The sequence below is a fragment of the Gracilinanus agilis genome, chromosome 2 (assembly GCF_016433145.1).
Source record: "Gracilinanus agilis isolate LMUSP501 chromosome 2, AgileGrace, whole genome shotgun sequence".
NCBI classification, from domain to species: domain Eukaryota; kingdom Metazoa; phylum Chordata; class Mammalia; order Didelphimorphia; family Didelphidae; genus Gracilinanus; species Gracilinanus agilis.
In genome coordinates, this window is record NC_058131.1 from 483,651,564 (window position 1) to 483,795,742 (window position 144,179).

At 40.5% G+C, this 144,179-nt stretch overlaps 3 protein-coding genes across 3 annotated transcripts; 2 read left to right on the forward strand and 1 right to left on the reverse strand.

Annotated features, from left to right (window-relative positions):
• The first annotated feature begins 12,128 nt into the window (after nucleotides 1-12,128).
• VASH1 (vasohibin 1) lies at nucleotides 12,129-43,357 on the forward strand. Its single transcript, XM_044662099.1, has 8 exons — nucleotides 12,129-12,852; nucleotides 13,622-13,914; nucleotides 21,529-21,617; nucleotides 26,414-26,470; nucleotides 29,817-29,891; nucleotides 32,666-33,047; nucleotides 35,433-35,545; nucleotides 42,865-43,357. Exons 2-8 carry the CDS (start codon nucleotides 13,630-13,632, stop codon nucleotides 42,935-42,937), a joined length of 1,074 nt encoding a protein of 357 aa, XP_044518034.1. The 5' UTR covers nucleotides 12,129-12,852; nucleotides 13,622-13,629; the 3' UTR covers nucleotides 42,938-43,357.
• Nucleotides 43,358-54,885: 11,528 nt separating this feature from the next.
• ANGEL1 (angel homolog 1) lies at nucleotides 54,886-74,335 on the reverse strand. The gene is made up of 10 exons (XM_044662100.1): nucleotides 74,272-74,335; nucleotides 68,578-69,165; nucleotides 67,107-67,333; nucleotides 66,529-66,598; nucleotides 65,654-66,087; nucleotides 62,060-62,186; nucleotides 61,615-61,725; nucleotides 58,817-58,886; nucleotides 58,186-58,349; nucleotides 54,886-57,081 (listed from the first exon to the last, which is right to left on the reverse strand). The coding sequence occupies exons 1-10, from the start codon at nucleotides 74,333-74,335 to the stop codon at nucleotides 56,921-56,923; spliced, it is 2,016 nt and encodes a 671-aa protein (XP_044518035.1). The 3' UTR covers nucleotides 54,886-56,920.
• A 10,964-nt stretch (nucleotides 74,336-85,299) lies between these two features.
• Nucleotides 85,300-140,119, forward strand: LRRC74A (leucine rich repeat containing 74A). Its single transcript, XM_044662102.1, has 13 exons — nucleotides 85,300-85,348; nucleotides 87,770-87,901; nucleotides 95,606-95,778; nucleotides 105,759-105,866; nucleotides 106,508-106,604; nucleotides 107,395-107,444; nucleotides 108,801-108,882; nucleotides 108,967-109,052; nucleotides 110,243-110,437; nucleotides 114,861-114,956; nucleotides 124,446-124,586; nucleotides 137,715-137,822; nucleotides 140,030-140,119. The coding sequence occupies exons 1-13, from the start codon at nucleotides 85,300-85,302 to the stop codon at nucleotides 140,117-140,119; spliced, it is 1,407 nt and encodes a 468-aa protein (XP_044518037.1).
• Nucleotides 140,120-144,179: the final 4,060 nt, after the last annotated feature.

Consider the following 144,179-nt stretch of genomic DNA (forward strand, 5'->3'; position numbering starts at 1 on the left):
GGGGGTAGAAAGGGAAGTTAATCAAGGGAGGGGATAAGGGATACCAGCACAAAGCAAACCACTGGTTTAAAATAAAATAGTGTAAGAAGAAGGAGTGGGACTAGGGGAGGATACAAAAATGTCAGTGAATGCACAACTGATAATTGTAACTCTGAATGTGAATGTGATGAACTCGCTCATAAAACGGAAGCAAATAGCAGAGTGGATCAGAAACCAAAATCCTACCATATGTTGTCTACAAGAAACACATATGAGGTGGTTAGACACACACAAGTTTAAGGTTAAGGGCTTCAGCAAAATCTTTTGGGCATCAAATGAGAAAAAGAACGCAGGAGTGGCTATTATGATTTCTGACAAAGCCAAAGTAAAAATAGATATGATTAAAAAAGACAGGGAAGGTCATTACATCCTGATTAAAGGCAGTATAAACAATGAGGAAATAACACTGCTCAATATATATATATATGTGCACCAAGTGGCATAGCATCCAAATTCATAAAGGAAAAACTGGCAGAGCACAAGAAGGAAATAGATAGTAAAACCATAATAGTGGGAGATCTAAATATTCCTCTTTCAGATCTAGATAAATCAAACCAAAAAATAAATAAGAAAGAGGTAAGAGAGGTGAATGAAGTCCTAGAAAAATTAGATTTAATTGATATGTGGAGAAAAATAAATAGGGACAAAAAGGAATACACTTTCTTTTCAGCTGCACATGGTACATTGACAAAGATTGACCATGTAATAGGGCATAGAAACATGGCAAACAAATACAAAAGAGCAGATATAATAAATGTAACCTTCTCAGATCATAATGCAATAAAAATAATAATTAGCAAGGGCACCTGGACAGGCAAATCAAAAACCAATTGGAAATTAAACAATATGATTCTCCAAAACCAATTTGTCAAAAAAGAAATCATAGAAACAATCAACAATTTCATTGAAGAGAATGACAATGATGAGACATCCTACCAGACTCTGTGGGATGCAGCTAAGGCAGTACTCAGGGGGAAATTTATATCCTTGAGTGCATATATTAACAAATTAAAGAGGGCAGAGATTAATGAATTGGGCATGAAACTCAAAAAATTAGAAAGCGAGCAAATTAAAAATCCCCAGATGATGGAGTTGTGAAATGATACAACCATTCTGGCTGACAATATGGAACTATGCTCAAAGGGCTATAAAAGAATGCCTGCCCTTTGATCCAGCCATACCATTATTGGGTTTGTACCCCAAAGAGATCATAGATGAACAGACTTGTACGAAAATATTTATAGCTGCGCTTTTTGTGGTGGCAAAGAACTGGAAAAGGAGGGTATGCCCTTCAATTGGGGAATGGCTGAACAAATTGTGGTATATGCTGGTGATGGAATACTATTGCGCTAAAAGGAATAATAAACTAGAGGAGTTCCAGGTGAACTGGAAAGACCTCCAGGAACTGATGCAGAGCGAAAGGAGCAGAGCCAGAAGAACACTATACACAGAGACTGATATACTGTGGTAAAATTGAATGTAATGGACTTTTGTACCAGCAGAAAGCAATGACACAGGACAGTTCTGAGGGATTTATGGTAAAGAATGCTACCCACATTCAGAGGAAAGACTGAAGGAGAGGAAACATATAAGAAAAAAAATGCTTGAACACATGGGTTGAGGAGGACATGATTGGGGATGTAGACTCGAAACTACCACACCAATGCAACTAACAACAATTTGGAAATAGGTCTTGATCAAGGACACATGACAAAACCAGTGGAAATGTGCATCAGCCATGGGTGGGGGGATAGCAGGGGGTGAAGGGGAAAGTAGGAGCATGAATCATGTAACCATGTTAAAAATGAATATTAATAAATGTTTAAGAAATTTAAAAAAGAAACAATAAACAATAAAATTTAAAGCTCCCTGAAAAAAAATCATAGGAAGATTTCAAAATGAGATCTTAGAAAGGGCGCTTGGATTTAGAAATTAAGAAATCACTGGTAGTCTTGGAGAAAGGAGTTTCAGTTGGATTCAAAAGCCAAGGAGGGAAGTGGAAGCAAGAAATATGAATATTTTTTTCTAATTTTTCTGTGAAAGAGAGAAAAAATATAGGATTATAGTCGAGAACATAATAAGGTCAAGTGAAAGACTGTTTTAAGGATTGGAGAAATCTGGGTGTAGACAACAAGGAAGAAGCTAACAACTAGAGAGAGAGCGAAAAATAGAGAGAAGGGGATAGATTGAAGGAATAAATTGCCAAAAGAGATGGGAAGAGAAGAGACCAAAGGTCTAAGTAAAGGACTGATCTCGACAAAAAAGAAATGCTAGCTCTTCCTCAGAGACTGGAGCAAAGAAGAAAAGAATGGTGAGAGAAAAGGAAGAAGGGTGAGTACAGGAAGATTGGAGGAATGAAAGAAAAGTTTTGGAGCAATCACTGGAGTAAGAGTCAATCAGGGAAGAATAAAAGGATTGCTGTGAAACAGTAAGAGCCCAGCTGAGATTACATAACCCAGTTGTACTGATTTTCAGAATTGCTTAGCAGCATGTGAGTAGTCATGAAAAAAAGGAGGTGATGGGAGGAGGTCAGAATGTAGCAAGGCAGGAGCAGTGATGGAACAAGAAGATAGTAGTTTTGAAAGATGAGGAAAGTGTCTAACCGAACTGGTCAATGACAGTGTCAAGATGAGAAAGGAGGATAGAGGAGCCAGTATAGAAGTGATGGCATGAGAGAACACCAAGAAGAATAACTAAAGTATATAATAAAGACAAAAAATAGGTTTCCAAAGTTTGAGGCCCAAGGTGAGATGTAAGGGTAGGAGGTTATGGTCCTAAAGAAGACTAAGTTCTTGGTAAGATTCGGGGGGGGGGGCGTCAAAGATATAACCATCCCTCTGAGATATATTGAAGGATTAGGTAATTGGATATGGAAAGATTGATGAATTGGAGGCCAAGGTAATTGAGAAGATGTTAGTGTGTAGCTCAAATTCCCCAGGTATAAAAATGAAGTTTGGGGTAGAGAGAAAGATTAAATTTCCTGAGAAAAGATCCTCACAACAGCCCTATGATATAAGTATTCATATCCCCATTTTACAGATGAAAACATTGAGTCTAAGAAAAGTTAAGTAACTTCCTAATGGTCACACAAGGCAGGCTCTGAATCTAGCTAAGTATCTCCTTACTCCATGTTGCTCTTTCTACTAATTGCCTCAGAGCAGTAACCATCTATTGTCAAACTTAAAAGACTAAAAACTTTTCCATCTCCAAAGTAGTCTATGCTGTCACTTAGCTGTTCTTCTAAGGACATTTCAGGTTGTCATCACTCATTCAAGAAATATTTATGAAGAGCTCACTCAATTGCCAAATAAGTTACAGCTTTTGCAATTATCTTTGAATTGAACTAAACACAGTCCTGCTGTGGTTAATGAGGACAAGGGGTCACTCAGCCAACGCTTTCTTTCTCCACTCATTACCAAGGAACCATGCACTGACCTATTAGCTGACTCATAGTTCTCTTTAAAACTTCTCCTTCACCTCCCCATGCCTGTTTCTCTCCATCCTACCCCCAAGGGGCTGAACAAGAACTCTTTGCTATCTAAATAGAACACAAAAATCAGATTTCCCTCAAGGAGGTTCATGCAGCACTTATTCTGTTGGTGTTTGTTGGCCTGGCTTCCTTTGGAAGTTGAGTCACAGGAGACTTTTACGACTGAAGTTTCCAAAGGTCCTAGCACACTGAGAAAGAAGGGTACAAGGGGAGAAAGGGAAAACATTTTGTTTATTTGATTGTTTGATGCCTTCAGTAATAGAGTGTTATTTCACTTCTGGCAAAGCTAAGATAATGGAGTCATTGTGGGCTGGTCTGGAGCACATATGTCGCCTGTTTATTTTGTAGCCTGAATGGGCACCTTGCCCTGTTCACATGGGCACGGGGTTCTCACTGTCTGTTGAAAGCTATGTGAGGCTCATTATTATCCCCAGGCACTGGAGGAAAAAATCTAAAACTCTGCTTTGTTTCTCAGGGCTCCATTAGAGAGAAGGGAAGGGGCACCTCAAGGCCAGCTGTGGCCAGCTGTGGCCAGCTGTGACCAGCTGTTGCTCACAGGCTCCTCTGAAAAATCATTCAGCAATGTGCTGAGGATCCAAAATGGACAAGAATTGAATGGAGGAGCTGTCTTGGAACAAAGCCTCAAAGAAACTTGATGGAGCTAGGGGGTGGAGAGGATGGAAAACAGGCAATAAAAGAGCTTAAGTGTGAATTGGACAAGAGGGAAGTTGTAAGGGGAGGCCCTGAAAGAGCTGGTTAACTGAACCAATGAGTCTATATGGATACATCACTGAGTTAGAAAGCCTAAGAAATAAATCTGTGACCTGATAGAGTTGTGATGATATGCTGATCTGAACAGATCCTAAACCTGCCCACTGACCCAGGGCAATATAAGTAGTTTGGTTTTCTTTTTTGTCTTTGTATCCCCAGTACCTTGTACATGGGGCACAAAGGGTGTTCAGGGAGGACTGGCACTCCTATGTGAAGGTTTGCTGAGCCCTTTTCAGGGGGGTTCATCCACCTTTGGTGTCCACCTTTCACCCAGCTCTCATGTGGCTCCAAAAAGCAGTAGCACGAACAGCAGCCAAATCCCAGTAAAACCATTTCAGTAGATGGTCTGAGACAGCCTGAGGGTAGCCAACAGGCTTCCGATTCATCAGTGAGTTAGGGAGCTGTCTATGTCAAACCAAGTGAAGACTTCCTGTGGGGAGAATGGGTGGATGAGAATAATTTGTTCCAAAAGCTACAAAGGTGGCTGAAGCAGATGCTGTGGAATGCTTAGAGCCTGGTCAAACAAGGAAGACACCAAGGTCATCCACTTCATTCCAGGTCGCCACCAGTCATCCTAGCTTGTCTTGCCACTAGAGTTAGACTCTCTAGAAGAGAGAGTGAGGATGACCGCCATGTTAAATCCAGTTCACACACAAGTCAAGACATAACCTCTTGATGTCATTGAAATGAAGGACCCACAACACTACCTTGCACATAGTAAGTACTTAATAAATATTTAATAAATTGAGTCAAATTGAATGATTCAAGAAAATAGACCTGCTTTACATCCTAAATCCCAGGCCCTGTAGTTAGTTAGTCAATCATAGTTTAATGGAAAAATGGTAGATTGTGAATCAGGAGACCTGGTAGTCCCAGGTCTAGCACTATCTTGCTACATGACCTTAGAAAAATCTTTTTACTTCACTTGTTCCCAGTTTCTCCATCAGGAGACATTGGTAGTAGAGCAGAATTAGCTTTGCTTGGAATAACTTCATTTTAAACCTTACTTTGACACTTACTAGCCATGGGACCATGGATAAACTACCTTACCTCTATGAACCTCAGTTTCCCCAACTGCAAAAATAATACTTTTACCACTGACCTCACAAGGCTGTTATGAGGAAAATGTTTTAGAAAACTCATTGCTTTTTTTAAGGTGAATTATTACTTTATATGAAATGAAAGGGATGTATTCAATGATTTTAAGGTCCCTTCTTGGGATAGCTTGGTGGCTCAGTAGATAAAGCAATAGGCCTGGAGTAAGGAAGATTCATCTTCCTGAATTCAAATCTGGCCTCAGACACTTACTAGCTGAGTCACCCTGGGCAAGTCACTTACTGTGTTTGCCTCAGTTTCCTCATCTGAAAAATGAGCTAGAGAAGGAAATGGCGAACCACTCCAATATCTTTGCCAAGAAAACCTCAAATGGAGTCACAAAGAGTCAGCCTCGACTGAAATGACTAAACAACAAAAACTGTGATCCTATTACTTATTTAATCACCTGGCTTGAGGCAGATATCCTTCTATGATGGATATGAAGCTTTTTTATTATCCTCAAGCTAGTTTAGTCCACCTGCTAAAATGGTTTTACTGGGATGACCCTAAGCAAGTCACTTAACCATCTTTCCCTTCATTTCTTCATCTGCCTTTTGGAGCTATAGGTGAATAAGAAGCAAGATAGAATTTGAACCAAGATCTTCTGACTCCATAGTTCTTTGTGCTGCACCACCAATCAGTGGGCACCCCCTTTGTTTCCAGTTCTTTGCTTCCATATAAAGTATTCCTATAGGTATTTAGACACTCCCTAGCTGTGTGGCCCTTGACCAGTCACTTAATCCTGCTTGCCTTAGTTTCCTCATCTGTAAAATGAGCTGGAGAAGGAAATAGAAACCATTCCAGTATCCTTGTCAAGAAAACTTCAAACGAGGTCAAGAGTCAGACAAAATGCCTGAACAACAAATCAAGGTCCATTCTTGGACTAAACTTGTAAGAGGCAAATGAAATCACTTTTCTTGGCACACTAGCATCTTACTTCCTGTTTCACTGATTCACACAAGCATTTATTAAATGTCTATTATGTGCCAGACATTGGAGATATAAAGATAAAAGTGAACCATTTCCTGCTCTTAGGGAGCTATATTCTGTTGGAGAAAAGCAATATGTACCCAGATAAATAAATGTAAAAATATGCAAGAGAGAGGGGATTTCCACCAATTGGGGAATGATTAAACAAATTGTGGTATATGTTGGTGATAGAATACTATTGTGCTGTAAGAAATGATGAGCAAGATGATTTCAGAAAAAGCTGGAAAGATCTGCATGAGCTGATGCAGACTGAAATGAGTGGAAACAGAAGAACATGGCACACAAAACAGAAATATTGTATGATGATCAATTGTGAAAATTTGGCTTCTCTCAGCAAGGCAATGATCTGGGACAACTATGAAAGACTTATGACAGGGAATGGGATCCATCTCCAGAGAAAGGATTATTGGGATCAGATGCAGAGCAAAGCATACTATCTTTCACATCAGTGTATTTACAGTTTGGGGGTTTTGGTTCTGTCTGAGTGTGCTCTTACAACAATGACCAATATGGAAGTGTGTTTTACATAATAATACAAGTATGTTCCAGATCAAAAGGTTAACCATCTCTGAGTAGAAGGGAGGAAAAGGAGGGAGGGAGATGGTTTGGATCTTATAATTTTGGAAAACGTATGTTGAAATTTATTATTCCATGTAATTGGGAAAATAAAATATCCATAAATCAAAAAAAAATGCTAGCTACAGCAACAAGACAAGAGAAAGAAGTTGAAGAAATAAAAACAGACAATGAGGAAACAAAACTTTAAAAAAGTATATAAGATAAATAAAAAGTAATTAGTGCAGGAGACCAGTCTTACCCTCCAGGGAAATCAGGATCAGCCTTGTATCATAGTTGAACAAAGCTCTGAAGGAAGCTAGGGATTTGACCACTAGGCAGAGATGCATTACAGGCAAGGCATTCAACCTGGTAAATACATAGACATTAGAAATGAAATGCTGAATTCAGGGAATAGCATGGAGTCTTGTGTGGAGAATCATACATAATCTGGACTTGCTGGGGCACAGTGAGTGTTAGGCTCACATTTGATTCCTGACCCTTTCTTTAACAGCCAAGATCTTGGCTCTTTCATGGGAACAACTGTGGATGGAGACACAGTCCTGGGTGTTGGGATAGCCTACCACCTGTTAACCATCACTTATAGATGACGCACTTCATAAACAGGCCATTCCCATTGCACTTGAAATGCAATTCCTCCCCACATTCCACTCCTCTCAGACCTCTTAGCATCCACCAAGCTTTAGCTCAGATGCTAGTTTTCCTCTAGTCATGTACTTTCCCATCTTCCATATCTTCCCTCATACCTCCAGCCAAGTGTTAGTTCTCTCCCCATTCTGGAATTTCTTTGAATCTGTCTCATAAGACCATGGATTCGAAATTGACCCCAGAACTCATCTAATCCAATCTCTTCATTTTACAGGTGAAGAAACTAACACCAAGAATTTAAGCAATTTGCCTAAGTTCCCCCCCCCCCACCTCATAAGAAACAGAACTAGGATCCAGACCCTAACTTTAAACCCAACACTCTCCACTATACCACGCAGTGTACATATTTTAACCTCCTTTAGAATATAAACTCTCTCCCTTGGAACCAGTTCTTAGCATTGATTCTAAAATGGAAGGTAAGGGTTAAAAAAAAAAAAGAATGTAAGCTCCCTGAGTTCAAAGACTATTTCATTTTTGTCTTTGTATCCAATGTCTACCATACTGTATCCCTACCTAGAATACAATAGATACCTAATGCAGTCCTACCAGACTCAAATAGAAACAGGAACCATGAAATAATACAGGGCAGGAAACTGATTCCAGAAATGACATTAACAATATACATATGCTTTTTTATTTTTAATAAATTTGTTATATATTCCCAAATTCATTTTAATCTAGTTTGGCCACACTCAGGAGTGTTGGCAACCCAAAGGCTTTGTGTTTGACACTTCTGCTCTTATAAAACATTTGCAGTTGAATTTAACTGAATGCAGTGTGTTCTCTGTTGTGTTTACTTCAAAAATATGGGGGTGGGGAGCAAGTGCAGCTAGGTAGCACAGTGGGTAGAGTGCCAGGCCTGCAATCTGGAAGACCTGGGTTCCAATCTGACTCTTAACTGTGAGACCCTAGGTAAGTCCTGTATTGCTAGCCCTTCTACTTTTCTGTCTTAGAACTGATACTATGGAAAAATTTTCTTAATTAATCAATAAAATTAAATTTAAAAAAAAAAAAGAATTGATACTGACAGGAAGGAGTTTTAAAAGGGGGAGGGAGGCAGCTAGGTGCCTAGGGAGCCAGGTCTTCAGTCTGAAGGTCTTGGGTTCAGATCTTGGCTTCAGATACTTCTAGCTGTGTGACTCTGGGCAAGTCACTTAATCCCAGTTGTCTAGCGACTAGACTCTAGTCTAGCCCTTACTATTTTTTTGCCTTGGAACCAACACTTAGTGCTGATTCTAAGACAGAAGGCAAGGTATTTAGTTTGTTTGTTTTAAGAGATATCAGATTGGGGCCTACCAAGGGAAGGGCAGTCACTCCATTGTCCCCACAAAATTAAACAATGCCTTTCTGCACATATAGAAAATATATATTTTCTCATGCTGAAGGATGGCCCTCAAAAAATTATTCCTTCTTTCCCTTCGTCACTGCAAGAATTTGTTCACTAATTTATCCTGGGCTCATCTCTATCCCTCAAGAGTTTAGCATGGTATGGTAAAAAGATTGTACTCAGAGATAGAAGACTGGGTGTCTTTCTACACCCAGTTGTGAAATAGTGTTTCATCTCCTTCTTGGGGCTGATGGAAATTTTATTGCCTTCCAAGTATTGTCCTCCAAATACTCTGCCAAACTACTTCTCTTGAAATAGTCAAACCCTGGGGAGTAAAGTAGACAATACTCTTCAGTTCCTTAATGGTTAGAATCCATTGAAACCTTCATAATGATTCTATAAAACATGCATATGCGAACATGTGCGCGTGTGTGCACATGCATGCACACACACAAACATGCCTCAGGTAGACCAGTCCTCTCAGGAAATATCCAGTATATACTGTGAGATTCTGAAGATATGTGTTCACATTGTTCTTTCAAGCTAGAAGAAAATAATCAAGTCTAGACTTCTCATTTTATAGGTCAGAAACAAGAGTTCTTCCTGTTTCTAGTCTAAGCTTGGTACAGACTAGAATGCTATCAGAAATAGTTGTTTGGAATTTAAATAAAATTTTCTGCCCTCCAATTCCTAGAGTTTGGTTTCAGAAATCATCCTTCTGTCCAACATTAACCTCAATACTTCATCATCCCTTCAAAACCAGGAGGTATAGCAGCTGGGCAGTGTGGTGGTAGAGCACCAGGTCTGGAGTCAGGAAGACTAATCCCAAACCCCTCCAATATCTTCGCCAAGATGGGGTCCCAAAGAGTAGAATGTGGCTGAACAAACAGCATTTGTAGCCTTTATTCTGCCCTGGCCCACCTCCCAGCTCACATCCCTCCTGTGTCCTCCCATGCATATTGTTTGAAAAACTTAAGAATTCGTCACCTTACCAATAGACATACATATACTAAAGCTAAGTTCCAAAAGGATGCTTTTCTGAGAGATCATAACCACATAGGGCACTGTCCTCATATACCATTCCTTTAGCTGTGACTTCTCTAGCTGGACCTTCCAGATGAGCTTCCCTGGGAGAAGGGACACTAGGAGCCTGGGTCAGAAGGGTAATCCATAGGTAGATGCCCTCCCTTGTCCATCAACCCCTATTCAATAAAACCCCTGGCTCCCTATTGCCTCTAGGATCAAACAAAACATTCCTGCTTGGCATTCAAAATCCTTCATAACCTCACCTCCTCCTACCTTTCCAATCTTCTTACATCTTATTTCCTGACATGTACTCTTTGTCTGGAATAGGGATTGGGGGGGGGGGGAAGGGAGGTCCTTGATAAAGCAAGATGCACCTCCTCTAATCATCAAATAATCAGAGGCCAGGATAAGGTGCAGACACATGAGGCTTTATTGTTTATCACCCAGAGCAGGGGTCGGCAACGTATGGCTCTCGAGCCATATCTGGCTCTTTTGAGGGCCAGATATGGCTCTTTCTGCAGGAGGCATAAAGTTAATTTTTTTTCAGGCACTGTTACAAAGCGTGCACTGTGAGCACTATACGGCTCTCACGAAATTACATTTTAAAAAATGTGGCGTTTATGGCTCTCACAGCCAAAAAGGTTGCCGACTCCTGACCCAGAGGATGGAGACATCATTCTTGAATCAATAGCAATGCCCAAAGAGACAAATGTAATCCCTGATTTATAGGAAACTAATACAATACTCTCCACCTGTGGGAAAGAGTATCAATAAAAGGTTTATGTGAAAGCCTAAGAAGGGTCAAGGGAGAGTGAAACTGTATCTAATTAAGCTAATGATTTAAACTTCTGCTTGGAGTTTCTGCTGCTAGCCAGAAATACATTGAGAATAATACACTAATTTTCACTCCATACATCTTCAGTTCAGTGGTGCTGGCCTCCTGGCTCTCAAGGAACAAGACACAGGACCTCTAGACTCCCAAGTGTTTTCTCTGACTGTCCCTCATAGTTGGAACACTTTCCCTCCTCCTCTCTGATTACTGATTTCCCTGGTTTCCTTTAAGTCCCAGCTAAAATCCCATCTTCTACAGGAATTCTTCCCCAGATCCTCATAATTTCAGTTCCTTCTCTCTGTTAATTATCTCCTATTTATCCTTTACATAACTTACTTTGTACATATGTATGTTGTAAGTTCCTTGAGGACAGGGACTGTCTTGACTTAGCACAGTGCCCTGAATAAATGTTTATTGATTGATTATTGAGAGATTGATCACTCCCTCTGGGTCATTTGAATTACCAAGGGAAACCCAGCAGTTCAGAGGGTCAGTTGTAGAGAAGCACAGAGTGAGGAGTGCTATTACTGTTATTGTTTGCATCCACTGAACCATCCTCCAGTCATTTAGAATGTTAGAGCCAGAAAGATCCTTATAAGTCATTCTCTTTTTATGAATGAGAAAACTGAGACCCAGAGAACCCAAGAGACTTGTTCAAGGTCACACAGCTCAATAACAGGACTGGGACTAGAATTTGACCTTCTAATTTCTAATCTAGTATGTGGTTCTGCTCTAGGAAGCATATTGTGAGGCAAGGAAGAGCTTCTGGGGTAGATGCCCCAGGACTTCCCAGAGCAGAGCTCTGAATTGGAATGGGAGTCAGAAAATCTAAATTCTCATTCCAGTTCAGACATTAACTAGCTATACGGCTATGGTTAAGTGGTGTGGATTCTAAGGGCCTCAGTTTCTTCATCCATAAAAAAGATGACTAACCTAACTGCCCTACGGCACCAAGATGCTCTGCTTATTCTTCCCACTTGGTATCGTCCCTCGCCAAACTTCCTCCTCTGCTTTGACTGGGAATCTCAGGTAATTTCCCAGATCCACAGCATCCGAGCGTTGGTGGTAGGAGAAAAGGGAAGCATCTGCAGCTCCGAGACAACTTGGGGCAGAAGGGGGCCGGAGGGGGGAGTCTGCTGGCCCTTTAAAGGGGGGGACAGGGGACGCATGCGCGCAGAGTGCCTGGGTTGGAGACAGAGACACCGGGCGGAGTCTGGAGTCTGGTGGGGTGGGGGGGTGGAGCAGCTGGGGTACGCCGCGGCAGCTTTGCCCTTGTTCCCAGAGGCGGCGGCGACAGTAGCAGTGGAAGCAGCATTCCAGTCACAGAGGACGCAATGAGCATATGAACTCCCATCCTCGCCTGCTGCACCCCATGGACTGCCAGGGACCCGGGAGCAGCGCTGCTCCCTCCCGAGGCTTTGTAGCTCGCCTCTGGCAACATCCGCTGGCTGCTGCAGCTGGAGCTTGAGTCTCTCCTTGCAATCCTACCCCCATCCCCCTTCTTCCCCTCTGTCCTTCTCTCTCCACTCTTTTGCCCAGCAAGCAGGAGCCTGAGCCCCTTCTGCGCGTCTACCACCCTGCCCTGCACCCGAAGCATCCCTCCCTCTCTTTCCTCTTCCTTCCACTTCTTGGGTGATCGCGGGCTTCGCCTCCCGCCGCCTCCCATGCTGCATCCAGTCCCGGGCAGCGCCCCAGTGGCCGCAGCTCAGAGCTTGGTGACCTCAGCCGGGCGCCCAGTCTGGCCCCCTTCACCCTGTCTGAGTCCTACCAGTTGAGTCCGGGAAAAGGGACTCATATGAGAGAAGCTCTGAGATGGCATCGGTGGGAGAGCCTGGCACTGCGAAGTCACCAACCTCCCGCTAGCAGAGGAAGGGTGGAAACAAGAAGGGTCTTCTCTATATTGCCTTATCTCCTTCTCTGTCCTATCACCCACATTTTCTCCCTCCTTTCTCTTAAAAAAAAAAAATTGTAATTCCCCTCAGTGGGTTTTGTTGCTGTCTTGGGAGGGGTGAAGAGGCAGCGAGCGGTGGTTCTGGAGACAAAGACCACTTTGTAAAGGTAGTTGGACCGGGTGGGATGTATGTTTGCCAGCCCCTCGCCCCTGGTGGTGCCCCCTTCCCTGTGTGGTACAGCCGTGTATCCTCTTTTTGCTGTCCATCCCCAAAGGGAAATAGACAGTTCCCCCACCTTCTCTCTGTCCTTCCTCCCCACTAGTCCCGTCTCCCTAGGAAAAAACTGCCAGCAGATCTTCTGTTAGTGAAGCCGACTGGTCCATGAGAACCTTGGTCCCTCGGGCTAATGTCGTCTTGTGTGCCTTGTGGAGGAATTTGTTCTTCCTGAAGCTGGAACCGAGGGGCACCAAGTCAGTGCGCACTAATGTGCCTTGCCCTCTCTCCTTTTGAAGTTGATTGATCTGGGCTGTCAGGCTTCTGGCCCGTAAGACTTTTCTGTAACCCCGGGCTTCTGTCATTGTTCTTCCAGAGAGCTTTGGGCTGTGTAGACTGTCTGTGTTTGTATGCAGGCCTCTTAGTTAGGCTATGTTTTCTTTACCCTCTTCTGTTCTCTTTTTAACAAATTCAAGTATTACTGCAAGGTTGATTTCAGACAACCGAGAACCTTTCTGCCCTGGAGTGTACCCTGATATTGCACTGATTCTATCTTTTTTTAATTATTGTTTTATTATAAATGAACCACACCCTGATTTCTTAAAGGGGCCCTACACTCCGGTGGGTCATGTGTTGTCTCTCTGGCAGTGAGTGAGTCAATTCAGTCGGTAGTTTCCTGTGAGCTACCTAATTTTCCTTTCTCCGAAATTTTTTTTCTAAAGAGTTTGGGATGCCTGGGGGGAAAAAGGTGGGCCCTAGTGGCAGCGGTGCCATTGCCCCCTCTGGGATCAAGCGATCTGAAACCAGTGAAGGGGCTTCAGCACAGAGGGAAGAAGAACAAGAGGAAGAAGGGGATGAAGACCTCCGGGATGGAGGTGTTCCCTTCTTTGTTAACCGGGGTGGGCTGCCTGTGGATGAGGCCACCTGGGAGAGAATGTGGAGACACGTGGCCAAGATTCACCCTGATGGAGAGAAGGTGGCACAGAGGATTCGTGGGGCCACAGACCTACCCAAGGTGAGTCACTGTGGGACTCTTGAAATGAAGCTGAAAGGGTATGTGGGATTCTTGAACTCCATAGATCTCAGGGATACAAAAATCTGAGCCAAATGTATGCATAAAAGGAGTAACTGGTGATTTGAAGGACAGGGGCAGGTTCCACCTGTTTGGGAAAATCTTCTCCATCAGTGTCTGAAATGTTTACCATGTATATACTTCTCTGGGTTAAGCCCTATATTTCATCTAAGCAAGAGTTAGTTCATCAGATTGATTTTCTATAAACTAACTTGGAGAAGGATGGAAAAGAGAGGGAATATAGCAAATTTCATGTCATAGAAGTTGAGCTTTGATGAATACTTGTCTAGGTATATACAGGAGGTTTAAAAGGGCATTAAGGGGCATAGAAAAGTGTGGAGATAGGGGATAGACTAGATCACCCTTGAGGCACCTTGCATTGTTAGAATTTTCTGATGGTTCTTTAGCCCAGGTCTCTGCAGAATAAGGTACAGGAAAGTCCTTTTGGAAGTGAGCACAAGTTTAGAAAAGTAGCTAGAGAACTGACTAAGTATTCTGATAATCATTTGGGTTAGGATGACTAACAGAGGAATGAATGGGGGAAGGAAGGGTTTAGGAGTGAAAGGAAGAATGAATAGACACTAAAAATAATTTCTACCTAACAGTCTGGCTGGGGTAAATTGGTGGAGGAAAGGATCTCCATCAGACGAGGTGTTTATGGCACCTTGCAAGGCAGACAGCATTGTGTCTAGATTGTATTATACTAAATGCTGAGCATGTACATAAATGTGGATAAATATTCTTTGATGATAAGCTATTGTGAGAACTAGGAAGACCCCTCCTTAACATACACACATACACACACACACACCGAGTGAAGGATGGAAATCCTGAAATGGAAAACTCAGAAGAGATCATCCATGATTGCTTTAGCATTGAATAGGATAGCAGAGCTTCATGTATAAAAGGACAACTGGTATATCTGTTCCCTAGTTTCTCTCTGAACATCAGAAACATCTGAAGCTGGAAGTTTCTTATCCTTACACAGGTGTAATATAACTGTCTAAAGAGACATGCCCCCCTCTCAAGCCTGCTGGTTGGGGAGGGGGTATAGTCTTTGGTAAATTCTTTGGGTCAAGATTTTTTTTCCATAGGAAGGTTGAGGCAGGACCGTTGTGGGAAAACACTGGTGGAGTGGTATCAATTTATCTATGGGGGACCGTGATCAAAGTTTTGAGATTCAGGGGCATAAAAAGTTTTTTTAAGTGAGGTTGGTTGTAAATTCTGAAAGTTTAAACTGAGATTAAACTGAAATATGACTCTGATGGAGTGATGTTTGTGGATTATTGGCATCTTTTCTCAGGTGTGTTTTTTCAGGAAGAGGCCTTCCTCTCACTAGAGAATGATGTTAATGAAGTCAAACTCTCCTGATATAGTGGACAGAATTCTAGCCTAGGAGACCTGGGTTCTAGTCCTGTTTTATCAAGTGGCTTTATGGAGTGATTTTCCCAAGATCATACCTTTTTGAGCTTCAGGTTCCTCATTTAAAAATAAGGTTTTAGATTAGATGACCTCTAATTACCCTGTACAGTTCTAACATTCCATGATTTTGTTGTATATCTCAGCCAAACAATCACCAAACATTTATTAAGTGTTTACTATGTGACCCTGTGCTAAAGATACAGAGCAAGAGCAAAACCATTCCCTACTCTCAAGAAGCTTATATTCTAATGAGAGACAACATATATAAATGAGAACATAAAAGATGAAAACATAGGAGTGGCTGTGTGGCTCAGTGGATAAAGAGCTAGGCCTAGAGACAGGAGGTCCTGGGTTCAAATCTGGCCTGGGACAACTTCCTAGCTGTGTGACCCTGGGCAAGTCACTTAACCCCCATTGCCTAGCCCTTATCGCTCTTCTGGCTTGGAAGCAATACAAAGGGTTGATTCTAAGACAGAAGGTAAGGGTTTTTTGTTTTTTTTTTAATGAGCAATGTAAGAAGGGGCCAAGTTATAAAGAGCTTTAAAGGTCAACCAATTATATTTGATTCTGGAGGCAATATGGAGCCACTGGAGTTGAGAGAAGAGAGAATTTGACATGGTCAGACCTATGCTTTAAAAATGGAACCACAAATTTTATTCTTCCCTGAGTGAATAAGTTTTAAACAGATAACCTCGGGCTATATCCTAACTCCAGCCATTAGGCAGAGATATAAAGTTAGACACAAAGGGTACTGGAGAATAGAATGTAAACATCTTGGCACAAACCTAACACCATCATTGGAAAAATAATTATTACCCGTAGTTCAGTTCAACAGGCATTAAAATATATGCTTTGTGTAACAGTTAGGCTGATGATTCAACGGTAACAATGAAACAGTTCCTACCTCAAGGAGCTTATCTATTCCACAGGTAGTTGGCTAGTAATGTTTTCTTTAAATAAAAGAAGGGCAGCAGTAGGCTAGCTAGATGGATAGAAAACCAGGCCTGGGTCCAAATCTGGCCTCAGACACTTCCCAACTGTGTGCCCTTGGGCAAGTCACTTAAGCCCAATTGCCTAGCAGTTATCACTTTTCTGTCTTGGAACTTATACTTAGTATCAATTCTAAGATAGAAGATAAGGGTTTAAAAAAAGAAAGGCAACACACTGAGTTGAAGTTTATGTTAGGTTTTTTGTGTTTTGGGTTATTTTTGACTGAGCAGTGAAGATAGAGGATCAGAAGGAAATTTTGGAGAGGATGAGAAGGTTTTCAATCTCTCCCACCAACAGTTTCCTTAGAGCACAGAAAAGCAGACCAAAGTAAAATTACCTTAGATTTAGCTTTGGTATCCATCCTTCCCCAGACCCTCCACCAAAGTTTCCTAGCCAAAAGGGAACCAGGGATCTAGGTAGCACAGTAGATAAATCAACCAGGACTGGAGTCAGAAAGACCTAAGTTCAAATCCAGCCTTGGACACTTACTAGCTTTGTGGCACTGGGCAAGTCATTTACCTTCTGTCTGCCTTAATTTCCTCATCCATAAATAGCATCTAGCTTCCAGGATTGTTATAAGGATCAAGCAGGATCATAATTGTAAAAACACTTAGCACAGTGTCTGGCACACAGTAAGCACTATATAAATACTATCTAGGGAGAGTTTGAGTGGGAAAAAGTCAGCTTAGGGGTTTTGATTGTAACAGTGGTGGGGAAACGGCCTGCAGGGCTCAGGAAGATTTAAATTCAAATCCTGCCTCTTATAACATGCTAGTTATGGGACCACAGGGAAGTCATTTATCATCTTGGGGAACAAGTTATAGAAGAAATGCCAATCTATAGCTACTTGCCCAGGAGATAGCTTTAGTAATGTTCTTTCTTTGCCCAATTGTTATTGTGGTTGAGGCATTTCAGTAATGTCTGACTCTTCATGACCTCATTTGGGGTTTTCTTGACAGAGATACTGAAGTTTGCCATTTCCTTCACCAGCTTATTTGACAGATGGAGGAACTGAGGCAATCAGGGTTAAGTGTCTTGCCCAGGGATGCCCAGCTAATAAGTGTCTGAGGTCAGATTTGAACTCAGAAAGATGAGTCTTCTAATCTGCAGGACCTATCAATATTATTCATTGCAATTAAATGTCTGAGGCCACATTTGAACCCAGGAAGATGAGTCTTCCCTGACTTCAGCTTAGCACTCTATCCACAGTGTCACATAGCTTTCCCCAACCCTGTCCATAATCCTGGTGCTCCATCTATCTGTTTTGTGTTCTAGAGATTTAAAAAAGTACTAATAAATGCAAATGGTTTATTAAAAAGCAAATAAATTATTTGTAAATAGCACTTAATTGTATAGGTTTAAACTAAATTAGAATGGGTAATAATTTATAAACAGTGCTTTAACTATTCTAGTTCTGTCTTTAAAATGAATATAATCTTCTAGAAGTCCCCAGATCTGCCAAGAATCTGTGGCACCTGCAGCGGCCCAGCAATCAATTAGAGGCTGTTAGTAGGCTCAAGTTTGATGCTTCTTCGCCATAATTCTGATTTAGGCTTGGGGAAGCATGGGTCTGCTTTCCTCCAAGAAATAAATAAATAGGGCAGGGTGTCTTCTATTCAGACATGATCAGGGACAATCCTATCAAATTATGGAGGATGTGGTTACAGTAGCCCTGAGACCGAATTCTCCACTCTGTGACTCCATCAATACTTGAGGTTTCTTTTTACCCTTTTCCTGGTGATAGCTTTCCTCCTCTTCCTCCCCATTGCTGTTGTATTTCTTGAATGTCATCAAAAGTGTCATAAAAGGAAAAGAAAATAAAATAATCTATGACATTTATACAAAATTTTGCAGTTTGTGAAGGACTTTCAATTATCTCATTTGAACCTCACAAGAGCCTTCTAAGGTGAGGCGCTAGTGATATTATCTCCACTTTACAGAGGATAAAACCGAGAGTCTGGGAGTTAAATGACTTGCCCAAGGTCACACGACCAGTAAGAATAAGAGGTAAGGTAAACTTTCTGATAATTAGCTATAAGAAAATGTTTGCCTATGTCAGTGAGATTGTAGAAGTGGGAATCCAACATTGCCTAGCCCTACTGCCTTAGAATCAATTGATAGTATCAATTTTAAGAGAGAAGGTAAGGATTAAAAAAGAAGAAAAAGAAGGGATCTTAATGATCTAAATTATCTAATTGAATCATTCCCTCTTCTAATCATTCTTTTTTTTAAATCTATACTAATTCCAAGACAGAAGTGTAATAAGGGTTAGGTAACTGGGGTAACTGCTAGTTTCTGCTGGGCAGTATTTGAGTCAGCCTGGAGCTTTCAGTGAGTTTCTTCCAACCATCAGGACTTCTGCTCTGTTCTTCCTGTCTTAAAGGGTCACATAATTAGGAAGTGTCTGAGGCTAAACTGAGACCCAGGACCTCCCATCTCCTAGCCTTGCTTTCTTTTCACTAAGCCACCCAGCTGCCCCCTAACCATTCATTTTCAGCATAAGAAAATAAGTTTCACAAAGAAAAAAGACCAAAACCCAAGCCTAAAAACCTGTCTCATCATCTATAGTTGTTTAAAATCTGTTCCAGTACTGAATCTTTTGGCCTGGTCCAACTCACAGATATGTCTAAAGAATTAATTGCGATGATGTATGTAAAAACATTTTGGCAGCTATAAAATACTACATAAACATAAGATGATAATGATGATGGTAGTGGTGGTGGTGGTCCTCCTGCTTCCTTGCATATTCCCAGGCCCATTGCATTAGACATTTTCCTTTGGAATGACAAAAGACAGATCCATGGTGGTCCTTAGCTCCCTTGGCTTAGGGGAAGGAAGGCTCCAAACCTTCAGCTTTGTTGACTTATGACAGCAGCCATGTCAGTGGGGACAGAAAGAAAAAGAAAACAGAAGCTGCTTCTCCCCCGCAGAGATGTCATCTGTTTGAGAGTTAAATTTGTTGCTAGGGACATCCCAGGCTGGAGGAGCTGTCATAGGGGGAGGGAACCAGACAGAAGCTCTGGAGCCCCTGCTCTCCTCCATTTCCAAGCATATCTTTTAGAGCCTGAAGGAAGAGCCTTACTCTGATAAACTCTGAGTGTGACTGACTACAGCATTACTCACCTCCCTTTCTCTGCTGGAGCCCAGCCTCACTCTGGGTAGCCCCATTTTTCTAAAGGTCTGAGACAAAAAGAAACAAAAGCTCACCAGCATGGGTTATTCTACCCTTATTCTACTTCTAGTTTCTTCTTACACTTCCCTTTATTCTAGACAAGTTGAACCATATCACTCAGAAGCCTCTAGTTCCTCTTTTAGGTAGCAACTGGAAATCTAGGAATCCATGGATTGGGCCAAGATTTCATGGTAGAGTTGCTGCCCAGGATTGTTCAAATAGAGGAGCCAAGGATACATAGGGATGAGTCCTGTATTGGTGAAGGGGAGCCCAATGAGGGATGGGCTTTGTTCCTAGTATAAACTATAACTGGAAATCTGATTCTGTCTACAGGAAGGGACCCTGTGCCATATTTGCCTTTTTTGGGTCAATCAGAATACCTCCCCATTCTCAGCTATGTTTATTTTTTTTCCCCAACAAATTGTGGGTCTTAAGGCTTTATGGGGAGGGAAATGGAATTCCAGGAAGGTCATTGATTGAAAATAGCATCCACTAGTAGGAAGGCTTAGACTTTTGTTCACTGCCCTCCTGAGATACCTTAGCATGAATATGGAAAGGGTAGAATCCATGAAAATTTAGTGGCCAAAATTGTGGACGCCATGAACCACATTAGTGGTATAACATGAAGTCTTGCCAAAAGAGAATGTAAAAAAGTGTGAATAATTTCTACATTTGTCTTTTGAGAGCCACAGAAAGACTTGTCTGCCCAAAACTTATCTCCTCCTCCTCCCTGCCCCCCCTGCCCCATCTCTCAGTCTACTGGAATGGTAAAAAAAAAAAAAATCTCACCATTAGCTATTGCTTTGAATTGAAGTATCAACCCTCCACAAAACCCCTAATATAATTAACCTATTTTGCCAGGGAGGAGATAACACATTAGTCAATTCATATCCACTGGCACAAGAGCATGGATTTGATCATCAGATTATCAGACTGTCATCTGGCACAAGGAAGGTCCCAACGAGCAGGCTATGTCAAACAAATAAATTTTAATGTGCCTAAACTCAAACACAAAACAAACTTCACTGTTTTAAAGCCCAGAAGGTGGAGAAGGAGGAAGGTGAACCTAGTAAAGAGCAAAATTTCCCTCTAGCAAGGCAGAGCAGCATCTGGTTTGGCATTTATAAAGCCAGAGTTACCTGAGACACTAAGGCCAAATGACTTGCTTGTGGTCACTCAGCTAGTCCAGGTCCACAGTGAGACTTGAGTTTGTTGTTGTTCAGCCATTTCAGTCACGTCCGACTCTTAGATACTGGAATGGTTTGCCGTGTCCTACTCCAGCTCACTTTATAGATGAGGAAACTGAAGCAAACAGTATTAAGGGACTTGCCCAGGGTCACACAGCTAGTAAGTGTCTGAAACCAGATTTGAACCCAAGAAGATGAATCTTACCGACCCCAGGTCTGGAACTCTAGCTACTGTATCACCTAGTTTCCATGTTTCTGTCTCCAGCCTGCCTCTAATGTCCTATGCTGTGTTGCTTCTTTTGTGCTTTCTGAATCCAGATATTAAATTTTGACAAAATAGCATAATCTTAATCTAGTAAAATCTAGTAATATTATATCTAGCAAGTTTTTTTCCATATCCCAGTGAAGTAGTTTGAACTATACTCAGGCATACTTATTTCTAAAACTATCGCATCAAAAACTAAACTGAAATCTAAATGTCCTTCAAAATTCCCAGAGTCCCCCATTATTGATAGTTGAAGTCTAGGGAAAGAGTCTCTGCCCAAGTCTGGATGTGATACCATGAGGTGGGGAGGGTCAGGTGACCCTGGGCATCTAATTAGAGACAGTGCCAAAGGAAATAAGGATAGACTGAATTGAAAGAGGAGTCCGAGTTGAGGGATGGAAGAAACCAATTTCACTTGTTTTGTACCTTGTCCTGGAATCAAGTCTGGCTTGACTTAAAAGTTCAAGAACCAAGCTTCCTCTTCCCTTGTGACCAGGATTATATTTCTTTTGTTTCCCCAGACTCCCATACCAAGTGTGCCTACATTCCAGCCATCCACATCGATCCCTGAGCGCCTGGAAGCCATACAGCGTTATATCAGGGAGCTGCAGTATCCTTTGCCACGCTGGGTTATGGTCTTTCCCTGGGGCCACCTAAGTCTATCCACAGGAAGGTACCACCATGTATTCTATTACCCTGAGATGGAAGCTGAACCCTTATCATGGAAGGTGTTGGAAAGCCATTTGTGATCATCCCATTTTATTGTGGATTAAATGAGAGAATAATTGTAAAGCACTTAACATAACCTTGGCACATTTGTGATTGGCCTTTAGTCATGGCCGACCTTTCATGACTCCCTGCACCATCCTGCTCATTGGGTTTTCTTGGTAAAGATATTGGAGTGGTTTGTCATTTCCTTCTCCAGTGGATTAAGGCAAACAGAGTTTAAGCCCAGAGTCACGCAACTAGGAAGTGTCTGAGGTCAGATTTGAACTCGGGTCTTCCTGATTCCAAGCCCAGTGCTCCATTCACTGTGCCATGTGGTTGCCTAGGACAGTACAGGTGCTTAATAAATGTTTTCTCCTTTCCCCTTCTTCTTGTGGACTCCCTCATACTTTCTTCTATTACTAGAGTTTCCTTGTAACAACGATGTGCAGAACTTTGAGTCTAAGAAAGCTCAGTCAAGATAGAACTCCAGACCTATTGTTGGCTTCTGACTGAAGGGAAGAACTAGCTCCAAAAGGGTCTAGGATGTCCATTAAACTCAACCAAGCATCTTCCTCTAAGGGGTCTGCTATGTAAGAATCTACTGTGTACTGTTTAAAAGGTACTTTTGAGGGCTATGAGTGAGTCACAGATAAGGATCAGAGTCAGAGAAAATCAGCTCCAGAGTAAGAGAATAAACAAAAACAGCATAGAGTACTAGAGCGTGGAGTTGTTGTTATTCCATCATTTCAACTCTTTGTGACCCCATTTAGGTTTTCTGGCAGAGATACTGGAATGGCTTGTCATTTCCTTCTCCAGCTCATTTTTTACAGATGAGGAAACTGAGGCAATCAGCATTAACTGACTTTCCCAGAGTCACACAGCTAGTGAGGCCAGAATTAGTCGGGAAGAAGAGTTTTCCTGGTTTGAGGCCAAGTGCTCTATCCACTGTGCCACCTAGCTGCCCACAGACCTTGAAAGGGGGCTCCAAGATCATCTAGACCAGAGATGTCAAGCACTTGGACCCCTGCCTTCCTATCTGCAGCCTGAACCAGATGAAAATGTAATTGGGGGAAAAAGAAACATACAAAGAACATAAAAAACATTAATATGAAGTTTTCTAAGCCAATATGTGGCTCATAGAAATCCTTATGTATCATGTAGTTCCTATTTGAGTTTGACACCACTCATCTGCTCAGTGTTGCTATAGAGAAAAGACTGGGCTTAGAGTCAGAAAGACCTGAGTTCAAATCCAATTTTAGACACTTATTAGTTTTGTGACCCTGGGCTAGTCATTTAACTTCTGTTTTCTTCAGTTTCTTCATCTGCAGAAATGGAAATAATAATAGTACCTACCTCATAGGGTTGTTATGAGGATAAAATGAGATAATAATTGTAAACAGCTTATCACAGTACCTGGCACATAATAAACTCTATATAAATGTTAGCCATTATTATTATTTTTAAACTCCTACCTTCCATGTTAGAATCAATACTGTGTATTGGTACTGAGGCAGAAAAGCCATAAGGGCTAGGCAATGGGGGTTTAATGACTTGCCCCTGGATCAATTAGCTAGGAAGTATCTGAGGTCAAATTTGAACCCAGGGTCTCCTGTCTCCAGACCTGACTCTCAATCCCCTGACCCATCTAGCTGCCCCCATTAGTCATTATTATTACTGATGACTTTTTAGAGTTAAAAGCACAAGTTGTGGTATCACTCATCTCACAAATGAAGAAATGGGACCAGGGAGCCCAAGATTGTCCAAAACCACAATAGTATAATGCCAGAACTGCCTTGGGAGTCTGGGGTCACCCTAATTTCTATTCTTTTATGGATATTAACTCTCAAATGAGACTTGAATAGACCATGTAAATATTGGATAGTAGGATCTTGACATTGAAGATGAGAAAACTAAGTCCCAGAGAAAGTAAAGAGACTTGTCCAAAGTCACACAGTAATGAGTAAAACCAAGATGAGAAGTTGCCTAGATTCCCAGACATTTAAGATTTTTCTTGGTTTTTCTCTGGTATACCCCAACTTACTATTACTTTAGCCTGATGTAATCCTTTAGGGTCATAGCTGCTACTGGGTATTGAGGCTGAGAAGAATGACAGTGTACTTAGATTAGGGACCACTAAATGTGCAGAGATTACCCCTACCTCATCTGTGCAGACTGCATGAATTCATCTATGCACATTCGTCTGTGAGTTTTTTTAACTTCCTCCTCCCTTACACACAAAACTGTGTCACAGGAATCCCAGACACAAATTCAAGACTTTTCCCTTAGACCAGTGATTCCCAAAGTGGCACCACCGCCCCCTGGTGGGTGCTGCAGTGCTCCAGGGGAGAGGTGATGGCCACACTTTTTTTGTATTACATTCTATTCTGAGTTCAATGAATAGTTTCATAATTTCCAGGGGGCGCTAAGTAATATTTTTTCTGGAAAGGGGGCGGTAGGCCAAAAAAGTTTGGGAACCACTGCCTTAGACACACACATACACATCATGCTTGCTTACTAGCTTTTGTTTTATTTTGTTTTGTTCTGTTTGTTTTGCTTTCTTTGTGTTTGCTTTTTTTATTTTATTTTATTTTATTTATTTTTTATTATTTATATTATTTTTATTTATTTTATATTTTTATTTTATAAGAACAAGAACCAAGAGCAAATCCAAATGTTTGTGTTGAAAAGATGACCTTGGCAATCTAGTCAATCTGGTAATTTTATAAATGAGGAAACTGAGGCTTAAAAGGGGTGGAACAAATTGCTTCCGGTCATACGGGAAGTGACACAGCTGTGACCTGAACTCAGGTCTTTCACCTCTCTCTGCTGTTCGACTCTCCACTAACTAGAAAATTAGATGGCTTTGGGAAACAGCCCAAAAGCTGGAATCTCTTTCTCCAAACCTTCTATGCAAGCAGTAAGAAAAAATAGGTTGGCATTTGAAGTTAGAGAACCTGGGTTTATATTCTGGTTCTGCTACTTATTATTCATTATGTCATCTTTTTTTTTCCCAATCCTTACTTTCTGACTTAGAATCAACACTATGTATCTGTTCCAAGGTGTTATGTAATCTTTTTTTTTTTTTTTAACAATCCTTACTTTCTGTCTTAGAATCAATACTAAGTATCAGTTCCAAGGTAGAGGAACACTTAGACAATTAAGATCAAGTGACTTGTCCAGGGTCACACAACTAGGAAGAATCTGAGGCCAGATTTGAATATAGGACCTCTTGTCTCCAGTCCTGGCTCTCTATCCAGCAAGCCACCTACTTGTCATTTATGCTATGTCATCTTGAACAAACCACTATTATCTTCCTTTGCCTCTATTTCCTCATCTGTAAAATAAAGAGGTTAGACAAGGTAACTTGTAGGTTTCTTCGAGCTGCAAATTCTGTGATCTTCTCTATAATTTGCTTTCACCCCTCTTCTTTAGGAGAGAAATGGTCTAAGGACATTTGTGGAGAATATGAGTGAAGGGAATAGATAAGAGTAAAAAAAGAACAAAAAGATTGTAAGTGGAAAGAAAGTGGCAAATGTAATTATACCCATCATCCTCACCACCTGGGCAGCCAAATGGCCCAGTGAATAAAGTTCTGGACTTGGGGGTCAAAAGACCTGAGTTCAAGTCCAGTCTCAGATACTAACTAGCTTTGGACCCTGGGCAAGTCACCTGAGCACTGTTTGCCTGTTTCCTCAACTGTAAAATGAGGGTAATAATAGTATCCATCTCACAAGGTTGTTGTGAGGATCAAAGGAAATAATGCTTCCAAAGCACTTAGCACAAAGCCTGGCACACAGTGGGCATTATAAATGCTCGTTCTCCTCCCCCACCTCTGAGAGAAGTAGAATACTGCATGTCTCCTGAGAAATGTAGACTCTGGATTTCCCCATGTTAGGGAGAAAGTTGAACAGAGAGGGGAATTTCAAATTCAGTGGAATTTAAGAAGCTTTTATTAAACCTCAACTATTTTCCAGCCACTGTGCTAGGCTCTGGGAATACAAAGATATGTTGGCATGACACATTTTTTAGCTAAATCTTGATTATTAAAATTCTCTCCATCTATTTCTTTAAACTAGACTAAAAACCAAAGCAATGTGTTGAGCCTTGATCCGTAGCACCTGCAGATTTCTGAGGCGTAAATGCTCACACGATTTAGAATCAGTCCATGCTAGCTTGAGCTCCTGGACACAAAGATAAAACAAAACAATTCCTACCTTCAACAAGCTTATGTTCTATTGGAGAAAAGTAACATACACACGTTATGTTTAGAAAAACTTTGAGCTTCAAATATAGACAAAGAATTTTGAGGAACAGAGCACAGACCTAATATGATGAGTAGTTTAATAATAAAATACAGGTTCTAAAAAGCAGAAAATGGAAAGTGAGGGATAGGGACATTAGGGGGATGGTAGTGGTCTAGATGGTTACAAGGCAGTACGGAATGGTGGTCCGAGAGAGGAACTTTGACTATACTGACTACCATTCGGAATCATAGAGACTGTGGAGGGTTGTAGATTATTGTGCCCTTAGCGAAGATAACACTCATCTGACCACTTGATCCCTGAGAAAGAGGTTGAAAAATGAGTTATACCCATGTTAGAATGGGAAGATGTGTCTAAGAAACAACCTGGTATTCCCATCCTCAATTTCTGTTCCCTTCTAAGGAAAGCTAAATGGTCCTTAACCTTTTGCCTCAAGGTACAATCATACAGGGACACAGTTCTTTGAAATTAAGAAGAGCAGACCTCTGACTGGGTAAGTGCCTCATTGTACCATTTTTTAAAAAAAGTTTTTAAACCCTTAACTTCTGTGTATTGGCTCCTAGGTGGAAGAGTGGTAAGGGTGGGCAATGGGGGTCAAGTGACTTGCCCAGGGTCATACAGCTGGGAAGTGTCTGAGGCCAGATTTGAACCTAGGACCTCCCGTCTCTAGGCCTGACTCTCAATCCACTGAGCTACCCAGCTTCCACCTAATTGCACCATTTTGATCAGAACTCTTCCCCACTAAACAAGACAGGAGATCAACATAACAACTGTATTTCTAGGCAGCTATACTTTTTAATAGTGACATTGGGCCAATCCTGGAGGAATAAAGGACAAATGATCACCCATGGTGAGGGTGAGGTACTTTATACAGATGGAATCAGTTTATATGAAAGTCAAGGGCAGCCTTGAAGAAAAAAATGGACCTAGAAATGGAGTGGATCTGGAAGAATGGATCTAACTTGGAGTGAAGGCATCTTATCTTCTTGCTTTGATCATTTGGGGAGTGGGAATAAGGATTAATTAAATTTACCAAGTGATGGAGATACAAAAATGAAAAATTACAGTATCTGCCCTCAAAGGGTTTCTACTCTAGTAGATGACTGAAGTATGTACATAAATTACTATAAGAATGATTAAGGAATATGAATAATACGGAAATAGGTTTTGAAAAATTATGCATGTATAACCTGGTGGAATTGTTTATCAGCTCCAGGAGGGAGAAGGGAAGAGGGGAGGGAAAAACATGAATCATGTAACCATGGAAAAATATTCTAAAATAGCTAAATAATTTTTTAAAGAACATTAACAGTATGAAAAAAGAATGATTAAGGAAGTAGGAGAAGCAGAAGTAAGGAAGTAGCCTTAAAGACTGGAGGAAGGATTTCTAACTGAGAAGTTCAGGTAGGGTTTCATGAAGGGTGTGAATTGGGAATTTCCACTTGCAAGAGTGGTAAGATGTCATAGTCAGAGCCTGAGAAAAAGCCCATTCCAGGCAAGTGGGGTAGAGGTAGCCTGTATAAAAACAAGAGTGAGAGAGGGAAGAATTAGATAAGTAAAGAATGAGTAGGCCACTGTGGCTAGAATTTAGAGTAGATGAAGGATAGACATATGCAGTAATCAGCTGGGTGGTGCAGTGGATAGAATGCCAGAACTGGAGTCAGAAAGACTCATCTTCCTGAGTTCAAATCTGGCCTCAGACACTCACTAGCTATATAATTCTGGGCAGTGTTAACCCTGTTTGCCCCAGTTTCCTCATCTGGAAAATGTAGAAGGAAAGGGCAAAACACTCAAATATCTTGGCCAAGAAAACCCCAAATGGGGTCACGAAGAGTCAAATATGACTGAAATAACAACAGCAAGAAATAGTTTGCAAGACAGCTAGAAAAATAGGTTGGAGGAAGACTGTGAAGAGCCTCTAATGCCTGGATAAGGAGTTTACATTTTATTTGGTAGACAATGGGGAGTCAATGCATGCCTTAGGAAAATACATAGATATGTATGTGTATACATATGCAGATATGCACAAATGAATATAATAAAAGTATATGTATATGTCAAATTGTTGTTGTTTTTTTAATCATCCCATGTAAAAGCTATCTCCTCCCATCTTCCTCTAAGAGTCACCAGCCAGATCCTAAATTCAGGGGCAAGGAGCAGGCCTCCTGTGCCCTAGAGAGGACTCTGACGTTAGCAGAAATTCTAAAATAGGGGTTCTTAATCTATGATCTGTGAACTTTTCTTTTTTAACATTTTGATGACTGAATATCAACATAATTGCTTTTGTAATCCTATTTTACTTTCTTTTATTTATTTATGATGTTATTTGTTTATTTATTAAAGTATATAAAACTTTATTTTATGCTTTCAAAAACATTATTCTGAGGAGTCATCAGGCTTCTCAGATTGCCAAAAGAGTCCACATCCTAAAAAAAGGGTTAAGAACTGCTCAAGAAGGAATTGGAGTCTATTTGACAGAGCCTATTCCTGCCCATCCCTTCCTCCCCTCCTCTCACTCCTCTCCTCTAAGCCTACCAATACCTAATGTAAGGCTGGTCCCCCGTGAGGCCACCCTGGAGAAGATTTCAAGATTGGTACCTATTATGAGCCAGCTAGTTTGTCATTTCTCAGTGAATGACCTGATAAGAGCTGAAGAATGCTCTGTTCCCTTCTTTTGTGAAGGGTGTAGTCTGGGTCTGGCTTCCCAGGGGTCTAGTAGGATGAGATAGGTCTGATCAACTGGAGGAAGGGATCCAAGTTGCTTTGGAACTAAAATCTAATAAAGCTTCATGAATTCCAAACACAAGAGCCTAGGAACAATGGGCCTTGGCGTTAACCGGGTTTTTAAACAATCTAAAATCTTTATGGAGGGACAATAGGGCATGGAGCCAGGTGCAGACTGGCGATTGTGCCCAGTTACATGGTACTTGGACAAAACATTATTGGGTCAGTAGAGCTTAAATATTCTTGCCTCCACCCCTTCTGTCCCTGGGAAGAAACCAGTTGGTTTGGTCCCTTTTGGGGTATGTTTATTAAAAGAGGAGAAGTCAACTCTGCGTCCTGTATAAAAACTTAATAAGTTTTCCCTCCCTTTCCCCATCCGTCCTAAATGGCTACCCATCTAAGGTGGGGGCTTTCACCCTCTGCTAATGATTATCAAATGCGAGTGTGAGTGAAGGGAGGTACTGCTAATTGACCTATCTACCCCTTCCTCAGATGGTCTCTTGGATCCAGAGTTTGGGGGATGGGTAGAAGGGTAAGGAGAGAGGACTTTGTATTGTGGTAGAGGATGTGAATAATCCCTCCCCTTCTTTGTCATCACACTAAAAGCCATTTCCTTTTCTCTTTCTCTCTTATTTCACATCCATCTCCAAAGAGTAGCCTTTTCTCCTCTTTTAAAAGAGAGGACATTGGGGGCAGCTGGGTAGCTCAGTGGAGTGAGAGTCAGGCCTGGAGACAGGAGGTCCTGGGTTCAAGCCCGGCCTCAGCCACTTCCCAGCTGTGTGACCCTGGGCAGGTCACTTGACCCCCATTGCCCACCCTTGCCAATCTTCCACCTATGAGACAATGCACCGAGGTACAAGGGTTTAAAAAAAAAAAAAAGAATTGATAAAAGAGAGGACATGAAAATGAAAGGTGCCAAGCCTAAGCAGAATCAGCCAAGAGAGTAAGACTTGTCTCTTTCCATTTGTTTGGCTTGTTTCTTGCCCTCCTTTCCATTTCTTGTTCATTTTAGCCTTGCTTGCTTCCATCATCCCCCTCAACAATGTCCTCCTCTGGATCTAAGGACAATCAATGAAGCTTTTTTCCTGGGTCTGACCCTTTCTCTTTCCCCACAGGCTGATGGACCTGGCTAAGGAGATGACCAAAGAGGCGCTGCCAATCAAATGCCTAGAAGCTGTGATCCTGGGAATGTATCCTTTCTCTTCATTCCCTGCCCTTCTTTTCCATCATCGCTCTGCCTTGTTTTTTTTTTTTTTTTTTTTTTTTTTACCCAAGCCTACATTGGTATCAAGAATCAAGAATGCCTGATACTAGTTCTGACTCTGCCTTTCTCTGTCTCTGTAACCTTAGTCAAGTCCCTTTTCTCCCTGGATCTCAGTTTCCTCATCTGTAAAATAAGGAAATTGTGCTAGATCTCCATCAGTTCCAAAAATCCTGTACATTTGTTCTGTGGCCAACTCTCCCATCTACTTTTGGTGAAAGAATGAAATGAAGGGGGCAGCTGGGTAGCTCAGTGGATTGAGAGCCAGGCCTAGAAATGGGAGGTCCTAGGTTCAAATCTGGCCTCAGACACTTCCCAGCTGTGTGACCCTGGGCAAGTCACTTAACCCTTATTGCCTACCCTTACCACTCTTCTGCCTTGGAGCCAATACACAGTATTGACTCCAAGATGGAAGGTAAAAAAAATTAAAAAAAAAAAAAAAAAAAAAAAAGAATGAAATGAGCTCTCGGCTGTAGACTACTAAGTGAAACCTGCATGTCTTACATCACAGGCTAAGCCTTGGCACTTTGCCCCCGAATTGTAAACTAGAAGAGAACAGCCATCGTACCTTCAGGAAAAAGAAATGGTAGGATGGATGAATAGGGCAAGGCAACTGTACCAGCCACAGCCCAAAAGGTAGGAGTGTGTGTGTATGTGTGTGAGCACACGTGTGTGTTTCATATTTGTGGGTGCACGTGTGTGATGTATAGTATACCATCTGACCCAGCAGCTCATTTTCACTCTCTGTCTTCTCAGGCTTTAGAAGAGGGTTGGAAGATAGAAAAACAAGACTCACTGTAGGAGAGGGAAAGATTAAAGAGATGATAAATCATCACTATGACCAGGAGAAGGAGAACTATGTTCTTGGAACACTACCTGGGTACAAAAAAATAACCAATTTATCCTGCTAGAAGCAGAATCTGGGAAGAATTTGTCTTGGTCAGAGGTAGGAATCATGAATTCGAGAGGTGGCTCGAAGAACTGGAAAAAAAAAAAAGAAAATCAAGAGTTCATAAGTTCTAGTTTTATCTCTTTCTCAGGCCAGACATATTCTCTTCCGCAGCTCTTAAAGGATCATTGATTTAAAGGAAGAGACATTATCAAGTCCAAACCCCATCTCCACTTCATTTTACAGATGAGATAATTGAGGCCCAAAGAGATTAAGTGACTTATCACACATAATAAATGTCAGCGGCAGTTTATGAACCCAGGGCTGGCAGACTCTTAAGTTCACTGTTTTTTCCACTATACAAGGGGTATCAAACTCAAATAGAAATGGAGGGCTACTAAACCATACATCAGGATCCCAGTGGCCACATATTGACTCAGAAAACCACCTATGTTTGCATCAACACATTAAAATTAGATTGGAACTATATCTTAATCTGGTTCAGACTGCATTCAGGAATGCTGTGGGGTACATGTGCCCCTGGGTTGCATGTTTGACCCCCTCTGCTCTCTCCCAAGTCTCCTTTCTTCTTACTTTAATTCTTGGGGATTGGTATTAGGGATTGGTCACTCTCCATCCCAGGGGTGTAAAAAATTTGCTCATTCTTCATGAATCCTTTTGCCAAAAAAGGTAGCCATTTGTCTAAAATGTACATTTTGGTGGCAGCTAGGTGGCACAGTGGATATGGCACCAGGTCTGGAGTCAGGAAGACCTGAGTTCAAATCTGGTCTCAGACACTTCCTAGCTAAATGACCCTAGGCAAGTCACTTAACCCCAATTGCCTAGTCCTTACCACTCTTCTATCTTCGATCCAATACTTATTATTGATTCTAAGATAGAGGATAATGGTTTAAAAAAAAGAAAAACGTCTATTCTGGGGAATTGTATAAAATGGGCTGCCCCTGACTGAAGGTTTTTGAATATGACATAACGGGGAATTTTTTACTAAGAGTGATCATATATCATTCATTCTATCCTCAGGAGTTGCCTGAGCTGCACAGTTTGTTATGACTTAGATTATATATAGATTAAGGCTGAAGTTATTGGACTAGTCAGTGTCAGAGGCAGGATCTAAACTCCAGATCTTCCTAATCTACCTCCCCATCACACCCCCTGCACCCCTGCTTCTTGAGAGTAGTAAGAAATAAGGTAACTGAAAATTTCAAGCCCACAACTGACTGACAGTTTCCCCTAGGCACCAAGTTCACTTCCCCAAAAGACAAAGAACTAAGGAGGGTAGTGCCAAGGACAAAGGGTTTGACCCTCATTTATGAGATAAGCTCCCCCTTTGGCACTTGATTCTGATAAAAGCAAGCTGCGATTCTCTGAGGGTTATATGTAGTCGTGAGATTTGATCACAGGACATTTGAGATCTCCTGAGGGGTCTGTGGACATTTTGTACTAGATGGAAATCTCAGTTCCCTTCTGTGACTTGTAAAGAAACACTCCAGGTGAAAAGAAGACTAAAACCTGAATTCCAGACCACGCTAGTAACTGAGAAGGACTAGGGTCCCCCCACCTTCACCGCCACTAATCCTTTATCCCAGAGACAAGGCAGCGAAACTAGAGGGACTGGTATCCCAAGAAGGATCTGGGACTCGGCCATCATCGATCACCGAAAGCCCCTTCTGGAGAAGTTCCATCAAGTAGGGGTGGTGTCTTGGGAAATCTACCCAGCCCGTTGGGGGGGATGTGCTATACCCCGGGGTCGGCTGTTCTTTGGCTGTTTTCCTGAACAGGATTGGCACGGCCAGTTACCTCACCAACAGCATGCCCACGCTGGAGCGCTTCCCCATCAGCTTCAAAACCCACTTCTCAGGGAATTACTTCCGACACATCGTGCTGGGGGTGAACTTCGGGGGCCGCTACGGGGCGCTAGGCATGAGCCGCCGTGAAGATCTCATGTACAAGCCTCCGACTTTCCGCACACTCAGCGAGCTGGTCCTGGATTATGAGGCTGCCTACCAACGCTGCTGGCATGTCCTGAAGAAGGTGAAGCTGGGCCAGTGTGTTTCTCATGACCCCCACAGCGTCGAGCAGATTGAGTGGAAGCACTCCATCCTGGATGTGGAGAAGCTGGGGAGAGAGGACTTCAGGAAGGAACTCGAACGGCACGCCCGCGACATGAGGCTGAAGGTGAGTCGTGGAAGAGACGAGGCTGGAGAAAAGATGGCCTGGCGCTGCAGAAAGAGAATTAGGCTGGGAATCTGAATTGACTTTTTAACTACCGTATGAAAGCCTTTTCAAATCCATTGCCCTCATTTTCTTCATTGATAAGATGGAGTTGGGCTACATAATTTTAGAAGTCCCTTCTAATTCTAATATTGCATGAATCTAAAAACTTGCCTGCACAAAGAGAATGAGTCAAGAGGCTTAGATATAGAATCAGGTTCCATAATGTTCTCCACCAAGGGACCCAAACTATTCAGATGGAATTTAATAGAGATAAATGTAAAGTTCAAAGAATCAACTACAGAATTACAAGAGGGCAGAGATATAAATAGACCCCAAGACCTGTGGCAATGATCTAGAGCAGTAGTTCCCAAACTTTTTTGGCCTTCCGCCCCCTTTCCAGAAAAAAATATTACTTAGACCCCTGGAAATTAATTTTTTTTTAATTTTAATAGCAATTAATAGGAAAGATAAATGCACCTGTGGCCATCACCGCCTCCCTGGATCACTACAGCATCCACCAGGGGGCGGTGGTGCCCACTTTGGGAATCACTGATCTAGGGAGTTTTAGAGTCTTACAAGTTCAATATGAACTACCAATATACCAGTGAATAAACACTTAAGTACCTACTATGTGCCAGGAATTGTGCTACAAGACAAAAGCAATACTCCTTAATCAAGTAATAGGACTAAAATCAGGGAGATGACTAGTTACACTCTAAATCATATCATATCTGGGATACCCACATTAAAATCTGGTTACTGTATTTTAGGAAGAACCATGACAAACTATAACATGTGCAGAGAAAAATTAGCAAAGATAGTAAAAGAACTGGGAATGTTTAGTCTGGAAAAGAGAAGACTTGAGGCTCAAGGATTGAGGGAGAAAGTGGTTGTGGTCTTCAAAGCACTCAGCACAGTATCTGACATAGTAGATGCTTAATAAATGTTAACCCATTAATTGATTGATTCAAACATATGCAGGCTGGTATCCAGCTAAAAGAGAGACTGTTGTTAATCAGCCCCCAGGTCAGAACTAGAAATAATGGGTAGGACTTGCAAGAAGAAGATTTTAGCTTAATATGATGCAAAGTTCCTTTAATTAAGCTATCCCAAAGTGAGATGGATCATCCATTTCAGGAGGTAGTAAGTTCCCCTTTGCTGGTGGCTTTCAAGTGCAAGCCAATGACCATTTGTCAGATATATTGAGGAAGGAAGGGAGGGAGGGAGGAAAGGAAGGATTTACGTGCCAGAAATTGTGCTAAATGCTTTAAAATGATCTCATTTTTATCATCAAAACAACCCTGGGAGATAGGTGCTATTAATATAGCTGCAAACAGTTGCAGAAACGGAGCCTGCAAGAGGTTAAGTGACTTGCCTAGGGTCACAATCTAGTAAGTGTTTGAGGCCAAATTTGAACCCAGGTCTTTCTGAATTCAGGTCCAGTGCTTTCTCTACAGTGCCTCCTGAGTACCTCTAAATGGTCTTTGACATTCTTTGAGATTTGTGTGTGTGTGTGTGTGTGTGTGTTTGTGTTTGGTCCTTTGAGGTACTGTGGACCAACACAACCATTTATTTGACAAGCAGAAAGTAGTATTCCATAGGATGGAGTCATGGAGGCAATCTAGGGTTGCTGGGACAAAGTGAAGTAAGAAGAACAGTCCCCTTCTCTTTCTTTCTCTGTGCCTCCAAGCTGAGCCCCAGAGTTCTCCTGGGATGTCCTGAGCCACCTTTAAACTTTCAGAAAAGGATCCTGAATTTTAAGCCCCCACTGATCAATTTCTACAAAAGCTGAAACACTAAACACTATTCTTAATAAACCAGTTTATGACCACGCACGAAATTACTTTATAATTATTCTCTCCATACATACCCAGTGTGTATAGTTCTAGAAACTATAGTAACTCAGCCGGTCTCTGGCCACATTAGTCCAGAGGCTAACCAATGTGGGTTAGCCAACAGTTTTCCACTGAAGAAGGAGGATTGAGCAACAGCATAATGATAGGGGAAATTCAGGAATGGTGAAAGGAAATGATGCAGAGGAGGGACAGGCAAGCCCAGACAATGAGGTTAGTCATCTTTGGGTAAAACCAGGCACATAATGAAGTCCCACTCAAAGCTGGATTCTAGTCCACGCTTAACCCTTGGAGTGAGGATGTAGCAGTAGCAGAGGCAGCCTTTACCAGGTTTCAGGAATAACTGAAAGGATTCTGAGGAAAGGCTGTTCTAGAGGATTCTCAGGACTTTTCTGGGTCCCAACCCTCCCTGGATTCTTTTGGCTGTTGGGATATGTGCTTCAGGGTCCTGAGATAACCTCATGAACTTCCCTCATCTCCTTTTCCCTGACAGATTGGCAAAGGGACCGGCCCACCCTCTCCTACCAAGGATCGGAAAAAGGATGTGTCCTCCCCGCAGCGGAGTCAGTCCAGTCCACATCGCCGTAACAGTCGAGGAGAGAGGCGGTAAGGAAATGGGAATTGGTAATAAGGAGAAGAAACAAGGGATTTTCCCTCCCTCAAATTGCCTTGTTTTCCCCCTCTCTTCCTCTATCCTTCTAAATAATAATTACAACTGACATCCTATACAGTGCCTGAAGGTTTGCAAATATATAGAACATTGCTTTGGACCACCAGCATTTGATCCTCACAGCAACCCTGTCATGAAAGCATTGTATTATTTCCTTATATTGCAGTTAAGGAAATGGAGGCTAAGAAAAGCCAAAAGATTAAAGAAACTACACAATTATAAAATTGGATTACATGTGCAAGTAGTTCATGTGGGAAAAGATTTGGGAGATTTTAGGAGCCTCAAAGCTCAATATAATAATAATGAGAAGAAAAACAATAGCTAGCATTTATATATGTGCCACTCACTATGCTAAGTAATATACAAATATTATTCATTTGATCCTTACAACAACTCTGAAAGGTAGGTACTATTCTTATCCCCATTTTACAGTTGAGGAAACTAAGACAAACAGAGATTAAGTAATTTGCTTAGAATTAATTACATAGTTAGTAAGTGACAGAAGCTGGATTTGAACTCATGACTCCCCGACTCCAAGCCCAGTGGTTGCCTGACACTTTGCCAGTCAACTGTGGCAGCCAAGAAAGCTAATGCAATCTTTGCCACTGTCAACAGTGGCAGCCAAGAAAGCTAATGCAATCTTAGGCTATATTAAGAGAGGCATAGCTTCTAGGAACAAGGAGGTGATAATATCACCCTACTCTGCTTTGATCAGCCCACATATGGAATATTGTGCCACATTTCCAGAAGGAAGCCACAGAGTGAGAAAAGGACAACCAAGAGTTCATGCCATATGAGGATTGACTGAAGAAACCAAGGGATGTTTGTCCTGGAGAAGAGAAGACTTATGGGGGATATATATATATATAACTCTCCTCAAGTATTTGAAGGGCTATCGAGTGGAGAAAAGCTTCTGTGTGATCCCACTAAGTAGAACTAGAATTAGGGAGTAAAAGCTTCAAAGAGAATTATGTCAAGGGACCAAAAAACCCTTTTTAATAATGAACATTGTCTAAAAGCAGAATGCACTGCTTCCAGAACGTATGGGTTCCCAATTACTAGAGTTCTTCAGGAAAAGGCTAGATGACTTCTTGTATATGTTGTTGAAAGGCTTTGTATTCAGGTATAGGTTGAACTAATATTCTTTGGTCTTACAGCTATGATCTAGGCAGGTTATCTCCTGAAACCAAATCCAGCATCCTTTCAAAAAAGAAAAGCGATTATGAGAAGATGTTACATGTACCAACAATTTCAAGAGTAGCTTGATTACTCTCTTAGACAGGAGTTATATCTAGAATATTTCATACCTAGTATAGCTTCTTCTTCTTCTTCTTCCAGCCCAAACTCTTTCCTTCTTAGAGTCAATATAAGTATTGGTTCTAAGACAGAGGAGTGGTAAGGACTGGCAATTGGGGTTAAGTGACTTGCCCAAGATCACACAGCTAGGAAATGTCTAAAGTTAGATTTGATCTAGCTTAGCTTATTCCTCAACTGTAAAATGGGGATAATAATGTCACCTGCCTTACAGGGATGATATGAGAATTAACTGAGATAATATTTGTAAAGTGCTTGGCAGGGTATCTGAAACATAGAAGGCATTTAATAAATGCTTGTAAAAGTGAAAGGGAGGGAGGGAGAAAGAGAGGCAGAGGCAGAGACAAAGAGGCAGAGAGACAGAGTTTGAGAGATGGAAACTGAAAGGAAAGTTTTGGCAACTGGTTGGATATATGGATTGAAAGAAAATGAGGTGTAAAACCCAGTGGAATTGAGCATTGGCTACAGGAGTGGGGTGAGAGTAGGGGAGGGAAAGAACATGAATCATGTAACCATGGGAAAATATTCTAAATTAGTAAATTAAATAAAAATTTTCAAATAAAAAATAAATGCCTTTAGGTATGGGTTAATTTCCCACAGAGGAAAAAAGAAAGAAATGAGGAAATAAGGATGATGACAAAATTACAAACCTGTATGAGACTGGAAAGATGATGATACTCTTGAAAAGAATGGGAAAGTTCAGAAGAGAAGTGGGTTTTGTAGGAAAGATAATGAGTCCTGTTTTGGACATGTTGAGTTTGAGATGCCTCCATTTTGAAATGTTTAATAGGCAGTTGGTGATACTGGGGGTGAAGCTAAGGATAGAGACTAGGGCTTGCTATATAGATCTGAGATTTCTCTGCATCAAGATCATTAAATCCATGGGAGCTGATGAGAGCCCCAAGTAAGAGATAAGAGAAGGGACCCACAGTTATGGGGCATGGCGTGGATGATGAGCTTGCAAAGGAGACTGAGAAGTACTTCCCCTGGGAGGGGAAGAAGTAAGGAAAACAAGTATTATAAAATCCCAAAGAAGGGATAGCATTCAAGAGGAGAAGTTGCTCAACGTTGTCAAGTTCTACCAAGAGGTCAAGAAGGTTGAGGATTGAGACAAAGTCATTAGATTTGGCCATACACAATCACTAGAAACTTTGGAGAAAGCAATTTCAGCTAAGTGATGATGTCAGAAGCCAGATCAGAGAGAATTTAGAAGAGGAAAGGAACGGAATGAAGGAACATAGACAACTTTTTCAAGGAGGCTAGCCAAGAAAGATAAACAAGATAAGGGGAATATAGTTAAAGGGAATGGTAGGGTCTCAAGAGGTCTTGGTTTTAGTTTTGTTTTAAGCTGTAGTAAACTTTGGCATGTTTGTAGGAAGTATTCAAGGAACCAGTAAATAGTAAGAGATTGAAGATTAGAGATAAGGGAACTTGGGAGAGGTGTGGTGGGTATCTTCTAGAAAAGTGAGCGAGAATAACACTAAAATTACATGTAGTTGTATGGCCCACATCAAATTGCTTGCCATCTCTGAGCAGGGGGAGGGAAGGGAAGGAGAAAAACAGTTTGAATCTTGTAATTTTGGAAAACAGACATTGAAAATTATTATTCCATGTAATTGGGAAAATAAAGTAACTTTGAATTTTAAAAAAAAGTACACGTAGAGAGATGGACCTTGAGTAGGAGAAGGGCTACCTCTTCATCAGAGACTGGAAGAGATAGACAGGGATGACATCAAGACATTGTGAGAAGAGGAGAAAAGGAGAAGGGCACCTGCCAAAACCTCTGACCTCAGAGCCTATTAGAGGGAAAGGAATGTGTTGAATTGATCAAGAAGCATTTTTTGAAGGTAACTAGGTGTCTCCATGAATTGAGAACCAGGTCTAGAGATGAGAGGTCCTGGATTCAAATCTGGCCTCAGACACTTCCTAGCTGTGTGACCCTGGGCAAGTCACTTAACCTCCATTGCTTAGCCCTTACTGCTCTTCTGCCTTGGAACTAATAAGCAATATTGATTCTAAGGCAGAAAGAGTTTTTAAATTTTTAATTTATTTTTAAAAAGAAGCATTTATTAAGGACCAGATTTGTACCATGAACTATGTCAGGCACTAGAGATACAAATGCAAAAGCAAGGTAACCCCAGCCTTAAAGAAGATAACATTTTACCCAGGAGAATTGAGTTCAGTGCCTACCTCTTCCACTTTTATCCCTCTGTGTCCTTCCTTGGACAAGTCATTTTACCTACATGTGCCTCGGTTTCCTCATCTGTAAAATTATTCTTGGCATATAGATTATCTCTAAGGTCTCTTCTTGCTCTAACATTCTGTGATTTCCCCTACTTTTTATCAGGGTGCCTGTCATTCCATAATTTCAATGCCATCAATGTTTTGAAGGCCTTTTGTCTTTAACAACTTTCTCCCCTCTCCTACCATTTAAAATGCCAGTGCCCCTGGGACAAGACCCAAGTCCCCTAAGATACTATTAATTAACATCTTAGTTCTTAATACCCTGACAAGGAGTAGTTGACTGCTAGCTGAAAGTGAATTTTGTAAGAGTGTTTAGGTGAATTTAGGGAAATGTCAAGCACAATTTATCAATAGTTTTTTGAGTAACAATAATGGCTATTATTTAAATAGTTCTTTAAGATTTACATTTTACAGACATAATGTCATTTGAAGTAGACTGCTATTATTATCCCCATTTTATAGATGAAGAAACTTAAGCAAGCAGAGATTAAGAGACTTGTCCAGGGTCACAGAGATAGTAAGTGGGCCAAACTTGAACTAAAATCTTCCCGACTCCAGGTCCGGCACTCTTCTCTATTCAATGCCCCATCTAGCTACTTTAAAATAGATTTTAAAAAATACATACTCATATATTTCCTCTCTCTCTTCCCTTATTTCAGCCAGCATATTATTTTAGGCAGCCTTGTATAGTAGAAAGAGCAACTAGGATTCTGGAGACCTGAGTTCTAATCCCGGCTTTGCCGCTGTCTTGACCTCAGTTTCCTCCTATGCAATACGAGATATTTGAACCAGATTATCTCTAATGTCCATTCCAGATTTAAGATTATAGCATTCTATTTCACCATTTCCCAAACTCTTTCCCATGAAACCCTAGCAGTCCAGTGCAATGTTTACTGTGAAAAGTCGTAATACTGGTGATCAAATATTAAATCATCTCTGTGGTGAATTTTGGGGTGGAATGAATGCGTGATTAGATAAAAACTTTTATTAAGTACTTCCTTTTGACCAAGCACTAGCTAAGTGCAGGGAATATGAATGGAAAACCAAGACAATCACTAATCTAAAGGAGCTCATATTATAATTGGGAAAGTCAAGACGACAAGGAGGATTCAACTTTGGGGTCACTGGTATTCAGGGTGCAGTTAAGAGGTTAGTGTCAAGACCTGAGGATCCTTAGGGAGCATTGAGAGATCAGAGAACAGTGGTTAGAGGTTTACAGTAGGGAAGATGATCTACCACCTTGTCAGAAGGATTGGAATTGGTTACTCCAGAATCATTTAAGTGGTATGAACAACCATGCCCATCATGTCTAGCAGAGCAGTGGTCTACCATTGGAGGGGTCCAACACACAATCAGTCATAAGCATTAAGTACTTTATGAGGCACACAAATAAAAAAAATTTTTAAAAAAACAGTCCCTGCCCTCAAGGAGCTTACATTCCAATGGGGACAACAATCTATGTAAAAAAATACAAATTAGATGGAAGGTAGCCTTAGAAAGGAAGACACTAGAGCTTGGGAAGGGGGGTTGAGTGGAAGTAGGGGCCAGGAAAGACTCCAGGAGAAGTAGTTCTTAAGCAGGATCCTGAGAAAACCAAACAATTCTAAGGTTTGGGAAAGGAGTATTCCAGGCATGGGAAGCATCTAGTACAAAGGCACAAACAGAGGAGTAACTTGTGTATCTTGGGGACAGCTAGGAGGTACAGTGAATAATACTGATAGGCCTGGAGACAGGAAGACATCTTCCTGAGTTCAAAGTTGGCTTCAGACACTTACTAGCTGGGTGTCCCTGGGTAAGTCACTTAACCCTGTTTGTCTCAGTTTCCTCATCTGGAAAATGAGCTGGGGAAGGAAATGGAAAACCACTCCAGAATCTTTGTCAAGAAAACCCCAAATGGGATCATGAAAAGTCAGACATGACTAAAAAAATGACTGAACCACCACAAGAAATCTTATGTGAGAAACAACAAGTAGGCTTGTATCACCAGATCGTAGAATTCATGAAGGGAAAGAGAATGAAAGAAGCCTGGCAAGGTAGGAAGATGCCAGATTATGGAAAGCTTTAAGGGTCAAAGGGTTTTATATTTAACCTTAGAGGTAATAGAAAGCCACTGTAGTTTACTGAACATACGTGTACACGGTCAGACCTCCCTCTCCACTCTTACTTGGTCACTTTGTGTGCATGATGGATTAGAATGGAGAGAGACACAAGACAGGATGCTCAATTAGAAGGCTATTGCAGTATAGTCCAGGCAAGAGATGATGAAGGACTTAATGAGGTAGGGGCGGAGTATGCGGAGAAATGGAGACATGTTCTAAGAATTTACATCATTTGACAACTGATTATTTATGTAGGGTGATCAAAATGATGAATGATCCTTGGGGTGGGGTGAGGGGTATACACAGTTAGTGGGTGCAACATGGGGTGAAGATCCAGAAAAATAGATAAAGAACAGCCACATATATAGAAAGAAGATCAAGAAAGAAAATTCCGTTGAGAGATGAATTTTAAAGGGTTTAGAAAAGAATTAGAAGAGAAATGAAGGCATTCTAAAGAGTTGAGAAAGGGAAAGAGAGATAAGAGACTATAATTTGGGGGGTTTTGTGGATGGGGGAAGACTTGAGCATGTCTGAAGACAATAGAGAAGGAAACAGTAGATGGGGAAAAGTTGAAGATTAGAAGGTGGGAATGGTTGAGGTTGCAATTTTTTAGAGTATATGGGTGGGAATGAAATTAAAGGCACATGTAGAGGGGGTTAGACTTTGTAAGGAGATGGACAACATCATTGTCAGAGGCTGGGGTAAAGGATGAAAGAGTGGAGATTGATGTCAAGAGGTATGAGACCAAGAGATAGAGAAAGGGATCTCATGAAGAATGGCCTCAGTTTTTGTTCCTGGTTGTTGTTGTTGCTGTTTTCAATAAAGTTAAGCCCTCTGCTGATCAAGAATAAGAAAGAGGAGACGTTTAAGGCTTAGAGAGAGAAGAGATTTGAAACAGCTTCAGTAAGGAGTAAAATAGAGTATAATAAAGATACAAGAAACAGTTTTATTTTTTCATTTTTTCAATTACATGTAGAAACCATTTTTCACAATTGTTTTCTGACATTTTCAAATTCAGATTTTTCTCCCTCCACTTCTCTAAGGCAGCAAAAAGCCTAATATACTTTCATGTAATACATATTTTCATATTGCTTGTGTCATGACAAAAGACACATATCACACATAAAATAGAAATCTCATAAAGGACATGTAGTGAAAGATAGCCTGCTTTGATCTGTACTCAGATTCCAAGGAATAGCTCTTTTTAAAAAAATATTCTTGATTTTTGGTTCTAAAACTTTCCCAGTCTCCCTTTATGCCCCCCAAAACAGCATTTCTGGGTTCCAAAAATTATATTTCAAGACCCAAAATGTTGCATAACCAATTGTTTTAGAAAATGCTCTATTCTATGAACAGAATTCAGAACGGTCATTTGAATGGGTCTAAGGAGGAGGGAAAAGACCAAGAGGGAAAAAGGATATACATCACAGTAAGCAGAAAATGCAAGGTTCATTCCTTTCTAGGGCCCTTCCTTTATAGATGAGATGAGAAGAAACTAACTTGGCTTCCTCTCATTAACAACTGTCCTTTGGTTCCCTCTGACCCATCTAACTTGCTTACCCATTTCATCTCCTATTCCTTCTCTCTTTTCCATGCAGACCATCTGGTGAAAAGAAGCCTGCTGAACCCAAAGCCATGCCAGACCTCAATGGGTACCAAATTCGAGTGTGATATGGGTGGTGATGATACTACTTGCTCCATAGACTTACCACTACCCCCTCGGGCTACAGGACCAAGAGCCACCCACCGTGAGCCTTGATTGAGGGGAGGTGTGGGTTGAGGGGACAGTGGCAGGAGCCCAGAGCTCCCCTTCATCTGACAACACTGCTTCCCTCGGGCAGAACTTGGGTCTCCCCCACCATTTGTGGAAAAGGCGTATTGATCCTAAGGGGAAGAGGAAGAGGAATCAATATGATCCCAGAGATTTGTTTAATATATCCCATAAAACAACGTGTTGAACAGGTCACACCTGTCTCAGGGCAAGTGGTATCCCAGAGACAATTGGCTGTGACCACATGCCTCCATGGGAAGCACTGCCAGGGCCGGTCTAAAGACTAGTGCCATTCTTTAGGCACTGCATCAGAGAACCATAATGCCACCAGAGATGAGGAGGAATCCCCTATACATAGCACTGGCAGCTGTTGCCTTCCAGGCTTTGAGAAGCATTAGCTGCAGGGCTCAGCCTCAAGCCCTCCCTGTGGCCATCTACTTGTGGGCCTGTCTGCAGCAGGGTTTGGACTTCTCTGGAGCCCCAGGGATCTGGTTTTGTAGTCACATTGGGTTGGAGGTAGGTAAGCACACAGAGTAGCACAGAACAAGAAGAGAGTAGCCATGGGAGGCAAGCATCATAACTCATGACGGGACACCATGGAAGGTGAAGAGTCCTGCTTCAGCTCTGGATCTCCCTTTCTTTGGGCAGGAGCCAACTTTTCCTCCTCTCTCCTGTCCCAAAGCATCAATACTGGTCTCCTTCCCTAGGCAGAGAACTAGTGACGGGGGATGATGATGCCTAGGGTTGAATGCTCTTCTCTCTTTCACCAGCTAAATTTAATGATTTGGGTGACAGTGATGCTAGTTGTGTGTCATAGGAAAGAACCCATTGCCATCAGATGGGATCTTCAGCAGCTCAATGATCCCAGTAAGAAAGGACATCTGTAGTGGAATAATCCCCGAGCTCTGCCCATCAGGCACTGAGTATTTTTTGTAAAAAGGAGTGCTAACTCAGTTCTGAGAAGAGGGAAGAGGAAGATAGACTCTGAGAAGGTCAGAGCACCCTTGGGTGCAGAGCACCCATGATTGGGGGATGTAACATGGATGAAGATCAAGCAAAAGAGGCAAGGAAGGACATAAAGGAGGACTGAGCGAGCTGTTTCCATTGAATGGATCCCAGGAGAGAGTAGGAAGAGGCAGGGTAATTCAGAAGGTTAGCGGTTAATGGGAGAAGGCAGTGGGACACTGATGAGGTCGGGACATAATGGCAGGAGGCAGAAGGGTCCTTGAGAAGGCAAGGGTTAGCAGGACAAGGCAGAGCCATAGCCTAGTGGTAGGAGACAGAGGAAGTCATGATGATGGGGACTAGGAGAAGGACCCCAAGACTTAAATAGGAGAAGGCCCCGTTATAGCAGTAGAGTTTTGGGGAGATGATAGGGTCAGCCTATAGAGGACTCAGTGGCAAAGCTCTGTGAGTTGTTGTTAGGCTACAGTGAAGATCTTAAGGATGTAGTAGAATGGGTATGTTGAAAGAGGATTAGAATGAGGGTGATAGTTGAACTCAGAATTGACCAGAAGGACCTAGAATAAGCACAAACTGGTGGGAGAAGGAAAGTCATGGTGGAGCTAATGTTTGGTGATACTTTTGGGGAGACAAAAAGAAAACATAAAATCCATAAACTTCAGTGAGAAAGAAAAGAGGAAACATCATCCATGCTATTGAATTCAAAAGAAAATAGATATTTAGGCTGAGAGACATGAATAAGAGGATGGGAACTGACACAGAGCTTGGTAATGACCCTGGAATTTATCCTCCTGCCTTCATCCCATCAGCAGACAGTAAGTGGTTGCTGTGTCACTGAATGGGAGCTGGGGGAAGGACAGAGCAGAAATGGATATAGGGCAGAGTTCAGCAGTGGAAAGAATGATAGGGTCTAGAAGGGAAGATAAGCCTCAAGCCCAGGAAGAGGGTGGGGAATGGAGAAAACAAGCTTAGTGTTGACCAAGACTCCTACTCCCTGTTATTTTGCCCATAGGGGCAGACATCAAAGCAAGCCCACACTTCAGAGTGCTCCTACTCCAGAGGAAACCCGTCTGGGCCTCAGGGCTTGGCACAGATATCCAGATGTGGTAGATTAGGGACTGGCCTCTCAGCAGACCCTGGTTTGGATGCTCCCAAAGGGGATATAGAAACCATCTAGTATAGATGCTGGTGTCTGGCTTAGTCCAGAGAAGTGAGAAGGGCGAGAGCTGCCTTTCTTGGCCCCCAGTAAGGGGAAGTTATACCTGGTAACAGCTGCTGGTGGTATATGGGTGTGGGAGGGAAGTATTAGGCTCAAGATAGGGAACAGTAGCCTTTCTCAGCAGCTGTCAAACCCTAAAGATGGCCAAGAGTTCTCTGGGGTGACAGCTGGTCCATCTGACTTGGAGACAGCAATTCCAGGGTTTGTTTACCAGACTAAATGGGCAGCTACCTACTTCACCCCTATAAGCAAATGCAAAAGGTGGAAAGGAGGTAGCTAGTCAGATTCTAGTCTCACTAGCTCACCTTCGGGCTTCATTCCTCTGTCAACTCTACACTCAATCTCCCTGAAGGAGGAAAACTGAAGATGTATCTATACTACCTTAGTAACCAGGGTTCTTACTTCACAACACTGGGAAGGAACCTCATCTTCCCTGCCCGCCACCACTACCTGCCCTCCCATGGTGGTTTCCCGTTGGATAATAATGGTCATGACACATTTATAGCTACCAAAAAAAGAGAAAAATCACTCCATTTGGCAGGTTGAGCCGTAAGGTTGAAAACCAGTGATTCATTGGTACAGAGTTGCTCCTTAAATTTTGTCCCAGTCTGGATCTTATTCCCCTCTAACAAAGAGGAGTTATGAGGTTGTCACTTGGAGACAGGAGATGCAATGTGAAATGGGCCTTAAGATAGCTGGCCAAGCAGGATGGGACCAGAGCTCTGAGTAGTCAATACTTGGAATCTACCATGTTCCTTTCCCATAACCCAAATCTGTAGAGTTGGGAGCTCCTAGCTCTGAGAAAGGGGGGGAAAAGGAATGAAGCCCTGACCTCTTCCTGTAACTAAAAGCAAAGCAGCTGCTTATCCCTTCCTGTTGGTGATTTCCCCAGACTATTCTCTGGGGCTTGGGAGATGTGAGGAGAATCATGTAAAAAACAAAACAAAACAAAACCCAGTGGTGCTTTTTATTTATTTTTAAACTGTTTTTTATATGTAGCAATCCCACCTCCCTTCCTTTGCCTACTATGTTTACACTTTGTTGAGGGTTATAGGGAGTGGAAAGGGTGAGGGGTGAATGTGGGGGGTGGGGGTTGGAGAAAGACTAAGCAACCCTAGAATCTGGATGGGAAAGCTAAAAGTTTTAGTTTTTAGCTTCCCAGTCAGGGGAAAGCATCCATTCCAACCCAATATTTACTTGGAATTAGTGGGATGAAAGACAACATTGAACATAATTGCCTTTTCTTCCAGTATCCATCTCGTTGAGTTTCCTTCTGATTCCATCGTCTCAGGAAGCTCCTGGTCTCAAATTGTCCTGGTCTCAGTCATATAAAATAGATAGGGATTCATGGCATCCTCTCCCTCCCTTTATGAATGATCAGCCTATATATCCATCACCACTATATCATTACCTTTTATGACTCCACCAGGATATGACAAGGAAAACTGTGGCCTGGAAGAAGGCATCAACATCATCTGTTTTACCTTGGCCATTTTTGGCAGGAGTTATTCCCATGAGGTCACACCATGGGTGAGATCAACCATAGTAGAGGGTGAAAGCAGTGATAAAAATCACAAGAGACCCTGTCAAGCTATACCGATGGGGGAAAGGGCAGAAAGAGTTATGGAGTGGTTGATTGACTAGGGGGTGTCCTATGGTTCCAAAGTCTCCCACTCTAGACCTAATTCTTTCTCCTAGTGACTCCAGGTCAAATCTTGGCTGGTATGTACCTACACTTTGGGGCACCTGTGCATTCGGTCCCATGAGCTGACAGATGCAGCTCAGACCGAAGGCAGAGTTAGTCATCTGTGGGCTTTCATTCTCATCTTCTGGAGTAGCAGCAGTAAGAGAGCCTGAATGCTCCATACTGTTGCCTCAACCCATTCACAATTTCTGCGAGCTGCAATGTGTGCGTTATGGTGGAGCAGGTTTAGATCCGTTCACTCAGAGGGAATTTGGGGTTTGGGTTGGTTTCTTGTTTATGTTTTAAAATAGGGACAGTGTTGTGATGTAGTAAGACTCCACTGGAGAAGAAGTTGAGGGACCCAGATTTAAGGCCTGGCTCTACTGCTAAGTACCTGGACAAGTCACTTGATTTACTTTGCTCTGTAAAATGAAGGGATTGGCTTCCTTTTGTCCCTGGCAGTCTGTGAATTCCATGGTGTGCCATAGCCTATGCCAACAGAAGCCCCTCCCTCCCCATCACCATGTTCCTCTCCCCCACTGAAAAGCCAAGGTCAGAAGGAGGAGGAACTGGCCTGCTCCAGGAATGTCAAGCATCTGACAGAGAGAGCCTGATCCCCAAATCCCCTAACCCTGAAGCCACTTGACCCCTTCATCTTACCTCTCTGTGGTGCCATTTGGTTCTCTGTTTCCATCTCACCTTTTCCATTCGTGGGCGCTAATCCCATGCCAATCAGTATTGGTCCCCTCTAAGTTATTTCTTGGTAACTAAGTACTTAGTAACTAAGGTACTTCTTGGTACTCTGGAACCACTTAAATTTCCTTTTATCATGAAGTCTGAAAAAGATGGAAGAGGAGCTCAGGCATCCCTGGCTCATGTGGGCAAAATGATGAAATATCCCTCCCTTGTGTTTTGTATCCAGCTATGTACCATATGTAGAATTAGTTCTCTCTGATCCCCTGTATTTCCATCCCTTCATATCAGTATTCCCACTCGTTTCACTTTTATACTTTACCTCACTCTTGTCTTCACTTTTGCATAATTAATAAAGTCTTCCCAGCTCCTGTTGTCTGGACTGGGCAGAAACCAGGACCTAACAAACCTTGCCACCTTTTCTTTCAGAATTTGTCGTGTCTCCATCCTTAGCTATCAACTCTGCACCATTCCCCTCATCAGCTTTGTCTCAGGGGAGAGGGTGGGAGGAAATGCAGCTGTCTGTGGAATTGAAGGGGAGTGGGGGCATGCCAGGAAGCTAGTGAGTGACACAGGATTAAAATCTTCCATCTCTGGGATTCTGAAATTTCCAATTTCGAATCAGCCCTCCTCAGACATCCTGTACTTTTCAGTCCTCGTATGTTAATAGAGCTGCTACTCCATCTAGAAATGCTTCTCTTTCTTTTCTGCACATAGCCTAGAGAATTATTATTATTATTATTAAGATATAGTATTTATATGGAGGATTCAAAGGTCGAAAAGGGAAGTCTACAGGGAGACAGTGGCAACAATAGACTGGAAATTACGGACTTATTGCCTGGAGTCCTTTCCCAAAGCTATTCCCTCTTCCCATTTCATTATTATCCCCCTAAAACCATATCATCAGCACATGCAAAAGTAAATCCCAAAGCCACTTGAATAAGGCTTCTGCATTGGTTTTCAAAACTTTTAAGGCTAGGTCTCCTTATTTTACCCAGACTGCTAAAGTGCAGCTTCTCAGAGGTCCAATTACACTATGATCAGTATAGGAGTTTTGTTTTTTAAACCCTTACCTTCTGTCTAAGAATCAATACCAAGTATCGGTTCTAAGGCAGAAGAATGGTAAGGGCTAGTCAACTGAGGTTAAATGACTTGCCCAGAGTCACACAGCTAGGAAGGATCTGAGGTCAAATTTGAATTCAGGTCCTCCCATCTCCAGGCCTGACTCTATTTGCTTAGTTTCTTCCTAGTATAGGAGTTTTGAACCATTCCACATCCAATTTGGACCTGTTCTCCTCTCCTTAGGCAGTCTGGTGGCACCCCCTCCTCCCAGGGGCTGATGATATTGGTCCAGACTTAGTACATAAACTTAACCAATTGGTTTAGTCTGCTACATCTCAGAACTAAGTTCAAATTAATTGCTAGCCTCAGCCTACCCAGGAGCAGGGATTACAGGTATACACCACTATGTCCAGCATCAGATTGGAGAGAGAGAGAGGGAGGCAGGTGTGGGGAGGGAAGGAGGGAGGGAGAGAAGGAAAGAGGGAGGGAGGAAGGGAAAAAGGGAGGGAGAGGGAAAGAGTGAAAGATAGGGGGAGTGGGGAGAGGAAGAGTGAGAGAAAGAGAGGGAAAGAGTGAGAGAAAGGGAGAGGCTGAAAGAAAGAGAGGGAGGGAGAGAGAGAGAGAAAATGTTGGCCTGCCAAACTATTTACCAATCACCAAGTTATCCCTTATCCCTTCAGATCAAAAAAGTTCTCTTCACCTCTGTTGTATAAATCCTAGTCAAGAAGAATACCATTTGTAAGAGAGAAAAAGATGCTGTTCCCGCCCCCCCAACACACACACACACACACACACACACACACACACACACACACACACACACACACACACACCCTGGTTTTCATGAATTACTGTGAGAAAGGGGAAACGGTTTAGACCTTACTAATTCTAACATCCATATGTATGCGTTAGGGTCAGGGGAGGGAGATGGAGATTAAGGATCTTCTTGAATTAAGAAATAGCCTGAATTCAAAGATAATTTATAAAGAAATCAAGTTTTATTATTTTCAGGGACACACAGTGATTCCAGATAAATTCTAAGCAAGTAAAGGTCCTACTGGGAATGTTTTAATACAAAGACAACACATTTGTAATTGGCACATAAATTACTTACATGTAAATGATACTGCTCAAGTATTTGAAGACATGTTACTTCATCAAACTGGTTAGTCATTCCTCTTACATCCCCGTTTATTCTGTGAGTTTGTTTGTAAAGACTTTCTTCACCAAAGATGCCAAGGTAAATTTTGGTTCAACCTCAAGAGACTGTTTTAGATTAGAATTTTTTTTTTAATGATTGGAGTATCCAGATTCCTCTTGAACTCCACGGCTGGACTTTTGTGGTTCAGATCAAAACTTTGCCAGCCACTCATTCGCATTACTGATTTACTCTGACATTTTAGATGGGGAAGGGTCTTGGGGAAAAGGAGGCTACATTCCTTGTTTTAGGATAGAAGAAGCAGCTCAACTTCCTCTCTCAGGCTGGTACTCACTCCCTGCCATGGTTCAACATTGACTAAGACAGGCAACATCTTCCCCTCTCATTCCAATCAAAACATTGTCATCAGATGAAGAACAGTGGTAAGAAAGAGCTCTAGAGTAATGCCAGACACTCAGAAAACCTCTGAATGGGGCCATAATTATGTCATCCTGGACTAGAAAGGCAGAACTAAAATCTCTGAAGACGGTACCTGGCAGGTTCTGGTGACAGATCACCCCAGAGCAGCTGGAGAAATAACTCTTCAAGTCCATCCCTAAACAAACCCAGAGAACACACATCTAGACTTTCATCCAACTTCCAGCTGGACAGTATTAAGGACAATGAGCTAGTGAGAAAAGAAAGTAATCTCAGGACTTAGGTGCAATGACCCTTATGCTTTCTTTCTGGAACCCACAGGCTTATTAAGCACACACAGTGTCTATTGGAGGTTGGGTAAAAGACCAGAAATCTCTCTCCTCCTCATATTAAACCAACATTCTTCTCTTTGGAATTTTTAAACTCGGACCCTAAGACCACTTAGATGCCCTCCTACCTCATAAATGCCTTCCGATTGGAGCTATGCTCATCTGCTTGTCAGCAGAGTCAAGTCAGAAAGATTCTGAAGGAAGGCAGAGCCAGAGGAGGAGGGTGGGAGACAGACAGACAGAGACAGAGAGACTGACAAAGAGAAATAGAGGGAGGGAAGGAGGGAGGGAGGGAAGAGAAGAAACAAAGAAAAAAAGAAGGAAGAAGGGAGAGAGGGAGGGAAGGAGAGATACTAGAAACATGAGCTTGCAGGTCCCATTCCTGCAACTCTTCATAAACAAGAGCAGCATGATCTCTTCTAGCAGGAGCCTTTTGTTAGCAGTAAGGAAAAAGCCACAATTTTGTTATATAATCAGTAAGCAAATTCAAAAACTCTACTATTTAAAAGATCTTATAGGGAGGTAGTTTAGTGTCATAGAAAAAGACAAGGATTTAAGAGTCAGAAGATATAGATTTAAGTCTTGGCTTTGCCATTAATTCACTGTGTAAGCTTGGACAAAAAAGTCACTACTCCTCTGGGCCCTTCTCAGCCTTATGACTGCCTTGGGGTGGGAATCATATACCTCTTCTAACTTCAGTTTTTTTCCAGATAAGGCAAGCCCATTGCTTCTTGCTCTCCTGATGCCCACAAATAGTTCAATGACATTCATTACCCAATTGCTAGAACTCCCTTAAGTTGAGAAGACTCTTCTGCCTTTGTGAGAGGTGGGTGGCAAAAAAGAAACTATTACTTCCTCTTTCTGGGCCTTGATTTCCTCCCATGCAAAATGAGGAGTTTGGACTAAATGATCTGAGAGCTGGGAACGGCCTTGAAATTCTATAACTTAGCTAAGATCCTGGGCACTTAGTGGTAACTACTATTACCTTTCTTAGTCACAATATCACATACAAGTTTGACTTCCCTTTGGCACAACATTGGGAATCATGTCTTCCTGATGGAAAGGAAGTCAGCCTTCAAGAGAGACCTTTGAGGAAAGGGGAGCTTAACTCACAATGGCTCTGATCCTGGAGATGGGAAGAAAACAAGGTTAGTCGAGGAAATTCTTCTGTCTAATAGAACATTTGTAATGGGAGAATTGGAGGTTCCCAATGCTCTGCTATGAAGATGCTCTACTATAAACCCTGCTTTCAGTTCACAACTACCATCACCTCTGGCAACTGATCCCCACAAGTGGCACTATGGCTGACAAGAAGTAGGCACCCACTAGTGCAATGCTGATGATCAGGTACTCAGTCCAAGAAGTTGCCTTTTGGGGAGGGAAAAGTCATTTGGGAGCAAGGGGACATGGGCGGCAAAGTAGAAGAGAAGATGTAGTATTAAGGTGATGGGGAATTTTGTCACAATCAAACACAAAATTTTCCAGTAAATGGATTAAAAGCTATGAAGAAAAAATATAGAGTTGGCTTCTGGGGAAGAATACAAATGACAAAATGTTTCTAGGCATTTTGACATTTAGGAGTAAGTCACACCTCAGGCTACTTTGTTCAAATCTTCAATGTCCCAATGATTAGGAGTTTTCTGATGTGGACAGCCTTGGCATCATCACAATTTTAGAAGTTGTAAAGGTTGCCTGCCCACATGGCCTTTATCACCATGAACTTAGGAACTGTTCCCAAAGTAGTATTCTTTAAAATGATGTTTTCTGGGATTAAGAAAAAATACACACCTTATCTTCTTTCTTATTATCAATACTGAGCATCAGTTCCAAAGCAGAAGAGTGGTTAGGGTGAAGACAATGGGGGTTAAATGAATTGCCCAGGGTTGGACAGCAAGGAAGTATGTGATCAGATTTAAACCCAGGACCTCCCATCTCCAGTCCTGACTCTCTAACCTCTGAACCACCTAGCATCCCTGTTTCCTGAGATTTTAAAGACTGTTTTTCTTCCCAAAGTCTCAAAATATTTCCAAAACTAGGATAACATGGTATAATGGAGAAAGTGCTGCCTCTGTGAGATTTAAGTCCAACCTCAGTTGCTGACTGTCTGGCTGACCAGGAACAAATCATTTATAATCTCTGGGACTGTTACCTTATCTGAGGGGATTGTACTGGATGACTTCTAAAGTTCTTTGCAGTTATATCTATGATCTAGTCACTTATTTGTCTCTCACTTCTCTCCAAAGGCATGGAATCTTAGGAAGGCTATGACTTGCCTGAAATCACATTGATGGAAGGAGGGATAGAGGGAAGGGATGAAAGGAAGGAGAGAGAGATGAAGGAAGGAGGAAGAAGAAAGGAAGGAAGGAGGAAGGAGAAAGTAAGTAAGGAAAGAGGAAGGAAAGAAGGAGGGAGAAAGTTAGGAAGGAAGAAAGAGAGAAGAAAAGGAAGGAAGAAAAAAAAGGAAGGAAAGAAGGAAGGAAGGAAGAAGGAAGGAAGAAAGATGGGTGTTAAATGTTCGCTATGTGCCAAGCACAGTGCTATATGCTAAGAATGCAAATACAAAAACAGACATCAAGCCAATAAGCTCTGGAGCAGTGGTCCAATAGGTCCTAAGGACCTGGGTTCTTGCCATTCACTCCACTGTAGAAACCTTAAAACTTTGAAGTCTTTCTATACACCCTGTGGCTGATGGAATTTCATGTTATCTCCATGAATTAACGTACAGGCTTCTTGACTACAGTGATTACCTGGCTTTATCAGTGTCCCCAGCATTTATCACAGAATCTAGCACACAGTAAATGCTTTTTAATCCATTCAGTAAGGCTACAGGATACTGATGGGGATTGGTTGGGGTTTTTTCCCCACTTGTAATGGGGTTTCTGGAGGTGTGCTAACTCTAGCCTCCAGTTTGGGTTTGGTGACTATCAGTGTTGTTTCATGGTATTTGGAACTAGAAGTCATTTGAGAGATAAAACCAATCCCTCTTCTTAAAGATGAGAAATCTGAGACCTAGAGAAGTTAAATTATTTGCCAAAGCTAAGATCCAAACGGACTCCTCTGTCTCTGAATTCTTTTCTATTAAACTAAGCTAGGGGAAAGAAAAGGTTACAGCGGAACCAGGCATAGAAGGGAGGGAGGGGATCAGCCCCAGCAACAGATGGCCCACAGATCAGCTCTAGCTCAGGAATGCAAAACAGATTATCAAAAAATAGACAACGGAGTGGGGATGTGTTAGGCCAGGCTTCATCCAGGGAAACACACCCCCACACAGCCTGCCTCTCTATGCTGGGGGCAGAGAAGAGGGAAATAGGCAGCTAGAGAGGAGTCCCCGATTCCCCAGATGGCTGTACAGAAATAGAAAGGTATTGCCCTACAACCAAGTAGCCACCATCCCCTCCATAAGCAAAGGCTCCCTCCTCAGCCCAGCACTCCCTTACCATCCTCAAAGCCATGACTGAGAAAACACCACAGAGAGACCAATTACCTTAGATCTATAGTGGTGAACCTATGGCACATGTGCCTGAGGGCCTCAGAGCCATCTGTGGACAGGAGAGCTGTGGCCGGAGCACAGAATTTGCTCCTAGAAAGCCAGATGTAGGGCCAGGTTGCTTCCCTCCCCCTCTCCACTTACACCTGAGGACATTTCTCACATGACCTGCCCCCTGTCCAGCAGCCCAATAGGAACACTTCCTCTGCCTCATCTGGGGAAGGGGAAAACTCACATGTCACATGAGGGTTGCTGTTTGGGCACTCGGTCTCTGTCTTATCATTGTCTTCGATACTCCTAAATTCCCCTGACCAGGGGAATGTTTTGTGGAGTAGGAGGGCAATAGGGCTGTTGATGGGCTGCTCTAGAAAGGCCTTCCTAATCTTAGGCTTTTCCTTTGCTTTGCGCTTATACTACTCCAGAGCTCTAGTGAGCTGCCAGCCTCATTTCAATGCTTTCTCTATACCTCAGGCAGCTACTTAAGACAGTGGACAAAGCAATGGGCCTGGAACCAGGAAAATCTGAGTTCAAATCCAATCAGACATTTGCCTTTTGGCCTTGGGCAAGTCACTTAACCTGTTTCCTCGACTATAAAATGAGGATAAGCAGTCTACTTCCCAGGGCTGTCATGAGGATCAAATGATTTTGAAAACATTTCTCACAGTGCACAGTAGGTGCTTAATACATACATGCTTATTTCCTTCCTTCCCTAGTCTCTTTTAAAATCATTTTATTCTTAACCTCACCCCCAATCATACAAGTTCTGAACCCATCTGGTCCAAACCTGGACTGGCTCTGCTATACTCTCCAGAATCCCAGCGAAATAAGAAATAAGAAAAAAAAAAGACAAACCTTTATTTCAGAAAAAAAAATAAATTAGCATGAAAAATTTCCTACTTCACTTTTCAAAACAGAAACAAGTCAGAGACCAAAAGATTCCCTAGTAAACCTTCCCAGGGTGGGACCATGGCACTTCTCTTGAGGGGAGAACAGGACTAGGGGCAGTTGTGGGACAAACGAGGGATGTCCTGAGGTCCTGTAAAGAAGCGCCCAGGAGAAGCAAACACGGTGAAGGGGGTACAAAGAGCAGGTGGAGGGAATCGGGCAAAAAACGGGCCCCCTGAACCTGAGGCAAGCCATTGTTTATGTAAAGGAAGCAGAGCTAAGGGGTTTATTATTAAGCTTTTAAAAAAAAGCAACAGCAAAGTTCAAGCAGGGTCTTTGGCTTTCCTTTAAGAAAGATAAAATATAATTCTTCTGATAGGCCCCTGGCATGGGGAGGCTTATCAGTGTGACTCTTCGGGCCCATCTGAGGCCGCCTGGAAAACTACAAAGGCAACTCAGACCCAAAGGGGAGAGAAGTGTCTTCTGCATCTGCCTTGAGGTAAGGGGAAGGGAGGGGGAAGGCTGGCGGGGAGGAAGACCCTGGGGACACATTCCTAAAAGTGAGAGATTAAGGCACACAGAAGTTGACAAATCAGGGCAGGGCAAGAATACGAAGGTTCTGGGGAAACCCCCACCCCCCACTACAGGAGAGTCATGCAGGGGCTTTATGTCTGATGCAGCCTGGCCAGGGGACTAGTGTTCTCTAGAATTCCTTCCCACCCAACTGGCTTCACTGCCATCCCTTAGTTCTACAACCAACTCATTTCACTGAGAATAGAAGAGATGCTCCCCAGATAATGCTTTCCCAACATTGCAGCTTCTGAAGTAGGGCCTGGGGGAGTCAGGAGAGAAGCAGGAATCAGCTTCTTGGGAATAACGGGGAAGGAGAAGCTCTTTCCTCAGGATTTTAGGCTTCAGCCGATAGCCCTCAAGCGTATGATGGTAGCAATTCATATATTGTTTCCCATTGAAACGGCCACCCTGGGCCAGCTTCAGATACCATCGGGCCAGAACATTTCCTTCAGACCCAATTTCTTCATCCTACAAGGTACTCAGTTCCTCTGGCAACACCTCCCCATCCCCGCTTCCAGCTTTCCCAACCTGACACAGGGAAAGGTTGACTTCTTATGCAAGGACATAGGGGTGAACCCAAGAGAAATACACTAGGGGCATGTCTCAGCTTCAGGAGTGGGGGCTGTGGAGTGAGGCAAGTCAGATGATCTTGGATCACCAGGCCCTCTTGATCTCGATGATCCAGGCTGAGGAGTCCACTCTGTTCACAAGGGCCAAGCTGGATGAACCCAATTCTGTGGCAACCTACACATAAGGTAGCTGGGGAGAGGGGCACGGAAGAGGGGGCAGGGAGAGAGGGGGGCTCTACGGCCAGCAGGTCACTTAGAAGTCTACTAACTTCACCTGCTCATGCTCTACCCACCCTAGGAGGGGCAATCAATGCTGCACTCGCTCCTGCAGCTTATCAGAACACCAAGGGAAAAAAAAACTATACATTATATACAGTAGCTGTATAAGAGGCTAGACCAGATGGACAGGGGGCAGGGGGGCTGGTGGGCAATCTGCTTGACAGGAGGGGAGATTGCAGGCAGCAGTGGCTGCTTATGGGGCTTCAACAAGCTGCAGCCTGAAAGCAAATAACCAATGAGATCAAAAACTCCCGCAACCCTGGTAATTAAAAATCAAGGGGGAGGCGCTGGATACATGGGAGGAAGGGGAGCCCCCCTCCTGCCTCTCCCAGGGCCACTGCGTGTGAGGCACAGGATTAGGAAGAGGTTGGGGCGGGAGCAGGGGCATAATGGGTGGGGGAAAGGGAGAGAGGAAATCCAACCAAGAAGGAGAAGGGGAGGGTGAAAGGAGGGGCGAGGGAGGGAAATTCCTTGGGTGTAAGTTTCCAGAAGCTTGGGATTTCCACAGTCTCTGATCCAATGAGCTCTTCTGGAGGAGAAGCCCCCCATCCCCTAAGAGCCCCATCATGGGGCGGTGACCTCCATCCCAAAGCTGGCCAACAGGCAGAGGTGGTCTGAAGAACAGAAGGGGTTGGGTAAGCCATTGGCAGCCCAAAGGACATCTTCAGAGAGGAGGGAGAGACGGCCAAGCAGCTTGAGGGCTCCGTCCCGGTATAGCCTTCGACCTAGGTTATGAAAGGGAGGAAGAGTAAGGCACCTCGGCACGTGACAATACAAATCTAGGAGCAGCTAGGTGGCTCTGTGGAGAGAGAGCCTGGCCTGGAGGCGGGAGGTCCTACCTGGGCTCAAATCTGGTAAGAGATAATGCCCAGCTATGTGACCCTGGGCAAATCACTTAGCCCCAATTGCCTAGCCCCTCACTGCTCTCCTGCCTTGGAGTCAATACTAGTATCAATTCTAAAACAGAAGAGAAGGCAAGGGTTAAAAAAGAAAAAGACATAAATCTGCTAGCCCCTAAAGCCAGTGCAGGCCTAATAGGGTTCAAGGAAGTACTTCCTGTTCATGGTCATACAAATGGTGACAGAGCCTTGCATCTTTTCTGGGAACATATTAAACTTAAAGGGAGTAGACTGTCTTTCACAGATTACATACCCCACCCATCTCCTCTTTTCCCATATCTGGCTCAAAAAACTTAAGTATGCTTTCTCATCTGAACCTACTCAAGGTGGGAGAGGAGAAGGGTGTCAGATAAAGCAAAGAGACCTATTCTACAGCAAAATTACTTAGCTTCTCCACTTTGAGGCTCCTCACAGCGGCTATTCTGCCTGTCCCCACAGATTTAGAGCTTTGAGGTCATCTAGTCTGACTCCTTCATTTATATCATGAGGATCAAGTGAGATGATGTGCCCTTAAGAGCACCTTCAAAATTATAAAACTCGAAAGAAACATCATAATGATGATAATAATGCTTTCCTATTTTTATATTATTTGAAGGTTCACCTATCCAGTGAGATGGGTAATTTAAGCATTATAATTATTCCCATTTGAAATGGGAATACTAAGGTTCTCAGTGGTCAGTAACTTGCCAAAAGTCGCCCTGCTTCAGAGTATCAGAGGGTCAAGGGCTCAAATCCTGGCCTTCTGATTCAAAATCCCATCTGTATTTGTTTTCCCAGTATTATCCTAGAAGGAGAATGTGAAAGCCTCTCTCAATAAAAGCCTCTCCTGCTTGGTTCCATGTGCTCCTAGCATTCTGTAGCCCAGACTACTATGACAAGTAGCTGACCCCCAGCTGCCACAGTCAAGACCTCAGGGCACCCACAACTCACTTGCTCTGTGTCCATTTTCGCAGGGTTCAGCAGAGAAGAAAATGTAATCCACTGTTGCTCCAAGGCCCAGGGGCATTGTGGTGACCTCTGGGCGGCCTTGCTGGGGTAGGAAGTGGCTATAAACTGAGGTCAGGTTGAGGCTGTGCTGGATAGTACCTGAAGCCCTGGGGGATGGGGAGAGCAAGAAGAAAACAGGCTGAGATATCCCAGCTGGCCAATCCCACCCACTCCTACTAACTTTTTCTTTAGGAAGGTCTCAGGGGATTCCACTTAGCCATATGCATGGTAAATTCCCACGTGGGAAAACATGAGGCTGGAAAGTCAGCAATCACTAAGCCAAGAGGTAAAGGCAGCTCCACCTGCCCCTGTTGCAAATAGGACTTGGACCTTGGCCCAGCCCTTAAGGTTTAAAACTTCTGTTGGCCTGTCTGACATAGACTTACATGCGGATGGGAGTGACTTCTGACCAATACAAGTTTACAAGCAGCCCAGGAACAAATAATGGCAAGGTTGTAGGAGAAATGGATGGGAGAGTAGCCTCCCTACCAGGGCTGGCAATAAGCAGCACTTTGGGGAAGGGCAAGTCTCACTCGTGGGGCAGGCACAGAAGGCTGGGGCCAGAAAAGGCTACCTGGGGAAGAAGGGTTCCGGATTGGGTGGGTCCGCTTCAGGGACAGACTGGGACCAGCCAACAGGACGCTCTGTAAAGGAGACAAGACACAGGACTGAGAATCCTTAGGGCAGGTGTCCAGCCCTATCCTCAAATTCCTCAGAAAATCTAACAAGTTTTCTCAGAGTTGAAAGAGGAAGAAAAATATGGCCCTGGGGAGCCTCGGGAAAGGAATAGAAAAAGTCAGGAGGGGTAGTGAAGGAGCTTTCACAAGCACGGGCTGTCTTCCCCTCCTCATCACCATGATTGTTTTTTTTAGTTCAGCTCTATAGATTCCCTGGCATAGGAAAGTCTCAGTTAGGAACTTTCCTCCACCAGTATATGCTGGCAACAATTCTGCAATGTATAAGCTGAAAGCACTGCTGGGGGCACTGAAGGATTAAGTGACTTGATCAGTCACAAAGCCACTATGCGTTGGAGGCAGGATGTCAGTCCTTCCTGTCTCAGAGACCATGCTGCCTTATAAAAGCTTTTATCGTTCATTAAGAATGTCAGCTTGCCCTTAGAGAACACCTGAAATAAGGTGTTCACTGTCACATGTAATATTTCACCTTTAATTACATTAGGGGATTCCAAGCTGTAAAGTTTAAATTCTTTTGAGAATAATTTCAGGATAAGGATCTTGCCATCTCCCCAGAATCCAGACGATGAACCTGTTTGGTGAAGACACCATGAAGATGTCTGAAAAGCCTTCACTGTACCATGAAGACCAAATTTTGAACTTTGGGGTGCAGTTGATTGAACTATGGGGAGTTGAAATTGAGTTGTATAATTTGTTCTAATTGTACACTGTTATACCAATAGGGGACTGCCCCCAAATTGGTTTTTTGTCAATGCGGCTAATTTCAACCATTTGTTCATCTATTTCTTTTATCCCCAAATTCTTGAAAATTTTAGAAGTTGTCTATTTTTACAGGTCCAGCGAAGAAAAAGGACTAACCTTTTTATATATTTTCTATGGACACGTGGAAATTGTCAAACTACATTTCCCGTGGTCCAACGGGTTTCCGTTTCCTGTTCTTTGGGCGTGGGGACGCCTACGTCTCCACGCAGAGAAGAGTTTAAATCTCCTGGGTTATAGGGGGGAGTGGCCTCTTGGCCAGCAGACTCGGGAGGAGACAGGAGACGATTATGGCTAGGTGGCAAGATTTTGAATTCTTACAAGCACATGGTCTAATAACTTTATCAGCATGGCTTTAATTAAAATACTAATTTTTATATTTATAGCAGCCTTTATTATTTTTCATATTTATAAAGCCTAGACAGTCCTTCCTCTGACAAAAATAAGCAACTCTTTTGAAACTTAGGAAAGTTGCCTGATAAGTGACTTGCCAGTGGTCACTCGGCTAATATGGATCAGAGATAAGACATGAATCTGGGCTCTCCTGACTCCAATGTAGCACCTCTATACACTAAGTATCATCTCTGCCTCTCCATTCACTCCTTTCCTCAGAATAACTCAATGTTGTTGTTTATAAATTTCAGTTACGTCCAACTCTTTATGACCCCATTTGGAGGTTTTCTTGTCAAAGATCCTAGAGTCATTTACTCTTTTCTTATCCAGCTCATTTTATATGTGGGGAAACTGAGGCAGTTAAGTGACTTGCCCAGCGTCACAGAGCTAAGGCTAAATTTGCACTCAAGTCTTCTTGACTCTAGGTCCAATGATCTATCCATTGATCCATCATAATTCAATAAGGTAAGTAGAATAAACCACTGTTACATCTATTATTCAGTTGAAACCAGGACCAAGAGAAGTTAAGTGATTTGTCCAAGGTCACATAGCCAAATGTTGTTTCCCTCTCCAGTTTCCTTCCATTATGCCCTATTTTCCATACCCAGATAGTACTACTAAGTCCCCACTCCAAAGTGAAGTTATAAGGTCTTTGAGTAACTTTCAACTTTAATAATTTTTGATGCACACATGACAGAAGTATGTTGTGAACAGAAAAGAAAAATTGATATCTTACAATTTTAAAGACATATATTTTTTAAGCCCTTACCTTCTGTCTTGGAATTGCATTGTGAAGAGAAATAAAAATTCTCAACATAACCTTTAAGAATTCACTTTTTATGTAATACTGCTGTACCATAACAAATGATGAGGATGATTTCAGAAAAACCTGGAAAGACCTACATGAACTGATGCAAAGTGAAGGTGAGCAGAACCAGAAAATTATACACAGCAACAGCAATATTATATGATGAACATCTATGAATGACTTCACTATTCCTAGCAATAGTGATCCAAGAAAATCTTCAAAGACTCATGATAAAAAATGCCATGAGAAAGAACTGATGGAGTCTGTACAGACCAAAAAAAAAACCCAAAATTTCACTTTATTTCTTCACTTTTATTTGTTAGTTTTTTCACAAAATTACTAATAAGGAAAGATGTTTTACACTATATTACATATGTAAAATCAACATCAAATTGTTCTCTGTCTCAGGGAAGAAAGGAGGGAAGGAGGGTAAGAATTTGGCTCAAATTTTAAGGAAAAAAAAGGTTAAAAAATTATTTTTCGTATAATTGAGGAAATAAATTATTTTTTAAATTCACCTTTTATATTTGATGTTCACAGTGTTCTTTTATCATGTTTATACCTAAAATTATTAAAGTTAAAAGTTACACAAAGATTTGGTAACCACCCTATATTTTATTCTCATAGATTTTTGTTTCCAAGAATTATGACCAACTGGAAGGACGGACCAAGAGGCTGCACCACTGAAAGATCCTGGAAGGAGGGAAAGGCTGTTACCTGGTCTAGCATCTGTCACTCCTTCAATCAGGACCAGCCCCACTGGCCGCTGGCAGGCAATGTCACAGAAACGGAAACGCAGCAAGAAATCCCGGCCATACTTGCGTCTCTCTATAGATAGAGGACAGGCATTAGTGAGAGGAAGAAGCAAAAGAATCCAAATGATGGGACCCCAAAGCCCTGGAGGAGCCTCCAGTTCAGTGACACAGGGGACCATGAGAGGCTTGACTCAGAGGACAAAAGGCTCTTCTGAGACACATGTTTTAGATCTGGCAATTTGGAAGCACTGAGAATGTGGAGTACAAGAAATCAAAGAATATGCTGGGAGATTCCCAAGGCATAATATTCTCCCTGTTTTCCTGAAGAGACATAGCTTTCTCCTGTGCTATTAAAAAAAAAAAAAAGCTACAAACTACAAATCTAGCAGAACAGGATAATGGCTCACCTGATCTCTTGGGGTGACAGGGAGTAATGTACTGACAGCTGTCAGTGATGCCCAAGGAGCTAGGCCACAGTGGGGTCAGCAGCTTCCTCTGGTAAAGCTGATGGGAGAAGTCTTCTTGCCCAGATACCTGCAGGGAGAGAAACAGCAGGCCAGAGGTAAAGAAGCAGACGGAAAAGGAAAAGGCTGACATGAGAGCTGGTGAATGCACACAAACCCGTACAGGCTATGGTTATTGTATAAGCCTCCCTGTGAAGTTGCAAAATACATCTCTAATTGAGCTCATGAAACATACCATCTTTCCCCTGGAAACATCTGCATTATCCCTGGGACAGGAAGGAAGGGAAGACAAAGCCTGAACTTGGGCACATAGTTGGAAGTTTCACCTCTGGATAAACTCTCACCCAACTTCACAATGAATTGCAATGCTCAACAAGGCCTTGGTCTGGCTATATTAAGTTGCACCAAAAAAAGATTATTTAAAAGTAAGGCTCTACCCAGCAACCTGCTTTCTCCCAAATCAGGGTCCTACAATCACCTAGGTCAGTGATGGTGAATCTATGACAAGGGTGCCAAAGATGGCATACAGAAGGCTCTTTGTGGGCACATAGGTCAAGAGTTTCTTACTAGAAAGGCAGAGGGACTTGGGTGGAGCTGCTCCCCTCCCTCTTCTCCCTGAGCCTGATGACATTTTTCCACTTCCCCCACCCCTCTGCCTAGCAGCCCAATGGGAGTGCTTCCTCCCTTCCCTGCCTGGGGCAAGGGGGGTGGGGTGGGCATGGCATTCAGTCTCTGGTGGGGGGCCAACATAGCACTTGGTCTAGGGGGTGGGTGCAGGGCCTGGCACTGTCTCTAAAAGGTTCACCATCACTGACCTAGGCCATGAAACAAGGAATATGTGGTGATGCTATACCTTCTTGCAACTGAAGCCCTGTATTTTATTCCATCCTATACTTATTCCCATTTTTTTTTAAACCATTAGCTTCTATCTTAGAATCAATACTGTATGTTGGTTCTAAGGCAGAAGAGTGGTAAAGACAAAGCAATGGAGGTTAAGTGACTTGCCCACAATCACACAGCTAGAAAGTATCTGAAGTCAAACATGGACCCAGGAGCTCCTGTCTCCAGGCCTGGTTTTCAATCCACTGAGTCACCAAGCTGCCCCCTCCCATTGATTTTTCATTCCAGGAATTGTGATCAACTGAAAGGCCCAGGAAGCTGTGCCACTGACTGATCTTAGAAGGAAGAAAAGACTCTACTGATTACCTGGTCTAGCAAATGGTTATCAAAACACCTTTTAGTTAATGGAAATGGGTTAAACAGGATGCTACATGGGAAGCAATTCCTTACTTTAATCAGCCTCATATTTTCAATGAATGTAACAACACAACTCTGTCCTTTGATTCCTCTGTCCTCATTGACTTAGCTTAAGATTGATTCCCAGCAAGAAGTTCATCAGCCAGCTCAATGCTATTGCTTAATAAAAATGTAAGTAACCTTATGACAGTAAAATCTCAGTGAGCTCTATGAATGCTCATTGAATTCTCTTCTTCCTCCCACTCTGCTCTGCCAATGACACTCATTATGTTAAATCAGAAGAGACAAAGAAAAGAAAGACAAAGTCCTGCCTAGGATTCCAATGAGCCAGCAGCCCCCAAGAGGTCAATTCACACTCCCCCTGGTCATGTACCACTCAGCCATAGCCTCGATGGCATTTCTTCTGGTTCACTTTCTGCAGGGGTCAGACAAGGCAAAGAGCCTGGATGAATGGAATGAAAGCACAAAGCAGGCTAAGCAAGGCAAGGGCCCTTTTCAAAGAGTGACTAGCTACTTTCTATCCTCACTGAGGGCAGAACAAGACAGTTTCTTCAAGGATTTAGGTCATACCATAGAGACAGTCTGATACTGCAGAAAGTGCCCTAAAATAAAAGTCCAGGGTTCTTCATCCCAATCTGGCTGTAAAACCATCAATAAACCACCCCACCTATCTAGGCCTCAGTCTGCTAATCTGTAAGCAGGAGTGCTTAACATTCTTTCAAGTCATGGATTCCCTCTGGCAATCTGGTAAAAAAAAACTGTGGACCATTTCTCAGAATCATGTTTTTAAATGCAAAAAGTAAAATATACAGGATAAAAGGAAACCAATTATGTAGAAATTCAATTACCAAAGCATCTTTTAAAAACAAGTTCACAGGCTCCAGATTAAGAACCATTGGATCAGAGGATTTCTAAGGTCCCTTTCTAGTGGTGACAATTCTATATATCCAGGAAGTATTTCCTGACAACGAAGTGTTTTGACCCTGATGGGGGTAAAGCTCCCAAGGGAAGCTAGGAGCTATTTTTCTCTGAAAGTAATACCTGAGGCCTATTTAAGATTGGTCTTGCTTGAATAAAGAGGGCTAGACTAGATAATTTCTTAGGACCCTTTCCAGGGCTTTGCCTCTGTGATTATGAAAAAGTAATTTTTCTGAAATAGTCATAATTACAATGCTGAGAGTTAAATCCAAATTAAAGGCTAAGAATCAAAAAGAAATTCAAGAATTATCTAGTCCTGCCCCCATCCTCCGACCTTCTAGCTGATGACTACTTAAATCACCCAAAAGTAGGTAATCATCTATTCTCAAATACAAGAACTTTAGAATTGGAATGGACCTTCGAGACCAGCTAATCCAACCTCCCAACCAATGTAGGAATCCCTCTTTGACATTTACAGCCATCCAGAGATACATATCTCTGGGATGAATATCTCACTATCTAATTCCATGGTGGAGCCCAAATAATTGTCATTTTGAATCAGTTTGCCTTTCTGTAACTTCCATATATTGGTCTTAGTTCTAGTCTCTGAACTAATATGGAACAAGTCAACCCCTAGAATTCCACATGACACACCACCCTCCCCCCCTTGAGATAAATGAAGATAGCCATAATGCTTCCTCACTATAGTCTTCTCTTTTCTAGACTCCTCCAGGTTCCTTGACATTCCTCGCAAGACATGATTTCCAAATTCTCATCTACCTATTAATTCTCTAGAGCTTGTACCATCAAAATTACCATATACTTACTTTGTCTCTATAGTTCACAAATACCTATGTGCGTACAAATTGTTTCCCTGACAGAATGTAAGCTCCTTGGGGGCAGGAACTGTTTCATTTTGTCTATGAATTTCCAGGGCCTAGCCTGGTGACTGGCAGAAAGAAGGTGCTTGACAAATGATTGTTAACTGAATAAATCTCTCTTAAAACGCAATGCTCAGAATGTAGTATGATGTTCTAGATGCAGCCTGGCCAACACAGTATTTTCTCATATTCAATCTTTAGGGCTACCTCAGTCATCTCAGTCTATTATTTCATTCCCTGGTGGTCGAGTTCTTCCTTGAGCACAAAGGAAATTGCCTCCATTTTAACTAAAGCCAGTTTCCTCATACTCTGCCCTTCAGAAGCAAAACTCAAGCAACCTCCATACAAAAACCTTTCACACTTTGAAGGCAGTAATGGAATCCCCTCTTAACCTGCCTCTCCTCCCTGCTATTTATTCTCCACCCTATAGCATGCACCCCTCTTTTCCATCCCTGGCCCCATAGGGGAAGAACCACTTTACCTTCCAAGCTGGCATGCCCTGGTACTGGAGCTGTCCACTCCTGATGAAGTTGTAGAGAGGTGAGTCAGGGACTGAGTTCAAGTCCCCGCACAAGATGATGGGGCAGTAACTGCCATCTGCCAACCTTGCCACCTTATCCACTTCAGCCAGGAGGATGGCCACCTGAGCCAGCTTGACATCACCCCTGCGGGGGTTGTACAGCACATGTGTGTTGGCCACACACAGAGGACCCACAGTTATCTGCCCCAAGCTCTCTGGGACCAGCGGCTGTAGCAGCAAAACCAATCCCACATTATCCCGATTAAGGAGCTCCAGGCCAGGCCGGAAGTACTCTACAGGACTGGCACAGAGCAGTCGGAACCGGGTATGCTTGTAGCAGACAGCACAGCCATCCGTCTTACACCCAGTCCTCCTCTTGTAGAAACAAGTAAAGCCTGTGAGGGAAACCAGAGCCAGTGAGATGGATCACAGACATCAAAGGCCTGGGTCCTCTGACTAATAATTAATCTACTAAAACATCACAGTGCTCCCACTACTCACCTCTGGGGTTTGTAGCCTTTGTCAATTCCTTAGTCCTGAAAGATTTTCTCTATAACTATATTCAGGTGAACAGAATGATGAGGAAAGGGTAGGAGGGCAGAAAGATGTAAGAATGGGTAGATAATGGGAAGTCCTCCTTCTGTGGAAATGAAAAGCTTACCCACAGGAGGAGAGAGTTCACTCATTTTGAAGAGAGCTAAGGAATCTAGGAAGTACTAAGGTCCAGAAAGGAATTGAAGGAAGTCCCTCCAGAAAGAGGGAAGAGGGCAGCAGAACTTCAGAGACATCTCCATCCAAAAGCCCTTGGGCCAATAGCCCCCACAAGATTACATTACCCATCATCCGCAGAGTTGGCTCTAATTGTTCCCAGTAGTGGTCTTCCTGAACCTCCTGGAGACAAAGAATCTGGGAAATCGACGAAGAGATCAATCACTCAGAGGACACAGGTACGTGCAGAAAAGAAGGGGCCCCCACCTCCTGCTGGCAGGCAGTGCTGGGGACACCTCCACTCTAGGATGTGACACTGAGACCAATGTGGAAGATGCCAGGGGAGTTAGGGGGGTGCACTGGAAAGCAACAAAATTCCCACAATCACTGACCATTTCCCCTCAATCCCTAACAGCGAACCCCAACCTAAAATGAAAGTCACCCAACACCCAAAGCTGGATTTTCCTATTCCCTTAATAGCCCCAAACTCCATCCTCATTCCTGGCCATACAAAGACTTTGCAGGCTCTGGAATTCTCAAGAGCTTTCTCTTAGGATTCTGCCTAACTTGGTGGGGTGGGGGGGATTTGCCCTTCGATGTGATCCCACATTGCCTTGTAGGGATGGAATAAATGCAACCATATTAAGGTGATGGAAAAGCCCCAATGTGAGGAAGCCAGTGCAAAGGGGCACAATTCTCAACTCACATCAGGGTCCCAGTGCTGGAATTCCTGCACAAGGTTGGAGAATCGATAGTTCCAATTCAGAATGTCTGGATGGCAGTGCAGGTAGAGCTCCGAGCTCTGTTGTACCAGGTCCTGGGCCAGGATATTATATGACATGACAGTAAACTGGAACTGAGGAGCCTCCCCTGAGTCCAGGCCCTGAGAATCTGGTTGGATAGAGAGATCCTCCCATTCTCGCCACAAGATTTCTATAAACAGAAGACAGAGCCAAGGCAACTGTGTGTCATCTGGCATTGAGGAAGGAGAGGCTCACTCCTCCTTCCCTCATGGCTTCCTACCTTGCCTCCCCAGTGATCCCTATTCCCAAGCCCATCCAGTTATAGATGCTCTTTTTAAATTACTTTTTCCTGTGGTCCTGACCCTCCATCTGGTACTTTAAAATTCTTGCACAGAAATTTCCTCCTAAGTTCCTTCAGAGTAGGGTTTGTCATCATTTTGTATCTCCACTGCCCACCATCACTATGCCTTTTACACACTAAGAATCTAATAAATGTTGGTTGAATTGAATGAGCACCTGTGATCAATGTAAGGTATCTTTATGAGGGCACTGCTTGTGAATATCTGTTTTCATAGGCACAGTACCGTCCAGAAAGGAGGTGCTTAATGTATGGTCACTGATTTATTACTGATTACACATATGCACACACTGATGAGGTCAAGTCAAGCTGATGTTAAAGGTCTTTCTGTTGTGACCTCAGCCCAGGCTTGGCTTTTTCCCTTTTATATAAAATTAGCAGCTCAGCACTGAAGAAAAAAGAAGGATTGAAATCCATGACTCATTTATCCTCCACAATTTTCCTGAGCAACAAGTTCTAATGGAAAAAGCACTGAAGTGAGGAGACTTAGGTTCAACTCTAAGCTCTTTAATGAACTACTGCAAGACCTCAGGAAAGTCACCTTCTCAGGTTGGGCAAGCTAAGCCTAGAGCAGTGATGGTGAACCTTTCAGACACCATGTGCTGTGCTCTCCCCAGTGGGTGCCATTCTCTTCCCCCCACAGAGACTGAGTGCCCACCCCTCACCTCAGAAGGAGAGGGAGAAAGGAAGGGAATGGCCCAGGTACTCCACTCAGGAGAGAGAGGAAGTGCTTCCACTGGGTTGCTGGGCAGGGGGGCGGGGAGGTACTGTGTAGAAGGGGAGGGGAGCAGCTCTGCCCGAGTCCCTCTGCCTTTCTAGTAACTCTGGTAGGCAATGTTGTGCCTACCCACAGAGAGGTCTCTGAATGCCGTCTTTGGCACACATGTCATAGGTTCACCATCATAGGCCTAGCATTTCTTTCCAGTTCTAACATTCTATGATTCTATAACCAACATATGTCAGAGGCAGAGTTCCTTGCCAGCCTAAAAACTCTCTAGCTCATGCTTTGTCTCATAACAAGACTGCCTCCCAGCCTTTGACTTCCCCGCCTCTCCCTCAGTTCAGCCATTACTCACCATGATAAGGTATTTCAACTGGAGGAGGCTGCAATTGACCGAGACCCTCAAAGGGCCAAACTGGTGCCTCCTCCTCTGGCCCTGACTCTGGGGCTATGCTCCAAGCCACTACTGCAGGGTCCTCTTCCCATCGCTCTGTGGCAAGCGTACCCACAGGCAGGACAGCGCAATCTGCAAACTGGGGTCCTGCCTGCATCGGGACAGCAGTCCACACTGTGCCATCCACGCCTTCCAGCTGCTCCTCTCCTGGGATCCCAGACATATCGGAGAAGGGCTCCTCCAGGGTCTCCGTAGCCCGCAAGTCACTCAGCTGAACGTTGGACCACTTGTCCTCTGAAGCAGCATCACGCTGCTCTTCAGGGCTTGCCATCAAGAGAGCCAAGCTGCCTGAGGCCAGCCCCTTCTCTAGTGGAGGCCCCTCACTGACAGACGGGGGCAGTCTGCTGGCCCCTTCCTCTCGCCACTGATGCAGCAGGCCTTCCCGTTCCTCCTGGTCTAGACCCCGAGGGGCCATGGCAAAGCCGCCCTCCACCTGGGGGGACGAGCTCTTTGCCAGGAGAGCATTTTTCCGACATGTGAAGAAAGCATCTGTTAGAAAAGTCAACACATTAGATTACTGGATAATTATCATCAACCTACTTCACTCTTCTCCTCGGATGTACTCTAATCTCTTGGAGGACAAGAAACATTTATAATATTTCATTTGTCAATAATAAAGCAATTGAAAAACAATGCTGTGACATGATAATTATAAAACCAAATGTGGCTCTAATGAAGAGATATGAGAAGATATATCATCCCTCTAAAGTTGCACAAAAAGCAAGAAAGTCTACTGAGGAAGAAAGTAAGCAGTCTGGCCAACCTGAAGAACTATCTTTTTGTACTCTCTTAACATCTGAAGACGACAACAATATTACAGCAGCTTACAGATAATTTCAGGGAAATCAAGTTTGAAATAAATACAATTAGCATTTATTGATCACATGCTATGGCAGTTTGTTTTTTAAAAAACCTTTACCTTCTGTCTTAGAATTGATTCTCAGTATTGATTCTAAGGCAAAAGACTGGTAAGGGCTAGGCAATTAGGGTTAAGTGACTTGTCTAGGATCACACAGCTAGGAAGTGTCTGAGGCCACATTCGAACACAGAACCTCCCAAAGTCTTTAGGCCTGGGTCTCTATCCACTGAGCCTATGACCTAGCTGTCCCTATGGCAGAAGTTCTTAACCTTTTGTGTCATGGCCCCTTTGGCAAGTGAAGTCTATGGACATCTTCTCAGAGTAATGTTTTTAAATAAATAAAATAAAACACAAGAATTACAAAGGAAACTACTTATGCTGAAATTACAAAAAGATTGGTTTTTAAAAGTTCACAGGCCCATAGGTATGGAACACTGCATATGATTTCAGAATATGCTGATTAGTTTTATAGGGCTTTTTTTCCTGGTTAATTTTATTTTTTATTATAAAGACTTGTTCAGTAGAAAAAGATAGAGGAGGAAGCATACAAAACATAGGAAACATAAATGATGTAAAAACAAAGACATGTTAATAAAATGTATTTATAAAAATATTCCTTAGTATTTCTTAGAGTTCCTCATATAGTCCTGAACAAAGATGATAACTGTACATTTACCCACAGACCAGATTCCTGGCCACTTCAACCTCTGATATAAGGGATACGATAGAGTAGAAAGAACCACAGGAAAGGATTTAGAATTACAGAGTCATAAATTTAGAGCTGGGAGAGTCCAAAGAGCACATCTAATCCAACTCTCTCATTTTATAGATGAGAAAATTGAGGCCCAGTTAGCAGTTAAAGCAAGAGAAAAGGCCAGCCAAGAACAAAGTCTTCTAACAGTGTTCTTTACATTGGCACCATGCTGAAGACCTGGGTTCCAGTTCCAATATGCTGCAACTTATCAATATGACCTTGGGAATGCCCATTCCCTTCTCTAGGCTTCATGTTTCTCTTTTGTACAATGTGGGACCTGACCTAGATGATCTCAAAGGTTCTTTTATGACCCAAAATTCTGATGTTATATTTTCTATAACTTCACATGTATAATCAATATATTGCTTGCCTTCTCAATAGATAGGGTAGAGGGTAAAGGGAGAAAGAGAATTTGGAACTCAAAATCTTAAATGAGTATTAAAGTATAATAATTAAAAATAAATTCTGTGATTTCATTAAACACAACCCAAGATAAAGGGTCTGTAAAAAGTCAAAATAGTCACCAAGAAGCCAATTATCTAGAACCCACATACTTTATTCCACTGAAAATGCCCTTGGGCCCTCACTCAACACCTATTTACTATAATTACATACAAGTCTAACAAGCTTGGTTATCTAGTTTCTCAGCTCACAAGAGATTAGAAGTGACAGCAGACAGCCTGAGAGGAGCCATAAACAATAAAAGTAGACAAGAGAACTAAAATCACAGTCTGGGGCAAATTAGCCTAATGAGTCAAATAGTTTGTGATAGCATTGCTGCATTTTAATCTACTATAGTAAAATGATATTCATAATCATGACCCTGAATCACTAAGCAAGGACATTACAATGTGCTCAGTTTAAGAAGACAGGAAAGCACAATATGCATTTTAGAAAGCTTTCTTTCCATAATGACCAAAATTTTACATTTTTTGACACTTCATGGGGTAAAAGCCTGTTATCTATTAAATTCATTTCTGTAGAAACAGATCCTTCCTAGATGACTAGATGATAACAATGCCCAGATAAATGAGGCATTAGGGTGAGGTAAGGACTCAATAAACAATGGTTTATTCATGAATTTACTATTATGCATTAGAATACCTTAGTAGGGCTCTATGGTATGGAATATTGCACACAGAAAGGATTGGTGAATTAATTGATCTTGTGGAGCTGTTTTTGTTTCCTATTTTTAAATATTTTTTAAAAGGCATGACTAACATGAGAGGGGAGGAAAGGAAGGATATATTCAGCAATGAGGGTGATATAAAAATATCAAAAAATAAAAGATTTTGTTTTAAAATACAGATGTTGTTTATTGTTCAATTGTTTTTCAGTTGTGTCTGACTCTTTGTGACCCCATTTAAGGATTTCTTGGCAGAGATATTGGAGTGGTTTGTCATTTCTTCACCAGTTCATTTTACAGAAGAGGAAAAACTAAGGCAAAAAGGGTTAAATGATTTGCTCAGCATCACACAGCTAGGAATTGTCTGAGGCCAGATTTGAAATCAGAAAGATCAGTCTTCCTGGCTCTAAGTCTGGCAATCTTATCCACAGAGCCAAGTAGCCAAAATAAAGGTGCTCTACAAACACTTCTCAAGAGAAGGAAGAACTGTCTCAATTACAAGAGCTCTGAGATCTAACAAAGTGGAGAGAGACAGTGTAAGTGAAATCTGGAAGAATCTGAGGAACAATGACCATAAGCAAGCACTCCACTTTCTGTAATCTCTAAATGATGCCCCTAAGAATAATCAAATAGGTATCTCCTCTCTTAGGCTACTGAGATTGAGCTAAAATAAGCACAAAGATTCATTCTGAATCTCAGAATTCAATTTTTTAGCCCATGCCACTAACTAGCAGTGATGACTTTGGGCAAATAATCCCTTAGCCTCCCTAGGCCTCTGTAACCATTAAAAAGAACAGGTTAGGTTGACCTAGAAAATCTCTAGAGTCCTTTGCAATTGCTAGTCTTTGATCCCAAATGTTTCCATCCACAGAATGAGGGCTAAAGTCAAATGATAGAACAAGGAAGCTATACAGCTTAAGGCCCACTGTCAAACTGATGTCATTTTATCAGAGGAAATTACATTAAAGTAATAAGTTGTATTACTATATATTTTGCTGCTACACCTTAAGGAGACCATATGACCTTTCCTTCTAAGGAGTAGCTAAAAATCTGTCTGTGTAGTCTCCCCCATTAGAATATGAGCTCCTTAGGAATAAGGACTGGTTACTTTCCCCTTCTTATCTTCCATCATAGAATCCATACAGTAGTGTATAGGTTCCAAAGCAGATGATTCTTAAAGTCTATGAAGTGACTTGCCCAAAGTCACAGAGGTAGGAAGGGTAAGGCCACAGTTGAACCTGGAAACTCTGGTCTCCAAGTCTGGCTCTCCACTGAGCCACCAAACTACCCAGTGATTATTTTTCTATATTAAATCCCCAGTGCTTAGCATAAGCTTTGCCCTTAAATACTTAATAAATGCCTTTTTATTAATTCATTCATACAATCATCAGAATAAATAAAACAGGCTGAGAGGAGTTTGGGATTATGGTTCTAGCTACATAATTACTAGGCATGATCTTTGCCCACAGACACTAGCTGTCTCCATCAAAGTAAAAAGAATGGAGAACAGGCTTCAAACTTGACTCCTACTACCACCCCACCCCACCCCACCCCCGCCCCCATTATTACTGCCTTCCTCTCCAAGAAGGAAAGATATTTTCATCTTTTAATATAATACCTAATGCATAGCAGACCCTCAATAAATGCTTTCCCCTTCTCCCTTCTAGTATGTAAAAGAAGGCAAGAAAACCTGCTGAAAAAGAAGGTAAGCTAGGCCAGCTAGGATTAAGGCCAGCCTGAGGCCATATAAATACAACCAATGTTTATTAGTCACTTACTTAGGTGGAAAGATTTCTTAATCTTTTTGTAACTAGCCCTACAGAAAATGCTTTTAAAAGAATAAAATACACAAGATTACAAAAAAAAATCAATTATATCGAGTTACATTCCCCCTCCAAAAATATTTTTTTTAATTTACTAGACACTGTACTATAATGACACAGTGGTGTCACCCAAGAAAGAGTTGTTTTAACATGTGAATTTTCCAGAATATAGGTTTAAACTCCACTAGTGACCAAATTTTAAAAAATTAGTCATCATGGAAGGTAAACGTTCCAAGATATAGGGTACTCTCAGTCTGAGTGCAGTTTAAATCTATTAAAGCTTAGGAAATTTTTCTAAGATACAGGACGCCCCTGAGTTTTCCTGTATTTTAAATCCATTAAAGCCCACTCTTAAAGCTTAGGAAATTGTTCTAGGATACAGAGTAGGGTACCTCTAAAAGTCTGCTTGCGGTTTGAATTTATTAAAACTCACTCTTAAAGCTTTGGGACATTTTTCTAAGATAAAGGTGCTCCCAAGAAATCTATTAAAGATCACCCTTAAAGCTTTGTTAAAGCACTCGAGACTTTTGGACCATTCTGTACATCGTACTTTGCCTTCTAACAGAACACATTTCCATACCCTTGCTTAATGTCTCGGAGTCAAATAGCCTGGGATGACTTCATTGTTTTTGCTATCTGGTGTAATAAGTGATTTACCTAATTACAAAGCATCAGTCACTGACTGTTCATTCTGACCTGCTTTTTTTCTTGGGATGAGGGAGTTCCAGGAAACCCCAGCTTTGCAGAGATCGATTGAAGGACACCCCCCACATCCCGGAACCCCTCTCCCAGGCTTCTAGACCTAGGTGCGCCCCTGGCAGAGGCCCCCTGCCGCGTCCCCACAGAAGAGGCTGTTCCAGCTGCGCGAATCCTTCCGCCGCTGGCCAGAAAGGAGGCTTTATTCCCTCCACTTCTGCCCCGTGGACAGCACCTGGTGCATCCATCCGCAGTGGGGGGGAGGGGTTGGGCGGGCTTCCGGGACGGAAGGGAGGGATCCACATGGGCGGCCCCCGGGGCGTGGGGTCCCGGGTACCTGAGAGGACGCGGCACAGGCGCGCCGCGGGCAGCAGCAGGTAGCACAGGCACGACCCGATCATCCCCGGCGGTGGGACTGGGTTGCCTTGCCCTTCCGCCGGGCCTCCCCGCAGCCGCCGTGCCCACGTGGTGCCGCAGCCGCCGGCCACTCCCGCCGCTCGCCCTTCAACAACAACTTTATTGGGAGTGCGCGCGCCTGGCGCGCGGAGACCACGGTTGTGTCTCGGTGACCAAAACAACCGGCGGCAACTTGCCCCACCCCCACCCCCTCTCCTAGCTCCCTCCAGGCGGATGCCCCCTTCCTTCCCAGTGATAGACCAGTCTCACCCTCGCCCGGGCGCTGCGGTACCCAATCAATCAATCTACCACCGACCGGCGGCTCCGCCTGCGCCTCCGAACGCAGGCCCCGCCCCTCCGAACGCAGGTGCCGCCCCTCCGAACGCAGGCCCCGCCCCTCCCTTCATCAGCCCCAGAGCCTCCACTCAATCCCACCCCCTCCCTGCCCCAAGAAGGGAATTTAGAAGACCTCCCCTTGCCCCTGTTAAATGCACAAAGTATTACAGATGAGGAAACTGAGGCCCACTGAAAGGAAGGGATTTGCCCAAGGCCACAGTCCTGGGTAATGGGAAGAATAACAACAAATAACAATAACTTGCATTTACACAGCATTCTGAATTTCATAAAGTGCTCCGTATCTCATTTTATCCTCACAAAACCTTTGACAGATGAGGAATCCAAGCCCAGAGAGGGGAGGAGTCACAAACCCAGTTAATTGGCGAACTAATAACAATAATTAGCACATATTTGGGACTTTAAGGGTTACAAAGTGCTTTGCAAATAACTGATTTTGTCTTCACAAAACCCAGGGAAGTAGATTCTATTATTAATCCCCATTTTACAAACGAGGAAAAAACTGAAGCCTGGGAAGTTGCTCCAGGTCACACAGCTAGTAAATATCTTAAACTGAGATTTGAACTAAGTTCTTCCTGACTCCAACTCCAACATCATCTGACAGAAAAGAACTTTTAACTCACCCACTTCTTTTTCTTCCTCTCCCAAACTGGGTCTTTCTCCTCTCCCTCACCCCCCCCCCCCAACTTTCCCAATCTCTTCTCCACCTAGGGAGAATGGAAAAGTCATATCTGAAAAGAGATGAGAAAAGGACAACACAATTTAATGGTGTAATAAAAAAAAAAAGATTGCTGAATTTGGAGCAAAGGGTCTAGGTTCAAATCCTGCTATATTATCTGTGTGACATTAAAAATTATTTGGATAAAGACATAAGCATTATGCTTATCAAATTTGTAAGTTACATGGAGACAGGAAGGATAACTTTATAGTTTGTATAGGAGAGCAGGAACCAGAATATTAAAGGCAGACTAGAACCTTGAACTGAACTGTATAAAATGAAATTTAACAGGGCTATACTTCATGCCTTACCCTTGAGTTTTAAAAATCAACATAAAAAAGAGGGTTTAAAAAAATCAAATATGAGAGGAATATCTTTTTGCATGAAAAGAGAAGTCTATGGGTCTCAGTGGATAAAAAGCTTAAATGAGTAAATAGTACCATATGTCAGCACACATACACATAAAAGCTAATGCAGTCTTATAAGTCGCTGAAAAAAAACCCATAATGTCCAAAAACAGAAAGGTGATAGTCTCACCAATATTCTGCACTTGGTTCAAGCTACATCTGGAATGTTTTATTTAATGTTGGATGCTACATTTTAGAAAATTTTTTGAAATGCTCTTTTGTCCAGAAGAGAGAAACCAGGATGGTGAAAAGCCTCAGATGTTTCTTAACTGTGTGGCCCTGGACATATCATTTAACCTGTCTGCCTCTGTTTCCTCAACTGTAAAAAGAGGAGAATAATATAGCATCTACCTCTGAGGACTACTGTGAAATTCAAATGAGAATATAATTGAAAAGAGCTTACTTCTTAAGCACAGTATTGCCTCTTTAGTAGACTTTTTTTTAAACCCTCACCTTCTGTCTTCAAATCAATAGTGTGTATAGATTCCAAGAACTGATACTAAGTGTTCATTCCAAGGCAGAAGAGCAGTAAGAAGTTAAGTGACTTGCCTAGGGTCACATAGGTAGGAAGTGAGGCTAAATTTGATCCCAGGACCTCCCACCTATCTCCAGGCCTGGCTCTCTTTCATAGAGCCAGCTCAATCCCCCTGTAGGCATTTAATAAATGCTTGTTTCCTCCTTCCCTCCCACCCCCAAGTTCTCACAATATGAAGATTGGTTGAAGGGACTGGACCATGTTTACCCTGGAGAATATCCCTACAAGGGATAAGATAGTTACCTTCAAGTATATGAAAGACTCATGGGGAAGAGATTAGCCTTGCTCTGTTTACCCCAAACGCTAGAACTAAGAGCATATTTCGTCTGAATATAAGGAAAACTTTTCTATAAATTTGAGTTGTCTAAAACTGGAATGGGCTGTCCTGGAAGACAGTCGAGTCAGAGTCTCACTAGAAATTTTCCATCCAAAGGTGGCTGATTCCTTTGGTGGACATGCTGTAGAGTGAATGGATCATTCTGTTCAAATATAGTGGGACTACATGGCCTCTAAAATCCCTTCCAACTCTGACATTCTATGATTCTGTCATTAAGTCACTTTATTTTTCTGGATTTCAATTTCCTTATCAATAAAATGATGGGTAAGGGTAAGTGACAAAAAAGACCCTTTCCAGTTCTGAATTCCATAATCCCATAAATAAAAGAAGCTGAGCACTAAAAGTGATATGTGTGGGTTCTGATGCCTCATTTTTCAGTTTCTCTTCAACCCATCTTACATACATCCTTTTTGCTTCCCACCCTTCTCCCACTTCCCATTGTAGAGCCAGAAAGCTCTATTGTGTTCCCATTCTCAGTACCCAGTGTCCGGGCTGTGCAGTCTCCAATTTGTGGCTGGAGTCTCTGTTGTTCAGGAAAGCCCTCTGGGGAGTCTCCAGACCCAGGACCGGCTGGGTACATCATGACACAGAAAAGCTAGAAAAAGAAATGGAGAGATGGATGATAATATTGATGATGATGGTGATGGTAATAATAACAATAACATTTCTAATATACTTTTTTTTGAGATCGAGTCTCTTTATCTCTGCCTAAGATGGAAATGCAGCAACCATTTACAGGCCTGATCCCAATGCTAATTGGCAAAGGAACTAAATTTAATCTGGTCCATTTCTAACCTAGCCCAGTTTACCCCTCCTTAGAAACCCTGGTGGCCCCTTGCTCTTGGAGGCTCACGATACTTTTGCCAAACTTAATGCAGACACTTGATTGGCTCAGCTCAAGGCAGCTCAGAACTCCAGAGTTCAAACAATTTACCAGCCTGAACCACCCCAGAAGCAGGAATTATATATGACATCTACTTAACACTTTCTATGTAAAAAAAAAAAAAAAAAAAAAAAAAAAAAAAAAAACATTATGACCATTATAGTTTTTCTTGATGTTTTTTTTCCCTTGGTGCCTGAGACCAGTGCAAATCTTAGGGTAACAAGTGCCTTTGTACCCATTCAATAGGAGACTGCAGGGTGCCAGCTGAACTACTGAGAGCCTTTTAGGGTGAAAATATTCAATAGTGAGTCATTTTTATATATAAGAATGATTTTGCCCTATCAATTTGTTTTGCAACAAAATAAAATGCATTACAACCAAACCTTCCACAATGTTGTAAGAAAACACTAACATCGCTCACACTACTTCCTATAATGCACTTTTACCTATTATACATCTTTGTGAAATCAGTTAACCATCTCAGGCAGGCTACATTCAAAAAGAGCCTTCAAACAAAGGCCACCAACTTAGATAGTAGATTAATTTTTTTTTTAAACCCTTGTACTTCGGTGTATTGTCTCATAGGTGGAAGAGTGGTAAGGGTAGGCAATGGGGGTCAAGTGACTTGCCCAGGGTCACACAGCTGGGAAGTGGCTGAGGCCAGGTTTGAACCTAGGACCTCCTGTCTCTAGGCCTGACTCTCACTCCACTGAGCTACCCAGCTGCCCCAGATAGTAGATTAATTTTGAGAGAATCTTTCTTGTTTTCCTCTGGCCTAGTTTCCAGAGGCTCAATTTCCAAAACTGGCCCTAACCTTAGAACATTTATGATGGATCCTAGCCAGGAAGTCCCTTCTTTCACAGTCTGGGCATAAGGAAGTAAGATTCAGAGGGGAAAGGGCAAGGAAAGATGAGGGAGATGATATTTTCAATGCAATGTTGTGAATGTTTGGGATTCTTTGGGAGTTAAAGAGGATTCAACTTGATACCCTCCCTAGTTTATGTTCCCAGCACGCTCAAATTAATTCGTTTTAAATTTTGGAAATTTCCTCCCCCCAACCCTACATTTCCAATAGTATTTATATTAGTTAATCCAGAAATGGAGTTATAAATAAGTGAACCTTGAGGACAGAGGGGATACAGTCTTGCTTGAATGTTCTGGATCTTGTTCTTCACATCAGAGAAATAGTATTATGCATTTGGGGAAAAGTCTCAACTTTAGAAGGAAAGAAGACCTAGGTTCAGAACTTAGCTTTGCCAAGAATGATGGCAATTAGATGGTACAGTAGAGAGAGCACAGGGCCTGGAGTCAAGAAGACCCTGAGTTCACATCCAGCCACTAAAGCTGTGTGATCATGAGCAAATCACTTAACCTCTGTCTCGGGTTCCTAATTTGGAAAATGAAGGTTAAATAATACCAGCTTCCCAGGATTGATGAGATGATGTTTGAAAAGCTCTTTGCAAACCTATTATGGAAATGCTAGTTATTGTTATTTTTCCTATGACTTTGGACAAATCATTTAATTCTTCTTGGACTTTAATTTCCTCATCTGTAAAATGGGGAGGAAGGGTTAAAAGATCTCTGAGCTCAAGATCTTGAATACTTAGAATCACCCACCGGGTACTGATTTGTCAGTTGTCTTAGCCTCTGCTTGCTTCCCTGTTCCACATATGTAAAGCAATGACCAATAAGAATTAACCCTTTCCTTTCTTCCTAAAGGTGCTACAAGGATAAAAGAAAAAATTTAGTAGTGTTTCAAGATCCTTGAATGGCAAAAAAAAAATAATAATAGTAATAAAATGTATACACAGAATACTACTATTCTGATCATATCAAGTCTCTCCATGAGGTACTGGACAAAATGCAAGACTGAGAGAGCACTCCAGAAATAAATCAGGTAATCTAGCCAAAATTTTCCTTTTCTACCTATTTGCTTTAGAATACTTAGGGCTACCTTCAAAAGATAATGTTTTAGAGATCTTTCCTGTGGCCAGCTACCCTAATTTCACCTCCCTAGTTTTTTTTTTTTAATTCAAGATTAAAGTGGCCAGACATCTGGTGTTCATGGATCTTTCCAAATGTCCATTTCTCTTTTCCATTTCCAACTCTATCCCCCCTAGACTTAGACTTTTTGAGTTAGAAAGGAACAATGAGATCATCTAGTCCAATTCTCTCATTTTACCAAGAGTCTAATAATCTTATGTTGAAATGTTTTAACATAACCATTGCCTACTATTGGCATACATTCTTCTTCCACTTGACCCTACTGTTCTGGTTTTAATATGATGCATATTCTTCAGTTTAAAATCTGGCATTATTTAACAAGCTGATAGAAGTTATGTTTAGACATCTCTGTCATTGTCATTTTGTACTTGGTACAAGTTCCACAAATGACATAGGGCAAATAACATGAAGGAGTATTCTCATATGAAAAGAAGATGAGAGGAGTTCAGGGTCATGGGGGGATCACTGACAATGTTGTATGGGAATAGGGAGTAGGGCAAAGTAGAGAAGGGATTTACCCTAGCCTACCTTCTGATAATTTCCTATTTTAATTAGTTGGGATTTTTGTTTATTTTCACTAATTAGGATCTAAATTCTATTGTTTCTTTAAGATGGAAGGACAAGTGCTGTTAGCATCTAAATTGTGAGTCCCCAGGTAAATCCCTAGTTATTCTGTCCTAGGTAGGGCTAAGATCTTTACAGCTTCCAAATACAGTTGATCCATCTGTACAGATACAGATGGTCCAGATGACCAACTGCCCTATTCCAAGCAGGATAGCAAGTATAGTGGCATCCCCATCTTCAAAATGAGAGAGAGAAAAAAACACTTATTCTCCATATCAAGTTTACAAAACAGTAAAAAATCCATCAGTGCTATATCCTGTGTGAACTTACTTTAGGTCAATCCAAGAGTCATCAGTAATAAAGGTAGGTAATAAATAACAATCACCAACATTATGATGATTTTAACATAATTTTGAGGATACAGCATAAATGACAGGTTAAATCAGAGTTATTCCCAATAACTTGTAGAATTTATGACTGCAGCTAAGATCCTTAGAAACATCATTTCCCCAAAACATACATTAATGAGTAGAAGTTGGTCTGTAACAATAATGAACATGTACATGTTCAAATGTACATGAACTTTGGATAAACAAAACAAGGGATTTACTTTTATTAAGAAATGTCTGGATCGAACATATTCTATCTATATGTAAGGATGCTATTCCTTTTGGTTTTGCCTCCTATGCCATAGACACAGAAGGATTAATCTAGTAGCCAACCCTCAAGACATGGTTATGCTCCTACATATAAATAATGCAAATATATTTTATATCTACATAACTGTAAATTATTGAGGATAACTCATTTAACCTGTCATCTATACCTTATCCTCAAAATTATATTAAAATCATTTTAATGTCAAGGGTTATTGTTTACCCATTATATTTACTTTGACATAACATGAAGTGATTTACTCAATATCTCTCAGTGAAGAATTTCTAACTTTTATAGACATGATCTGGAAGGAAGAATTTTTATTCTCACTTGGAAGAAGGATTACCATTGTCCTCCCATTCCTAAAAATGTTGGACTTGGTCTTAAGAAGACCTATGTTTGAGTTCTATCTCTAATATTTACAATACAGTCATGGATTTAGAGTCAGAAGGGATCATAGAGGTCACCGGGTCCAACTTTCTCATTTTATTGATGAGAAAACTCAGGCAGTTAAGAGTGGTTAAGAGATTTGTCCAAAGTCACAAAGGTAGAAGTTAAAATTAAACTTAAATCTACTGGCTTTTCGGTCTTCTTTCTACTATATCACACTTTCTCCATATTAGCTGTGTGACCTCCTATGATAAGATATTTAACTTCTCTGTGTCCCCCCTACAACTAAAACTAATGTACTAAAACATAGATCGGTTTTCAACTCATATTCTGTAAGTTCCCACGAATGAGAGCCCCTTCTGCTACCTGAAATCACGTGTCCCTCAAACTATCAAACTAAGAGAGATGAATTGCCCACTCAAAGATTAAATTTCCCTTTGGGACCAAAGGATGTATTTCTAGATACTGAACTAGGTCATCCCAGAAGAGTAGTTTCTAATTAAAGTCAGTATAGATGTCTAACTTACTGCACTTGTAAACAAAACTATATCTCCATCATAAGGGTTCCATATTTACATATGTGTTATTTTCTCCATTAGAATTCAAACTCCTTGAGGTGGGTTGGGCCCAGGATTTTGGCTTTCTTTGCATCCCCAGACTTAGTATATAGTTCCTGGCATGTAGTGAGCATTTAATAAATACTTCAGACTAGGTGAATCTGATTTATTTGGGGGGAGGATTTTTTGTTGAGCTTTGTTTTTGAGGAACCTGTTATTTCACTGAAATAGGGAACTCCAATTAAAGAACTTCCTTTACCAATGTAGATTACACTTTCTCTGCAATTTAGGGCCTTAGAGAGTTGCCTGAGGGAATTGAGATTTAGTGATTTGTGAGTACTGAGTCATATAGCCAATTTCCTTCAAAGGCTAGATTTGAACTCATGTTGGCTTGATTCAGAGGAGAGCTTTGAGCTCCTACATCTGTTTCCTCAACCATAAAATTGGAATAACAATAGTACCCACCCTCACAGGGTTATTGTGAGGATCAAATGAGATCAAAGGAGTTAGTATGTACCTTATAATGCTTATTCCCTTCCCTCCTAGCTTCTCTACATAATAGTACCTCTTTCCTTTGACTTGTTATCTATAAAATATTATGAGATATCTATGGGCATAAAGGGCATAAATATAAAGATTTACTTAGACAATCAAAGCATTGATATCTAGAAATATTTAGAATTATGTTATAGTAGGTCATGAAAACTCAAATGTCTGTTGTGTGTTTTTTAATCCTTACCTTCTATCTTAGAGTATTAATTCTAAGGCAGAAGAGAGATAAGGTCTAAACAACTGGGCTAAGTGACTTGCCCAGGGTCACCTAGGTAGGAAGTGTCTGAGGTCGGATTTGAACCTAGGTCCTGGAGACTCCAAGCCTGGCTCTCTATCCTGAGAGCCATCTACCTAACCCCAAAACTCAAATGTTAAAGGATATGCTGTTATAGAGTTATCTTGCAGCCTTGTTAGTAACTTTTCTAAGCAACTGAGATACCATAGTAGCCTAGGGAACTCCAAGCTCTACATGGTTTCCAAACCATGGATTTGGTTCCATAGGAGAAATCTGGATTTGCTTCCCCATCCTAAAGTTCCCTTTGCTTCAGAGAAAATTGTAAATAACAAGAAAATTCATATTTATATAATATTTTGAGGTTTCCAGAGTTCTTCCTTACAACACTGTGAGGTAGGTAGTAGAATTATATTATCTCTGTTTTATAGATGAGGAAACTGATACTCAGGGAGGTTAAGTGACTCTTCATGGTCACCTAGCTAGGGAATTTCAGTGCTGAGATTTGAACCTACAAATCTTGACTTTGAGTCTAAGGCCATGCTGCTTCCCAAGTTTACAAGAACTTCATTTACACCTCTCTTGGCCTTGAAGTTGGTCAGGGAAGCTAGGCCTAGTGGTATGCCTAGAGTAAAAATTCTCTTTGAAGTGATTCCAGTCTCAAAACCAACCAAATGTTAGTTTTGAACTAATCTAGGAGCCAAAGTGAAAGCGAAAGTTTCTGCCTCCAAATATCAGTGTGTCAAAATAATTGCCTGTACCATTTTTTCCCAACAGGGAGAGATTTCTAACTCCCATTGCTTTGTAGAAGTAAAATAACCTCATTTTCTAAGATGGACTTATTTAAGGCCCCTTTGAATATCTTCTCATCCTCAGTAGTGGAGAAATAAATGGACCCCTTTTGCTCAATAGAAATAATCTAACAGCTGAAGATAAAGTCAAATAAAGTGCATTTATATTCTTTCAAGTAACAGAGAAGAGGGGTAGAAGGCTTCTGGCTAGCTATAATGAATGCCTGAGAATATATTAAGTTCACTTTACCTCTGACAGCACCTCTAACCTGTCAGTCCTAAACTCTCTTATCTTAGAATTATCACTTAGTACTCTTCTAAGAAGTCACCAAACCCAGGGCCAAGAGATTGTATGTGGAGAATTATTCAAATCAACTCATCTCATTTCTTCTAAAGAATTAACCATATATTAAACATTTTTCAAGGGAAGTCTGATTCTTTTTCTCCTGTATCCTGCCTTTCTCCTGGCTTAATATCTCTGCTCTTCATGTCTTTCACCCCTATATCACTATATAATTTAATGGAAACCATGTGATAGTGCATGGTGGAATACCACGACTTTCCAAATAATTAAAACAGCAGGTAACCCAAAAGCCAATGATAAAAATAAAATTTGGATGTGCCAGAGTGGCACAGGCCTTTTTGATCTCTGGAGCTAAACTTGACTTTGGGGGAGCCTCACAGAAGGGGCTTAACAGATATCTAGGAAATGTATGATCAGAAATGAAGGTGGGCCAATCACACACGGTGAGAATGTACAGCTCAAAGCTTACACTGGTGCCCACAAAATGTTAAAGGGTCCTAGAAGAAGACCAAAGATCCTCTATGGAGGATTTGTTGGAGTTCATGGACAAGAATCTCACAGGGATGAGATTGCAGTCTGCACTGTTAGAATAATCACATGGTTGAGATGACAGATCTATTGAAATTGAATCTTATGAAGTCAACCACCAAATTACTGACCTGACCTGTTGAAGTGCTGGAAGAACTTGTCAAGAAGTAAAAACAAAAACAAAAAAAGTCTCTGGATTCACCAACCAGCAAACTATATGTGAACTTCAACTCCAAGACATAAAATACAACCTGGGATGGGGCTGGTCTCTGGGCAACTTCAATTTAAGTTGACAAGAAGCAACTCTTGCTTGGACAATGCTTTGGCTGCCGTCAGCTGTGTTGATAGAATGTGTCTATTTGTCTGATACAGATCTTCTGCTCCAAGCCTCAGAATGCTTTCCCAAATTTAAAAACAAAAAACAAAACAAAACAAAAATAAAAACAAAAAAACAAAAAAACCTGTACAGGAGGAAACTGACCTCACCCTCCACTGAAATATTTTGTACTTGAAGTACAGCCACCATCTCTAGAGTAGAACATGATGGCAGCTCTTGACAGTCACCTGATTAAGAGGCTCTGGTTCAGTCCTAACTCAGAGGGAAATATACCACCTGTGAGTGACCCACCCACACCACCTGGGCACTCCCAGCCAAGCCTTGGCTTGATCCCGATGAACATAGGAGAAAAGATGACTGCCTGAGCTGACGGGAGGTTGCGAGGCCTGCTGTTGCCAGGTTCACCCTCCTAGATCACAATGACTAGATGAGGTCATGGAATGTTGGAGATGAAATGAAAAGTGGAGGGAGGGAGGGGGTTGGGGTAAGAGGCATGGGAGGGTCTCATTTAGACAGGGCCCCAGGACAACTTCTCAGGGGCAAAGCAGGTTTCCTTGCCCTGTTGACCAGGGGAAGCAAAGTTTCTCCCAACTGACCGAACTGGGATGATATTCACGCATGTCAGGTCACCTCAGGAATCCGTTCTTCCTGGGGCTTGCTGTGGTAGAAAGGTTACAACAGGCCACCAGGATTTGTTTATGGGATATTGAGGAGAACAAAGTTTGAAACAGAAGTGAATGTACCCGAGTGCTTCTGGGGGAAAGACCAGCAAGGTGGTGAACAGCAGCTAGCAGCAACACTGGGAAGGGCGTTGACAACATGGACTATGATGATGATGATTTTGATGATTTTCTTGAACTTAAGCAAGGTGAAAAGTCATAACATTTATCACCACTTAGATCCCTTTGGCGCTGCCCCAGCTGAAAATGCAGTGATTACATGTTCCCTGGAGCCTAGCTTCTCTTCCTGCTTCTTGCCCCCCTCTGGAACAGGATTTGTAGCACATTGATTGGGGGCGTTGGGTGGGGGTAGGTCAAGAACTGGTCAACAGGGTGTTAGAATTGTAGCATTTTAGAACTGGATGGGACTGTAGACCCAATCCAACTTCCTACCCTATATTACACATATATATTTTAAATTCAGTGGGAATTTGAGACCCAGAAAAGTGAACTCACTTGCCTAAAGAATCAGAGAATTAGTGGTTGAACTCAGATCTGCTGTTCCCCAAGCCAATTTTCCTTATGTTACACCACACTATCATGGGTGATGCTAAGAATTTATAACTTTTATGCAAAGAATAAGAGAGCTCTCTGACTTCATTTCAAATTAGAGCTGTGGGGCCTTGTTTCTCCAGGGCATGAGGTCTCCTAGTATACTGTAGTGGTATCTCCATCCATATCCCAGGATCAGTGGGTCATACGTTTCAAACTGGAAGAGACCTCAGAGATCGCCTAATACAAGTTCCTCGTGAGGAACCCAAAGAGGTTTAAATGACTTACAAAGGTCACACGGTTCAAAAACAGAGGGCAGATTTGAACTGAAGTTCTCTGACTCATAGTCATGCCTCTTAAATGCCAACAGCATGGATTCTTTATGGCAGGGATCGGCAACCTTTTTGGCCGTGAGAGCCATAAACGCCACATTTTTTAAAATGTAATTTCGTGAGAGCCGTACAGTGCTCACAGTGCGCCGCTCCTGTAACAGCATCTGAAAAAAAATTGACTTTATGGCTCCTGCAGAAAGAGCCATATCTGGCCCTCAAAAGAGCCAGATATGGCTTGAGAGCCATACATTGCTGACCCCTGCTTTATACCATCTAATCATTCTTTCTGATGCTGGCACTAGGAATTCAATGTTGGACTTTCATATTGCAAAAAAAAAAAAATCCCATAGATAATTGAACTGAGGTTCAAGAATTACAAATTTTCACTGAAATGTCATAACAGAGCATAGACTATAAGGAAAGTCCTATTATTTTCAAATATCCCTCATCAAGGAAAGAAGAATGGTAAGAGAAGCATGGAACCATAATATTTTAATATTTTATTTCAACTGAAAGAAGATTTTGCTCCATCCTCTCACTTCCCCTAGGAATATTAGCTGAAGACTGGAAAGGAAAGGCATTAAAGTTATTTAGCTAGACAGCTTGGGAGCAAAGTGGATAGACTGCTTAAGAGTCAAGAAAACCCAAGTTCAAATCCTTTCTCAAACACTTATAAATTGTGTGACTCTGGGCAAGTCACTTAATCTGTCTCAGCCCATTTCTTCATCTATAAAATGAGGATGACAATAGTAACTATCTCACAAGTTTATTATGAGCATCAAATGACATAATGTGCTTTATAAATACTGTTATTATTTGGAAGCCAAATTTAATTGCCTCTCCAATTGCATTTGGCATTCAAACCAGTTTCTCAGTCCGTCTGACCCTAGAGAGGGCTCGATTGCAGTAAACTTGGGGAATTCCCACTGTGGAAACTCCCTCTACAGATATTGATCATAGCTTAAAGTTTTAGGAAATTCACTGAGACAAAGAAATCGCATGACTTGCCTACAGTCACATAGTATGTCAGAAATAGGACTTGAATGCAGATCTTCCTGACTCCAAAGCAGGACTCATATATCCACTACACTATCCTGCCTTTCCTTTGTCTTTCCCCAAAAGAAAAAGTGTAGGTTGAGTGAATCACCAAGCCAGTATCGTGGAAGAGAAGGAAGAAAGCAATTGGTCAAGTCAAAAGTATGCAGTCAAAAACAGAATCAAATCTGTTAGAAATTTCCCAGGGTTCCCAAATGAGCAGCAACCAGGGAACACAGCAGGAAAGCATCAAGTCTTCTCAGACAAGTTTGGCATAGTCCAAAGGCCAGTTTTGCACTTAATACTTACTGAACTGGATTGAATATATTGCAGGCAGGTGGAGGAGGACACAGGTAAGGAGAGGAAAGTACATTGACTGCAACTGCCATCATATCATAAAATGATAGAGATAGAAGGTACCTTAGAGATCATCTGCTCCAAATCCTTCATTTATAGATAACCTGTCAGGTCAAAACCTTCCCCTTAGTGACAGAGACTCTGCTCCTTCATCAATGTAACAAAAACCCAGAACCAAGAAGGAGGGAGGAGGATGGGACTCCTGGGTGACTAGGCATATGCATTGGATTTCTTTCCCAAAAGTCCCTGAGGAAAAGGCGGGGTTGGATGATTTCTGGTTAGGTTAAAGAAAAGTACAATTTCATAACACAGGATGAGGGAGACGGACTTTTCTCATCTCTTTTTTCTTTTTAGATGAGGCTAAAGAAGCGAACGAAGAGAGTGACTCTAATGAAGAAGAAATCATCTGTGAGGCAGATACTTCTCCTGTCCATGAAAAAAGTAAATCCAAACCTGAGAGCTATGAAACAGACCTTGAACTGGAAGGTAAATCTTCATCACGATGGGGGGATGGGAGAGGGGGGTCGCCAATAACATTTATGTCAGAACAGACCTTTCTCTGTTATTATTTACACTCACAAGAGTGTGGGGTGGAGTGGGAGAGAGATATGATTTCTTCCTCTGAGTAAAAGATGCCAGTGTGACTTCACTGGTAGGGCAGACCCTGTGATCTCTGTGCAAATCTCATCATGATAATAGCTAATATTAATATAGTACTTATTGGGTGCAAGGCACTATGCTAACTAAACACATTACAGTTATCTTATTTCATCCTCACCACAACCCATGAGGTAGATGCTATTATTCTCCCCATTTTATAGATGAGGAAACTGAAGCAAAAAGATTAAATGATTTTCCCAGGGTCACACAGCTATTAAATGTCTGAGGCTGGAATTAAGCTCAGGTCTTTCTGATGCCAAGCACAGCATTTTAACTACTTAGCCACATGGCTGACCTGTTCAAAAAACGTATGTCGTATATTGTGGGGGACACAAAAGTGAGCAAGACAAGGGGCCTTGGTCACCAGGAGATGACAGTTTAGTCTGTCTCAGCAAGCCCATTGTTAATAAACATATTTCATCAAATCCCTATCCTATGTATTGGCTTCTTCTATTAAAACATAAACTCCTTGAGGGTAGGGGCTGTATTGTTTGCTTGTATTTGTATCCCCAAATATGTACAGCACCTGATATATACATATAGTATGTGCTTGATAAATGGTTTATCTGTCGACATACTGCTGTATCAACTATCAAAAATAAGCTTATACAATTTCAGAGTATATGGTTTGAAAGGTTGCACAGGACAACCCTGTGTCCATCACTCATTCAATCAGCTGGCATTTAATAAACCCCTCTCTGGACCAAGCACAGTGATGGCGTTCTTCCACTCACCTGACAACGAAGCCTGAACATCTTTATTTTCTCATGACAAATCTCAGAAAAGTCAGGGAGGGTCCTCATGGTTTGTCTGAAGAGGCCTGAAACTCTTTCCCCCGATACTATGTTTTCCCACCATTAATATAGGTGGTGCCCTGACCCAGCTGTTTCTTCTGATAAATACTAAACTAAGAACTGTGGGACATAAAAAGGTCCCCAGCAGCTTAGCATGATTCAGGACCATTAATTGGTATTGGCTTAGTGACTAGGAGTGGGAGCCCACCACCTTTGAAAAGCTTTGCCTGTTTGACTGGCTTTGAGGGAATTTGCCTACCCACCTCTCTCAAGATCATCTGATCCAACTGACCATATGGCCACCTCTGACAAAGTCACAATACCCCGATGGACCAATCCAGCATTTTCTCAGTGGTCTGAGATATCTGCATTTTTAAATTTATCTATTTCTTCAGTTTGCATTTTGGAAATTGAAGGAGCAAGAAAGAGAAGAATAAAGACAGTGTTGGAAAGTTAGCATTAAAATATAGTTAAGTCAAAGCAGCAAGCATTTATTTTTATTTACTTTTTTTTAGGGGACAGCTAGATGTCTCAGTGAAGAGAGGGACAGGCCTGGGTTCAGATCTGAACTCAGACACTTTCTAGCTGTGTAATTCTAGGCAAATCACTTAACCCCAGTTGCTTAGTTCTTACTGCTGCCTTGGAACCAATTCTCAGTATTGATTCTAAGATGGCAGATAAAGGTTTAAAAAAAAATCCAGAGATAAAAACCATCAGCAAGAACCTGGCTTTGGCCATACCTATCAAACTACCAAGAAACTTTTTTACAGAATTAGAAAAAACTATTAACAAAAATCATTTGGAAGTACAAAAGATCAAGAATATCAAGGGAAATAATGAAAAGAAATGTGAAGGAAGGTGGCCTAACAGTACCAGGTATTAAACTATCCTATAAAGCAGTGGTCATCAAAACAATGTGGTACTGGCTAAGAGATAAAAGGGAGGATCAATGGAATAGACTTGGGGTAAGTGACGTCAGCAAGACAGTCTATGATAAACCCAAAGAACCCAACTTTTGGGACAAAAATCCACTATTTGACAAAAACTGCTGGGGAAATTGGAAAACAATTTGGGAGAAATGAGTTTTAGATCAACATCTCACACCCTACACCAAGATAAATTCAGAGTGAGTGAATGACTTGAATATAAAGAAGGAAACTATAAGAAAATTAGTATACTTGTCAGATCTCTGGGAAAGGAAAGATTTTATTTATTTTATTTTATTTTTTACATTTTTAAACCCTTAACTTCTGTGTATTGGCTCCTAGGTAGAAGAGAGTAGTAAGGGTGGGCAATGGGGGTCAAGTGACTTGTCCAGGGTCACATAGCTGGGAAGTGTCTGAGGCTGGATTTGAACCTAGGACCTCCTGTCCCTAGGCCTGACTCTCAATCCACTGAGCTACCCAGCTGCCCCAAAAGGAAAGATTTTAAAACCAAGCAAGAGTTAGAAAAAATTACAAAGTGCAAAATAAATAATTTCAATTACATTAAATTAAAAAGGTTTTATACAAACAAAAACAATGCAACTAAAAAATCAGAAGGGAAACAACAAACTGGGAAAAAATCTTTATAACAAAAAACAAAAAATATTTTATAGCCATGCTCTTTGTGGTGGCAAAAAACTGGAAAAGAAGGGTATGCTGCTCTTCAATTGGGGAATGGCTGAACAAATTGTGGTATCTGTTGGTGATGGAATACTATTGTGCTCAAAGGAATAATAAATTGGAGGAATTCCACATGAACTGGAAAGACCTCCAGGAATTGATGCAGAGTGAAAGGAGCAGAACCAGGAGAACATTGTACACAGAGATGGATACACTGTGGTAAAATCGAATGTAATGGACTTCTGTACTAGCAGCAATGCAATGACCCAGGACAATTCTGAGGGATTTATGGAAAAGAATGCTACCCACATTCAGAGGAAGAACTATAGAAGTGGAAACACAGAGGAAAAACAACTGCTTGAACACATGGATTGATGTGGACACGATTAGGATGTAGACTCTTAATGACCACCCTAGAGCAATTATCAATAATATGGAAATGGGTCTTGATCGATGACACAGGAAGAAACCAGTGGAAATGGGCGTCAGCTATATGGGGGTGGGGAGAGAGAGCAAGAACATGAATCATGTAACCATGGAAAACATTTTTCTAAAAAACAAACAACAAAAAAAAGGAAATAAACTGGATCATAACTATTAAAAAAAAAAAAGGACCTGGCTTTGGCTTTGTAAACTAATCCCTCAAAGCTCATAATTAGAGACCTTGACCTGCCAAGTAGAAGACCTAGGGTAATAGATGGAATGCTAAAAAGACCTCGGAAGTCATCTTATCCAACTTCATTTTGCTCGTGGGGAAGACGAAACTCACCCATGTTAAAGGACTTGCCCAAGTTCACCTAGTTAGTAAATAGAGGTCATTTCAAACCAAGGCTTCAGACCCCAGACCCAGCTTTTTTCCACTGTACTATACTGCCTTTTCATATGCTCCCAGGAGGGCATTTTCACAAAGTATAGAGATTTTACAAGGAGACAGCAAACAGTGCTGTAAAGCAGTTTTAAGGGTCCATTGGCTGAGTTGCATAGGGAAAACCAAACTCTTCCCCTAGACACCATGTTTTGGGGCCACATAACCACGCTTACATTCATTCTTCTTTTCCACTAATAGTAGAGCATTGACTCTGGGAAACAACCAGGGAGGTGGAAAGCAGTTTACTGTGCCAGTTTGCTTGGTTTGTTTTTTTTAAGATCCTGAGGTTCTTACTGATATAATCCACTCATTAATCTCCCCATATAGGCCAAATTTATCTCTGTCTCTTCCACATAAGCATATGTAGTAGCTCTTAAGTTTTTTGGGATTTTTCTCATCCTTCATTTTAATGCTCCTGGTTTGTGGATATGAATGTTGAGAGATGGGAAGGCACTCTGTGTGATTTGTCCAAGGTTCCTTAGGATCCATGGGAATGAACCTACTAAGCTGAAAGTTGCCTTGAAATGAAGCCATGGAAAAGAGAGCTAAGAATAAGCCCAGACCCCCAAATCATTAGGTGCCAGGGTTCTAATAAGAATAGAATTTGTCCCAAGGACAAACCCGGAGACAGATGGAGCCAGCAATTACTCAGCTATATGAAATATGACCTCTGAGACCTGTGTTTGGCTTAGAAAATTCAAACAATGAGCGATGACAGAAACACAGCCTACAGCAGCTCTGTCTCATCTGTATCCCTTCAGGCATGTCAGGGGCTACAAGATCCCTCGAAAGCAAGGTTCTTAATTTTTTTTGTGTTATGGACCCATTTGGCAGCCTGGTAAAGTCTATGGCCCCTTCTCAGACCGTTGTTTGTAATGCATAAAATAAAACACAAAGAATTATAAAGGAAGTCAATTATATTGGACAAAATATTTTTTAAAACAAGTTCATGGACCCCAAGGTGAGAACCTCTGCTTGGAAGGAAAAAGTCCCTCACTGGTGGCCTCATATATCATCCTTAGGTCCCAAGTGGGAAGCATCAGTATCAGCTGGTATCATGAAAGGACTCAGCTGGATGCTGGTGGGTGTGTCGGCGTTACCAGGAGGTCCAAATCAGAAAGATGCTCCTGAGCAGCCAGGGAGGAGAGGTCAACTCCCTCAAGGGGCTATCCTTCATCAGCCATGCTGTACTATCTTTCACATCTAGAAATGATGGTTTGTGATCTGAATGAGAAGGCTAATATGTAGCTATGACCACAGGATAAGCTGCCCTGCAATCTGTTGTCTTTTCCCTGACAAAGACAGCTCTGTCTTCCTTGGAAATGCTTGTGCTCAGCTGGCCGAAATTCCTCAGATCAGAAGGAAAACAGATGCAAAACTGAGATCTCAGGCAGACACAGAGGAGAACTCAGTCAATAGACCTGGCATAACCAAAAGGAGACCCAACTGTGGAGAGAGATTAGTAAATGAAAGAAAGGTATGAGCTGGTCTGGTCTAAAACACAAGGAACCAAAGCAATCAAAAGTTTTCTGGGGGCAGCTAAGGTAGCACTGTAGATAGACTGCTAGGAGGACCTGGCCTCAGATGCTTCCTAGCTGTGTGATATTGGTCAAGCGCTTAACTCCAATTGCCCAACCCTTACTGTTCAGTCTGAGAGTTGATACAAAGACAGAAAGTTAGGGTTTAAAAAATGTTCTCTGGACTAAGGAATGGAGACCTCATATTGATTTTTTAAAACATTTATTAATATTCATTTTTAACATGGTTACATACTTCATGCCTCTACTTTCCCCTTCCTCATATTGATTTTGAACTCTGCCATGTAGCTTTGTAACCTTGGACAGTTTGGGGCCTCAGTTTCCCTGACTTTAAAATAGGGAAAGAGGAGTGATAAAAGTAAAAGTAAAATAACACATGGGAAACCTTGTTAAAAAAAAAAAAAGAGGAATGCCATACCAAAGTGATTCTCCACTCACAGTGCCACTACGCTAGGTCACACCCTCTGGATTATTAATAGCCACCCAAATAGCCTCTCCTTTCTCCAGTCCATCCTCCACCCAGCCACCAAAATGATTATTTTAAAGTGTGAGTCTGACCATGTCACTGGGACTCAGTCAACTTCATCAACTCCCTTTTTTCTCCTAGAATAAAATACAAACTCACTTGTTTCACATTTAAAACCCTTCATAAACTAGCTTCAGTTTGCTTTTCCAGGTTTAAAACACATTATTATCTTTAATGATAACACATTATTTAATTTATAACACATTATTATCTTTAATGTACACTAGCTACATTCCAATTCAACTGACTTACTTGTTATTCATACACAACATTCCAATCATCCTCTTCTGGGTTGCTTTGTACTGACTTGTCCCTTACTATTTGGAATGCACTCCCTCCTCACTTTGGTCTTTTAAAGTCCCTCACTTATTTCAAAACTCATTCCAAGTGGCATCATCTAGGATTTCCTAATTCTCAAACTGCTATTGTCCCCAAACTCCCTGAAATTGCTTTGTCTATGTGTTGTATTTCATTTTATGTCTACAACTTGTTTCCTCCCCACCCCCATAAAAGATGAATGTTCGTTGAGGACAAGGATGTTTCATTTTTTGTCTTTGTATCCCTAAAGATCATAGGATCTTATATGTAAAGCTGAAAGGAATTTCAGAGGACCTTTAGTACAATCCCTGGTTTTTTTTTTTAAATCCTTACCTTCTGTCTTAGAATCAATACTAAGTATTAATTCCAAGGAAGAATAGTGATAAATGGGGGTAAGTGACTTGTCCAGAGTCACAAAGCTAGGAAGTAGTAGTTAGATTTGAACCTAGGTCCTTCCATCTCCAGGTCTGGCTTTCTATCCAAAGAGTCACCTAGCTGCCCCTCAATCCTCCCTCAGTGAGGACACTGAGGTCCAAGGAAGTCGTGACTTGCCTAAGTCTGATGATAAGCATCAGAGGGAGCATTTGAACTCAGGTCCAGAACCAGTGTTCTTTCTCTTCTACCATGCCTTGTGCAAAGGCCTAGTGCAGTACAGGCTTAATAATTGCTTATTGATTGATTAATTCTTCTGTAGTTTGTTTGTTTGTTTTGTGATCCTACTCAAAACCTTGAAAGCTCACTCAAATTATTCTAATTTGAATAAAAGGTACCACCTATTTTTTTTCTTTGACAACTTGGAGCCCTAGCAATAGAGAACTTAAGTCTCCAAGGAGGCATGCTATCAGATTGGAATCTTCTAAGTTTGTTCTCTCTCATACCATTTGCTGTTTTCCTAAGGCAGCCCTGAGGAGACCCTCTCCCCCCCCCCAATAATAAATCCTAAAGAATCACAGTAATGGATGAATAAATAAAGTATTCATTAAATGTTTGTTATTGCAAAGCACTATGGTAAGTGCTGGGATTACAAATAGAAGAGTAAGACAATTCCTGCTCTCAAGGAACTTATATTCTAGTTGGGGGAGCCAACATTTATAAAAGGTTTCAGCTGCAAGTTACATAGAAAAGTCCATTGTCCGTAGGAGGCAGCAGCAAAGCAGATGTTCGTGCCTCTTCTTTATTGTTTTTCCAGCGATAAAATCCTATTGGTTTCTGATGTTGAACCATTTGAGGGTGTCAAGGATTTTGATGGGAAGACCTTTCTTTTCTGAGTCTGATAGATGTGTGGATATTGTACCTGCAGGAACAGTTTTATCTCCACAGGGCTTCTCAGAATTTTGATTAGCAGCCAAATAAATGGAAAGCAAAAAATAATGAAAGCATTACCATCCCCTAGACTTTTGGGTTCAGGGTCCTTGGCTGTTTTCATTAGGGTCTGAGGGAAGATGGCAGTTGTGGTGATGGTGGTGGCCTGACTTGCCCAGCTCATTCTGCTTCCTATCTCTCCCCCTATTTCTTGCTAGACTGGCTCTTTTGTACTGGGGGGGGCAGTTTATGGTGCTGACAGACCCCTTCTTACCTCCTAGGATAATGACTATGAGGACTGGTCTGGAAGTAAGACCAGAAGTGTGGGAGGTGCTGTCACTTCCAGAACTCTGATGCCTATCTGCCTGTTGGGTAGAGTTGGTCAGTAGGAGGTGCTGGATGAAGAAACTGAGGCCTAGAAAGGATAAGTGATTTATTTGTTCAGGGTCCCATAGGAAATGAGTTGCAGTGCCAGTTTGAACATATATCCTTTGCATCCAAGGGAGAATAGCAAAGAACCGAGGTGACCCAGGAGGAGGGTTACTGTCTTGACTCTAATTCTTGCCCTTTTTCCCAACAGACCCGGAGAAGTTTTTTACTACAGGACAAGAAGAACTATATCGAGAAGCCTGCAAGCTTGTAGGAGTGATTCCTGCCTCCTACTTTATCAGAAACATGGATGAAACCCACATGAACCTCAATCATCATGGGCTGGGGCCTAAGGGATGCAAAGCCATTGCCATTGCCCTAGTGGTGAGCATGACCAGAACAAAGTTCAGAAGCAGAAAAGAAGGCAGTGAAGATGGTGACGATTGTGGGGAATCTGAGAGAGAGGCTTAGAATTGGTATAATCTTCCTTTCATTCCAGTTAGACTCTGGATGATTAACCCCACCACCCTTCTCCCTTCCATCAGCATTTCCCACTCTACTGTAGCACCCTGTGTTGCAACTGCCAGATTTCCTCCTGACGTCCGAGGTACCCCCTTTTGCTGACTGGGACCAAGGGTACAGCCTGAGCTATGCCTTGGCCCTGTATCCTCTTATTCAGAAAACAAAAGTAACAGCCCCTTCAACCCTAACAGCAAAGGAGAGGACTAGGAATCAAATGAGGTCAAATCCATGAATAAGTTGCCAAATCTCATCAGTTCTACCTATATCTCTCACATCTGTCTGTTTCTCTACTCAACACAGCCATCACCCTAGTTCTGATCCTCATCATTTCTCACTTGGACTATTGCAATGGCTTCCTAATTGTGCCCTCCCCTCTCCAATCTGTCCTTCACATAGACCTTTAAGTCTGACTATGCAAAATGGGTCCTTGAACTCCAGTGACTCCCTCTTGCACCTAGGATCAAACACGATCTTTTCTGTTTGGCATTTCAAGTCCTCATTCCGGCTATGGTCTACCTTTCCAGACTTTCATCATTTCTCTTCACATGCTCTCTTGTCCAAAAGAGCTCTATGCCTTTGTATGTCTGTCCTTCGTACCGGAATGCACTATCTCACCACCTACAACTCTTAGAATACTGAGTGTTCTTCAAAGTGTTGCTTAAGTGCTATTTCCTAAAGGGGGATCCTTCCTGATCTCCCTCAAGTGCTAGTACTTTCCCTACAAAATTACCTTGTATTTGTTTTTGGTATACACAGTACTCATGTGTGCTTGTTATTCTCTTTCATTCACTCTTTCATTCTTTCGCTTCTTGAGAGCAGTTTCACCTTTGTCTTTGTATCCTGGAGCCTAGGACAGGACCTAGCACGGAATAGTCATTTAATAAATGATTTTTTATTAATGATTAATTCATTCATAATGAAAGAAATGAAAGTGGAATCTTTCCTTTTCTTTACCCAAAACTGAGCCAGGGAGGTTGGATTTTGATATGGGTTTCCAGCCCCTATTGATATACAATTTTACAGCTGCAAGGAAACTGATAAATTCAGCTAATTCATTTCTTTGTCTTCAAAGAGGACCCACTCTGGTCAAGGGAGATTGTAAATTTTTAAGGCCTCCAGAGTTGGTTCCACAATGTCCCGAGATAGCCCATTCAAAGTTTTCCCATTCTCCAATTCTTCCTTATGTTTAAGACATTTATGGAGGGAATATTACCAAATCTTCCCCATATATATTCCCTGCCTCTTCCAGATCTGAGTGGGCAAATATATAGGTTTAAAATAATATTTGCACACCATTCCTAAATGTCATATAAGGGGCAAAAAATCTTCCTAGCTATACCAAATCCTTAAAATTATAGCTAAAGCTCTTTTTGCTCAGGGAAAATGGAGAATTTCAAGTAAACATACTTTTTTTGCTTATTGATTCTTATTTTTTTAACTAGTACCTTCTGTCTTAAAATAGAAATATTAGTTCCAAGGTAGAAGAGCAGTAAGGGCATGACAAAATTGAGGGTCAAGTGATTTGCCCAGGATCACCTAGATAAGAAGTGTTTGAGACCAGATTTGAATCCAGGTCTTCCCATCTCCAAGCCTGGTTCTCTATCCACTGTGTCACCTACCTAGCTGCCCCTCATTCAATCTAATCTTTATTTAGATACTTTTAAAATACTTTTATATCTCAGCCTGGTGACACACACCTGTAATTTAGACTGGAAAAGAGAGAAAGCCTCAGTCTCAAGGACTGAGGAGGGAGAAGAGAGAAGAGAGAAAAGGAAAAGAAGAGAGAAGGGAGAAGGAAAGATTTTGATCAGTTCATGATCCCATCAACATGACTACTTCACCACTTGCACTAAATGCATGCTTCTCATCTCAACACCTGTTATGTTTATACCGAGTACTATAGGATGTATAGGACCAAGTATTATAAGGATAATTGCGATAGATTATTTACACTATGATTTACTCGTGCTATCAATGGCTGATATCCTATTAACTGTCCCTTTTTTCAAGAGTTCTAAGACTAGTTCATTACAGTAAGTGTGGCTGGGATGTACCCCCCGGGGAAATGTATAACATAAGTTTCTTGAGAGCTAGGATTGCTGGGTCTTTGATGTTTTTGTCACAATGTCTCTAGTATCTAATACATTGCCTTACACATAGCATGTCTTTATAAATGTTTGTGGATTTGCATTGGACTGATGATTAGGAGAACAATTAAGTATGGTTATGATAGTCTGTGCTGCCAACTCTTTTTTTGCCCATTCCCATCATGTTAGCCAAAGTCAATTAACCAATCTATCAACCAACAAGATAGATGCTATTAATTATCCCTATATTATAGTTGAGGAAACTGAGGCAGTAAGAGTTTGCCTAAGGTCACATAGCTAGTAAATTTCTGAACTGGATTTGAACTCAGATCTTCCTGATTCCAGGCCCAACATTCTATCCACTGTGGCACTTAACTGCTTATTATACGAGATTCTAGACTTATTATGTAGGCATCATTTTTGGTGGGTTTGAATATTTGTACTAGGTTAAAAATCCCCAGTATTTATTGATCCTGCATTTATTTTTTAATCTATTTTGTATTTATTTGTGTATATGCTATTTTTCCTCTGAGTAGAATATAAGTTCCCTGAGAGAAGAGATGATTTTGTTTTCGTCTTTGTGTTCCCACCACCTAATATATTACCAGAAATTTCACTAGATAGCTGATGTGCTTTGTAGTTCTTGTTTCTCTTTCCCTCCATTCCTCCCTCCTTCTCTCTCTCTCTCTCTCTCTCTCTCTCTCTCTCTCTCTCTCTCTCTCTCTCTCTTTTTCCCTCTCTCCCTCTCTCTTTCTCTCCTTCCCTTTCCCTTTCTCTCCCCCCCTTCTCTCTGCATGCTTCCATGTATCTTTTTCTGTCTCTCTCTTACACATAGACACAGACACACACCTATGTGCTTATTCAGTGGAGTTCTGCCTGTCAGGTGATCTAGTAACCATTACTGGCAAAGATACCTAGGTGGAAAGAATACTGACCCTTCACAGACTTAAGGTAACAGAGGAGGTAGATATCAGGCAGTCTTGACCCAGGGTAAAGAAAACAAATAAGGATCACAAAACAGAGTTCATGGAAAATAATAGCCCTTGCCTACAGATTCTGGCTATTTTGATGAATGTAACTTTACTCTGTCTGCAGTCTTCCAGTAAATAATGCCCCACAGTATCTTCTGCAGTTCTTAACTCAAGGTATGGAAGTCTCTCAAGTAAAACCTTTCCTTGGAAACCTGTCTTATAGCTGCTGATTACAGCCCAGAGCCCCCTTGTTTTAAATGGAGACACTTGGCTTCACTTCAAACTCTTCTCCAGTGCCAAACAAGGGACCCTTGTATTTTTCCATTACAATAAAGTTTCTTCTAAACTCAGGCCTCAAAGAAAACTGTTAAGTGAATAGGAATATACTACCTTTTCATATTTTCCAAGCAGATCTCTAGCCCAACTACCAAATTATGTTGGTTGATTTCCAAAATTTGTTGTCCACTCTTAGCCAGCACCCAGATGGTGTGCCTTCCTACCTCCTTCAGGAAGCTTCCTCCTATGCCACAAGAAGCAAAGTAGAGCTTTTACTTCTTTTAATTATCCCTCATGCCCATGAGTCATTCTGGGACCACTTGAGTAGATCTATTCAAATTCCCCAGGTCTATTTCCTAAAACATCCAAGGAAATTCAAGAGGCTAAAACAGAAGAGCAGGGAATCATGACCTGGGAAGGGGAATTTTTTTTTCTTTTGTACTATGTCAATATTGAATGAGTCATAAAAGAGAGGAATATGTGGTTACCAAAGATATTCACTATTTACATGGAAGATGTCCAACAAAGAGTTTGAATGTAAAAAGAGAGGGGAGGCCCTCCAAACATTCCTAGTTGTGGATGACACTCTACCCTAGTACATTAAGACCCAGAATACAACAGGACCTCATCAATAAGATCTATGGACATTCAAAAGAGAATAGCCTAACAATCCACACAGGAAAGGTCAAGTGATTACTGTAGTCTGTTGCCCCAACCATGACTTTCACAGTCATAGATAATGAATGGTCAGCCAATTGAATTCCTTTATTAGAACATAAATTTGTTAGGTAGTCAATGGAAACAGACAGTGAGATTGTCCCAAAATAAAATCAGAGAAAGAAATCAGGCTAGATTCTATCTGACTCTCTGAGTCAAAAACCTATCATTTAAGCACCTGTATTCTCTTGGCAGATTGGTAGCATGGTGGAGTGGATAGAGAATTGACTTTGGAATCAGGATGACCTAGGTTTGTATCCCACCTCTGACACTTACTGGCTGAGTGAGCTTGCACAAGTCACTCAGACTGTTCTCCAAGATCATAAGTTGCAAAATACCTACTGATGGCCATTAATTAAAGGTAGTTTTGTCAACAAGAGGCTCCCTAAATGAATGAAATCATAGATCTGAACCAAAAAAGATTCTCCTGGCAAACTTTATGGCTACAAGTACTGAAACACTGTGATTTCTGAATAGTTAAAATTGTGGGTGCCATAAAGGGTAATGGAGAGATACAGGGTAGATATGAGTGGGCTGTCATATATTATCAATGGCAGTTTCCACACAAGAAGTAACATAAAAGATGTCTCCTAAGAAATCTCCAGAAAAAGAGGTGGGTTGGTCACTCATCATGGTCGACACATTACTCATCATGGACAACCAGAGTCCTGCCATGGTTAAATGTTGAAAGATATTAAAAGATCTAGAGAAAGGCCTCTGGAACTTTGTTTAGATTTTCTATGAAGAATTTATGGGAGGAAATAGATAAGGATGGGGCAGGATGAAAAAGTAAGGAGGTGTTAACCATCTGTGAAAAGAGCACTCATATCAATGGGATCATGGGTTTTTTGAAGCTTTATTTATGATTAAATTTATGATTAGTTACATAGAGATTTTATTAATGTAATAAATTTATTTTATTTATTTCCCTCAAATCTCACAACAACCATGTGAAAAAAGAGGTATAAGTATTATTATATCCATTTTATAGGTGAAGAAACTAAAACAGGTTAAATGACTAATAGTTATAATCCTTTGAATCTTTTCTCAAAATTCTTATTGTTTAGTCCTTTAATAACATTGGAGACTCTTGTAAATGCCATTCAAACTCTCTTCGTATCTTTTCTTTTAAAAAAGTTATTGATTTTTGTTTTTATCTCATCTTCATTTTTATATATTCTTTTCCTTCACTATAAAGACATTCCCTGTCACAAAGAATAAAAAAGGGGTGGGACTTTGGGATGGAATAGGGAAGCATTTCACATAACTATCCAATGTGTCAATAGAATTTGTTGTTATATGCAATGTTTTGTATAAATGGAGATTTTGAACCTTTGGACTTCATCCCCCAGAAGTCCCTTAGTATTTCCCAAATTTCCCTTTAATCTCTCCTGTGCTTCCACATTTGCATGGTTACTTTATTGTTTTTTAAGTTCTGTAGTTCCTCCCTCTTCCTCCTTCCTTCCTAACTGAGCAGGCTGGGTTAGTTTAGCACTTTTTCACTCTAGTTTTTTATGTTAGTTTATTATTAATAAGACTTTATAAAATATAATATTTAGTTCTTATATATTAATTTTAATCTTCACAATTATGTCTGACCATGAAGGGATAGAATTCTCAAATATTTTTTTTAAAACCTTTAACTTCTGTGTATTGGCTCCTTGGTGGAAGAGTGGTAAGGGTGGGCAATGGGGGTCAAGTGACTTGCCCAGGGTCACACAGCTGGGAAGTGTCTGAGGCCGGATTTGAACCTAGGACCTCCTGTCTCTAGGCCTGAGTCTACCCCCTTCTCAAATATTTTTAAGAGAGATTTTGAGTTAAGTTAGTAAGTTTTTTTCTCTGGCCATTCCTACCTGCCTGCTCCTCCCACCCAGCCTACAGCCCTATTTGCTACAACTGGATCTGCTGCTAAGAATCTACTAATCTGAGCCGTTTGTTTTTTTCCCAAGGGGGTGACGGATAAAAACCTTTCAATCCCAATCCCTTCCCCTACCCCGAGTAGGTTTTCCAGCCTGTGCTAGCCATTTTTTAAGCCGAAGTCTTAAGCTGACGCTGGACTCCTGGTTGAGAGAGACTTGTAATTTGGAAAAAAAAAAATTTTTTTTTTTCACAAGAAGGGGACTACTCTACCATTTCTTTTGAGGGCAAATAGACCAAAAATCAGTAGATTTGAAGTCGAAGTTTTTGGGGATTTTGTCTTTACCTTTTAGCCATTCCTTTATATGCAAATACCCTATTGCCCTCCCTAGTAATTTGACCCTTCTTTCTGTTTACTCTGTAAATAAACCTCTTTCAGTTCTTTTTTCAGGAAAAATTTGATTAGGAAGCATGCTTGAAACTCTGAAACAACAGCTTGAGTTGGTTGAGCTAAAAAGTGCAGTTTGGATCTGCTTAATTCTTTTCCTGTTGTTTTTTTTTTTTTGTGCTGATTGAATACCTTGCAGTTGAGAGCTTGACTGATCTTAAAATTCAGGGGAGAAATTCATCTCCCCACACTCCCTTGCCATTTGGCCAGCCTTTACAATACATCCAATTTGAGATTTCTCTATACTATGTTCAGGGTAGAATTCTTCCTCACTATGATGAAATTCAGAGCTCTGACAGAATGCAAATGGATGATAAATTTGAGGGGAAGGGGAAAGAACCTTAAAAGAGATCTAGAAATTTATTGCTTGCTAAGCATTTTTTAGCTTCTCCCCTCCTTAATAGTGAACAAGTCTATTTGGGTTTGTAAAAAGGTTTTTGACTGCACTGCCTGTACCTTGTCATTTGCTTATAATATTGTATATTGTTGATTGCTTTAATATTTAATTTTTTAAGTTTATCTGTATTAATCTAATTAACATCTTTCTGTTATATGATTCTTTATTTTGTTCCCTTCCCCTATGACTATATTGAAGAACATATCATTATAAAAGCCCATAAGTCCATCTGATTCATCAAGGTCACATGTTGCTTATACAGTCTTTTCTTCCTTTTTGCCTTTGTTAACTGTCACTTACATCATGATAGATGGTCTCCATCAAAAACTGGTTACAACCTGTATACAACCTTTGGAGAATTAATGAGCTATATATCTCGATTATTTTTAAAGGGTCCATTTTGTAGCTGAAGTGAAGTGCAATGGCACTATTATATATCCCCACCTCCATATTTATAAAAATGTAATGGATGAGACATATAGCAGTCTCATACCAGAGGAGCTGGGAAGGTGTTCCTAAGGCGTGGAACCCCTAGAAGGCTCCAAAGAGGGAGCATTCCCCGGATAGCAAGTGGCTTCTGGATGATTTAATAGTTTTAACTCTTCAGCTTATTTTACTCTTCCACCAGAACAACCCTGGTAAGATCTGTAAAATTTATGACAAGTATCCATCAGTTCATAGGGTTTAAATGTTACACAGCAACTCATGTGAATCCTATTTCATGCTGGTTTTGTTTACTATTGTTATTAACTGGGCTACTGTGAATTCTCAGAATTTGGTACTTTAATTAAATGTGCATTATCTACTCTACTACTGTTTTGTTTTTATAAAGCTGCTATTTTGTAAAAATCATTTGTACTCACACAGTGGTTCATGGCTAAGTTAAAAAAGGAAATGGATCTCATTTTTTGGTAAGGAAACTTTGTATTCTACCTCTACTTGGCTGACATAGTGTTTCACTAATTATAAGCTATACATTTTAAAACTTTAAAGCATTTTTTATTATTCTTTTTCAATATAGTATTTGAGTACTTTGAAGTCCATAAAATCAATGTTAATCTTTTTTTTTGCAGTAATATGTTTAAAATACATTTCTTCTAATATTAATGCATACCCAAAAAGCTTTAAACCATAGAAATAATGCTATTGATTGTTTAAAAAAATTATGGGACTTTGCTTAATTCTGTCTCATTCCAGGAGAAGGAAATACAAAAAGAGTCATTGTATAGTGCCAATCAAGCACAAGATCAAAGAGACCAACCAATCCTAGTGGGATTGTTGTAATTTTGAGCCACAAAAAGAGGATTTGAACTTGTCTGGGGTTTGAGGTTGCAGTTGTTTTGACATATATCAGAGGCTAGACTTCCCTGAGCCCCATCAAGAGTCTCACTTTGGCTGCCATCCTGGCTCCTATACTCGATTCCCTTTTCTATCTCTCTTAGTGTGGCAAACTTTCTATAGTTCTGACTAAGTGCATAATTACATAAATCACTTTAATTTGGGCCCTGATTCAAACACCTGTTATAAGTTTGTTTTTCCTTTATTTCAATTTTTAGACATAAGACTTTGACATTTGATATTTCATCCACAAGTTATTTTTGCTCTTTTGTTTGGATATATATATATTTTAAAATCCTTACCTTCCGTCTTGGAGTCAATACTGTGTATTGGCTCCAATCCAGAAGAGTGGCAAGGGTAGGCAATGGGGGTCAAGTGACTTGCCCAGTGTCACACAGCTAGGAAGTGTCCTAGGTCAAATTTGAATCTAGGACCTCCCATCTCTAGGCTTGGCTCTCAATCCACTGAGCTACCTAGCTGCACCCTATTTTTAATTTCTTTTGCAAATTGATTTATATACCTCATAACTCAGTCATGCACCCCTGAGTGATCCCTCTGTTATTATGCACCTCAGGGGGGACTATGTTATTGTTATGAACTTTGATTTGAATTTGAACAATTTTACTATAAGAAACTTGCTACCTCCCAAACTCCAGAAGACAAACCTGTTTAGAAAAGGTGCTGTGAAGATGCCCGCAGTGACACACATTGCACCAAAAGATCCATATTGAACTTTGGGATGTGCTAATTTGAACTATGCGGGGTTGAAAGCATTAGTTTTGAATGTATACATATTTTATGCCAAAGGGGACTGCCCCCTAATTGGCTTTTTGTCAATGTAGCAATCATTGATTTTGTTCTCTTTTCCTTTTATCCACAAATTATTGCAATTTTTAAGTTGATTATGTTTTTTATGATCCATTGGGGGAGACTGGTCTCCCAAAGGATCACAGAGGGTATGTATAAATGGAGATTTTGAACCTTTGGACTTCATCCCCCAGAAGTCCCTATACCATTTCTGAAAATTCCCTTTAATCCCTCCTGTGCCTCCATGTTTGCATGGTCACAATATTGTTTTATAAGTTCTGTAAGTCCTCCCTCTTCCTCTTTTGCTTTCACAAGCGGACTGGGTTAGTTTAGTACTTTTTCACTCTAGTTTTTTATGTTAGTTTATTATTAATAAAACTTTATAAAATATAATACCTAGTTATTGAATATTAATTTTCATCTTTACATTTGTATCCACAGGCCCCCATCTCCCAAAATACCCCCATCCCTTTCAATGGAGGATGCCAGAATATGTCCTTTACTGTAATTAATTTCCATAGGATTCTCTCATATTATTCATAGCTGATATAGTTAATAATCATAGCTAAAATTTATATAATGCTTTAAGGTTTGCAAAGTACTTTAAAGATATTATCTCATTTTATCCTCATACCAAATCTGCCAATTAGAAGCTATCATTAAATCCATTTTACAAGACTATCTAGTTCAACCTCCTTGTTTTACAGATGAGGAATCCAGGGCCCAGAGAAGTAGAAATGAATTGTACAAGGTCACACTGAGAGTATGGGATTTGATACATATTCCCTTCTTCTTCCCTGCTGTTCCCTGAAAGTTCATGATCTTATTGGGTTGCTTCAGATGGGAACAGAAAGTTCAAGTGAAGAGTTGCATTTCGGTTGTGCCAAGGAATGGACAATGCCACTGACTCTCTTTCTTTGTCCTTTCCCACCTGGTGGCACAAGTCCAATACAAGTATTACTCGCCTGGATTTAGAAGACAACTGGATCTTAGAAGAAGGTGCCTTGTCCCTGATGCAGATGCTGCATGAGAACTACTATATTCAAGAATTGGTATACTGTCCTTTCTTTCAGTTTTCCCTCTCTCTCAGAACCCATCTTCAAAACCCAATGCAGAGCAGGACATAGCAATTCCAGCCAAACCCAGGACTTGCCACTAATCTTACCATAACCCACCACTGGCTCCTCTCCTTTAGGGGTTAGGGTCTGATATATCAGAGGAAATCCATGGGACTCTTGTCCCATTTTCCAATGGAAGTCCTAACAAGCATTTTCTGTACAGACTCTGGGGACTTTCATGGGCATCTTGACTTCTTCATCCATTTGCTTGCTGCAAAATCTTTCAAAGGCAATGAGAAAAATCATTTGAAAAAATAAAGCATTTTTTTGTTTCTGCAGGACTCTCTGAGCTTCCATCTCCTCTTTATAGATCTCAGGTAAATAAATACCCTGACCACCTTCATATGATTGCAGGATTTGAAGAGAAGATCCTTAGAGATCATCTAATTCCATCCCCTCATTTTTGCAGATGTTTAAACTGTAGTCCAGAAAGATCAGAGCATTTGATCAAGATCACACAGTAGACTTAGAACATAGGTCTTCTGATGCCCTCTTTTTAAAAAATCACATTGCTTTCATTGGTGAAAGTAGCAATCTGTTGTATTTCTCTTATAGAGTTTTGTTTTATTTTTTAGAATGTCTCCGACAATCACTTGGATTCCAAAGGGGCCCAAATTATCACAGATTTTCTCTCAGAAAATACTTCTTCACTCTGGTCCATTCAGCTTGCAGGTGAAATTCAGGAACAAGATGGGGTTGGGAGGGGGAGGAAACATCTAGGAAGCAAAGGATGAAAAAAGAGAGTAGGTTCTTGAACCATCTATGCCCCTATATGATGCCAAACTGATTGGTCATTAGTCAGCCACCATGCACCTACTAAGCACCTACTATAAACCAAGCCCTGTTCTAAGTGCTGGGAATACAAATACTTGATGAAAGACAGCCCCTGCCTTAAAGAAGCTTACTTTGTAACAGGGGAAACAACCATAAAAAGAAGTTGAAAGGATAGGGGAGAGACAAAGGTACTTAGTCCTTGGGGTCTGATACCATCCCCCCAGCATACAGTCAAAAGTCCATCAGCATCTCAGAGACAAACCTAGCAGCTGAATCACTGAAAATTCACTTCTTCACACCAATTGTCTTATATAGAAAGAGTCAAAGACTGAGCACATTTCATTGGTTTCTGGTGGGACCCAGATGCAGGATCAATGCTGACATTTTGAATGGGTAAAGTGTGGTTCATCACCACACAGAGGTCCTAGCATAACCCAAGTAGGGAGAGAAATAAAAAGGAGAAAGAACAATGTTGATCATTTGAGGAACCATTTTTGCTTTTGTCTCTTTTTCAGCATCACTTTTCTCCACTTCCTAACTCAATCTCTTGAGTTTGTCATCTCCAATGAAATAAAGAAACTGTTGGAGAGAGGGAGGCACAAGAGATGTTGGGGAGGGAGACCAGAAGAGGAGAGTGGGGGAGGTTAGAGACCTGATGAACTCCATTCATGCCACTTCTTCATTGCAGGGAATGACTTCAAGGATGACACGGCTGCAATGTTCTGCAATGCACTTACGGTAAGAAATTAGGAAGCTACTCAAATGTGTTCTCCGTGTTGCTTCTTTTTCTAAACCTGGGAAGCACCCCACCACCTGTGCCCACTCCACTGATGCCTGAAAAGCAGCCTAGCATAATGGGAAGAGCATTAGTCAGAGGGGAAGACAAGTTCTAGTTTTAGCTCTGCTAGTTACCAGCTAATATCATCTTCCTTTGGAGTCTTCCTACATATTTAGTATTTTTTAACTCTCATTTATCTATTATTATAATATATCTTATATATTTATTTATCTATGATATTTAGTAATATATTTATCTAGTTATATATTATCTTTTGCATATGATATATTTTCTGTTTATATAAATTTAATATATTTATCTATTATCTCTGAGATGTACATACACATGTACAGGTCTGTTCACTCTATTTCATTATGAAGTCTTTGAGATCCAGAAGCAGATCTTGCTCATCTTTCTATTTCCTCTGGCACCTAGACATTGCAGACATTGGGTATAATACTTGTAATGACATTTTTGCAATGCAATATTGATATATTGACAGTAGATATACTCACTTATTGAATAATGGTCAATTGGATCAAAGAATAAATGGATGAATTTCATTCAACCAGAGTTAATTTAATGACTAATCTATGGAAGCCAAGTCACAAATATCATTGGTAGAGCTAAGCAAGAGAGTGAAGTCCACTGACCAGATTTCAGGGAAGGTATTCATTGCATCATCTCCCCTCACTTCCATCTTTGGATAAAGTCAAGCCACAGTTCCTTCATAAAAGTATTAAATTCTTTCACAGCTATTGTTCATTAAAAAGGAATGACCCAGGGGCAGCTGGGTAGCTCAGTGGATTGAGAGCCAGGCCAAGAGACAGAAGGTCCTAGGTTCAAATCCGGCCTCAGACACTTCCCAGCTGTGTGACCCTGGGCAAGTCATTTGACCCCCATTTCCCACCCTTACCAATCTTCCACCTATGAACCAATAGACAGAAGTTAAGGGTAAAAAAAAAAAAAAAAAAAAAAAAGGAATGACCCAGACCTAAGATTACCCTGCAATGGCATTTGGTATATGAAAATCCATTCCCTCTCCTTTTCCTTAAGTAAATTAAAGGAAGTACTAGGGGGCCAGCTATGTGTCTCAGTGGATAGAGAGCTAGACCTGGAGATGGGGAGGACCTGGATTCAAACTTCCTAGCTCTGTGACCCTGGGCAAGTTATGTAACTCCAAATGCCTAACCCATACCATTCTTCTGCCTTGGAATAGATACGAATTGTAAGACAGAAAGTAAGAGTTTCTTTTTTTAAAGGTGGAACTAGGTAAAAAAGAAAAAGAATCTTCTCTTTGATATTTCTTTTCCCAGGCTAATTACCGAATCAAGGTCTTGGATCTCAGTCACAATTTATTTTCTGAGAAAGGAGGAGAGCTATTGGGACAAATGCTGGGTAATAACACTATAGAGAACATGGTAACTTGGAAATGCAATACTGTTGGATATGTTTCTTGCTAAAATATCTTCTCATCCTCAGTCCTCAATGAAGGTCTGCAGACACTGGACCTCAGCTGGAATCAACTGCACTTGAAAGGGGCTGTGGCCTTGAGTAACAGTCTCCGGGTAAGGTGCTCTCCAGAATGGTGGCGAGTACGGTTCTGGGAAGATCTCCAATACATCTCCCAGTCCCATGCCATCATCATCATGATCATGATTATCATTTTCTTTGCTCTTCTCCCCAGGTACCTGAGATTGGACAGTTGTCATGGATTCTAGGTCACTATTATACTTCCAGCCACTAGTGGATGGAATAATGTCCCATAGTTCTGTCAGGTGCCCAGCTTCCTCCCAATCTGAATGTATAATCATTGTGGACTACTCAGTGACCATGTTAACTGTGCCCAGACAGTAAAGCAAATAAGCTTGGCCACAGACACACAAAGCACCCTGAAGGGGTAAACCCACAAGCTCCTCACTCCCTCATCCTGTTAATAGTGAGTACACCAATGGAACACTCAAAGAAAAAAGCAGTCTTTTCCTGCATCCCTGAAAAATTGAAATAGTCCATTCTCTGATACAATGACAAAACAATGAATCAAGCCTCCCATTAGATATATATTTGCAAGCAACCTCTGTGAGGGCAGAAACCGTGTAGCACTCTCTAAAGGTAAATCGTTATATCTGCTCTTTATCTCTGTTGTTCCAATGCATTGCCTTCCCTGATGTGCTAACAGTCTCCATCTGCACTGGTCACTATTTCTCAGACAAACAGTATATAGATAAATGGTAAGTAAGAACCATTTAGTTCAAAGTCCTCATGTATTAGAAGTGCATCGCGAGGGGCAACAAGGTGGCCCAGTGGATTGAGAGCCAGGCCTAGAGATGGGAGATGCTGGGTTCAAATCTGACCTCAGATACTTCCTAGCTGTGTGACTCTGGGCAAGTCATTTAACCTCCAAGCCCTTACCACTCTTTCTGCCTTAGAACAGATACTAAGATAGAAGGTAAGTTTTTTGTTTTTTTTTTAAGTGCCTCCCTGATACAGGGAAACTCACTTTGATGGAGGCTCAGGCAAGATGTTGAGTCAGTCTCAGAAAAGCAATTCACAGCAACCACCAGGGATTGGTCAAGCCCTGTTGGAGTTCAGAGTATCCAGAGAAGGCAAATTCTTCTTGGCTCTGCCCTTCTGGTTACTGTAGGATCTTGTTTGTACCAGATAGGGGGGTATGGAGAAGAGGATATCAATCATTAATCATCAGTTGAGGTGCCACATACGACCTTTATTCCTGTGCTCTTCTGCCCTTTCCTTGGAGGTTAATATCACACTGAAGACTTTGAACCTTTCCTGGAATGGCTTTGGTAATGAAGGTGCTCAGGCCTTAGGGGAGGCACTCAAAATCAATGCTACTCTGGCCCAACTGGATATCAGCAGCAACCATATATACAATGATGGGGCCATCAAGCTGGGCAAGGGACTAGAGCTCAATGAAACCCTCAGAATTTTGAAGGTAAAATTGTCTGAACTGGATCTTTGGGTATCAATGAGTACAAATAAATGAGATCTGAGGTCACTAAGAAGCCTCTGATATCACTTCAGGGAGGTCAAGGTTAGTGAAGCAAAGCCATAAAAAGGGATGTTTGCACTTAGGGAAAATGCCACCAATCACCCCCAGGACAAGTGACAGTACATATGCACTCAGTTGGAGAAGAGAGGTAGAAACCTTGGGACATAGGCTGAAAGCTACCTCTAGGGAGGTTATTCATAGGAAAAGAAAAAGGAACTCAAGCCAGCATGCCACCTGCTTCTTCCTATTAGTGGACAGAGGGCTAGACTTGGAGTCAGGTATACATGAATTCAAATCTTGCCTCTGATAACTTTCTAGCTACATGACCTGGGCAAGTCATTTTCTTGGCCTCAATTTCCTCATCTGCAAAATGGGAATAATAATACCACCTCACTCAAAGGGATGTTGTAAGAATCAAGTGCTCTGTGAACTTTAAACAATGGGTAAGAGGTAGCTGTTTTTTATTTTTAACTAATTATTCTTTTAAGTAGGGCTAAGTTTTGTTATTTCTGTGGTGTTGATGGACAGTAAATCTAGCTAAATCTGGCACCCTGAGGCAAACCCCTGACCACTCCATCCTTGTGTCTGCTACTGAAGAGCTTGCCTTTGTTAGTGAAGAGAAATTTATGCCAACTGCCCTTTGGGCAGGTGTCCATAATTGCAGCCTGAGAGGGTGTAATTACAGAACGTGTTAAATGCTGAGAAAGCCACAGCAGAATTTCATCTCTGCCAGGGAATGTCAGACTGGCTGCACTGTTTCTAAGTATGCCCAAGCAATTATAGTGTTGTTATGGCATATTCCATGGACAACAGCCTAAAAGTCAAGGAACCGACTAAGCTTCTGTGCCCTGGTTAACAGTAAAATCAAATCTTTGTAACTCTTGTGTGAATTTTGTGTGGTTCCTTGTTTTCGATCCAATCACAAAGGGAGAAAGCTCCATCTGTGGGGTTTCCATGGTTCCCCAGAGAGTGAAGAACTCTAGGGAGCCTCCTCTTATTTATCCATCAGTGGAGTGAGCTAAGGACTTGGGGCAAGTCAGATAAGTCACTGTGAGAACAACATGCCTTTGAGGAAATTCAATCCCAAACTCTGCTGGTTAATGCATACCTGAGTGTCATCTGAGGTGTCATCTGAGATGGCTCCTCCCACTGGTTAGAGAACAGTAGCAAGAAAAAGAGCTCAGGCTCAAGTTTTGACATTAAGATGCTGGGCTATACTGGGGGTGGGGGGGACGTGAATGTTTCTTTGCCATTGCCAAAAAATTTCATCCGTGCACTCTAAATAACTGGCTTGTCTTGTGTATACTGATTTATAATGCATAAACTTTTCTAATTGGTAGAAAAAGATAAAAGGTAGGGAAGGGGAGGGGAGCTGAGATGGAACCCCCTCGTATCTTTGTAGAAAACATAGAATTAGAAATTTTCGATCAGACCAAATAGCCAATACAGACCAGGGACTGGAAGGCTTAGACCAGTGATTCCCAAAGTGGGCGCCACCACCCCCTGGTGGGTGCTGCAGCGATCCAGGAGAGCAGTGATGGCCACAGGTGCATTTCTTTCCTATTAATTGCTATTAAAATTTTAAAAAATTAATTTCCAAGGGGCAGCTGGGTAGCTCAGTGGAGTGAGAGTCAGGCCTAGAGACAGGAGGTCCTAGGTTCAAACCCGGCCTCAGCCACTTCCCAGCTGTGTGACCCTGGGCAAGTCACTTGACCCCCATTGCCCACCCTTACCAATCTTCCACCTATGAGACAATACACCGAAGTACAAGGGTTAAAAAAAAATTAAATTAATTTAAAAAAAAAATAAAAAAAAATTAATTTCCAGGGGGCTAAGTAATATTTTTTCTGGAAAGGGGGCGGTAGCCAAAAAAGTTTGGGAACCACTAGTGTAGACTAACTTGAATAATTTTACTTGAATTAGGTCATGAAACTGTATCAATAGACAGATAGGAGCTTTTCTCCCATGCCAAGGAGAACATGGGAAGTTCTGCCTTGAGCAATGTGTCTATCTCCATCTGTGTCTCTTTCTGTCTGTCTCCCCCATTCTCTTTGGCTGGATCACTCCAGTCTTCCTTCACACCGACAAGTTTGAGAATTTCCCTAAAGAGGAGTGGGACTGGTCACGTTCTCAAACATACATCTACAGCTCAAGACTTTCAGCATCCTAGGGATAACTCTTACATGAGGAAAATACATTCGTATGACTCACCACTGTAACTCCTAAGCCCCCCACTGGCAAGCTTCTTATTGATACAAAACCATTCACAATGCAACCACTGATTCTTAAAAATAAAAGTTACTAAGGCAAAAGGAGGAATGTGCATAACTTTTACTAAAGAGAAAGTCAAAGTAGTTATAAAAATAATATTTAATCAAAAAGAGGCAAAAGCAAGAATAATCTTAACCCTTAGTTTGAGGCAAAAGTATGAATAAAAGATAAAAATAGGCAAAATCAAAATATGACAATATAGTCATAAATGTGGTTTATACTGTCCCGCCATGGCCAGAAATGTGCATACAAAACCTGGCAAAGGGGCACATGAGCAGGAAAATCCATGTGCCAGGATAACTCATGACTGGATAGCAGACCCTGTCCTTTATCTCTTTAGAGAATAGTCTGTACCATGCATCATTTGTTGAACAAAACTCTTTCTCTGCCATTTGTTTCCTTTCTATTCCTCATAGTTCTCCTGTTGTCAAAGCTTCTGTTCTGCTATTTTAGGACTTTTGCAGGAACATCAAACACTTTTAGTATACCCTCATCAGGAAGTTGAGAAAGTAATGGGCTCTTTGAGCAAAAATATATCGGCATAGCCCAAAACAGCTACAAATCCTCTTCCCCTCATCCCTTTAGCCATACAAGGCATTAGAGATAAACAAAGGCACCCTTGATAAGTTTCCCCTCATTCAGGTTGTAGTTGATTCTAGAGAGCAATAAATCCAGGAAGCTTTCCACACAACAGCAGAATTCAGCTCTCCAATTATATCCCAGCAGCTAGTCTATTTAGCTTTAGTCAGTTCTCTCAGCTAACACATCCTTTTTTGAGCCAGTCAGCTTTCAGCAAAGTAATGTCTGTCTTCCAATCAGAATGGCTCCCAGAAAAACAACTGCAGAGCCTGTGAATTACTTCATTTCCTGTTAATCTTCTATATGTTCTGTGTCTTTTGTTCTAAATGCCTCCTGTGGTCAACTTCTTCACCTGCTTATATCTTCATCTAGTCATCTCCTACCTCGTCTTCCATAACTTAAACACATTTATTTATTTGACCTCAAGTTCTGTCTTAGAATCTATATCAAGTGTCAGTTCTAAGGCAGAAGAGAGTAAGGGCTAGGCAATTGGGGATAAGTGGCTTCCCAGGGTGAGGCCAAATTTGAACCTAGGACCTCCTGTCTCCAAGCCTGGCTCCTCTATTCACTGAGCCACTTAACTGCCCCTCCATGACTTCTAATATCTCCAATCAAAGTTTTCTCTTAAGCAAGACCCATCTCTAAATTATGTGAAACTTTTACATATTCCTCCGAGAGCGTTTACTTGTAAAGTACATAATATAATCCATGCTAAAACAGTCCTCAGTATCCTTAACTTCTCAGTTACAGCCTTCAAAACTTTGAAAATAGTCATATGTAAATGAATCATTGGACCACAACCCCTTGCAACTATCTTTAACTTAGTGCACTGCCTTCAAACAAGGCCCAAGAGTTTTCTTTCAAGTCTTCAGAACAGTCTTTTTTTTGCCTCAGGCATTTTTATTGAAGGGACTATGTTTTTCCTCACACTGATTTTTTTCAGTATTCCCTTCATAAATGCTCCTTTTGCTGCCTTTTTCAACCAAAATGTCTATATTCAAAAGAAACAGTTCCATAGGGATGAAACCATGAGAACCATAGGCTAAACCAAGTGAACTCAACCCTAAAAAGACATATATAGTTAAGGAGACTAGAACAATGTAAAATCACCTTTTCGGCTGTTTTTCCTTTATACACTCTATACTCCAGCCAAACTGGACTACCAGCTATTGCCCATCTTCATCCAGTCTATATGCCCACCAGCCCTCTGATGAGTTTTTGCATTCAGACACTCTGTCTTATGTATTGTCATACTCTTTTCATCTTTCATACATCTTTTTCATCTTTTGAAAACTTTTCCTTCAAGATCCATTTTGAGAGCTGCCTCCTTTATTAAGTCTTTGAAGATTCCCCCTAGCTTGAGAGGATTCCCTCATTTCTCAATCTTTCATGATTCTGACATTTCCTATTCACTTTTCTTATTTTAAACTGTATTATATGTTAATAAAAGTTCATTAAATGGGTGAATAAATCTTTATCCAATTTCAGCCTTCTCCTGTTTAAATTTCTCCTGCAGATGTCCCAAAATCCTGTGACTGTGGATGGAGCACTTGCAATGATCTTGTCTGTCAAGAAGAACCCCAAAAGCAGGTTGGAGGACATCGACATCTCAGTAGGTGACCCTATTGGCACAAGCTAACATATCAATAGAATAAGCAGTTGCCTGCATAATGGGATTTGAGGAGCACTGGAGGGCTCTCCACTCCTTTTTTCCAAAACAGTCAGGTACATTATCTTAATGGATTCTATGCCAATCCCATAAGGTAAGCAAAATAGTAACTAACAACATTTGCAAATAAGGTAAAGGGAACCCAGAGAGGTCAGCAGATTTGCTCCAAGTCCCACAACTTGCTAATGTGAACTCAGATCTCTTGACTCTTGATCTAGTTAGTCCTCTAGCCATCTTGGATTTAAATATCATTATGTATTTGGAAGGGGGCCAGATCTGTGATTTCATTAGCAAATGGAATTGCTGGTGAGGAAACACCCTCTACAGATGTAGATCCATGACTATTTAGCCTCAGAGAATTACCTTGGGTACTGAGAGGTTATTGGACTTTCCCAGGATCATACAGTCAGCACATGTCAGTGATGAATCTTGGAACCAGGTCTTCCTTACTCTGAAGATAGTCATTTATCCACTACATTATGATATTACCATGAAGATATTACCATCTTCACCAAGTACTTAAGCATATTGGTGGCCCATAGACTTGGATGTCCTCTAACTATGCAATTTGCAATCTGTCCATATTTGCCTAGCTTGACTATATTCTCCCTAAAGTTTATCCCAGGGGATCTTTCTTTACTTACTCCCAACATCCAGAGGATGCCATTTACCTGCCATCTCTTGCTCTCACAATGTGGCCATTTCTTTTCTATCAGACAGATTTCCTGATTACATCTCTTTATTCTTTTGATTTTATCTTGCTTCCTGATATTTGATGGATTCATTAGCTTCCATTCGCCCAATTCTAATTTTTAGAAAGCTATTTTCTTCCTTGAGTTTTTATTTCCTTTTACATTCATCCCATTCTAAATCTTTAAGAAATGGTTTTCTTCAATGTATTTTTGTACCTCCATTTCTATTTGGCCTATTCTAGTTTTTAGGGAGTAGTTTTCTTCAACAAATTTTTCCCCAACCTATTGACTCTTCCTGTCAATTCTCTTATTATTTGATTTTTTAAAAACTTGTCTTTAAATTCTTTTAGGGGTTCTTTTTGGACCTGACATCCTTTTACACTTTCCTTTAAGGCTTCATACATTTCCTTTTTGGTATTTTTCTCTTCTGAGTTCATATTTTGATCTTTCCTATCACTAAAGTAATTTTCTATGATTGGGTTTTTTCTTTGTCTTTTGCTCATTTTTCTAGTTATTTTTTCCCATTACTGTACCAATCTATTGAGTTCTTCTCTGTTCCCAGGTTAGACAGGGCACTGTTCCAAGCTTTTAGAGTAGTCTTCTCTGGTACTTGAAATTTGCCCAGCTGCCTTTGGGTCCCATTGGGTCCCATAGTGTATCCCTCAAGGGGTTCTAGCTTGTTGTGTGGAGGCCTATAGCTCTTTTGTTCAGCTAGATTCCACTCCCTCTGCTGCCAGTTCCCCTTATTTCATGGGGTTGGGCTGGTCCTTTTTCTGTTGCTTCAATGTCCCAGGTCACATGTAAATATGTTGGACCCATCCTTCACTCCGCCACTTCACTGCTCCAGAGTGTCCTTTACTCCACTGTCTTAACTGCCAGCATGCAACCCCACCTCCCTAATACATCTTTTATTCCTATTCTTCATTGAAGTTCCTTATTGATTATATGGTACCAACTAATCATACCCACAATTTTACATATTAGAAAATAGGCTTAAAGATGTCATATGACTAGCCCAAGGTCATACCGATCATACAGAGGCAGCTAGGTAGTAGAGTGCATAGAGTGCTGCTTCTATAGCCAAAAATACCTAAGTTCAAATCTGACCTCAGACACGTACCAGCAAGTCATAAAAGTCTCTTTTGCCTCAGTTTCCTCAATGGTAAAATGGGGATAATAATAGCACCTATCTCAGGGCTGGTTGTAAGGATCAAATGAAATAACTTTTTTTAAGTGCTTAACATAGCAGCTGACACATAATAGGCCCTAAATGTTTATTCTCTTCCCATACGTCACTTGAATTCAGGTTCTTTCACTTCAGGAATGAATACTCTTCATTCCTGAATACTCTTTCTAGTACCAATTGTAGTATTAGTTTGATTTCTGTTCTAATTGATTTTTTAAATTTTTAAAATTTTTTTTTTATTTTTTAGAAAATTTTTTTCCATGGTTCCATGATTCATGTTCTTGCTCTCTCTCCCCCCACCTCCCCATCCCCCATTAGCCGACACACATTTCCACTGGTTTCTTCCTGTGTCATTGATCAAGACCTATTTCCATATAATTGATAATTGTTCTAGGGTGGTCATTAAGAGTCTACATCCTAATTGTGTCCACATCAACCCATGTGTTCAAGCAGTTGTTTTTCTTCTGTGTTTCTACTCCTGTAGTTCTTCCTCTGAATGTGGGTAGCTTTCTTTTCCATAAATCCCTCAGAATTGTCCTGGGTCATTGCATTGCTGCTAGTACAGAAATCCATTACATTCAATTTTACCATAATGTATCTGCCTCTGTGTACAGTGTTCTCCTGGTTCTGCTCCTTTCATTCTGCATCAGTTCCTGGAGGTCTTTCCAGTTCACATGGAATTCCTCCAGTTCATTATTCCTTTGAGCACAATAGTATTCCATCACCAACAAATACCACAATTTGTTCAGCCATTCCCCAATTGAAGAGCATACCCTTCTTTTCCAGTTTCTTGCTACTATAAAAAGTACAGCTATCAATATTTTTAGTATGGAGTCCAGGTTTCTATTAATTTCTGGTTTTTCTGGAAGACCAATTATTCTCAAATTGTCTCTTCTAGCCCGGTTTTCTTGGTCTGTCACTCTCTCATTGAGATATTTCATATTTCCTTCTATTTTTTCAGTCTTTTGACTTTGTTTTATTTGTTCTTGTTGTCTTGAGAGATCATTAGCTTCTAATTGCTCAATTCTAGCCTTTAGGGACGGGTTTTCGGCTCTAAACTTTTCGTTTTCAGCTATGATCTTTTGGTTTTCTTTTTCAATCTGGTTCATTTTGCTTATCAGTTCATTTGATTTCTGAGCCTCACTTTCCAATTGCAAGATTCTACCTTTTAAACTGTTATTTTCTTGCCAGATCTCTTCCATCTTCCTCAGAATCTCAGTTTTGAACTCTTCCATAGCTTGTGACCCGTTTTCCTTATTTGAGGAGGGTCTGGATGCTTGTTTGTTCTCCTCCTCTGTTTGCTCGGTTGTCTGGATTTTCTCTGTGTAAAAGTTGTCAAGTGTTAAAGACTTCTTTTTCTTGTTGTTTATCTTTCTCTTCTGAACTTCCTGAGTCTGAGTAGCCATCATTAGCCCAGCAGCTTCTCAGCTTTATCTTCGCGCTCGGGGTCTGTCCGCAGTCTTTTGGCTCCTGAGGTCTGAGTTCTGGTTTTTTCCAAGGTCAAGCCCCCTGGTGGACCCCCTTGCTTGATCCTCTGCCGGAGGTTCCTTTACAAGTCTCAGGGCGCTGCTTCCACAGTCATATACCCATCTACGCTGGTTCCCCACTCAGGGTTTCAGAGCTTTAGCTCGTGGCTGTGTCTGCCTCCACCCACGCCTCCGACGCTCCTGCACTCTGCTCCCGCACTCAGATTTCGTGTGCGTTCTTTGGCTTATTGGGGTCCCAAATCTTGCTGCTCTCAGGAACAGGTCCTGGAGCTGCCAATGACTCGATGGGTGCCCCAAACTTGCTCTATTTCTTTTTAACTGGCTTTGGCGCTATAGGTGGTGTGTGTGGAGGGGGTGGGGGTGGGGTGGTTGCTCAGCCCGCGATTTAGTGAGAGCTGTTTCACCCCTTTATAGCATGGAAATGTCCTGATTCCACGTACCTTCCACACTGCACCCTGTTGTGGGGTTCCTCTGTTCGTCTGGACTTGTTTTTATGTCCCCTTGAGGAGTTTTGTATGTTTCGGTCAGGAGAGGTTAAGAGCTGCTTTTTATACTCTGCCGCCATCTTAACCCGGAAAACTCTATAAATATTTTTGTGCGTGTCTTTTTCCCTATGATCTCTTTGGAGTACAAACCCAGCAATGGTATGGTTGGATCAAAGGGCAGGCATTCTTTTAGCGCTCTTTGGGCATAGTTCCAAATTGCCATCCAGAATGGTTGGATCAATTCACAACTCCACCAGCAATGCATTAATGTCCCAATTTTGCCACATCCCCTCCAATATTCATTACTTTCCCCTGCTGTCATTTTAGCTAATCTGCTGGGTGTGAGGTGATACCTCAGAGTTGTTTTGATTTGCATTTCTCTAATTATCAGAGATTTAGAACAGTTTCTCATGTGCTTATTGATAGTTTTGATTTCTTTATCTGAAAATTGCCTATTCGTGCCCCTTGCCCATTTATCAATTGGAGAATGGCTTGATTTTTTGTACAATTGATTTAGCTCCTTGTATATTTGAGTAATTAGACCCCTGTCAGAGTTTTTGGTTATAAAGATTTTTTCCCAGTTTGTTGTTTCCCTTCTGATTTTAGTTGCATTGTTTTTGTTTGTACAAAAAACTTTTTTAATTTAATGTAATCAGAATTATTCATTTTATATTTTGTAATTTTTTCTAACTCTTGCTTGGTTTTAAAATCTTTCCTTTCCCAGAGACCTGACAAGTATACTATTCTGTGTTTGCCTAATTTTCTTATAGTTTCCTTCTTTATATTCAAGTTTTTCACCCATTCTGAATTTATCTTGGTGTAGGGTATAAGATAAACCTCATCTCTCCCATATTGTTTTCCAATTTTCCCAGTAGTTTCTGTCAAATAGTGGATTTTTGTCCCAAAAGTTGGGCTCTTTCAGTTTATCATAGACTGTCTTGCTGACATCACTTACCCCAAGTCTATTCCACTGATCCTCCCTTCTGTCTCTTAACCAGTACCATATTATTTTGATGACCACTGCTTTATAATATAGTTTAATATCTGGTACTACTAGGCCACCTTCCTTCACATTTTTTTTTCATTATTTCCCTTGATATTCTTGATCTTTTGTTCTTCCAAATGAACTTTGTTATAGTTTTTTCTAATTCTGTAAAAAAGTTTCTTAGTAGTTTGATAGGTATGGCACAAAATAAGTAAATTAATTTGGGTAAAATAGTCATTTTCATTATGTTAGCTCTAACTTAAAAACTAGAAAATGAACAAATTAAAAATAAATTAGAAATACTAAAAATCAAAGGAGAAATTAATAAAATCAAAAGTAAAAGAACTATTGAATTAATAAATAAGACAAGAAGCTGGTATTTTGAAAAAATAGATAAAATAGACAAAGTACTGGTAAATCTAATAAACAAAAGGAAAGAAGAAAACCAAATTAACAGTATCAAAGATGAAAAGGGAGACCTCATCTCCAGTGAAGAGGAAATTAAGGCAATCATTAAGAACTATTTTGCCCAATTATATGGCAATAAATATAGCAATCTAGGTGATATGGATGAATATCTACAAAAATATAAATTGCCTAGATTAACAGAAGAAGAAATAGAATACTTAAATAATCCCATATCAGAAAAAGAAATTGAACAAGCCATCAAAGAACTTCCTAAGGAAAAATTGCCAGGGCCTGATGGATTCACAAGTGAATTCTATCAAACATTCAAAGAACAACTAATCCCAATACTATACAAATTATTTGATGTAATAAGCAAAGAAGGAGTCCTACTAAATTCCTTTTATGACACAAATATGGTACTGATCCCAAAGCCAGGCAGATTAAAAACAGAGAAAGAAAACTACGGACCAATCTCCCTAATTAACATAGATGCAAAAATCTTAAATAGAATACTAGCAAAATGACTCCAGCAAGTGATCAAGAGGGTTATCCATCATGATCAGGTGGGATTTATACCAGGAATGCAAGGATGGTTCAACATTAGGAAAACCATCCACATAATTGACTATATCAACAAACTAATAAACAAAAACCACATGATTATCTCAATAGATGCTGAAAAAGCTCTTGACAAAATACAATACCCATTCCTATTTAAAACACTAGAAAGTATAGGAATAGAGGACCTTTCTTAAAAGTAATAAACAGTATCTATCTAAAACCATCAACAAGCATCATATGCAATGGACATAAATTAGAAGCCTTCCCAATAAGATCAGGAGTGAAACAAGGATGCCCATTATCACCTCTATTGTTTAACATTGTACTAGAAACACTAGCAATAGCAATTAGAGAAGAAAAAGAAATTGAAGGTATTAAAATAGGCAATGAGGAGACTAAGCTTTCATTCTTTACAGATGATATGATGGTCTACTTAGAAAATCCTGGAGAATCAATTAAAAAGCTAGTAGAAATAATCAGCAACTTTAGCAAAATTGCAGGATACAAAATAAATGCACATAAATCATCAGCATTTCTATATATTTCCAACACATCACAGCAGCAAGAGTTAGAAAGAGAAACATCATTTAAAATCACCCTAGACAATATAAAATACTTAGGAATCTATCTACCAAAACAAACACAGGAATTACATGAACACAACTACAAAACACTTTCCAAACAATTAAAACTAGATCTAAACATTTGGAAAAACATTGATTGCTCATGGGTAGGATGAGCTAACATAAAAATGACCATTCTGTTTTAATTGAAAACATGTTGAGGTTAGAGGACAGGGAAATGAGTAAGATGTTGAGTTTAATGGTGAGTGGTTGGATGGAATATAAGGAATCATATTTTGGAAAATATATTGTGCTTATAAATTAGAAAACAATCCAAAAAATGGTTTGCATAATGAAACACTGATATAAATGTCTATTATTCCTGAGTGATTGCTCCGAAAAGAAATATCCATTTGCATCAATAAGAACTAGCACCCTTCCACGTTTCAAGGGTCTGTCATTTTGTCAATGTTGGAGTTCCTTTCACCAGTGAAGAACACTGATATTTCTAAGATTTAAACAGTCAATCAATCAACATTTATTAAGCATCTACTATGTTCCAGACACTATATACTGGGCTTAGACTTTTCCTGAAAACTATTGTGAATAATAATGTCAACACCATTCCCTTCCCTGCCCCTTTCCTCCCAACTCTCAATCTCTCTCTCTCTTTCTCTCTCTCTCTCTCTCTCTCTTTCTCTCTCTCTCTCTTTCTCTCTCTCTCTCTCTTTTCCTCTCTCTCCCTCTTTCCCTCTCTCTCCCCCTTTCTCCCCCTCTCTCCCCACCTCACCCCAGTGATGTGCTCCTCTGAACTTAGGTAAGCTAATCTTTGGCTAATGTGCACAGGTTACCAATGGGCCCAAACAAGATGCCTTTCCGACTTGGTAGTATCTGCGAGAGTTTATGACCATTGAAACTCGACGTCATCTCTATGCCATACTGAAACTGAGGAAGGGGACATGAGTTTGAAGGCAGCAAGTTCTTGTATCTTTGCTAAAACATCATTGTTAAGACAATCCTCGCCACATACATAAAATTTAGAAATACAATTTGGATTACATTACAATATAGCACCATATGGTTGTGGTGGCAACTGGCTAAGATAAAAATGTTTTATTTTATTAATGTGTTAGAATATCAAACTAATGATCAAAGTTAGTAAGTGAACTTAAACCTAGACCAGAACTTCTTAATCCTTTTTTGCCACAGACCTCTTTGGCAGTCTGTTGAAACCTATAATAGAACCATTCTCAAATTCACCTTTTTTTAAATGCATACAGTAAAATCCATATGACTACAAAGAAAACCAAAGGTTAGTGAAAATAAATATATCATTTGTTCCATCTAATTTAATGGGCCCCAGGTTAAGGACTTCTGATCTAGAGATATAAATCAAAGGAATCAGAACTGCTACAATCAGCAAAATACAAACTATAACAAGTAGCAAATATTTATTAAGCCCTTACTGCATGCAAGACACTAGGCTAGGCATTGGGAAAAGAAAGACAAAAGTAAAAAATAATGCCTCCCTTTAAGGAGGTCATATTCTCCTAAGGCTTTCATAGGAAGGGAATTCTAGAATAAGGAAACACCCTTTTCCAGTGTAGGTCTGACCCTTCCCTACATCTTGGAGATAAAAAGAGAGTTTAAATGACTTGCCAAGGATGACACAAGCCAGTATATGTCAGAATCAGAATTTGATCCCAAGACCTCTTGAATTTAGGACCAGCCCTCTACCCACTGTACCCATTCTTCTTTTCACAAAGAGAAAAACACTACACAGATACAGGAAGAAAGGAACAAAGACAATGGAATGAGCCAGATAAAGGAGTAACTCTAATGTTGTTATAATTCTCCATATAAAATATTTTTAAAGCTTTATTATAAATATAAATTAAATTACTTCTGTATTGTTTCAAGTTAAGACCCTTGCTCCACATCTCTAATCAGCTACCAAATCTTGTAGTTTATACACATCATCTTTCTTGTTGTCTCCCTCTTTCCAAACACCTGACCACCACCCTTGTTTAGACTTTTATCGCCTTTCCAATGGACCAATGTCGTCTTCCGATTTGGGCTTCCTCAACTAAGACTTTTCCCATTCCTCCACAGTGCTGTCAAAATTATTTTCCTAAAGCACAGGCTTTATCATGTATGTCACTCAGTAACATCCAGGTGCTCTCTATTGTCTCTAAGGTCACATTTACATTTCTGTTTGATACTTAAAGACTTTCTCAATAAGGTCCCAACCTACCTGACCAGGCTTATTAGATTTTAACACCTTTCCCACATACTGTGATCCAGCCAAACTGATCTCTTTACTATTCCTCACACTCCACCTAAGAGTAATTCTCATATACTCCATCTTCCATTCCCATGCCTTTGCTTGGCCTGTTTTCTATTCTTTCCTAATCTCTGTCTTTTAGAATCCCTAGTTTCTTTCAAATCTGAGGACCACTTTCTTTTTTTCTTTTAAGTTTTTCTTTTGAAATATTTTCCCCTAGTTACATATTTCATGTTCTTTCCCTCTCCCCCAAACCCTCCTAACTCCCCTTAGCCAACGTGCAGTTTCACTGGGTTTTACATGTATCATTGATCAAGACCTAATTCCATATTATTGATAGTTGGACTAGAGTTATCATTTAGTGTCTACATCCCCAAATAATATCCCCATTAGTCCATGTGTTCAAGCAGTTGTTTTTCTTCTGTATTTCTCCTCCCACAGTTCTTGAGGACCACTTTCTAAATGAAGACTTTCCTGATTCTCCAGATACTAATGTCCTTTCTCCAAAAATTATCTTTCATCTATTTTGTATATACCTGCACATGTACACATGGTCTTTCCTAGCAAGAATATAAGAACCTCAGGGGCAGGAACTGTTTCACTTTTATATTTATATTCTTTGTACCTAGGTGAGTCATGGTTAAACACATGGCAGACATTTGATAAATGTTTACTCATTGATTGATTCATCAAAATAAAAGCATATGTATAAGCAAAACAGAGATAGGATCCCCAAAAGTGTCTTTCTTTGATTTATGACCGCTCTCTTCTCTTCCATCAGAATGTCTTAGTGACTGAAGGATTTGTGAAACAACTAGAAGGAGTCTTTGCTGTTCATCCTGAGCTAGATGTGCTCTATGGTGAAGTGACAGGCACCATCAGCAAAACTGTCTCATTACCAATTGCCTTCAAAGTGATCAAGGTAAGTATTCCTCCTCCTTCTCTCTTTTGCCTACTGAGCCCCTTGGCAAAAGAGTAATCTGGCTTTCAACCTCATCTCAGCTTAGCACACACTAAGTCTCCATCTCTATCCTCCTACAAAAAATGCTAGCAAATGCCAACTCTTTAATTCACTTTAGTTCAACTAAACTAACATTTACTATATGACTTCTACTTGCAAAGCACTATGTTATGTACTAGGGATACACAAATACTTAAAAACACCTTCAATTTTATTAATGCGGACATTCTGTCCAGAGATTCAATTGCAATTCTCTATGCCTAACCTTCCTTATTTTCTCTTTTAAAATTTTTAATTAAAATTTTTAATTCTTTTTATAAATTTGTTTTAAATTTTAATTTGTAATTTTAATTAAATTATCTTTTAAATTTTAAAATTTTATTTTATTATCAAATTCAATTTCACCTGAATCCTCTTCCTTCCAACTCCTCCTCTTTCATCCATTGAGTATGTCAAAAAAAAAAACAAAACCTATTATAAATACATAGTATCAAGCAAAACAAATCCCTAAATTAGCCTTGTCCAAAATTTAAAAAAAAAAAAAAAAAAAAAAAAAAAAAGGTGATTCAACTCGCACTCTGAATTCATGGTGGGACATGTTGCCTCATGAGTTTCTTCATGAGTCCTTTGGATTTGTGACTAGTCATTATGTTGATCTGAGTTTCTAGGTCTTCTGAAGTTTTTTAATTCACAATATTTTCATTATTGCTGTATAAATTGTTCTCCTGGTTCTGCTTTCATAACTTTGCATCAGTTTATGAAAATCTTACCAGGTTTTTTTCTGAAACCCTCTCCATCATTTCTTATGGAATAATTAGTATTCCTATACATTAATAGATACCATAACTTGATCAGACATCCCCCAATTGATAGGCGGTTTATAATTCTCTGCCACCATGAAAAGAACTTCTATTAATATTTGCATACAGAGGCAGCTAGGTGACTCAGTGGATAGAAAGCCAGACCTGGAGACAGGAAGTCCTGGGTTCAAGTCTGGTCTCAGACTTATCCTAGTTATGTGACCCTAGGCAAGTCCCTGTATATATACATATATATATATAATTTTATCTATTTTCCCACAGTTCCACTAACATTTGTCATTTTCATTTTTTTTCCTTCAAAATTTGCCAAACAAATGGGTGTACAATGGCATTTCAGAATTATCTTAATTTTCATTTCTCTAATTACTAGTGATATAAAGCATTTTTTTCAGATAACAATTGATAACATAGATTTGTTCTTCTGAAAACTGCTTATCATATCCTTTGGCCTACTTTTTCAGTCAGTGAATGGCTTTTATTCTTATAAATCTGAATCAGTTCCTCTAGGTATATCTCAAAATGCAACTTTTGGAAAACAATATGGGAGAGATTAGTTTTAGAACATCTCACACCCAATACCAAGATAAATTCAGAATGGGTAAATATAAAGAGGGAAATTATAAGTAAATTAGGTGAACATAGAATAGTATACCTGTCAGATCTATGGGAAAGGAAAGAATTTTAGACCAAGCAAGAGATAGAAGATATTACAAAATATAAAATTAATAATTTTGATTACATAAAATTAAAAAAGTTTTATATAAACAAAACCAATGCAACCAAAGTAAGAAGTGAAGCAACAAATTGAGGGGAAAAAATTATAACAAAAACCTCTGAAAAAGGTCTAATTTCTCAGATTTATAAGGAGCTAAGTCAACTGTACAAAAAAATCAAGCTATTCCTCAATTGAAAAATGGTCAAGGGACATGAATAGTCAGTTTTCAGATAAAGAAATAAAAACTATCAGTAAGCACATGAAAAGTGTTCCAAATCTCTCATAATTAGAGAAATACAAATCAAAATAACTCTGAGGTACCACCTCACAACTAGCAGATTGGCCAAAATGACAGTAAAGTAATAAATGTTGGAGGGGATGTGACAAAATTGGGACATTAATGCATTGCTAGTGGAGTTTTGAACTGATTCAACCATTCTGGATGGCAATTTGGAATTATGTCCAAAGGGCTTTAAAAGACAGCCTGCCTTTTGATCCAGCCATACCACTGCTAGGTTTGTACACTAAAGAGAGAATAAAGAAAAAGTCTTGTACAAAAATATTTATAGCTGTGCTTTTTATAGTGGCAAAAAAATGGAAAATGAGGGGGTGTCCCTCAATTGGGGAATGGCTGAACAAATTGTGGTATATGCTGGTGATGGAATACTATTGTGCTCAAAGAAATGATGAACTGGAGGAATTCCATGTGAACTGGAACGACCTCCAAGTCTCCAACGATGCAGAGTGAAAGGAGCAGAGCCAGGAGAACGTTGTACACAGAAAGTGAAACACAACCAAATGTAATGAACTTCTTTGCTAGTAGCAATGCAATGATCCAGGACAACCCTGAGGGACCCAAGAGAAAGAACACTATCCATATCCAGAGAAAAAACTGTGGGAGTAGAAACGCAGAAGAAAAACATATAATTGATTATATGGTTTGATGGGTATATGATTGGATATTTTGGCTTTAAATGATCACTCTAGGGGGCAGCTTGGTGGCTCAGTGGATTGAGAGCCAAACCTAGAGACAGGAGGTCCTACTTCAAATCTGGCCTTAGACAGTTCTTAGCTGTGTGACCCTGGGCAAGTCACTTAACCCCCATTGCCTTCCCTTACCACTCTTCTGCCTCGGAGCTAATGCATAGTATTGACTCCTAGACTGAAGGTAAGGATTTAAAAAAAAAATAAAATAAATGATCACTCTACTGCAAATAATAATATGGAAATAGGTTTTGAACAATGATACATGTATAATCCAGTAGAATTGCTCGCCAACTCCAGGATAGGGGGAGAGAAGAGAGGAAGGAAAAAACATGAATCATGTAACCATGGAGAAATATTCCTAATTAATTAATTTTTTAAAAAGAAAATGCAACTTTTATCAGAGAAACTTGCTACAGAAATTTTTTCAAAATTTCTGATTCTCTTCTAATTTGAGGTAGACAATTCTAAATATAAAAATTTTTAAGATTTAAAATTTTTACAATAAGAATTGTCTATTTTGCCTCCTATAAACCTCTGCATCTCTGATTTAGCATGAGCTTTTTCCCTTTTCATAGATGCCACAGATTAATTTCTTAGAACATAGGTTCCTCTAATTTTTTCATGAATTCATGTTTTATGTGTAAATCATGTAACATTTTGGAGCTCATCTAGTAAATCATGGGAGATATTGCTCTATATCTAGTTTCTTCCAGGCTCCTTTCAAGTTTTCCCAACAGTTTTTGTTAAATTTAGTAAGTTTTGTCTCTGTAGGTGAGATCTTTGGGTTTATCAAATACTGGGTTACTAAGTACGTTTGTTTTATATATTGTATACCAAATCTGATCCCCTAATCAAACTCTATTTCTTGTTTCTTACCCATTTCCAAATTGTTTTGATGATTACAGTTTTGTTGTATAATTTAAGATCAGAAATTGCTAGGCTCCCTTCTTTCCCAATTAAAAAAATTCCCTTGATATTCTTGACCTTTTGTTCCTTTAATTTTGCTAGGTTTTTTTAGCTCTATGAGCAATCTGTTGGTAATTTGATTGTGAGGTGCTGAATAAATAAATTTAGATAGTATTGTCATTTTTATTATATTATCTCAGCTTATCCATGTATAACTAATAATTCTCCAACCATTTAGAGCTACCTTTGTGGGAAGAGAGTTGTGTATATTCATATAGTTTCTGTGAGTATCTTAGCAGACTTCCACTCTCCTCCTTCATTCTCTACCTTGTATTATACTTTTAATACTCATATTATGCTCCTTGATGACAGGGACTGTGTCAACTTATCTTTTTGTATGTCTAGTACTTAGTAAGAGCTTGGGCAGCTAAGTGACTCAGTGGATTGAGAGGCAGAGATGGAGATAGGAGGTCTGTATTCAAATCTAGCCTCAGACACTACCTAGCTGTGTGATCCTGGCAAGTCACCTAATTCCAATTGCCTAGCCCTTACTATTCTCCTGCCTAGGAAATGATATTTAATATCACTTCTAAAGAAGGGCTTTAAAAACAAACATAAAAATAATAAGTGCTCTATGAATATCATCTGTAGAAGTGGAAGGAGTCAATATTAGACTCTTGAATCTTCTGAATTTTTGGTCCAGTGTTTGTTCCTCCACACCTTGAGATGAAATGAATATTCAGCTGTCCTAAACAGGACAGGATGGAGTAAGATTGGACCTGTGGCTTCACTGGTATAGGGAAAAAGAAACTCCTTCTACCTCTTCTCTGCTGTTTATAGTCTTAGAGTGCAACCAACAGGTTAAGTGACTTCCCAGGATTACACAGCCACTATCTGTCAGGTGTAGGACTTGAACCGAGGTTTCCCTGACTCTAAGGCCAGTTCTCTGTCCACTTACACAATGAGGCTTCTCTTCCCTAAGTAGGAAACAACAATACTGCAGAATATCATTTTACACAAACTCAACACACATGAATTCAGGTATACACAATTTGCAATAGAAAAAGATAAAGGTAAAAAATACATAAAATAAAAGATTTTAATTATGTGCTAAATCTGCACCATTTCCCCAAGGAGAATAAAGTCTCACAGCCATTCATTCAATCACACTCATTCTCTCTCTGAAAAGTGTTCACATGAGTCATTACTCCCACAATTTTGCCCCAAACTTTAGCTCCAACATCAGTCATTGTCCAGAGAGTTCTTATTTGAAACAAATCACATCCACACCTAAGCAATGCTTATTGGTTTAATAAACACTGTTTAGTTATTAATAATGGCCCCAAAGGGCAAGAGTAGTGATGCTGGTAGCTCTGCTAAGCCTCAGAAAAGTCATAGAGTGCCTCAGTATGTTCATATGAGAAATAGTTCTTAAATAACAGGGTTCGCTATGATGTATGATTTTCAACTTACTCAAAGGGTAAACCTTGCACATAAGGGCTGCATAAAATGAGGTCCTACTGTAGCCAAGATTGTTGAGGGAACCCATGAATGTGAGGAGCCTGGGGCTGGACTCACATCAGATACATTCAGCTTAATGGCAGTGAGGACCCCATGCAGGTAAAGATCATTCTACCTGGAGCTCTCTCTCGTCATTGGTTCCTCTCTATCCGAGCCACAGTATCCAGAACTAAGCAATGGAAAGCAAACTCAGCACTAGGGTTCTGTTGTGCAGAATGTAGTGGAAGGTGAATGGGCTCTGAGGCTTTTTCTTCCTTTGGATGAGACAAGGGCAGCTGAAAATGAGAGGGCATGTGATGGGCAAGAGTTATACTATATTTGGCTCAATGTGGAGGAATGAAAAATTTCAAATTAAAAGATAGCTAGAATAGTAATCCTTTGGAGTATATACCAAGCCAGAGCTCAACAATCCGGAATGTCAGATTTACATAATTGCTCAAGGTAGGAACTGACTTTTTTTTACATCAGGCTTGAACCCCAAGAATTCCTATTGTATATCAGATGGCAGCACCCACTGGCAATAACTGGTATTGCAGATCAGCTCTTTCAAGGATGATAAATATAAACCTTCTATACTACTCCCATGAGCCCCCAAATTTCTCTAGTTTGGGTCTCAGCATCAAGAATATACAATAGAGTTTGTGGTGAAAGTAAAGAACCACCACAGAAATGTAAAAACGTGTGTATTGTTTGCTTGTAAATAGTTGTTTGCATGTAAACTCCTTGAGAGCAGGGAGTATCTTTCATCTTTCTTTGTATCCTCAGTGCTTGGCACAGGACTTGGCACATAGTAAGCACTTAACAAATGTTTGTTGATTGACCTACAGTGCTGAAAGAGACCAGTGGAAGATAGAGAGATGAAAAAGCCTAGTGTTATATGATTGGAGGATGGAGACCAGAGTTAGGAAGAGTAAGGGGAAAAAAGACTTTAAAAGTAGTGGAAATGAAGAACTTGGAAGTGCCTTACCTACAAAAATCTGGAGGGAATAAAGTGAGACCCAAAAGAGAAGAATCTAGCTGCTTAGGACTACATTTAGGACATCAGCCTCTATATTTCCCCATTTTAAGCCTTCTTTACTAAGAGAAGGGATAGGTTCTAAGGGCAAATGCTTTGATTAGTAATCAAAGATCTGTGATTTCCTGGATCTTCTTCTGTGCTGTCCCTCCCAAGAGGCTGAGCAAGATGAATGGGGCATGAGAAAAAATAAATGCCAATTATAAACATCCAGACAAAGGGGAAAAAACTAAATTCTGGAAGCTAAGAATATGGACTTAGGAATCCCTGCATGTAGAGAAGTTCCTATGACTCAGAAGCAGGGAATGAAAAGGGATCAATTGTGAAAGAGAATATTTGACCCAATACCGTTCCACCATGATCTAAAACTTGGAAATTGCTTTAAGACACAGATAATAAGAATGATTTGCTTTCTTACTGTAGCTATTAGACTAGCTATTAAATTAACTCTTTCCTAGTTATAAAGATTCATCTCTATTGGTTTGTTTTTGTCCAAGGGAAACATATCTTTTTTAAAAAAAGATTAATCAATGGTAAAATTGCCTTTAGGGAAAGATCCTGGACCTGTAACTTTATTGTTATAGGGAATTACTAGGTGAAAAATTTCCTCTTATCAATGCAGGTCCATACCTCCACTGTAATTTATGGCCTTAAAGATTTCAATTAGAATTGTAAGGTAATAGATCTACAAGTATTAAAGATCTTAGAGATCATCTAGACTCCCTCATTCTGCCAAAAGTATAATAGTTAAGAGTATTATAGAATTGGAAAGGACCTTAGAGGTCATCTAGTCCACACACACCCATTTTACAGATTTGGAAGCTGAGGCACAACAAAGTGAAGTATCTTACCCAAGATGACATAGGTAGTAAGTGACCAAAAAAAAAGTGCTAAGATTTCAACCCAGGTCCTCTGAATCTAATCTCAGCACCTTTTAAGGCCAAGAGAAAGAAAGTGATGCCCAGTGTTACAAAGGTAATAAATAGCAAACCCAAGATTGAAAAATGGGAACTCTGACTTCAAATCTAGTGTTCTTTGCACTAAACCTAAGAATGAGGTTTGGTTTGGTTTTGATTTTAAGAAGAAATCAAGAGCCAATATGTAGGGAGGGAGGAGAAACAGTATTAACAAAGACAAAAAATTAGGAATGTGTCCCATATGTCTGGAGTCCAATGAATAAATTGGACAGGCTAGAGTAGAGCCAATGGTGCAGGACAATTATAGGAAATAAAAGAGTGGAAAGGCAATTTGCAACCAGATTTTGGAGCTCCTTGAAAGCCAAAGTCAGCACCATGGCCAGAAGTAATGGTCATGTAAATAAGTACCATGGCTTGAGCAGATGTGGATTTGGGAAATTTAGGGCAGATGTTCAGACAATTTAAGGAAGAGAAATAGCTGAGGATTTTTAGTGACCAGTATTGTGAAGCTTTCTGTAGATTCAGTTGTTTCAGACAATGATTTCAACCCTGAGAAGTTTCCCTGGTTTGGGAAAGGGCATGGCTTTATTGATTTACCAGAGACTTCTCTGATAAAGATGTGATTCAGGTAGGCTGGCTTATGAAGAGGCAGTCAACAGAACCATGTTTATTTTTCTTCCCTTCTCTGGGGCATCTATGTGATGTGGCTTTGCTTCATCAGCTTCCCAGCACAGGTGAGCCTCTGCTTATAAGGCCTTTCTCAGAGGACCTCGGCTGCCTCCCCAAGATGGCAACTGTCTGTAATTGCTCCCATCAATTCCAGAATAAGGATTTTTAAGAAATCCAAGGGGCAGCTGGATAGCTCAGTGGATTGAGAGTCAAGCCTAGAGTCGGGAGGTCCTAGGTTCAAAGCCGGCCTCAGACTCTTCCCAGCTGTGTGACCCTGGGCAAGTCACTTGACCCACATTGCCCACCCTTGCCACTCTTCCACCTAGGAGCCAATACACAGAAGTTAAGGGTTAAAAAAAATCAGAAGTCATCATGAGACTATCTAGGGTCTGTCAAGTTTTATTTTTTTATTTTTAGCAGGGGAGAGATGAGTTAAGAGAGGACTTTAAGATTCATCTGGTGGTGATGTCAAACTTATGGACTTCTGGTCCTGCAAAATTTCTGAGTGTGGCCAGAGTCAGATTAAAATGTAAAGGGTTGGGAGAGAGCTTGGTGGCTCAGTGGATAGAGCCAGGGTTAGAGACAAGAGGTCCTGGGTTCAAATCTGGCCACAGATATTTTCTAGCTGTGACCCTGATCGAGTTGCTTAAGTTCAATTGCTTATCCTTTACTGTTCTTCTGTATTGGAATGAATACTTAGTATCAATTCTAAGACAGAAGGTAAGGGTTTAAAAAAATAAAAAGATAAAGGGATCATAGCATCATAGAACTTAGAGTCAGAAGAGGCATTAAAACCCTCTAATTTATAGATGAGGAAATGAGAATGCCCACAGAGGTAAAGCAAATATTCCAAAGTCACAAAGACGATTAAAGGCAGGGCCAAGATTTGAACCCATGTCTTCTGACTGACCATTTAGGTTCTCAAACTTCTTGATCTCAAGATCCCTTCATACTCTTAAAGATTATTAAGAAACCCAAAGAACCTTTGTTTATGTGAGTTTTATCTATCAGTATTTACTGTATCAGAAATTAAAGCTAGTCTGTGTATTAAAATGTATTAATTCATTTAAAAATAACAAATATAGGTCCCTTACATATTAGCATAAGATATTTTACAAAAACTATATTTCCCACAACAACAAAAATTAGTGAGAATAGTGGCATTGTTTTACATATTTGCAAATCCTCTTAAAGTCTAGCTTAATCCTTATATCTGCTTCTACATTCAGTCGGTTACAGTGTGTTGTTCTATTTGAGATATATAAAGAAAATCCATCCTCTTACAGGTAGGTAGAAAAGGGAGAAAGGTGGCTCATCTAGGTGGCTCAGTGGATTGAGCGCCAAGCCTAGAAATGAGAGTTCTTGGCTAATTTTAGAAAAGGAGAAGAGGGAAGAAAACAAACTTTTGTTAAGCAACTATGTGCCAGGCTGGAGAAGGAAATAGTAAGCTACTCTGTTGTCTTTGACAAGAAAACCTCATAAGAGGACATGAAAAATCAGACACGACTAAAAAATGACTAAACCACAAAAATGTGCCAGGCACTGTGCTAAGCATTTAAAAAATATTGCCTCATTTGATCCTCAAAACAACTCTGGGAGGTAGGTATTATTACTATTATTATCCTCATTTTACAGATGAGGAAATGGAGACAAATGGAAATAGAGTGACATACCTAGGATCACAGATCTAGAGTGCAGATTTGAACTCAGGTCTATCTGACAGTGAATAGAGTACTGGACCTGGAATCAGGAAGGATCATCTTCATGAGTTCAAATCTGTCCTCAGACACTTCCTGGCTGTGTGACCCTGGGCAAGTCACTTAAATGCAGTTGCCTAGCCTTTACTGCTCTTCTGCTTTGGAACTGATACTAATATTGATTCTAAGACAGAAGGTAAAGGTTTAAAAAATGCTTATTCCCTTCCCCCTTTTCACTGGCATCCCTGCTCCCTGTTTTGCCCTTCATTCTCCATACAACTTCTAAACTGGGATTCCTAAAACACATATCTGTCTGTGTTACTCTACTTCTAGAGGAAAATAGGTGGCACAAAGAATAGAGCACTGAGTCTGGAGTAAGAAAGTCCAAATCCAGCCTGACACTTAGCTGTGTGACCTCAGATAAATCTTTAATAACCTCTATCTGACTCAGTTTCTTCAACTATAAAATGAAGATAATAATATAATAGTATCTGTCTTACAAGTAACATTAAAGTGATTTTCTAGAGCACGGGCCCAATCATCTTACTCAATAAACTCCACAGGCTCCCTTTTGCCTCCAAAATTAAGTACAAAATATTCTGTTGGGCATTCATTGCCCTTCATAAACCCAAACGCCTCTTACCATTCCAGTCTTCTTATACTTTATTCCCTGTGGCACTGACCTCCTGGCTATTCTATTCTACATACGAGACTCTCCATCTCTCCTCTCTGGACATATCTCTAGCCATTCTCCATGCCTGGAACTCCAACTACTGATCTCAGCTTCCTTTCCAACTAAAATCCCATGTCCTACAGGAACCCTTCCCCAATTCTTCTTAAATATAGCACCTTCCCTCAGTTAATTATTTCCTATTTATCCTGTATAGAGCTTGCACAGATTTGTTTTGCAAAAATCTTTAGATAAGTTTTCCCATTAGATTGTAATCTCCTCCAAGGCAGGGACTGTCTTTCACTTTTATTTTTGGGTATCATTGGTGCTTAATACATAATAAATGGAGAATACTGATTGATTCATTATTGTGAGGATCACAAGAGATAATATTTGTAATGCCAGCACATAGTAGCCACTTAACTTCTTGTTCACTGTACTCTAAAATCTTCTCTGGTTCCTTGTTATCTCTAAGATAAAAAGAGAAAATCTTTGGCCTCTCCTAATCCATCTCCCACCTACCCATCTTGTCTTATTTCATAGTATTCTCTTTCATGCCTTCTTTATTCCAGGCAAATAGGTTTGTCAGCTATTCCAGGCACATGCATGTAATCTCTTGTTCCTCTGCCTTTGTACAATCTGTTCCCTGGTCCCTCTTCATTATCTGCCCCTTAGAATTTCTACATTCCTTCTTAGCAGAGTGTAGGTTCCTGGTACAAGAGACCTTTCATCTTCCCTCAATTGTTAATGCTTAATTGATCTTGAAATTACCTTGGATGTATTTTGCATTTACTGTTCATCATTCCAATTGTATCAGCCCAACAGAATGTAAACTGTTCTAGGGCAGGGACTCTATATTTTATTCTCCTACATATTTATGTCTATCATCTATATCTATATCTAGATAGATAGATAGATAGATAGATAGATAGATAGATAGATAGATAGATAAAACTCATTTTGTTTTTTTATCATGTGTGTGTTTGGCTTTGTATCCCCAAGACCTAGCCTAGTGTTTGCCCCCAGAGATAGAAATTATGATTTCATTGGTACAGGGAACTCTCAAGTGGAACAACTCCTTCTACCAGGAGTCTGCAATTTAGGTCTTAGTTGCTTAGAGCTTAAGTGACTTACCCAGATAGTCACATAGCTAATATACATCAGAACACAGGTTTACTTGGCTCTCTATACACTTCATCACTTTGCCCATAGTTAAGCAAATGTGTATTGAATTAAATTGAATTTATAGCACCCATGCCGCAAAAAAAAAAAAATGTGGCTGTTTCCATGATCCTTCAGACTAAAGATCTTTACCATCCTTCAGGCTTTTTAGGCCTAGGAAACTAGACTCCTCATAGGTTATTAAAGTGAAAGAAATTTATAAGTATTTTGGAGAAGATCCTTCTGTCTTAGAGAAAAAGACATCTTGGCCTTTTACATGTGAAAGATAGAACTTCTTAATATGGCATTACAGAATGAGATACTCAAATCAATCAACTCATTATGAATAAATTGTTGGATTAGCAATTTTCAAATGGGAACAAAATGCACTTTTTGTACTCATAATGTCAGTTTATAATCCTTAGGAACACTTGTTATCATTGTACTAGTGAGAGATAATTGTGCCAACTGATAAATTGCCACATAAGTCCCCTTTTTCTATTTGCTTTTTTCCCCTTTCCTTCTCTCATTCTTTCCTGTTTAGACATATTCCTTTGTTAGCTTTGGTTTCATTACTCTTTCTTTCTATGATTCTTCATTCCCCCTGATGCTAGAAATTTACTGTCTACTAAGAGGTCCACAATCTGCTGTTGAAAATTATTTGGGAATCATTTACTACTACCATACATTTCTTTCTGATTTGGGACCAACTCTTGACACTACCAAATAATTCAAAACCAGAAATTAATATGATTTAACCGGTGAAAATAACATTAAACAAAAACCATTAACATCTGTGGAGTGGTGAGGAGGAAGCTCAACTTCCATAATGCTCCCTGATTGGCATGTGAAAAAACCTAGAGCCAAGAACACTACAATCAGGAAAAACTGTCAGGACCACAGGTTTCTGCTACTGTTCAATATTTGTGTTTTTTATTAATTATATTGGTCAGCAATAATCTCTCTAACTCTGTCTGTGTCTCTCCCTCTCCCTTTCTCCATCTCTGTCTCTTTCTGTCTCTTTGGCTCTCTCCTCATCTATACATATATGTACACATGCACATACATATGTATAAATGCATATATGTGTATGTATTGTATACATATACTGTCTAGGGTGATTAATTATTTCATGTGCATATACTTATCTCTAAGTAGCCTATAAATAATCCGTAGCACTGAGCTGAGAATAAGGGAGACATGGATTCATAATTCACCTATGACCCCTATGAGCTGTGCCACCCTGGGCAAAGAACTCTTTGGGCTTCAGTTTCCTTTCCTAAAAAATAGGGATGATAATATCACCTATTCCACAGAGTTATTGTGAGGCTCAATGAGACAGTCAGTGTATATAATTCACTATGTAAATCTCAAATTCCATGTAAATCTTATTTAAATTATTATTCTATTTTTATTTTAATGAATAATCATTATATTTTATATATGCTATAAATAACTATATATTGTTAATATATAATAATTATATTTTACATATAATATTTTATTTTATATTACTGTTATTATTTTCCTTTATATCTTTTCATAGTCCCAAGAATAGTTCTAGATATGCATAAACTCTTGATGGAATCACAATAGCACAGAACTTTTAAAGGTAGAAGACACCTTGAAGGGTAATCAAGACCAGTCCTTTCATTTTAGAAATGACAAAACTAAAGTAAAATATAAAAAGTAAGGTAAAAAAAAGTAAAGTAAAGAAGTAAAGACCCACAGCTAATTAATTAATGTTAGAGCTGGGACTAGAAGCTCGATCCCTAGAGTTTTCAGTCCTTTCCCTTCTACATGATTGCTGGTCACTTTATTGAGGAACATGGAAGCGTACCATCTCAGGTGAGCCTTTTAGATGCATCACTGTCTGCATGTGTCACTCAGTAATCCAAAGGTCAGAATAGGCTGTAGGCTGTTGGCACAAGTCTAAGATGAAGTGATAGCTTAAGTGGGTTTTCTCCTATAGTCACATTGTCATTAGTGGTTTTCTCTTGCTTCTCTCAGGCTTACGTGGAACAAAACAAAACCAACATGTTTGAATTCTTCAAGTCCATAAATCATCTTGGAACACCGAAGATGCCTGTGGCAGAATTCCGGAAAGCCTTGACATTAGTGAGGTTCCCCAATAGCTACAGAAGTCTATGTCTGTGTCTGTATGTCTCTGTGTTTCTTCCTAGGATTCTAATCTGGGAAAGGCCAGGGCACATCACTGGAGAGCACTCAGGGATCCCAAATGTTTTATTATTAACCAACATCCTGGAGGAAATTTCCCTCCATTTGAGTTGTCTGGTCCGGGCAACCAAACCTCTGTCAGGAGCTTCCTATTTCTTGATCTTCTGGATTTTCCTTAATATTTCATATAGATTCTGAACAGCAGAACTAATTCCCAAGAGAGGGATAACTAAAGAGGAACTGCATCCTACCAGGAGAACCATCTGGCTTACACTTAAGAGAAATAAGCAACTAGAGAATCAGTAGAAAAGCAGCATGTATGTGTACATGTGTGCACGTGTATAGCTTAAAGCTGTCCTGAGATATTTGGAACCATACACAGATACATAGATTGTAGACGTATAGATAGAGACACATAAATAAGAGTGTGCATATAATATACATGTGTATAAAACATACATACATATATGTATATAGTGCCCCAGACATCTCAGTATATTCACAGTAAGGGGAGCCACCAAAGTGATTCAGAGCAAATTGAGATAGTATGATTTCATGTCCTTGGAAATGCACAGATATATTCCAGAATGCTGAAGGCATGCACAAAGTCCCTTGGCAAAGGTATCTACAGGGAATTTAATGATTAATTTTAAGCATACTATAATGATTGATTATTGATTCTCACACACAATTAATAATTGGAATTATTCTTTACTATGAAATATTTTATGATTAGAACTTATTGTTAAAATACTGATTATCTAACAGAATTAAATGCAGAGAATATACAGTGACACAGAGGCAGAAAACAGTGAATACAAACTGAAGTTGCTCAATTAGATCTTTTATAACTAACACTGAAACATATGGGATGCTTACGTATGTGTGAGTATGTATGTATATGAAATATCTATATGCACACAGGCGTGCACCCCAAATGTCTCCATGCAGTAGATTTGTATTGCATACATACATGTACACATGTGTGTATTTGCACAGCTGTATATATTTCTGTCACATATATTCAAACTCATTTATGTATTTTGTGAGTATAAGTTAAAGCCAAACACATTATTCATTTAAGTAAATCTCATAATAGAATGGCAAATAGCTCTAGAAATGACAAAGCCCTACATATATTTGTGTATGTATATATACATATACCTATCTATACTATCTATATACATTTATATACACATAGTTTATTTGTGTATATACACATATCCATATATGCACGTGCAATGTGCATATGCAAGTGGTGCAGTAGGTAGAGTACTCTAATCTTCCTGAGTTCAAATCTGGCTTCATGTGTAACTGTGTGACCCTGAGGAAGTCATTTAACCTTGTTTGACTCAGTTTCCTCATTTGTAAAATGAGCTGGAGAAGGAAACAGTAAACCACTCCAGTATCTTTGCCAAGAAAATCTCAAATGGGATCACAAAATATCAGACACAACTAAAAAATGAATGAATACCAAAATGTAGTATATGTATATATATATATATATATATATATATATATATATATATATATATATATACACATACACATCCCAATAGGTCTGCCTTACTGCTTGAAATTTCTTCATTACTAACTTCTTTGAACCAAGTAGAGAAAATACTATTAAAATACAAGTGATATCTGGTCAGGAAAAGCACAGCCCAAAAGGAAGGTGAGTCTTACTGGTGATGTGAAGGTAGGGAGAATAGATAGGAGAAGTCAGGAAAGGAATAACTGGAGTAGACTTCTCTCCTAAGAGATTCTCTCTTTGCAAGAAAGAAAAAATAAAGGTATTGAAAGACTCTGAAAAAGAGAGAAGAGAGGGCCATGAAACATAAACTTGACCTTCCCCAGAATTTTGCTTACTGTAGATTCATCCACCTGATCCCTCTGGATCCTTCCCCTACCCCGCTCTACCGTGGGCCTTTAAGCATGGGAAATGAGAGTTCTTCTTGATCCTCAACTCCATATTGAGGTTTGCTTTTTTAGTCCCCTATTTCAGTAGCTTCCAAGATTTTTATTCCCATTTCAATCAAGAAAATCTGCCTGGTTGAGCAGTGAGATGTGAATCTGAGATGAGACACAGGATGGCTACAAAACAATCAGTTAACACAGTTTTTTTCCCCTTCTTCCCTCCACTTCTGTAGCAAAACAAGGTCCATTTGAACAGACCACAAATCAGAGAATTAATCAAGAAACTAGATCCGGATGAAACAGGGATAATAGACTACAGGTGAGCCCTAATCCTTTACTGTTATCTATTATGGTAGTAAGATCTTTGGGTGACATGGCATGTGCCTGGAATCTTTCTTTGTCCATTTCTGATTGCTTGCTTTATGGAATTCCTTGTTTCCACCCAAAAGAATTTTCCCTGGTTCATCAGAATTAAGAGAACTGAAAACTCAACTCACTCCATTTCCTGGGAACATCAGTTTCACCCATTCTGCAGCATCTAGCTTCCTTTTCCAAGGTCCCTGGTAGTATGTATGACTGTCTATCCCATGAATGGCAGAGAACTAGCACTGTTTCAGGGTCCATTGTTCACTCTGCCCATTAACAACAGGGTGGCCAGTGAACAAATTATTTTATCTCCATTTTACCACAGGAAACCTGAGACTTGGTTTCCCCATTTGTGGTTTTTTTTAAGGACATGTGGGTCTGACTTATAATTCCATCAGTTTTCTTTAAGGAAGGTAGAAGTAGAAAAAATAAAGGCTTGATAGTTTTTCAAATTTAATTTAAAAAGAATAAAGAGATGGATACAAAAATACATTATTCTTGTGCTTTACAACTAAAGAAGAAGAATTTTTTTTAAAGAAGTCGTAATGAGGAGGACTGGAAACTGTCCTAAAATTTATTGAACTGTCTGAAAGGGGACAGCTAGGTGACTTAAAGGATAGAATTAGGCATAGAGATGGGAGATGGATGTAAATGCTTACACTGAAAAATGAACAATCCATTCTGGTAAGTGCTATTTCACCTACCTCTTAAAGGATGCTTCTGGATCCCTGGTACCCTTAGACATGTCAGTTCAAATCTAGCCTCAGACACTTCCCAGTTGGACAAGTCACTTAATCTCAATTGCCTATCCCTTACTGCTCTTCTGCCATGGAACTGATACTTAGTATGGATTCTAAGAAGATAAGGGTTTTTTAAAAAAAAGACTCGTCTTCCTGACCCTGAAGTCAGATCTCTATCCACCAAATGCACAAGGTTGCCTCAAAGCATTTATAAAATGGGAATAATAATATGTATACTTCCTAATTTGCAGATTAATTATGAAAAAAAGCATTTGATAAGCCTTAAAACTATATAAATATGAATTTTTATTAGTATTTTTCCTTGTTATTTTGCCACAATAAAAACCTGGTTACCCTCTTACACAAGGCCAGGTAATGTACCCAGTACATCACTTGCCTTAGCAGCATTTACTACATAGGTCCAAGGGCACCAAGGATCCAGAAGCATCCTTCCTGAGAGTCAGAGATTTCCTTGAAATAGCACTTACCAGAATGTATTGTTCAGTTTTCACTGTAAGCATTTACATCTCAGAAATCAGCAAATACTTCAAACCAGGACTTGATTGTTTTGAAGACTTAGGAAAGTGATAGAGAAATTGCTCACTGTAGAGCTTAAGGTTTGTTTAATTAAATTTAAAAGTTGTCTTTTTGGAGAGTCAATTGTTAACATTTAACAAGACACCTCTGCCTAAAAGATACTCTTTTTGTCCTTCCTTTAAAAAAGCCCTTACTTTCTGTCTTAGAAGGAATATTAAATATTAGTTCCAAGGCAGAAGAATGGTAAGGGCTAAGCAATTGGGTTAAGTGACTTCCTAGGAAGTGTCTATGGCTAGATTTGAAGGAAACCCTGCCTGGTCTCCAGCCCTGCCTTTCTATCCACTGAGCCACCTAGGTGCTGCTCCTTTATTGTTCTTATTATATATCTCCAGATCCCTCATATTTCCCCTTTTCTTGGAATTGCCTTTATCCTCTTCCTTCTCTCACCAAATTTCCTCACTAGTGTAGGGAAACTATGTACCTCAGTGCTAACCCTGGGATCCTAAAATCATAGATTTACTACAGGAAAGGACCTGAAAAACCACCTAATCCAACTCTTTTGTTTTACTGATGAGAAAACTGAGGCCCAGAGAAATTAAGAGATTTGCTTAAAGTCACATAGATAATTAAATGGCAGAAGCAAAGGCAGGGATAGCCAGGTGGTGCCATAAACAGAATATGGGACCTGGAGTCAGGAAGATCTGGGTTCAAATCAGTTCACAGACATTTACTAGCTGTTTGACCCTGGGCCAGTTAATTAAACTCTGTTGATTTCAGTTTCCTCATGGGGGGTGGGGTGGGGGTGGGCTTTTACCACCTATCTTCCAGGGTTTTTGTGAGGATAATTTAGTTGAGATAATTTAGTGTAAAGCACTTGACATATGGTAAACACTAACTAAATGTTAATTATTATTGTTAGGTGATCCTGGACAAATCACTTACCATCTATTTGCCTCACTTCCCTCAAGTATAAAATGGGGATAATAATAGCACTTACCTCCCAGGTTGTGAGGATTCAATGAGGAAATATTTGTAAAGCACTTAGCAGAGAGTCTGGAACATGGCAAGTGCTACCTAAGTGTTAGCTGCTATTATTATCTTCATCAAGTGGCCAAGCTGATATTGAGACCTTTGGTTTTTTTGACACCAGAGCCAGTACCCTTAACTCTGACCCATGTTGCCTCTAACCTCTAAAGGGAAGCAAGGGGTTAGCAGAAGATGCCTTCTGACTTAGAACAAAATCCAATCCTGCCTCTGATTTGCATGTGGATAGTAAGCTCCTCAAAAGAAGGGATTCGAAGAGATTCTTGGCATCCTCAGATCCTACCTCAGTGCCAGACAGAGCAGGGCCCAAGGCAGTATAAAACAAGTGATAGGAAACTATTATCAGCAGATTGTAATGGAGCCAACGATAGGTTTAGAGGCATAAATCTCTCCTCTGACACTTAACTAACTTTGTGACCAAAGCAAAGTTATTGAATTTCTCTGGGTCTCATGAAACTCTCTTAAGACTTATCTGGTAAATTACAGTCGGACCAACATCTTCACTGATAGAGGGAGCCCCCACACTTGGAAAATCATGGCTGCAATCAGAAAATTAAAGCATCCTGTCAGAGATGTGAGGATTAAAAGTGTTTACAACTATAACCCACTTTTAAAAAAAAGGATTATATAAGTGAATTTATAATTTTAACTATAAATATATAAATTTTCTTAGGTTTATAATTTGGATAAGCCTGAGGTAACCTTATTTATTATAACAGCAGAGGCCTTGACCTAGACCATTATTATAACCCTTATATAATAATCATAATTGGGAGAAAATTAGCTCCCTCCCTCTCTCACTTTCTTGCTCATTTTCTGTCTTTGTCTCTCTCTGTCTCTCTATATGTGTGTGTAATATTATATATTGTTACAATTATGTCATTTTGTTATAATAATTATATTATATGTTAGTATATAATATACTTATGTTATAATTATTGTTATAGACTATATATTATAATTATTATAACAATCTATTTATGTCATTATATTATGTTTATATATTGCACTTATAATATTTAATGATATGTCATATTATATATTATAATAGTTAATGATATATTATGTTTAATTATAATTATGTTATTGTGATGTAATCTATTACATTTATTTATTATTTATTTTCTTTTTATATTTGTTTTAATATAAATTTTATAGTTTGTAGTTTATATTTAAATTTGTTAAATTTGTTTTTTCTTTGTTGATTTAATTATGTATAAGATTATTTTATATATTATTAATGTTATATAAATGTATTCTGTCTTTAATTATAATTATTTTTCCTATGATATATTAGTATAATATTGAATTATATAGTATATATTATATATCATGACATGTTATATATTATTATGTTATAAAATATGACATTGTAGTATATACTTATATATTATATAACATATATTCTATATTATTGGCTACATAGGCTACATAGTAGGAGAGAAATCTTTGTGAAATGAGAGGTATCTAAAAGTCAAACGCAAGCATACATTTATCAAACACCTACATGCAGAGTGTTGGGGATGTAGACAAAAAAATGAACCAGTCCCTGCCCTCAAAGAGCTTACAGTCTATTAAAGTGCCACCTATGGAACTGGTGTCCCCAAAGGCATCTCTATGCAGTAAGATGACCCTAATTATGAAGATAACAACTTGAAATGTTTCTTCATTTCTACATTTTCTTTGTGTCCTCAGT

Excerpts from the sequence above, each read along its gene's own strand:
- VASH1 (XM_044662099.1), top strand. The coding sequence starts at position 13,630 with ATGCCTGGGGGGAAAAAGGTGGGCCCTAGTGGCAGCGGTGCCATTGCC. Across the intron at positions 13,915-21,528 it reads GGGCCACAGACCTACCCAAG|ACTCCCATACCAAGTGTGCC; the intron begins GTGAGTCACTGT and ends TTGTTTCCCCAG. Across the intron at positions 33,048-35,432 it reads CCCGCGACATGAGGCTGAAG|ATTGGCAAAGGGACCGGCCC; the intron begins GTGAGTCGTGGA and ends TTTCCCTGACAG.
- ANGEL1 (XM_044662100.1), bottom strand. The coding sequence starts at position 74,335 with ATGATCGGGTCGTGCCTGTGCTACCTGCTGCTGCCCGCGGCGCGCCTG. Across the intron at positions 67,334-68,577 it reads AGTTGAAATACCTTATCATG|AAATCTTGTGGCGAGAATGG; the intron begins GTGAGTAATGGC and ends TTCTGTTTATAG. Across the intron at positions 66,599-67,106 it reads TCCAGCACTGGGACCCTGAT|ATTCTTTGTCTCCAGGAGGT; the intron begins GTGAGTTGAGAA and ends TCGATTTCCCAG.
- LRRC74A (XM_044662102.1), top strand. The coding sequence starts at position 85,300 with ATGGACTATGATGATGATGATTTTGATGATTTTCTTGAACTTAAGCAA. Across the intron at positions 105,867-106,507 it reads ACTACTATATTCAAGAATTG|AATGTCTCCGACAATCACTT; the intron begins GTATACTGTCCT and ends TTTATTTTTTAG. Across the intron at positions 137,823-140,029 it reads TCCGGAAAGCCTTGACATTA|CAAAACAAGGTCCATTTGAA; the intron begins GTGAGGTTCCCC and ends CCACTTCTGTAG.